This window comes from Giraffa tippelskirchi, chromosome 13, assembly GCF_054371585.1.
Source record: "Giraffa tippelskirchi isolate mGirTip1 chromosome 13, T2T-mGirTip1v1.2.pri, whole genome shotgun sequence".
Taxonomy (NCBI): domain Eukaryota; kingdom Metazoa; phylum Chordata; class Mammalia; order Artiodactyla; family Giraffidae; genus Giraffa; species Giraffa tippelskirchi.
Window position 1 is genome coordinate 96,720,093 of NC_137287.1, and position 134,209 is coordinate 96,854,301.

The 134,209-nt window shown below is 53.3% G+C and overlaps 5 protein-coding genes and 3 long non-coding RNA genes across 13 annotated transcripts in view; 3 read left to right on the forward strand and 5 right to left on the reverse strand.

Annotated features, from left to right (window-relative positions):
* The window catches only part of TCFL5 (transcription factor like 5), a 16,226-nt gene extending 2,499 nt beyond the window's left edge, over nucleotides 1-13,727 (forward strand). For 2 of the 3 annotated variants that reach the window (XM_081557710.1, XM_081557712.1), the window contains 3 exons: nucleotides 1,537-1,783; nucleotides 3,642-3,783; nucleotides 12,944-13,727. In XM_081557710.1, the coding sequence (XP_081413836.1) occupies nucleotides 1,537-1,783; nucleotides 3,642-3,783; nucleotides 12,944-13,066 (512 nt within the window). In that variant the 3' untranslated portion in view covers nucleotides 13,067-13,727. The remainder of the gene's footprint in view (nucleotides 1-1,536; nucleotides 1,784-3,641; nucleotides 3,784-12,943) is intronic. The other variant, XM_081557711.1, reaches the window with a different exon arrangement.
* Nucleotides 13,728-13,874: 147 nt separating this feature from the next.
* Nucleotides 13,875-32,839, reverse strand: COL9A3 (collagen type IX alpha 3 chain). Its single transcript, XM_081557709.1, has 32 exons — nucleotides 32,582-32,839; nucleotides 31,926-31,994; nucleotides 30,723-30,758; nucleotides 30,025-30,096; nucleotides 29,303-29,356; nucleotides 28,187-28,222; nucleotides 27,951-27,974; nucleotides 27,658-27,711; nucleotides 27,295-27,348; nucleotides 26,840-26,881; nucleotides 25,649-25,705; nucleotides 25,214-25,267; nucleotides 24,564-24,617; nucleotides 24,300-24,353; nucleotides 23,845-23,898; nucleotides 23,425-23,478; nucleotides 22,700-22,753; nucleotides 22,100-22,153; nucleotides 21,955-22,008; nucleotides 21,765-21,809; nucleotides 21,588-21,641; nucleotides 21,456-21,509; nucleotides 20,947-21,000; nucleotides 20,769-20,840; nucleotides 20,408-20,443; nucleotides 19,895-19,939; nucleotides 18,594-18,626; nucleotides 18,281-18,427; nucleotides 18,065-18,119; nucleotides 17,417-17,599; nucleotides 15,300-15,377; nucleotides 13,875-14,541 (listed from the first exon to the last, which is right to left on the reverse strand). Exons 1-32 carry the CDS (start codon nucleotides 32,789-32,791, stop codon nucleotides 14,351-14,353), a joined length of 2,187 nt encoding a protein of 728 aa, XP_081413835.1. The 5' UTR covers nucleotides 32,792-32,839; the 3' UTR covers nucleotides 13,875-14,350.
* Nucleotides 32,840-35,334: 2,495 nt separating this feature from the next.
* OGFR (opioid growth factor receptor) lies at nucleotides 35,335-42,725 on the reverse strand. The gene is made up of 7 exons (XM_081557713.1): nucleotides 42,554-42,725; nucleotides 40,550-40,618; nucleotides 39,930-40,008; nucleotides 38,948-39,026; nucleotides 38,152-38,218; nucleotides 37,397-37,545; nucleotides 35,335-36,674 (listed from the first exon to the last, which is right to left on the reverse strand). Exons 1-7 carry the CDS (start codon nucleotides 42,698-42,700, stop codon nucleotides 35,657-35,659), a joined length of 1,608 nt encoding a protein of 535 aa, XP_081413839.1. The 5' UTR covers nucleotides 42,701-42,725; the 3' UTR covers nucleotides 35,335-35,656.
* LOC145532495 (uncharacterized) lies at nucleotides 37,956-39,546 on the forward strand. The gene is made up of 2 exons (XR_014073292.1): nucleotides 37,956-38,246; nucleotides 39,308-39,546. It is a non-coding gene; the product is annotated as an uncharacterized LOC145532495 (long non-coding RNA).
* A 2,400-nt stretch (nucleotides 42,726-45,125) lies between the features above and the next one.
* On the reverse strand, nucleotides 45,126-49,530 carry MRGBP (MRG domain binding protein). Of its 2 annotated transcripts, none has more exons than XM_081557716.1 (5): nucleotides 49,318-49,530; nucleotides 48,690-48,811; nucleotides 46,880-46,961; nucleotides 46,550-46,624; nucleotides 45,126-46,126 (listed from the first exon to the last, which is right to left on the reverse strand). In XM_081557716.1, the coding sequence occupies exons 1-5, from the start codon at nucleotides 49,463-49,465 to the stop codon at nucleotides 45,954-45,956; spliced, it is 600 nt and encodes a 199-aa protein (XP_081413842.1). In that variant the 5' UTR covers nucleotides 49,466-49,530; the 3' UTR covers nucleotides 45,126-45,953. The 2 variants fall into 2 exon arrangements, with proteins under 2 accessions (XP_081413842.1, XP_081413841.1); XM_081557715.1 differs by having other exon boundaries at nucleotides 45,126-46,141.
* Nucleotides 49,531-60,247: 10,717 nt separating this feature from the next.
* LOC145532496 (uncharacterized) lies at nucleotides 60,248-63,745 on the reverse strand. The gene is made up of 3 exons (XR_014073293.1): nucleotides 63,374-63,745; nucleotides 62,021-62,204; nucleotides 60,248-61,456 (listed from the first exon to the last, which is right to left on the reverse strand). It is a non-coding gene; the product is annotated as an uncharacterized LOC145532496 (long non-coding RNA).
* A 9,399-nt stretch (nucleotides 63,746-73,144) lies between these two features.
* NTSR1 (neurotensin receptor 1) lies at nucleotides 73,145-121,539 on the reverse strand. The gene is made up of 4 exons (XM_081555719.1): nucleotides 120,367-121,539; nucleotides 79,770-79,971; nucleotides 76,559-76,649; nucleotides 73,145-75,557 (listed from the first exon to the last, which is right to left on the reverse strand). Exons 1-4 carry the CDS (start codon nucleotides 121,072-121,074, stop codon nucleotides 75,308-75,310), a joined length of 1,251 nt encoding a protein of 416 aa, XP_081411845.1. The 5' UTR covers nucleotides 121,075-121,539; the 3' UTR covers nucleotides 73,145-75,307.
* On the forward strand, nucleotides 99,543-109,688 carry LOC145532020 (uncharacterized). 3 transcript variants are annotated; one of them, XR_014072918.1, is made up of 4 exons: nucleotides 99,571-99,650; nucleotides 99,872-99,978; nucleotides 107,019-107,153; nucleotides 109,234-109,688. It is a non-coding gene; the product is annotated as an uncharacterized LOC145532020 (long non-coding RNA). The 3 variants fall into 3 exon arrangements; XR_014072920.1 differs by lacking the exons at nucleotides 99,872-99,978; nucleotides 109,234-109,688 and adding an exon at nucleotides 107,853-108,210 and having other exon boundaries at nucleotides 99,543-99,650; XR_014072919.1 differs by lacking the exon at nucleotides 99,872-99,978 and having other exon boundaries at nucleotides 107,070-107,153.
* Nucleotides 121,540-134,209: the final 12,670 nt, after the last annotated feature.

Below are 134,209 nucleotides of genomic sequence, written 5' to 3' on the forward strand. Positions count from 1 at the left end.
TTTGAACATTCATACCAATTTTGAACATCGAGTTTATACTTGGCCTGGAAATGTTCAGTTTAGAGGCTGGTTTTTCTTAACAGTGTGATAGACTTATGTACATTTTTCATTACCTTCAAGTTGCTGACAGATGTAAAGTTTTTTTTTTTTCATACTTCATGAATGAGGCAGGAGTCTGAAATCCGCTCAGAGATTTTAGGGGACAGCCTGAGCGGTGGTGGTTTAGTCGCTCAGTCGTGTCCGACTCTTTGCGACTCCATGGACTGAAGTCCATCAGGCTCCTCTGTCCATGGGATTCCCCGGACAAGAATACTGGAGCAGGTTGCCATTTCCTTCTCTAGGGGATCTTCCTGACCCAGGGATCGAACCCACGTCTCCTGCATTGCAGGTGGATGCTTTACCAGTAGCACCACCTGGGAAGCCCTGGTGGGGACAGTCTGCAGATGGGCAAAGGATTGAGTTGGGAGCAAGAGGCCATAAGGTGATTCAGAAAATTTTAGACATAAAGAAACTGCTGAAGACAAACTTTGCTTACCTCTGACGTTAACTCTCAACCCATTTTTCCTGGGAAACATTCTTTTTCAAGTTATCCAACAATAACACAGCTCATACAATGTGCTTTCTGAGAGCTGATGGAGACAGGATGGTGATGGAGTCCTCCTGTTTTCTCCCACATCAGTGATTAATTTTTCCTGGTCATTGTGACGTTGTATGCGAGAGTATACGTTAACATTTGTAAGGTACAAAGGTTAATATTAAAATAGTTCCTGTACTGACTATTCAACTTAAGAAACAAAACATCACCAATACTTGTGAATTCCTCTCTATGTCTTTTAAAAAGTTATCCCCATTCTGAACTTTGTGTTCGGCAATTCTGTCAGTGTAGAAGATTTGGCTTTATATGGCACCTTGGGAATGCTCATCATCACCACTTGTATTAGTTAGACCCCTGTTTGACGGAAAATTGACATGTTTGTGTAGCACAAGTCACAGCTATGATGTGATTACTGGTTTTGTGGGGGGAGGGAACCTCATTTGTAAGGTGAAGGCATGTTTAACCCTAAACCACTTAGGTTTTGTCCTATTCTGAGCATTGCAGTTATAGTATCAGTTGTCATTTTAGAATAATTGCATATCAAGAAAATCTTTTGGAGAAAATATTTCTGGGTTTAAAAAAAACCCCAGATTCCATCATGAATATCAGGAAAATCAAACAGCTTCTTGGTTTCTCTATTTAAGGATGACAGTTAAAATGCCTCTTGATTTAAAAGAGAGACCTTTGACAAGCTCTGTTGATCACATAATACTCAGTGTGTTTTAATTTAGTTTATGTTCAGTTTTATAGTTTGAAGCCTGGAGCTCTGTGCCAGCTGCCCCTGTGGAATTTTTGAGGCTTCCTGTTCGGTTCTGTGTGCTCCTCACCCATTCATATTTACATCCTGGATTGAAAATACTGAAAAATATATTCAGGATTTACAAGGGTAAGTTAAGAAAAACTGAAAAATTAAAATACCACTTTTTCCTTCTTTTGCAAAGAAGAAGCGCTATGTAAACAAGCCATAAATAAGAGGAATCGGAGTAGGATACGTCAGTTGGACACAAACGTAGAACGAAGAGCCCTTGGAGAGATTCAGAACGTGGGCGAAGCTTCCACGGCGGCGCAGGGCGCTTGGCAGTCGGCAGAGTCGTCCCAGGCCACCCTCGGTGAGCAGACCCAGAGCGGGCCGCAGGGGGGCCGGTCCCAACGCAGGGAGAGGCACAACCGCATGGAAAGAGACCGAAGGTAAGGCCTGAACGTCAGCAGCATAGGGTTGTCTCAGACGCCAAGCAGGTAGCAGACAGCCTTTTGTAGAAAACGGTGGTGTAGCTATTTCTGTATTCAAAGGGAGAGAAAGCCGGCAGGAGTCAGTGGCCACTGTGTTTTGTGAGGTGGAAGTACTCACGACAACCCCCAGGCTTGATGATTCGCTGGGAACACTCGTGGCTCTGGTTTATTTTGGACAAAGAACCCAACAGAGTCAGCAGAGGCGCGTGGGGAGACGGCCGGGGTACCAGGCATCAGCTCCCAGGAACCCCTCCCAGTGGAGCCACTCAGGATGCCTGTCACCCCCCAGCCGTGGGGGTGTGTCCCCAGCCAGGAGAGCTGCTGAGAGACTCGGGGCCCTGGGATCCTACTAGTAGGGGGCTGACTGTAGGGGCCTTCCTTACCGGCCACAGCCAGATCCCAGACCCCCGGAAGGAGAGCTGGTATTTGACATAAGCCGTGTTGTTTGCACCCACAGCTTAGTCACAGGGTGGTGACTGGTGGTGGTGGGATCCCCCAAATCTGAGTTTCAAGGTGCCGGCCAGGGTCACTGGTCACTGGGTCACTCAGTTTTGCTGGGTTCTTCTAAGAATGTTGGAGAAGGAGGAGGTTACAGCTTATGTGAATTGTTTTATCTGTTGATTTTATTTGTGCAGTTTTGCATAGATCCAAAGGTGGTTACATTTTCCATTGCAGCTGGGTTTTTACATGATGATTCCCTCACATATAGTTAATTAACTTAGTCATTTGTTGAGTACTGTACCAGTTTCTGTTTTAGGCTCAGGATAGAGCACTGAGCAAGACATACATTCATCTCTGAACCTACAGTGTTGGGCTAAGGTAATTTATTTCTTTTTAAAGGGAAATATTAAAGCTAGGCAGCTAGATACCTTCCCTAAATATGTGTCCACACATAACTGAACTCACTGTTAATTATAATGGGCATTGTTCCCACTCTGACATGTTTTTAATAAACATTTACTGAGTACCTACCATCAGACAAAAAGCCTTTTACTTACTACTACCTGTTGACAATGAAGGTTTGAATTCTTCCTCTGCCATTTCCTAGTTTAACAACCTTCTTCTTGTTCTTCTCCTCTCCTCCTAAGTTCCTCGTGTATGAAATAGGTGTTTGAAGTGGGATGCCAGCATCAAACAAGCTGAGATATTGGGCCTGGTGCCTGTGGTGAATTCCCACTGTTACTACCTTACAAAGTTTCCCTTAAATTCTGAGTGTACACATGGGAAGATGAGCAACAAGGGCCATATTGTATAAGGTGTTCCACATCAGCTCGTGTAGCACTGAATGTAATACGTGAAAGTGAAAAATGGTCTAAGAGTAAGGCTCCAGTTATGTAAATCATCCCCAAGACCAGGTTTGGGGATATTACCAGGCTGGTAGTCTGTCTGTGTCCTAAATGAACTGGGACCCCTTGGAGAATGAGTGCTGTGAATCCTAGCTTATGTGAGCTTCTTGACACCTAGTGGGCAGGTGAATGCCTATTGAGTGAAAGAACATTCTGCCCAGAAGAAGCACATACACAGTTTTGCTTCTGGTTTTGGGACTTTGGGTCCATCCTTGCTCTAGAGGCTTGAAGCTGGCCCTTACACTTGGCCCAGGAGAAGTAAAGAGGGGAGACTGTCCAGGGAGTGCGACAAGGCTGAGTTGGCCCCCAAAGGGTCCTGGTGCTGCAGAGGGGATCCTGGGTGGGGAGGAGCTGCTCTTAGTTCTCAACAGCCCAGCTGGGAGCTAATTCCTTGAGAAACACAGGCACTCACTTTATTCCCTTGTTCTGTGTCAGCTTTTCGATGCGATTAATTTGGGTTTTGACCGTAGGCGCAGAATCCGCATTTGCTGTGATGAGTTGAACCTTTTAGTCCCGTTCTGCAACGCCGAGACCGATAAGGCCACGACTCTGCAGTGGACCACAGCATTCCTGAAATATATTCAGGAGAGGCACGGAGATTCTCTTAAAAAGGTTAGTATCTAGGCCAGGAGACTTTCAATCCTGTAAATGGATCAGTATTGCTATTTATCCTTTTCCTCGAAGATGTCCCAAACTGTCCTTTGTTTCCTGGACTTTAATATCAGATACTGAGTCCAGTATGAGTAACGCCCTGCTTGTTAATGATGGAATCATCTTTTATCAAAGTACGAAGCATAGCCTGGGTTTGTCCACTAACCACAGAGCATAAGACTGCATTGTCAGGGGTCAGCTCTGTACAGTGAATTGTTTGGGGGCTCAGTGAGGTTTCAGAGACTGGCCTGTAGGGTGTGAATTTTTGCCCTCAGAAATTGTTGTGAAAGGGATAAAGCACAAATATAAACAAAAAGAGGCGATTCAGTGTCAAAAATAATCAAACAGTCTGGTTATCAAACGTGTTGAGAAGGCAGAGCAGAGACACCCTTCGGCCTGGGTGATGGAAGACGATGTGGGGGCCTGCGGCAAGCATCTCAGTTTCTTGGTACAGCGAGCGCCTCAGCCTTGACCCTGTCTGTTTGGGCTGAGGAGCCATTGATACCCTGTGAGCCAGCTGGGCTCCCGGTGGGACCTGATGCTAGATGTTAGTGAGGGTCCCACCCACCCCCTTCCTTGGGGTTTCAGATGAGAGAATGTGCCCAGCAGTGGCTTCTGTGCTCTGCCTTGGGGGACCTTGGGTCCAGGTATCTGCCTCAGAACTTGAGGTGGGGGCGCATAGTTAGTGGAGAGCGCCCTGGTTTTGCTCCTGGTCCCGGCTGTCGTGCTGCTGTTGACCGAGCATAAGTCTAGTTGGAGAACTGAGCTGACATTGATGTAACGAACAGGGAACCATTTTAGAGAGAGTCTCCTGTGTCTAGATCCTGGGGGCCTGAGCATGCCTCGCCCACAGCCAGCCTCTCGGGCTGAGTGCTGAGAGTTTGTCTTCTCCATTTCCTTTCTTGTGCCCATATGCATTTCCATCTTGTGAGTTTTGTAATTTCATCAAGTTCCTTATTTTCATTGTATATTTTTAATTGCCTTTTACAGCCATTCCTATGTTAGATTTGTGCTAATTGGATCATTTATGGTTATTTATAATGTGGTTATTCTGGTTATTTTTTAACATTATTTTTTAGCGATATACTTGGTTTATTGTAATAAAATAAAGCTTTTATGTTTAAAAAAATGAATTTAATGGTTGGCTCTGTGTACCTTGTAAGTGGTGAATTATTATTCATATAATTGATTCAAATATGATGATGGTGTTTACAGCAACCAAAAGAACTTAACTGTCTCTATACTCAAAGATTAAATAGATTAAAACATATTAATTTTTGTGTGTATTAGGTTTCCTGAATATTTCTGAAATTTAATTACATGGGGTTTGTAAATTGTTTCTGGGTCGGATTACAGGACCCATCAAAAAACAGGCTGAAGTGATATCAGTAGCAATTTTGGGGAGAATTAGACTGGAAAATTCTAAACCTTTGTGTTATTACTGTTTCCTTAGTGACGTCCCCCCTTCCACTTACATGAACATTTTTGTTCTTAAAGGTAAAATACTTAAAAGTCTTAAGTAATTTGCCAAGATTATTTCAGTATACATCTCATCCCACAGCCCTTTCTGGATCACCAGGGAAGTCCAAGACTGCTTTTTAAGAATAGTATTTTATCTATTGCTCCTATTTCTCACATTCTGATCTGTAAAGATGGCAGTTTTTAACAACTTACTGAGACTTCCACTGTGACTCCTTATGTAGTCAAATTTTTTAAAATTCTGTGTTTATTTGGAAAGTACATGCATTCTCTGGTGAATTCTGTATGTTTATTAGGTCAAGGTTATGAAATGTGGTTCAGGCCTTTCTTGTCCTCTCTTGTCTGTCATACCTGTGGTTCCGAGAGCCTGCGTGGCATTTCCCACTGTGATTTGCCTGTCCTGTCTCCTTGGGACTCTCATGCAGCTGAATGTTGGGGCACCCCCTCCCACCTGGGCCCTGAGGTTTGTCATCCCTCTTGATTTCATTAACCTTTTGCCTTTAATTCTCTCCTCTGTCTGTATGGATGACACCAGTTTTCTTCCTCTTCCTAACTTCCTGATACAATTTCTTGACATGTAACTGTAACAATCTTTCTTTTTCCTACTAAAAATACAGATTTTATCATTGTCATTCTCCTACTTACAAATGTAATGTGAATATCAAGTTTGACCAGATATCATTTCAAGGTGTCTGATGAGTTGTAAAAATCCCTTCGAACTCAATTATTTCAATCAGGTTTTGTTGAAATAGACGCTAATTGAGCTAGCCAGAGTGATAGTTTACCTTTGGTGCACTCGAGGGCAGGAGATGTCCACTTGTCTCCCTCTCTCACTGTCCCTCCAAGTCCCCATGAGTCAAGTCCCAGGGACTGTGTGAGAGTCTGGATTGAGCTACACCTGAACTCTACTTCCAGCAGAACTATTAAGAATAAAGATGGCTGCCCAGAGGTAGTCTGCTCATTGTGTGACGGTTGTTTAGGAAATCTCTTGAAGAACTTTCTTACATCTGAGAAATGATGACTTCTGTTTAGTTCTTCTCAAACGTAAACTCTGCCTTCTCAAATATAGACAAATATTTTATAGTTGGGCTTGGGGTGTCAGAATACAGAAAATGATCAAACCATGGTTCATTTTATATTAAGAGCCACTGAAAACATTTTAAATATTCTGAAGAAAATTAGAGTATATTTATGTACAGATATAGCCTGTGAGCATAGGTGGTGGTTGCAAATGGTGGATGGCCTTGGTCGGGATGGCCGTCTTGGTCACCACTTGGTCGGGTGGCGTACTCCAGCAGCTCCAGATGACTCAGAAGGTAGAGCAGTGGCAGCAGACACAGTACTTACACTTCCCTTCATGGTCATGAATTAAGTTTAAATCTACTATAGTCCAGCAGCAAAAAGACAACACGATTCAAAAATGGGCAAAGAACTTGAATAGACATTTCTCCAAGGAAGATGAGCAAATGGCCAATAAATACATGAAAAGATGCTCAACATCACTAATGACCAGGGAAATGCAGATCAAAAGCACCTTAATGGATATGAGATACTAGTTCACACCCATTAAGTGGTGGTGGTGGTGTTCAGTCACTCAGTCGTGTCCAACTCTTTGCAACCCCATTGACTGCAGCACGCCAGGCTTCCCTGTCCTTCACTATCTCCCGGAGCTTGCTCAAACTCGTGTCCATGGAGTCAGTGATGCCATCCAACCATCTTGTCCTCTGTCGTCTCCTTCTCCTCCTGCCTTCAATCTTTCCCAGCATCTGGGTCTTTGCCACCCATTAGGTGTGGCTATTACAAACAAAATAACAAGCATTTGTGAGGATATGGAGAAATAGAAAACTTTGGGATTGCTGGTGAGAATGTAAAATGGTACAGCTGGTAGTTCTTCAAAAAGTTAAACATAGAATTACCATATAATCCAGCAATACCACTTCTGGGCATTGTCAATACCCATGAGAGTAGAAAATCAGGGACTTGAACAGGTACTTGTATACCAATGTTCATAGCCACATTATTCACGGTCACCAGAAGATGGAAATAATCCCAGTGGTGGAGATAATCCAATCAACAGGCAAATGGATAAGCAGAATGTTTCTACAGCCAATGGAATACTATTCAGCCATGAAAAGGAATGAAGTTCTGACACATGCCTCACAACATGAATGGACCCCAGAAATAGGATGCTGAATGAGAAAAGACACAAAAATACAAATACTGTATGATTCCACTTATATGAAGTCATCTGATTCATAGAGTCAAAAAGTAGAATGGTGCCAGAGGCTGGGGGAGGTGGATGGGGAGTTCGTATTTAATGGGGACAGAGTTTCAGTTTGGAAAGATGAGAAAGTTCTGGAAATAGTTACGATGGTTACACAACTTTTTGAGTGTACTTAAGCCACTGAATTTTACACTTATGAATGGTAAAAATGGCAAGTTTTATGTTATATATATTTTACCATAATAAAAATACATAAACCTAGACTTAATTGTGTAAGAAAGCTGTTCTTTAAAAAAAAAAAAAACAAACGGAAATGCATACATGCACAAAAATGGAGAGACTGGAATAATGAACTCTTGTGTCCCATAGCTAAGCCTCAGGCATAACTTCGTTTCACCGATTCATCCCCATCCTCCCACCATCACCAAATTATTTTAAAGTGTTTCCAGACGTCACATCACTTCATTTGCAAATGTATCTCTAAAAAGGAAATTTCTGGTTAAAAGCACAACTGCATCATCATCATCTTCCTTAATTTCAATCCCTGTCCAGATTTCTGTGGCTCACAACTGTTGTTTTACAGTTGACTTATTTGAGTCAGTATCCAAACATTGTGTTTGGTTCATAGCTCTTAAATATCTTTTAATATGCAATGGCTCCCTTTCCTATTTTCCTTACTGTTTTGTAATTGATGAGATTGGAAGTCACTGAACGGAATTTGGATCCACTTGCCCACACACGGTAAAGCCAATCTACAGACACCGGGTTGTGGTGAAAGAAAGGGGCTGCATTTATTGCAAGTGCCAAACAAGTCTGGGTGGCTTATGCTCAAATGACCCAAACTTCTTGTTTTGACTCCTGCAATAAATGCTGCACTTTTGTTTACCACAACCTGGTGTCAGTATTGGCTTTACTGTGTGCAGGCGAGTGGACCCAAATTCTGTTCAGTAACAGATTTTGGCACCCAGTGGAAATCCCATCTGGGTCACCAAAAATTGTTAACAAACCAAACTTGGGTCTGCTCACCCATGTGCAGTATTACATGTCATGATTAGTTATACTCTGTGACAACATCAGAGAATTTTTTCCGTATAATGTTTTTCATGTAATTTAACATACTAAATAATGTCAATTAGTTTAATATTTCCTCCCTGAGATGCCTCAGGAGTCTTCTGGAAAACTCAGAGTCAGCTAGAGAAGAAAACTTACAACCCGTTATCAAAAGCAGCTCAATATTCCAGGAAAACTTTGCTCCCTTAACAGAGAGAGAAAACCACATCGAATGTTGCACCACTTTACTTCTAATAGCAAACTTCATTTACTTAATTCATCTCAGTTTAATCTGAGCCCATCTTGACCACACGCAAAACTCTTTCCTTAAGATTCCTTTTCCACAAACCTTCCATCACTTTCTGTATCCATATTAGTTTGTCCTTTATTTTTGCCCATTCAGAAACAACAAGCTCTGGGACAAAACTATTCTCCCTTTACTCCCTGAACAAAGATATTTCCATTTTTTATATCTTCTCTCACTGACAGAGTATATCCTACTTGCTTTACACATTGAAATCCTTCCCTTACTACTTTTAGAAGCTTAATTACATATGTATTACAATTTTAACCCTTAACAACTTTAGTGAAAACCAAGAAGCAAGTAATTGAACTGTTCTTTACATCAGCATGGGCTTCCCTGATAGCTCAGTTGGTAAAGAATCTGCCTGCAACGCAGGAGACCCCGGTTTGATTCCTGGGTTGGGAAGATCACCTGGAGAAGGGATACGCTACTCACTCTAGGATTCCTGGGCTTCCCTCGTGGCTCAGCTGGTAAAGAATCTGCCCGCAATGCGGGAGACCTGGGTTTGATCCCTGGGTTGGGAAAATCCCCTGAAGAAGGGAAAGGCTACCCACTCCAGTATTCTGGCCTGAAGAATTCCATGGACAGTATAGTCCATGGGGATCACAAAGAGTTGGACATGACTGAGTGACTTGCACTTCACTTACATCATCATGTTTTGATTGGCAAACATACAAACACATTCTGTAACCTCTAAAAGCATACATTTTCCTACAGTTTTTCAATTTAATGTGGTACAGGACATGTGTCTAATAAGCCTGAGCATCTTTAGTTTTTTTCTCAAAGAAGATGAAAGAAGGTGAACTTAGGCTTGTCCAGTGATGAGTGTTAATGCTCAGAAGATCTGAACTCCTTGTTTGGTACCTGCAGCAAACACCGCACTTTCCTTCACCACACTCTGGTGTCAGTAAATTGGCTTTACGGTGCATGGACGAGTAGACCCAGATTTGGTTCAGTGACAGTTTCGGTGACCCAGATGGATCCTGTCCAGCAGATGCCTGAGCACCTTTGTCTCAGGGGCAGCTCCAGGCCCTTGCCACCAACTGGGCGTCCTTGGCCCATGGCACTGGTTTTTCTGGTAAAGGAAAACAAGGTGCTCACATTGGTGGTTTGAGACATCTTTGGTAAGTAATGGAACTGGTGTGTGGTGACACCAGAGTATTCTTTCCTATCATGTTGACTTCAGCTGCAGCGGAGCACTGATTGGGATTTTCCCTTTTGGACTAAGGCTTGGTCGTGTGGCTTTGTCTCTGATGGCCACTGGTTAGGAACTCCCTCTTTTGAGCCTTGAGAGACTGGTTTGCCTTGACTTGTTTGTTTGCTTGGTATTTGACAACACTGTGCTCTGTGCTCTGTTCTATCTTGTAGTCTAGGGTGTATTTTACAAAACTGGTAAATGTTCAACTATGCTTCTATAAAAAGAAAAGTGATGTTTTTTTAAACACCCCATGGCCACAACATTCTTCATTCAAACTCTAGAGAAAATTAAGATGAAACTTTTGAAATTCTAAAACTGGTTCTTTTTTGCTTATCAGTTAGAGAAAACTGGCTTAGATATTTTCTCAGTATCATGACCCTCAGAGATCAAAATATTCCTAGGCGAAACCCTAAAGTTATAACTCTTACCATGTTCTTGAAATGCAGACACAACTCATATTGCCTGTGACTTTAGTTGTGGGTTAATTAGTAGAACTACAAATCAAAGGGGGAAGAGAGAAAGAGCCTTTTTAAAATCAAGTAAATTCAGCTTATCCCAACTGTTATAAAGTCTTATGTTTGCTGGGTGAGTTGCCATGACTCTGGTGGTCACGATTTCCTATCTTTTCATTTGCATTTTCTTTGTTGTTAAAACAGGAAGCCTTTGGGAACTCTAGGGAATTCTTGGACTTCACCTTTTGTTTTTGTCCTGCAGGAATCTTGTTCAATATGTGTGTGTGTTTGCATTTGTCTTGTGTGTAAGTGTACCAGCCATGGGAACTCAAGCTCATTTCTCAAATGCAGCCTATTGGGGTACATTCTCCAGAATTGGACTGCTTTCAGTCACAAACCAACAAAATGTACAAAAAAATGATTTTCCTTTGTAATATGGCCTGGCCATAATACTCTGTAGATTTAGGGAAAAGATGGCTTGCTGATAGATACCTTAGTTTTGCTACTATTATACAGCTTAGGGCAGTTTTATAATAGAGATGGAAAATGGGATAATAGTTATAAACTGATAAGTTTTGTATTGAAATACAAGCTGTGTGATCTCTGGATGGATAATGTCTGTATAATATTATCATAAATAATAAAATAGAGATAAATGGGATAAAAGCTTTCAGATGAACTCTTTAGGAATAATTATGTATTAGTTTTTCCAGATTTTGGGGAACTTGAAACTAGTTTTGCTAAACTAAGTTGTGTGACAGAAATTCATTAAAGGTCTAAGTCATTTTTCATTAAGATAAAATACTGGAACATTGATTGCTAGACAAGTCTGAGTTCACCTTTTGTCTTCTGAGAGAGAAAAAAATCTTAAGTTATTTGGGCTTATTAGACACATTAAATCCTGTACCACATTAAATCGAAAAATTCTATCATAGGAAAATACATGCTTTTAGAGGTTACAGAATGTGTTCTTAAGTTTGCCAATCAAAACATTCTGATGTAAAGAACAGTTCAATTACTTACTTCTTGGTTTTCACTAGAGATTAAAGTTTTTAAGAGTTAAAATTGTAATACATATGCAATTAAGCTACTAAAAGTAATAAGGGAAGCATTTCCGTATGTAAATAAAGTAGGATATTCACTCTCAGTGAGAGGAAGATAGAAAGAACGGAAATATCTCTGTTCAGGGGGTAAAGGGAGAATAGTTTTGTCCCAGAGCTTGTTGTTTCTGAATAGGCAAAAATAAAGGACAAACTAATATGGATACAGAAAGTGATGAAAGGTTTGTGGAAAAGGAACCTTAAGGAAACAATTTTGCATGTGGTCAAGATGGGCTCAGATTAGACTGAATTGAATTAAGTAAATGAAGTTTGCTATTAAAAGTAAGGTGGTGCAAGACTCAATATGGTTTTCTCTCTCTGTTAAGGGAGCAAAGTTTTCCTGGAATATTGAGCTGCTATTGATAACAGGTTGTAATAAGTTTTCTTCTCTAGCTGACTCTGAGTTTTCCAGAAGACTCCTGAGGCATCTCAGGGAGAAATATTACACCAATTAAGATTATTCAGTATTGTACATTACATGAAAAACCTTACATGGAAAAAAATTCTCTGCTGAAGTTGTCACAGTGTTAAGTTCTCACAACATGCAAAGTCTCATGTTGGCGAGCGGGCCGAAGCTGTGGCCTGTGGGACTTCCCGCCTTCTGCATCTCACGGACCTGTATCTTTTGTTTCCTGGAGGCCTATGAGCCTCGGGTTGTCTGCTTGCACCTGTCTTCTCCTTTTGTGAGCTTGAGACTGATGCAGTCATTAAAACTGAGGCCTTTTCTAAAGCATTTAGAGGTAGAATGGCATTAACTTGACCCCCAGCCAGTAGGATACTGAGGAGTCACCTCAGTCTGGCCATCGCCATGCCCAGTACTGAGCACTTAGCAGCAGTGGGGTGGGGACTGTAAATGCCCCTGGCGGGAGGGGTGCGTAATGGTACACGGGGTCTGTGTGGGGTGGTGGAAAGTTCTGGAAATGGAGAGTGGTGATAGTTTGCACAAGAGTGTGAACATACTTAATGCTACTGAATTGCACACTTACAAATGGTTAGAACGGTAGAATTTATGTCTGTGTTACCACAATGAAAATAAAAAATACGGGTGCTTTTTTGAATATCAGAAGGATTTACAATATGGTCTGGCATTTTGAGGATCTATTGGAAAATGAAATAAAAATACATGTAAAGGTAACCGAGGAAAGTGTTTGAATCCCCATCTTTATCCCCTTACAAGATGTGACATATGTCCATGACACCTTAACTATATGTTTTGATGTAGTTTAGCTCTTAATGTCAACCTTTTGTGTTTTTGAAAATAGCAGTTTTCATGTCTGTGCATAAAGTACATTGATGGTCATGTCTCAATTTTAGGAATTTGAGAGTGTATTTTGCGGTAAAACTGGCAGAAGGCTAAAGTTGACCAGACCAGACTCCTTGGTGACGTGTCCTGCGCAGGAGAGTCTACAGAGCAGCCCAGCTATGGAGATCAAGTGACTGGACGTGAACACTGGTTCCTGGGCAGTAGACGGACGCTCCTTTATGACACGCAAACATTACCTTGGACCCTAGACTTCCGCTCTGATAGTCTAACTTGAGAGGGACGTGTCTCAGCTCATGGGACTCTAATGTGGACTTTGAAAGCCCATTTTGTAGAAATATTTATCTAGAACAAAATACTTACCCATTACTGTCCTCTTAGACCTTTTGGGGATGAAGACATCTTGACAATTAGTAATTTTTCAATTATCTGTCTGATTCCATCATGTTTTCTTAACATGATAACTTAAAAAAATTAACATCCTTTGTAATTTCTTTAGTCATAAAAGGTACATTGCTTTTTACTTATTTTATTTACATTTTAGATATGCCATGTTAGCAACTAGAACGAGTTAAATTGTTCTTAACTGTAAGTAGTTTGGAAATTTTATTTTTTTTGTTTATCACTTCCCCTTGTAATGATTTCCATCTGCACCAAACTGTATTGCAAAATGCAGTCCTCTTTCAAACCTTTTTGCTGGACATTTTCCAGAGACCTCCTTTAAAGGTACTTTTGCCCATAAATGAAATATTGTCACAGTAGTATTGCTTCAGTGCCCTCATTTTCATAGTGAGAGTCATTACTTTCTGTGTAATAAACTGTAATGTTTGGAACTGAGTTTTTCAAATGAGTGGCTTTATTTGTTACAACAGATAATCCCAGTAGGCTTTAGTGCAATACAGTCACTTTCAATAAATACTGTCAATGGAGATAGTTAAAAGTTTGTGCACAAAAGAAGCAGGTAAATCAGACGAGACCTTTGTATGGAAGGGATACCGTACATTAAATTCTTTATTTTTTTTTTTGTAATACTGTGGCCAGTCATTAATCTGAAGATTTCATGTGTCATTTTATTGAAGTGATATCTTAGTCTTTACACAAATGCCATGTAAACAAGTTGCTGACTGTTCTTTCTCTCGTGGAGTTGTACGGAACCTTCTGTGTGTATACCCTCAATCCCTCTGACATGTTGGCCTGTGTCTGAGGTATGATGTTACAGCCGAAGGGACCGTTGTAAATTCACGTAGAGACGGAACACTTCTGACAGCAGCTCACTGAAGCATGCTCTCGGGGACCAAGTGTCCTGTCGTCGCTGCTGAGGACGAGGAGGGGCGGCCTTGCTGGATGGCTCGCTGGGCGGCGTCCCCCATTGATTCCAGGATGCCGTTGGTCCCCACGATCCTTCCAGAGCCCGCTGCTCAGTCGGCACCACTTTCTCACTCTCCTCCTGAAGTTGTGTTCTAGGAGCTCCGGGGACCTGACTTCTCCCCGACAGCTGCCATCACGGCTCCTTGGCAGGCGGAGGTGTCGCAGATGCCGGGAGGCCCCTGAGCACCGATGGCACCAGGAAGGCCAGGATCACCGGGGAGCCCAGGCTCGCCGTGAGCCCCATCTCGGCCGTCTTTGCTGATGCCGGGCACGCCTTGCGGTCCTTGAGAGCCACCAGGAAGGTGAGTGGAGACACAGAATGGGGACATCAGTGGAGTGTCCATTAAGCCAACCCTACTCTTGTGTTTCTCTAGCTCGTGTCTTAACTCTGGGAGGAGCCCAGGGGAGGCGCACTCAGGCTGGAGAACAGCGAGGGCAGAGGCCTCGTGTGGGGAGGATGGTCCCAGGGTGTGGGAGTCAGGGTTCTGTCCTAAGCAGGGCAGTGTGGACCTGAGTCAGTCGGCGCCGTGTGAGGAATGGGTCTTGGGTGAGGGAATGGGGTGCTGTCGATGAGGGTGGTAGCTACGCGGGTGGACTGTGTGGGGGCACCTGAGCAGGTGGACAGCAGGTGGAAGCAGAAGAGAAAGCAGGAGCCAGGGCTGCTGACGGGTGTGTATTGAGGTGGCCCTAGCATGTACCCGCCCTGGGGCTGCCCTTCTCCCTCTTGGCAAAGCATTTATATTTGACATGAAAAATACCAACATCCAGGGTACACATGGGTCAATTAAGAGAAAATTCTGCTAGAACTGAACTGAAATACCTGATGGCTTTAGTTAAATAGCATCTAACTGAATCTACTTCAACACAGGGTGATCAATTCATTGATTCAGCTTTTCCTTATAAAAGTGGTTACTGAAACAGCTCCTGACCCCGCCTCTAAGAACACTTTGCCAGGAGAAAGAAGTTGTTCCGTTAGAAGGCGATGAGGTGTGCTCGTCCCCCAGATATGCCTGTGTGACGTTAGTGACAGTGGTCTCGTACCTTGCAGCCCTTGGTCTCCGTCAGGCCCATCCAGGCCCTCGCCAGCTGAGCCTTTGTCTCCTCTGTCACCCTGGTTTCCTGTCAAGAGCGAGTGACATAATCATATGCTTAGAAGCCCTGGTTCAAGTTCAAAGACAGACCGGCTGTGGTGAGTGGTGATCTGCCTTCTTACAAGCAGGGTGCCCACTTTCTAAGCTTTTTACTGAATCAAAACACATTTAGAAAAGGACACGCAGCAAAGTGTCGGGCTCAATGTCACCCACTCGTGTGACTCCCCAGTATCAGAGCATCACTCTTGGACTTTTAGCTTGTTCAATCTGAGCGTTTACCCTGTATTCCTTTGTTCAACATGAGTTTTGACAATTATTTAAGGTGTTTGCAAACACCCCCTGAACTGTGTTCTCTGTTCCCTCACTCCTGGCTGCTTTTGGTCTCTGTGGCCCTGGTGTCTGGAAGGTGCGCTGAGGCCTGCTGCGAGCGCCCGCTGGCTGCCTGTGCCTTGTGTGACGCTGGCTGTAAGCCCTGGGGATGTTCCGGGGAAACTGAGCCTCTTGTCCACATAGTGATGCTGCTTGAAGCAGACAGCTGGGCTGGGGGCGTCTGTCCTGCCTGATGCTAAAAGCAATGACACCAGTTTCCTTTCAATTGGTGTTTGTCACTTTGCCCATCACAGAAGGTAGCACACCTTCTGCAAAGGACTAGGAGCCCCAGGGCCAGGGAGTCAGGGCCTCCTGTGGGACCTGGGCTTTTCCCGGCCTCTACAGCTCTCTGACACGTCGTGTCCTGGGGAGATGGACGCCCAGCAATGACAGTGGCATCTGCCTGAGGACCTACAGAATATATTCTCTTTTAACTCAAACAATAACCTTCAGGCGTCCCCAGCTCAAGGCAGGCACCCCAGGGAGCACAGTGACCCGGCAGCCAAATGGCTGCCTCCACTGAGTCCTGTCACGCTGTTTTTCTGAGAACCCATAAAGGTGATGAATGCTCTTTTTGAATATTATTTTCAACAGTCTTAAAGGCATTCAGATCCCTATTTGGATAAAACCTTGTTGGTCTGTCTTTGAGGGGAACCATTCCCCGCTGCAGACGGTGACGTCTCCAAGACAACAGGAAGCTGTCTGACAGTGAACTTTGGCCGGCAGGGGAAGAGAAGGGCATCTGACAGTGTTTGCCCTCTAGTGCTGAAAATATTCTCAATGTCTTTACAGTAACAAAATGATACCACTAATTACAGAAGCAGTTTCATCTACTAAAGTATTTAAACTTAACCTCACAGATGAAGAAAGGAACTCACAGATGAAGAAAGGAACTTACAGAAGTAAGTTTCGTTTTTCTTAAGCTGTTTCTCAGAAATAGAAAATTATTTGGTTAATAAGTTTGGAACGAACTAGCAGCAATGAGGAACTCTAAATCCTGAATTTGGGCTGGGAGGCTAGCTGACCTGAGACAGTCAGACTGTGGTGGCGACGATGTATAATGAACCAAGTGTTCAAGGCCTTTTTTAGAAGAGGTTAATGGCCAGCAGTCCCCACAGCCGTGTTACTGTGTGGGCACTGAGCTTCCCTCGACGGCACACAGCAGGGGGTCAAGGTTTCCGCCTTGTTTCTAAATTACCTCTCCTAGTTCTTAAGATGCACTTCTCAATTTCATAACTTTTGCCTTTTGCCACAGAAATGTTCACACATGCCAGTTTTCATTACAGGAACTGTTCTTACGTATAAATGGGGCTCCTGTTGGTTCATTCCTCACATTCTTCTCAGCCCGTCCTCCCCTAAATGTTGTTCTAATGAAACTTGAGAAGAACATCACATTTTGGAAAATGTTGTCATACCCTTGGGTTTAATAAGGAGCTGGGCCCCAAAGCATGAAGGGCTGTACCCCAGGCATCTCTAGCAATGGCTTAACCTCTGGGGCTTTTCTAGAGGAGCCGGTGGGGAGGGGATGGGAGGAGAGGGGAGGGGAAGGGTAGGGCCCCTGAGGCCTTCTGTCAGTTTCCTCTCTGGGCCTCTTCCCCGCCCTGTCCCCATAAGGGAGCATCTCTGCGTGGAGACTCTGTGGAGACACTGGTGGGGGGCTCCAGCGTGTGGCTGCGTGGTGGGGTAGGCTGCACTCACCTCTGGGTCCAGGGTCTCCAAGCTCTCCTGTGGGACCTCGGTATCCAGGGGGCCCTCGAGCCCCGGGGTGACCAATGGAGCCTGGAGGGCCTGGGGGGCCCGGGGGGCCAGCAGGACCCGGTCGCCCAATGGAGCCCGGTGCTAGGGGCTTCCTCAGGTGCGCGGCCAGCTGCGCGATTTGCTCTTTTGGAAAACAAAGATCAGGCATGTATTCATCAGAAGTGTGTTACGTGAAGTGTGAACATACTGCCCTTCAAAGAAAGCTTGTTCATTGACTGCAAAGGGCTGTAACTGCTTTAGGTCCATGAGAAATGGTGTCAGTATGCTGTCCGTGAGAAATGCTGAAGAGCAAATCACAGCCCTAAGGAATGCTGAGGGGAAGGGGCCCACCCAGTGCAGACCCCAGGGACACCAGCAGTGGGCTTGGCTGGAAGGTGATGAGGGTGGGGTGGAGATGACGCTGGGGGTGAGGGGGGATGGCGGTGGGGGTGGTGGCGGTGGGGGTGGGGTGAGGGTGAGGCTGGGGGTGGTGGCGGTGGGGGTGGGGTGAGGGTGAGGCTGGGGATGAGGATGGGACCTGGTCTGGAGGTAGGTGAGGCTGCAGGCACCGTGGACCAGGCAGGGTAGGACGGGATAGAGGACACTCACCGCTGACCAGCCCCCCGCACAGCTCCCTGATGTGTTGCTCACTGGCTTCTTTCCCCTGAAATTCACCCCCAAATCCATCATCATATTGGGGGGCCCGCTGGCATCTCTTTGGGGCACCCCCACTAACACCAGGAACCCTGATTGTCTGGAAAGGACTTGATCCCGATCCAGGAAGAGCCCGACACGCAGGAGCACAGGCTCCAGGGGGACACGTACCGGGACCCCAGGTTTTCCAGTGATGCCGGGCACTCCTCGCACGCCCTGGAGGCCCATGGGGCCAGGGGGGCCAGGGACGCCGTCTACGCCGCTGGTGCCATTGGGGCCCTGGATGCCCTTGGGGCCCAGCTCCCCGCGACTGCCAGACTGGAGGGAAACAGAAGCAGGGAGGGGTTCATGGCCGAGCCACCTGCAGGGGCTTCTTCCTCGGAGCTGGCAGTTTCCCCACTTCTGACCCACACCGCCGTCAGTGCCCCAGAGCCAGCCTGGGGCACCAAGGGGGCCGGGGAGCCAGTGTCTGCCAGGCACTCACCTCTCCTTTGGGGCCAACAGGGCCGCTGGGACCCTGGAAAAGAGCAGAAGGGAAGTTGTGCACTTCACTTACTCTCATGTTGTTGGCTGTGGGAACTAGTTCCCCAGGAGCCAGGCTCGCCCGTTATTAGATGGGGATGAAGAGAAAGCAAGTCACCCATGAAGCTGCTCTCTGATTACACGACAACATCCACTGGGGTTACTCCTTCTTACTTTAGGTATGTTTCTTTTATGTTCATAAACATTGTATATTCTTTTTATATTTTTATATTGCTGAGATTGTATTGTAGCTACTGATGTTTTTAAACTTATTTTCCCCGAAGTGAAGTTGTTCAGTCGTGTCTGACTCTTTGCAACCCCATGAACTGTAACCTAGAGCCCCCAGGCTTCTCCATCCATGGAATTTTCCAGGCAAGAATACTGGAGTGGGTTGCCATTTCCTTCTCTGGGAGATCTTCCCGACCCAGGGATTGAACCCGGGTCTCCTGCATTGCAGCCATACGCTTTACCGTCTGAGTCACCAGGGAAACCACCTTATTTTCCCTAAGCAGTGTTATTAGCAGCAGTGTACTTCTTCTCGCCCATGTTTACTTTGTTCTCACTCTTGTTCTACTGTTACACACAGGTAGAGCTGAGGGTCTCCATGGCTGAGGCCCCCCTTCTCCAGTTGTGAACCCGGAAATCTGCCTGGCAGGATGTGGACAGGGACTGGGCACCAGCCAGGGGCCAGATGGCCCAGGACCCCTCCTCCACCCAGGCCGCTGTCCGGTGAGAGCCTGACGCCACCTCCGCTGCAGCCACAGCTGGTGCCCAGCAGCCCACCCGGAAAGGTTGGCTCTGGGCTACAAGATTCTGCTGGAGACGAGGATCCTGGACTGAGCCGTTTCCAGACTTAAAGAAAGGCTTGGTCACAGAGCCAGAGACCCTCGCCACGTGGGGCCACGAAGGTCCCTGTCCCCAGACCCCCTGACCGTTCCCTTTCAGTCACCTCCCGAAGTGTGACTGTCAGTTCTATCAGCCTTTTGTTCTATCAGCTCAGTGGAAGCAGCGTTTTCTGTAACTCAGTCTCACCTCTGGCTAATTCATACTGAAAAATCACAGAGGGAGTGTGGAGAGGGGGTGGGGGATAGAAGACCCCACTACAGGGCCTGAGGCCGCCCACCACAGGGGACAGCACAGATCCCACCCTCTGCCTCGGGCCTCGACTCGGCCCCACCCCCACCCCACAGACCTGCAGATGCTGCCCTCCCCGCACCCTTCCCCCCACCACAAACGTGGCGAGAGGCTGCCTGTCACACTCACCAGTTCACCTTTATCCCCAGGAAGGCCATCAGCACCCGCAATGCCCTGAAATGACACAGTGCCAAGCTGCCAACCCCCATTCTTGGTAGGAGCTGTGCCCGAGACCCAGGCCTGGGTGCCAGACAGATAGAGAGCAGAGCCTCAGGTGGGTTTGGACCATTTTAGGTCCTCCTGGTGCTCCGGGGAGGTGGGGGTGGGAGTCAGCAGCAGAGCTGTGGGCCCCTCTCCCACCCTGGGTCCTCCAGAGAGAAGGTGCTGCTCCTGGGACCCAGACAGCCAGCAGGGAGCACGCCTACTCCGAGGGTCCCTGAGGAGACCCCCAGGCCACAGGCAGCCTCTGTTGTACCCAGGAGCCAACTGACCCCGGTCTGGATGGGTGCTCTGAGTGGTCAGCCTGGAGGACCAGGAAGGGGGGGCAGTGACAAAGCTGGAAGGAGGGAGGGAGAGAAGGAAGTGCCCCCAGCCCTGAAGACAGTGGCAGCCCCCCAGCTGACCTGACCACCAATGTCTCACCTGGTCGCCCTTGGGGCCAGCAGCTCCTCCCGGGCCCTGGGCAGAAAGAGGTGAGCGTTAGAGGATCACAGCAGGGCGGGGGAGAGGGATCTGGTGCCCTTCCCCCACTGTGGTGCCAGGACCAGCTCGGCACACAAGAGCCCCTCCCGGATGCTTGGCATCCTGGCCCCTGAGCATGATGGGAGCCTAGCCCCCAGCCTCCTCCCTGATGTCCCTAGCCCCCGAGTATCAGGGACAATGGGGACCCCCCCCCCAGTGCTGACTACTGGGCACCAACACTGCCTGTGTGTGTGCTGTGGAACTGTGGGAGGTGAGATGAGGGGCGTGGGGGTACAGGGATTCCCACTGGGACAGCACTTACCCGGTCGCCCACACCACCTCGGAGGCCTTGGGGGCCCGGCAGGCCAGGGTCTCCTATGCTGCCCTTCTGGCCCTACAGACAAGGGCCCAGCTCATCAGCCCCACAAAGGAGCCCAGTGTTGACCTCTCCCCAAGCCCGACTGGCCCACCTGGGCTCCCTGGCCCCAAACCTCACCCACCTGGAAGCCACGGACGCCAGGGGCCCCAGGGGGGCCTTGCGGGCCCAGCGCCCCCTGAAAGACAGAGGGAGAGCGTTAGTCCAGCTCCGCCTCCCCTTGGGGGCTGGGCAGGCGAAGGACTGGACCCCAAGCCATCTGGCCCAGTTGCTGGGGAGGGGGCATCCTGGGGGCAGCTGGGGTGGCAGAGGTTGGGCCCTGGGACCCTGTGCATCAGGCAGACTTGGCACCAGGCACCGATTCCCCTGCTGTCCTGGGCACTGAGGCTGGTGGTGTCATTCCTGGGTCTGTGGAGGTGCCTGAGGCGGGGCTGCTCCCTCGGCCGGGTGCCAGGTGCTGGGCCTCTGCGCCCTCAGCACACAGTCTGAAGGACAGGACAGCTGGGGCCTGGCCACCACCATGTCCCAACTTTCACAGACTCAACCCTTTCATACCTCCAAGATGCCACCCCAGCCCTCAGAGAAACGGGCCCCGAGCCCATTGCCCCTCGAGACTTCATTTCCCCAACTCACCGCTGAGCCCCTGTGTCCAGCCTCTCCACGCTCGCCAGGCATGCCAACATCTCCCTACACTCGGGAAGGGACAAAGGGTGTCAGCGGGCTCCATGCACACATGAGTAGGGGGCAAGGGCTGCAGATACTCACTGGGACACCGGGCTCTCCCGAGGGGCCGGCCTCACCCAGCTCTCCATGTCTGCCCTGCGGGGGAGGGGTGAACCCTGAGTGCCTGCCCGTGATGGGGGGGGCCCCCTCTGCCCCCAAGACCCAGACTGCGGCTGTGCCTTCCCCTCCCCCTCTCCCCAGGAGAAAGCAACCACATACCAGTTCTCCTTTCTCACCCTTGGACCCTGCTCGTCCGGGGAGACCCTGTAGGTCAGAGGTCAGCACACAAGGTCAGAGGCAGAGCACCCTGAGAGTGAGGGGCTCTGGCAGCCTCCCTGGCCTTGATGCAGAGACCCCACACACACCCCTGCTCTGGGTAGATGGCCACCCAGTAGCCGCATGCACTCACCGGCAGCCCGTTGGGCCCCTTCTCTCCAGGGGCACCATGGCGACCAGCTTCTCCCTGTGAGGTTTGGGGGACATGTGCTGGGATCCTGCAGGCTGAATGCCCCGCACACCCTCCTCCTCCCTGCAGACCCCCAGGCAGGACCAACCTTCTCGCCATCGAGTCCTGGCACGCCATCCCGGCCGTCCTTGCCTGGCATGCCCTGGGGACAGGATGGTGTGAGGCTGGGTGAGCAGTGGGCCCCCTCCAGGCCACGCCCTCCAGGCCACACCCTCCAGGCCCTGCCCTTCCCCACTACCCTGCCATGGGTCTACCCTCTTGGGCTCAGGCAGGTGGTGACCTGTGCTGTCCTCCGATTGTGCAGGTGAGGTCAGGGAGGATGCACCCAGACTCTTCACAGCACTCCAGGAAAAGTCTGTTGTGCCCACTTTACAGACCAGGAAACTGAGGCCTGGGAGCCAAGATCTGGCCTTCCTAGTCCCACAGTCTCGACCAATTTTGGAACCACAGACACAGCCACGGGCTGGGAGGGCGGCAAGAGGGCAGCCAGGGTCTCCTTCCTCTCCCCTCCTTTAGCTCTCCTCCCCACCACCAGGCCATGCTACCCTGTCCTCTCAGGCTGAGGTGGGGAAGGGGCCAGGGGGCCAGGAGGAAGTGTGGGTCCAGGCTGAACATGGGCACAGGGCCAGGAGAGCTGCACAGGTCATCCACCCCACCCCACCATGCGCTGGCAGCCGCAGACACTCACCGGCTCTCCACCGGGCCCAGACATGCCGGGGACGCCTTTAGGACCAGGCCTGCCCTAGGGGACACAGAGGGACCACAGTCAGGCTTGGGGACTGCTCTCCCAGATGTGTCACTGGGTCCTGGGAGGGGGGCAGGAACCTTGCCCACCACTTCCTAGACTCAGGATTGGCTGGGGGACAGCTGTGGGGGCCAGGGCTGACCTCTAGGGGAAAAGGCCCATCAAGCAGGAGCTATCTTAGGGTCTTGGGGATGCCTCTCGAGCCGAGGAAAGATGAGATGGGTTTGGAGACGGTCACTTCAGTTCGTTTTGGGAGATGCCTGATTATCTCAGTGTCACTTAACCCGAGAGTTGTGTTTTCTGTTTCTCCATCTCTCAGCTGGGCGGTCCTGGCACAAGGTCAGGCCTCACAGCCCAGGGCCTCTTGATGGATGTCAGTGGTCCTCTGGCCCCTGCCCGGCCACTCCCAAGAGGAGCTTGTTAGGTGACAATAGCTTCAAGGAGCCACAGGGGAAACAAGGCCGGGGGCTCCTGGGGAAGCTACCTGGGCTAGGGGGGAAGGCTTGTCTCCCTAGGCCGGGCCTGGCACTACCCAGAGGCTCCCCCTACCCCTGGGAGAGGGCAGCTGCCCCAGGCCTCTTTGGACTTGCTGTCTGTGTGCCTCCCCCACCCCCATGGACCAGGTTCTGCCCAGGAAGGACCCAGAAAACCCAGGTTCTCTCACTTACAAGGTCGCCTTTGGGGCCGCGGAACCCCTCTGGGCCCCTCTCTCCTCTGTCGCCCTGCAGTGACAAGGGGGACAGGGAAAGAATTAACAGGTGGGGGGACGGATGACACTGCTGAGGGTCGCAGAGGCCAGAGGGACCCCGACCACACCTCCACCTCACTTTGTGTCTGAAAATGGTGCAGATCTCCCATGAGGGCCAGGCTGACTCCTCTGGGAAACTATCCCCCCGCGCCAGGTGTGCCCAGTCATTCCTGTCAGGCATGCACCCCAGTGTGACACATAAGTCCCCCAGGTGAGCCCATGGGACAATGAAGCCCTGGGAAGGGCTGCGGCAGCCCAGTGGGTCTGGGGAAGGCGACTGGGTGAGGAAGAGAGGAGAGAACAGAGCTGGGCCTGCAGGGGCCACCCCATACACACATACCGCTTTCCCAGGGGCTCCTGGGATCCCGGGGGGCCCTCGGAACCCGATGGGACCCTGTGGAGGAGAAAGACCCTGAGCCTCTCATCAGAAGCCTGGGGGCATCCTCAAGGCACCCAGGTCCATCTGGAGAGGCCCTCCCAGGAGCCCCACAGCAACACCCCCGTCAGCACCCCGCTAGGGTCCCCAGGCCTCCCCCCCCTACATTTGCCAAGCCCCTCCTTGATGCCCCCCATTTGCCCCTCCCATCTCCTTGGACCCACAAAACCCTTCACAGGCTCTGGTTTGGGGAACCATCCAGTGAGTGGAGTCCAGAGACAGCCCTGCCATGGCCACGGGTGAGGACCCACACTCACGGGGCCCACCTGACCTCTGGAGGTAGCCCCCAATGCCTCTTGACCTCGGGCTGGCCCACAGTCCCTCAAGGGCCAGGTGGGCAGAGGGGCTTGTAGACTTACCCGGTCCCCGGGGGGTCCGAGTGGCCCTGGAAGTCCTCGTAGGCCCCGTGGACCCTGCAGGGAGAGAGCTGGAGCTGTAGGGCCCAGGCCAGCAGTCCCCCAGGAGTGCACACTCCCAGGAGCCATGGAGACCTTGGTCTCCCTTAGAAGCCCCTGGTCTCAGGACCCCCACCCAGTCCCGTCCTGGGGGTTGGTGGACCACTCCTCACAGCCCTGAGCTGTCCACCCCACATCCTCACCCATCCAACCCCTCTCTCTGCTCACCTGCAACCCCACAGTGCCTGGGATACCAGGGGGTCCAGGGGGGCCGGGGTCACCCTGCAAGAGAGGTGCAGAAAGTGGTGGTGGGTGGGGTCAGCCCCAGCTTTCCTCCTTGCCCTCTCCCCCTACCCACTGCCCAAGCCCTAGCAGTGGGGGGCATTGCCCTGACCTCACAGCTGCACCTCCAAGGCCGAGGGGGCGCTGGCCATCTTCCAGAGAGGTCGCACCCTGTCCTCCCTCCCAGCAAGGATACCAGCACTCCCTGGACACCTCCTCCTGGTGGGGGTCAGCCGCTCACATGGCAGTCTGGCCACTCACACCACACTAGAGGGGTCCTAGTCTGCAGGTAAGGACAGACACACATCCTCCAGGGCAGTGGCCATGAGGGAGGTGGGCAGCGGGCCTGCCCAGGCTCAGGGAACCTCTGGTGAGGCCAGGTGGTGGGGGTCTGTCCAGAGACCCTGCCCCAAATCACCAGGCTCTGGCAGGCAGGCCCAGAATGGGGGGATGGGGGTTCACAGAAGCCGCTCAGTCAGGGTGCCCTCACCTGCCCGCCTGCGAAGCAGCCAGCACCTCTCACTCACCCCAACCCCACCCCAGTGCCTGTTCCTCCCCACCCCGCTCCCGGGTTCCACCCCCCGGCCGGCCTCCACCTTTTCGCCATCCTTGCCGACTTCTCCGGGCTCCCCTTTGTAGCCAGTGGGTCCCTGAAAGACAGCGGTGGGCAGACAGTCACAGCCCCACCCGCAAGCAGCCCTAAACAATTAGGCCTGCCCAGCCCACCAGCCAGCTGGGGAAACCATGGCCCTGGTGGGAGGAGCAGTGCTGGGCCAGGATGGGGGTGGGGGTCTGAGGCCAGCTTTCCCCACGCTGTCTCTCAATGCCCCCCATCCCAGCAGGTCACCAGTGTTGAGGGGACAGGGACACAGCAAGGACCCCCAGCAGGGTGGGACCCCAGTCTCTCTTGCTTCCTGCAACAGACCTGTGACCCCACCACCCCCTGACCTCTGCCCATGTTGGGGCCCGGCCACCTCCTAGGGAGTGTAGAGGTGGGCTGGGGTCTGCGTCAACCCTCAGTGGCTGCTCACCTTGAACCCTGGCATTCCTGGGGGCCCTGGGGGACCTGGCGGGCAGATGGCGGGGCACTGTTGGGAAACAGAGTGGTCAGACCCCTCCCAGTCAAACAGAATAGGAGCAGGCACTGAGGTCAGAACACGCAGGCCCTGAGATGGGCCATTTGGCATGGGTGAAGGGAACCTTGGGCCATACGGGGGCCTCCTGGGGCAGAGACAGGGCCTCATTCAGGGCCTCTGCGGGGTGCAGTGAGGGACTGCAGAGCCAGGCCACAGCCACCAGCCCCTCGAGGCCGCCTCCACACACCCGGCTCCGATGTCTCAGCACAGCACAGGTTCAAAGTAGCTATTCAGCACGGTGGCTGCTGGCTTCACAAAGGGGCCTTCATCACACAGCTCGGCAGCCAGCCCTGCTCGGGGTCCCCATGGTGCATGGAGGTGCCAGAGGGAGGCGTGCATGACCTGGGGCATCCCCAGGGTCTCAGCGAGCCCAGAGCTGGTGTGGGGGCTTCTGGATCATTCTACAGCTCATCTGGTAGAGCCAGTGACATCACCACCCCCTCCCCCCCAGTTACTCCCCCAGCATCAGGGGCCCAGCCGTTCTCCTCTTTTCCAGAAGACCACTGAGGCCTCCCCAGGGACACCAATGTCAAGCCCTCAGGACACAGGTGGGGGGCGAGAAGGGCCAGCAGAGGCACCAGTGGGCTAGCTGGGCCAGGCCAGGCCCTCTGCTTAATAACTTACAACTGCTCCTTCCAGGAGGCTGGGTGTTGGCCCACGAACCCTGGGCCTCCAGAGTCACTGTTCTTACATGAGAGACAAAGCTTAACCACTAGACTGTAGCCTGAAAATTTCTGTCTACCCTGCCAAGGCTGTCAAGCTTGCCCTGCATGGCTAAAACCTGGCCTTCACACGCAAAGCCTGGCTGTGCCAAGGAGGAGTGGAATTGGCCAACGTGATTTTGCTTAAATTAACTTCCATTTGTGCTACCGTGCATGCCAGGGAGATGCGATGGTGCAAGGCTAGACTGTGGGGGTGGGGAGAGGGCAGCGCAGGGGGGCTGCTACACCCAGAACTGGTGCTGCCTGCACTGAGCCCATTCCTAGGGAGCCCCCATCCCTGCCTTCTTGTGCTCTCCAGATGGGGCCCCCTCCCACCAAGACAGGCACCCCCACAAAAGGCTTTGAAAAGGCTGCACGTGCCCACCTGAAGATCAGTAGCACCTTCGGGAAGGACCCCTGGGTGACCCTGGAACACAGAGATGCCAGCTTTGACACAGCCCTCCACCCTCCTGCCCTACAACCCACCACTTGAGACCACCAGGGCACTCAGGGGTCCTTCATCCCCCAGTGACCAGTGCCAGTTACTGCTGGCCCCCTCTGCAGGGTGTGTGACAATGACAGAAACTATCTGCCCTTGGGATGGGGTGGACCCCAGGCCTGAGCCCCACTAGCCCAGGTCAGCTGATGCACCTGCTCCATCCTGGCCCTAGCCCATGTCTAGGGTATGGCCAGGACTCTCCATGCAGATATAGGTCCTGGGGCTGGCAGCCTGGGGGGCCTGAGGATGGGCTCCCTGGGGACAAGGGAATCCCACCCACCAAGCAGTTAACCATGCCTGAGACTTGCCCGAGAGCTTGAGAGCCTCTACCCAGTACTCACAGGGGGGCCAGGAGGTCCTGGGGGGCCAGGGAGGCCTGGGAGTCCTGAGGGTCCCTGTGGGAGGGGTTATGATTTAGACGGAGCAGGAGCAGCCCCCACAAGAGGTGAGGTGACCAGCCACCTCCAGAGAGGAGCCCCACCCCCTCCCCAGGACGATGCAGTTATGGTGCCGCCCACCTGCTCGCCCCTCCCCCCAACTTCTGCATCCCGAGATCCACTCTGTCCTTGGACTTCAGCCACTGAAGCCCATCAAAGAAGGAGGGAGGGAGAGGAGGGGTGCAGAGAGCAGGTGAAGGGGGGGAGGGAAAAGGGAGAGAAAGGCCCCCCCATAGTTGCCTTTGGGGAGTCCTGGCAGCCACTCACCGGGGGGCCCCGGAGGCCAATTCCACCTGGCAGGCCGCTCACCCCTGCCTCTCCCTGGGGAGGTAAGAAGTGAGAGAGGGGGGTCTGCACCCAAGGAGCTCTGAGGACCCAGGGCAGTTCAGACTCTGTCCCGTATCCCCTCACAGGGCTGGCCAGCTCTCTTTAGGGACAGGGACTCTGTCTTCCCTCACCAAGCCCCACCCTCACCCTGGCTTGGGACCTGGTGACCATGTTGGCCCTGAGTGTGGTGGGCATGCTTTGGGGGGGCGGGCACAAGGGTTTTAAGTACTCACAGGGGGTCCAGGGAGGCCTTTGCCCTGCAATGCCAAGAATGGGGTTAGGGCTTGCTGGGGATGGGAGGGGGTTGCCCACCACCCACCCCATCACTCTGAACTGGTAGGGCAGTCACTGGGGATGAGAGGATACAGCCCAGATGGCACCCAGGATCCCAGGAGAAGCTGCACGGGGGCTGCACTTGGGGAGCTTGGGGGCCCTCAAACTCCCACCAGGAGGAGATGCGATTACTCACCCCCAGCCCAGGTGGCCCTGGGGGTCCCAGACTTCCCTGCAGGAGGAAACAGTGTGTCAGAGGGGCTGGCAGAGGCACCATGCCTGTGTATGCAAACCCATTCCCCTCCCTCCCAAGTTCATCTCCCCTGAGGAGGGGTTCCTGTTTCACAGAAGACTGACAGCAGGTGGGGGGGGGACCTCTGATGTCCCCGGGGTCTGGGTCCAGCCCTTTACCAACAATCCTGTAGAAGAAAAGCCAGAACCGGTCCTACCTTCCCGGGAGCACTGCTGCAGGCAGGATGGACCACCAGGTGTGACCCATGCCACACAGAGGAGCTCCATGGCCGGTTCCTCCAGGAAGCCCTCTGACCTTGGCCCAAAGCTCCAGCAGCCACCTGCTTGTCAGCACCCTCCTGGCCCTCCTCCTGCCTGCATCCCAGCTTCGAGGTCCTTGTACTGGAGGCCCCTCCCCTCCTGTATCCCAGGCTCCCAGCAGAAAAGCCTGGAGCTAGCCCACTCTCCCCCACCCTCCTCCATCTCCCACACCCTCCTTGGCATCACCCAAAGCCCCTGCCCTCCTGCAGGTGGCCACTCTCTTCCTTGTTTCTACTCAGAAATCACCATAGCCCAGTTCCCCCACACCCAGCCCCCTGTCTTCTGCACTCCAGGGCTGGGAAACAGTCATTTCTTAAAGCAGGGAAGGAGAGGGAGTGTTGGGTTCAGCTTTGCTCTCAGCACCACGAGAGAAGTTAGTCAACCAGAAAGAGGCTTTGGTAGACACTGGTCAGACTCAGGGGACAGGCTGGGTGACCATGGCCCCTCGGGTGGGCACAGAGAGAGGGGCAGTGGCTCACCATGGGAGGAGGAGGGCCAGCCATGCCCCCCCCCATGCCAGCCCCTCAACATGGTCTGAGGGCTGGGGCAGCTCTGACCAGATAGGGTGGGGACAGTGGAACCCTGTGTCCACCTGTCCTCCCGCCCCCTCCACCCCACATCAGGGGTGGGGCCCAGCCAGTCCAGTCACAGCAGCTGCCCTCAGAACCCCCACCCCGTGGACAGGCGGTGCTCAGCCAGACCACCCCTTTCCAGGACCTCAACCCCAAGCTGAAGCCACTGGACCCAGTGTCTGACTTACCCGTTCTCCGGGAGCGCCCTTGGGTCCAGGAGGTCCATCCTGCCCTGTCAGACCCTGGGGAGCAGATGGAAGGAGGGCTGGAGGGGTCGCACAGGAAGGACATGCTCCGCCAGGGGAAAGAACCAGCCATGGGCCGTTCTCTAACTAAAGCCAGTCCAGAGAGGTCACAAAGACTGGACTGGTACCTCCCCCTGCTGGCCCCACCCACCATCCACCTGGTATCCTGTGCTGGGGCGTGGGGGCAGCCGGTGGGAAGCCAGTAGCTGGAGCCCCTGCTGGAGTGGACAAGCCCAGGGGGTCGGAGAGTTCCCCTCTTGGACCCCCTCCAGTGCTCACAAAGCCCCCATCCTGGGGCCCCGCCTTAAGCTCCTGAGGACCCCTGATGCAGCCGCCAGGGGCTTGGAGGGGTCTGGATAATGGGCCTTTGTTCCGAGAGAAGCGAGAGCTGGCGGGACTTTCGCCCCTCCTGTGTGCTGGCGCTGTTGTCTGGCGGACAGGGCCAGACACTGACGGGTCTGGGACGGAGGCCAAGGGACCCCGCTGGGGGACCTCTGGAGATCCTCTTGGGCCAGGCTCTCCTGTTTGAGCTGGCCCAGCTGGAGAGCAGCAATTAAACCTGACTCCTGGGTGCTGGGATGGAGCCCCTCCAGGCGGGAGGAGGTGGGGGCTTGCACGAGGAGAGGAGGGGAGGAGGAAGGGAGGGGAGGAGCGGGCACACTCACATCCACGCCAGGCAGTCCAGGCAGCCCGGCCTCTCCTGGTTTCCCCGGCTTCCCTGGGGCCCCTTTCGGTCCCTGTGGGAGGAAAGGGCAGAGGAGTGACAGAAGCTGAGCCAGAGAATGGCCTTCACCAAGAAGAGAGACATCCTACAGTGGGGCCCAAGGAGGGCCTCTCCACCAGAGCCCCACCTCCATGCTGCCCGCAGACCCTGGTCCAGCTGCCCACCCTTGCTGGTGCCTCCTCCAGCAGCCCCCTACCCTTCTTTGGCCACATCTGTATGATACTCACCTGGATGCTTCAACCTTCCCAGTGAAGGGCCAGGGTACCCTCTGTGAGCCTAGAGCCCTTAATTCCTGGCCTGAACAGCTCCAGGAGGGTCACTTGTGGGACCTCTGACGAGGTGGATGTGCAGGGTTGTGTCCACCCCTCCCCTGGCCCAAACAAGCTTCAAAAGCCAGACCCTGCCCTGAGAGGCACCAAGTCCCACCTACTCCCCTCCCATCCCTTTCTGCTCTGCCCCTGCTCCCAGGCCTCCCCTTTGGTGATCCAGCGCCCAGTGTGCTGGGAAGGGATGTCAATGACCCCTCTGTTATAGCCCCACCCCTCCCCTCCAGACTAGAAGGAGGCCATCCCCCCACCACACACACACACACACACACACACACACACACACAGCCCACACCGCAGCCAGGACACTCACCGCGGGCCCAGGCAGACCAGGAGGACCAACTTCTCCCTGCAGAGGGGATATGCCCACGTGACCAAGCGTCCCCAGGGAGCAGAGCTGGGCCAGAGGAGGCCCCAGAAGACAAGATGGAGCCCATCATCTTGTCGTGCACACTGGTGGGCCCCTCCCCTCCAGGGGCAGGCACAGAAGTGGGTGGTGGGGAGAGGGCAGGTGGTAGGGAGAGGGGCTAGCTGGACAGATTGGGGCTTTTGAGCCCACTTTGAGGGCACAGGAACACCCCAGAAATGATGGGAGGCCTCCACCTGCCTGAAACCTAGTCCGAGGTGGCAGCCCCCAGACTCACAGAGGAAGGCACCCCAGCGCCCCTCCCCTCGGATGACCACCCAAAGCTTCCAGGCCAGGTATTACGTGGAAACATCCCTAGAAGGAACAACGGGGCCTGGCTCCTATTGGCTGCGGAGTCTTGGGGTGCCAGGGGCCCAGCCCCAACAGGAGGGGAGGCTGCCTGGGTCCAAGGCCCAACATGGCTGCACTAGGCGATGGCTCTTTGGAGGGTGTGGGAGGAGGGAGACTCAGGCCATCAAGAGCCAGGCAGGCCCCTGGGACTCAAGGAGCTGAGGACTGGTCAAGGGCAGCTCCACCAGGGAACAGCACTGGTGAGGAGACGCCTGGAGGGCCCTAAATTTCACAGCCTGGCTGGGTCTCTCTGGGTCCAGGGCTCTCACCCCACCTGGGTCTGGGGGCAGGCTGTGGGGTCTCATCTGCTTTCACACGGCCAGGGGCACACTTAGACTGGGGGATCTTGAAGATGACAGACCCCCAGCCCCTTCAAGGCTGGCTCCAACCTCTAGCAGCCACAGAGACCCTGCCAGCGAAGGACAGGCCTCATGCCTGGGCCTTCACCTCCAGAAAAGAGGAGTGTGGGCCCTCCAGGGACCCAGAGACACATGCCTTGGGGCCTACACTTCCAACACAAAGAGCACTTCACAGCCACCCCCTCCTGTTCTGGGGAGACAACCCTTGAGGGATCCACTCCAGGAAGGAGCAAGGATCATTTGTCCCATTTCACATTCTACAGGGGTGCTCATCACCCCCAAAATCACCCCAGCTCTGGGAGGTGGACTTCGTTTTCTCTCCATCAGGTCTGGGGCTCAGGGAGTTTGGGGCCAGAGTGAGAACCCCACAGAAGCTTCCCCATCATCCCCCCAAACTCACATCGATGCCATCCTTGCCTGGCTTCCCAGGTGGCCCTTGGGGGCCGGGGGGGCCTCGAGGTCCCACTTTCTGAAATGGAGAAGCGTCATTAGGTGGCAGCACCTTGTGCTCTCCCACTGGGGGTCCCCCTAGTTGGCCCTGGGGTTAGCCCGACAGAGCACCCCCTCCTCCCAGTCCGGAGAAGAGCTTGGGCCTGTGCAGGGGCCCGCACCGCCCCCCTCCCCATTCCCCTTCAGACCCCTAGGCTGTCGCAGTGTCCCTTGCCACCTTGCTGGGCCAAGAGGGGCCACGTCCGAGGCCCATGAGGAACAAAGGCCACATTGTGTGTCTCAGGTGGAGACGCAGCTCTGGCACCACACCCGCTGGGTGAGGACGGGGCAGTCCCTGAACTCATCCCCTGGATGTCCCTGTGTCCGTGGGGGCTCTGCCGGGCAATGGTGAGCCTGTGCCCAGGTGGTGCAGAAACTTTGCAGTGACAAGACTGTGCCCGTCATCCCCAAGTGCCCTGGGATTCCTGGCTCCCTCGCTGATTCAAGGAGGCAAGGGGGAAGGTTATTCCCTGGCTGCGCTGCTCAACAGGTGACCTCAGAAGCGGGGACCCCCACCCTTAGCTGCATTCAAAGGCGAGCCCCCTGTGCCCTGGGTCCCATGCTCACCTGTGCCTCAGTCAAGGTTATGGTGGCGGCCAGCAGCTGCCCCAGCAGCAGCAGGGCCAGGGTGGGGGCTCCGGCCATGGCTGCACTCGCGCTCTGAGCGGAGCTGGCGGGTGGAGGCAGGGGCCTCGAGCTGGGCTCGGCGGGCGGGGCTGGCTGTGGGCCGGCCAGCCACCAGTTCCCGCCCCGTCGGCCCTCGCACAAGCCCCCCATTCAGCCAGCCCACCTGGGTGGGCGGGGGCTTCTGCATCGCCCCACTCCCTGCCGAGCCAGCCAGGGAAAAAAGAAACCCAGTGGCATTTTTGGGGCCAGCCTCTGAGTTAAAATTATCCTGGGACCGGTGAGTTACACACACACACCTTTCAGCAAAAGAGAAAGAGGCTCTTTTCTCCCTTGGTCCTGGACCAGGGTGTGGAGGGAGAGCCCCACGCTGAAGGCTCCTTTTAAGAAGGGGCAGTCCTGGTTTGTCAAGGGGCTGACCAAGTTACATTCTCCTCCCTGGGATCCTGAGAGGGACCCCGCTGCCCAAGGCCCAGGAAGTCCTTCAGAGAGAGTGAACATATCTGTGCCAGGGACCAGACAGGGCCCACCAAGGACCCCAGTCCCTGCAGTGAGCAGAAGTCCAGGGCCATGCATGCCAGGCTGGAACCCCCCTCACCGGGGCCCTCACCCCAAACTTTAACTGTACTGAGTGGCCCATGCACCTGAACCAGCACTGGCAAAGGCCGGACTGTCACCCCGCACTGCCACCCCAAGAGGAAAGTGGGGGCCCCACAGAGAAAGGAAGTGCCACCGTGACCCCGGACCTGAGAGAAAGCGCAGTGGACAGGAGCTGGCTGCTCCTTTCTCACAAGCTGGGCGAGCTGTGCTTCACCTGGAAACGCATGGGGACAGCAGGGTGAGGGGCAGCACCTGAGGCCAGGGGCACTCAATGTCCCCCAGGGGGACACTCAAACATCCAGGTCACCTACAGAGCCCCGATTGCTCAGAATCCCCAGCTACCCCCTCCCCCCCGCCCCCGCCAGGTGTCAGAGTCTTTAGAATTCCCTGGGAAATGAGGCTTCAGAATTTCTGCTGGAGGCAACTCAGAGCTTGAGTCGATGGAGGTGTGCAGAGGCAGATCATGCAGTTAAGAACCTTCCTTCCCTTCCCCATTGGGTTCAGCTGTGAGCTGCTCATCAGGCTTGGCCACACCCTCCAATCTTTGTTCAGTCGCTAAGTTATGTGCGACTCTTTGTGACCCCATGGACTGTAGCCCACCAGGCTCCTCTGTCCTCCACTATCTCCTGGAGTTTGCTCAAATTCATGTCCTTTGAGTTGGTGATGCTATCTAACCATCTCATCCTCTGCCTTTCCCTTCTCTTTTTGTCTCCAAAGGGAGGGAGAATTATATCAGGAAGGGACAAGAGAATCTCCAAAATTCCTGCCTTCTAGGAGTCATCCTAGGACATCCTCACAGATGCAAGGTGGGGTTATGGGGCTGTGGGCGGGGCAAGCCGCTCCATCCCACCCCTACTGACAAGGCCTCTCGCCCGACCCCCTGCCTCCTGTACTTCCATGCCTGACACGGCAGGGGCGCCAGAGGGCTCCTGCAGGACCAGAGTTGGGGAAGCCTTGTTGTGAAGTCAAGGAGAGACCTGGTGCCTGGAATCCCATTCCCCCCATCCTAGCCCTAAGCAGACCCTCCCACCTGCTGCTAGGAAACACCCTCCCTTGGAGAGCAGCCCCTGCCTAGAAGTCCTAATAGCCACAGTGGCCTGGGGAGAGACCAGGGGGCCGGCTTCACATCTACTGGCCAGTGTCCGGGGTCACTGCCCACCTGTCTTGGACCATCACTCTCCCTCAAACTTGCAGGTCAGGTGGGTCTGAGCGGCCTGCCAGCCTGTCCCCAGGTCCCGCTGCTGGGCACAGATACTCCCCTCCCCCAGGGTTGCTCCAGTGGTGTCTTCCTCTCCCTCCAGGCTCCAGGCTTTTCTATCTGAACCTGAGCCCAATAATGGTCTGGATAAGGACCCTGATCCCTGGGGTCACTGTATGGCCCAAACTAGCCCCAACAAGTGACTTTAAGTTTGTCCATCTCCCCCCGCCCCCACACACAGGACAGGAGCTGTCGGGGGAGCATGTTAGTGGGACGCAGGTCCCAGCTCCCAACCCACAGAATGAACTAGGTTCCCTCTCCCTGCCCCCTACCCCCAGGTGTGACCTCCATCACTTCCACGTGTCAGGAGGGGAGAGGTCAGTCCTGGCCAAGGGACAAAGCTAGGCTGAGGGCAGCTTGCCCGGTGGGTTGGGGGCTGCTGAAGAAGGGTGGCACTCTGTTCCCATGCCAGGTTGGAGGGCCCAGGGTCCCTGTGTGGAGGACCCATGGGCTGAGGGGCGGCTGTGGCTGCCAGGGCAGGGACAGAGGGGACAGAGCCATGGAACCACCACAGAGCTTGTGCCCTGAGGCGCATCACAGAACCCCAGATCAGGGCACACCCAACACTGCTCCACACCCTTGAACCAGTGACAAAAGGCAGCCTAGGGACCCAATGCCCAGCCCCAGAGGCTCTGGGTGGCCATTGGGTCAGGGTGCATTTTGGGGGGTGTATGCTGGGGGATCACACATGCTCAGGAGGGCTGAACCAGGGTTGCGCCCCAGGCACTTCCACAACAAAGTGGCGCCACGTGCACCCAGGAGTCCAGCCAGAGTTACTCATGAAACCAACCCCTCTCCTGCCCTGGCCATCCACAGGCTGCCGTCCATACCGAAACACTCAAAGTCAAACGAGTTTATTCAGAAAAGGCCTCTGCACCAGAGTAAGAAAATGAGCGCCCCCTCCCACCCTTCCAGACCCTAAAGGGCCAAGTTACAAATGTGGGGAGGGAGGTGGTGGCACAGAGGAGGGAGGAGGTGGGAAATGAGGTGGAAGGAAGAAGGCTGAATCCTCAGCCTCCTGGAGGGCTGGGCCTGGCCTCCTCGCAGCTGCAGTGACCACCAGGGACAGGCCAACAGAGCTGGACACTGAGAACAGCTGACAACATGGCTCCCAGGCCCGTGGCAGGGCAGGGCCAGGAGGCCCATGGGTGTCCCCTTCCCTAAGGCTCTCCAGGATGGACACAAGGCCCCCTCTCTGAGAGCTCTGCCCTCTCCTCCACCTCCGGTCCTGCAGTGCCTAGGATCCCAGGGGCACTCTGCTCCAGCCCTGCCTGGCCTTCTGCTTCCTCTTTGACCCCGTTTGCACCCTCTTCAGCCTCTGAGCACTCGGATGGGGTAGGGGGCTTGGTGGTGGCCAGTGTCAGGGTGCCACCATCGGCTGCTGCCTCTGGGTGATCACTGGCACCTTGGTCCATCTTCCTTCGCTTCCTCACCTCATCGGCCACCTTGGCCCCTGGGGGCTGGGGGCAGGGCTGCTTGGCCTCCTCTGGGGCCTGGCTGACCACTTCCTGGGTCTCTGCCCTGAGGCTGCCCTGGCTGAGGGCACAGCCCTCCAGGTTCAGGGCAATTTTCTCCACCTCAGAGGCACTGGTGCCTGGCTCCTCCAGGGCCCGCTCCCGCAGATTCGCCTCCAGCTTCCTCTTCTTGCTCTCCTTGGGGTTTGGTGACTCTGGTCCCTGCTCCTCACTGGTCTCATCTCCCTGGTCCCTCTCCAGGGCTCTGACCTCCTGGGACTCTGTGCCAGACAGCTGGGGACCCTCAGCCAGCAGGCCTGCCTCCTCGTCCTTCCCCAGCCCGCAGGTATGCCTCTGGGTGCCAGCTTCGAGTGGGGGTTCCCCAGGGCTCTCCTCCTCCTTCGCCTGTCTGAGGCAGGCCAACCGGGGTGAACAGGGTGGCGAGCATGGCTTGAACTTCTGCAGTTTGTCCTGGGGCCCCCAGACGAACTTGCAGCGGGGCCAGAAGTGCTCCCAGGCGAAGTGCAGCAGCTCGCGGCGCTGGTGCCGGCAGCGCACAGTGAACACGAAGTAGTCCAGGGCACTGTGCCGCAAGCCTGGCAGCTGCCTCCGCACCAGCGCCTCTTCCAGGAAGAAGCGGGCCAGGGGTGCCTGGTAGTGTGCCAGCCCCAGCTCTCCCAGAGACTTGAGGATGCGGGTGATGCGGAGGTTGTTGTGGCTGTGCCTGGTGGGGACAGGAGGCGCTGGTGGGGCTGCACGTGGGTGGGCGGTGCTCAGCCAAAGACCACCCTTCTCCAGACTCCTCACACTCCCCCAAGAGGCTGGTGTCCACCAGCAGAGGCACTCTGGCCCACAGGTCAGCCCCCATTCCCACCCTGTCCTCCGGTCCCTGAGAAGATGGCCTATGGGCCTGGATTGTGTAGGTGAAGGACTGTGATGCATTCCCTAGAAGGGTGACTGTCCCCTTGGTCCCATGGAACACCCACCCCCAGCACGGCTGGAGAAGAACCAGATGGGGACACTCTAGAGGCAGGGGTCTGTTGCCCACATGCCCTAAGCTGCCCCCCCTCCACCCACTGCATTCCAGGGGGGCAAGGGGAGCATGTCTGCAACACCCCCCAGGTGGGATGCTCAGGGATGTAGTGAAAGTGATGGAGCCCCTGGCAACCCAACCTACGCCTACATGGGTGGCAGGCCACAGTCAAGGAGCCCACAGCTGAATCAGGTGGCACTCACCCCTACTTCCCCAGCTCCCTCCCCTGTCCTGCCCCACCTGGTCCCATCCTCACCCAGCTCTGTCTTGCCCCCACCCCACCCTTGCCCCACCTCCACAAGCTCAGAGGATGCTGGGAGTCTCAGGTTCTGCCTTGCAGGCCCCCTCCCCAGAGATGTTCCTCCGCAATCAGAGACCAGCTGTGCAGACCCCTAAGCTCTTGGTCTGCTCACCAGTTGAGGTTCTGGAAGCGTTTCTGGTAGTTGTGTGCTCGGCACACCCGGCCGGTATCTCGGTCCTCGAGCTGGATCCCGAAGAAGCCCAGCATGAGCTCATAGGCCTGGACCAGCCGCTCCCTGACCTCTGCAGACTTCTTAAATGCCTGGAAAAGCCCCCAAGGGTGGCAGACAGCTCAGTGTCAGTGCAACACAGCCAAGACTTGGACACCTCCCTTAGGCCCAAATTCATCTGGGGCCTTGGCTCAGACCCTCAGGGTGAAGGGCCAGGGTGCAGGAGCCCAGGGCTGCTCACTTGACTCTGGCACCAGATCTCCCCAGCCTGAAGCACGTGCTGTAGCCTTGAGAGGAACTCCCTGACCTGAGGGAAGATCTCAGGGACCCCAGGGCTGGACATGGGACTGCAAGCACCCATCCTGTCTCCTGGGCACACCTGCTCGGCCTCCCCGGCTCCTGGAGGCCCCTCCCCACTCTCCAGGCATCATCGATCCAGCCCAAACCAGGGCTGACCAAGGCAAAGCCTGGTCACTCTGACTGCTCGTGGCCCCTTCCCTAGACCCCTGGACATGAACAACCCTTGCAGTCAGATTTCTCTGGAAGCCTTCAAGGAGCACTGAGGGCCAGAGGCAAGGACCACTTATGAGGGAAGATAATAAAACTGTGGGCAGAGGAGTCCTTCAGCCCCTGTTCTCCAAGGGACCAGTGAACACCTGTGGCTAGCTGTGACCTGTACCTCGACCTCCAGAGCTCACCTCGATCTCCCGGAGTGTGAGGGGCTTGGCATGCCAGTTCACCCCCGGCTCTCGCAGCGGAAACAGCCTGTGAGGGAAGGGATGGCACAGACCCGGTAAGCGGCACACACGGTCCCCGGGGCTCTCTGCTCAACTCCAGTGGGACTGGCTGGACCTCGCCTGCCACACATGCTGTGGTCTCTCCCCAGTCAATAAAGTCAAAGGGTGAGGATGGGAGAGCTCCAGGGGGAGTGCCCAGGATAAGGGCCCATGACAGCCCACCCACAGGAGTCCCAGCCCACCCAGAGTCCAGCCTGCCCGCGCAGCAGAAGGGCACCTGCCAGACAGCAACTCGCCACCCTACCATTCCCTTTCATTCTCACGTTCTTCTTTGCCGCCCACCATTAATGCTGTGGAATTATTCTCAGGGATATCCTGTGCCCTGAGTCGGCCCCCTGCAAGCCGTCCTTAAAGGACACTGCATTTGCAAGACAGTGTCTGGGGGGCACCTCAAGGCACCATTAGAACCCACCCCTGTGGCAGAAGGGCTCTGCGGCCTCATGGGGCCTCCAGCGAGCCAGCTGGTCGACTGCTCTTGCTGTCCCCCAAAGCTAGCATCAACCCCCAGCAGCAGAGGCTGTTCCCAGCTGGAGAAGCCAGACCCGGTCTCCCCTTAGCTAGCCCCTGCCTGCAGGGCCAGGCACCGGGCACAGAGGGCAGTGTGCCTGCTCAGTAAGGGAGGCACCTGGAAGAGGCAGAGTCAGGATCCAGTCTGGGCGGGGCCTCAAGCCCCTCCTCAGAAGCCCTGCCCACTCACCACTGAATGTAGGAGTGATTGTCCTCCAGGAGTTCGTAGTCTTCCTTCCAGTTCTGAAGAATGTCCTCAATAAAACAGCCTGGGAGCCCCACAGAGACAAGTCAGGGAGACTGCCGAAAGCCCCTTCTCCTGCCCCTTTCATGAGGACCTTGGGGCTTGGCAGCTTCAGATTGTGCACACCTCCTATGATGTTAACCCAATTTAGGCCGACCAGCACTTTGCTATCTGGAAAGTGAACCCTTATGGCTGATAGAGGGCAGACCGGAGTGGGCAGGCCATGCTGGGCACTCTGGGAGGGAGGACCCTGGAGGCCCCATCGGGGAAGAGTGAGCGGTACCAGACCTGCACCTGTCTTTGCAGAAGGGAGGCCTTGCTGCACCCCACAAACCACAGGCTGCTAGCTGGAGTTCTGCCCTCACACAGAGCCTGCCACCAAGCCCCACGCTGCAGCTTGGTCTCCGCAGGGCACTCCCTACTTTCTGCAAAGGGCCTGGAGGGGAATATTTGAGGCTGTGCAGCCCCTGGCATGTGCAGCAAAGGAGCCATGGACAATACGTATGTGGATGGGTTCTGATAAAACCTCACCATGGACACTGAAATTTGAATCTTTTATGATTTTTACATCATAAATGTTATTGTACCATAAAACTTCCGCAACTGTTTAAAAAGGTAAAAACCATTCCTTCCTGTTAGTTTATGTATGCAGCTTCCTCACTATGGAAGCAGAGTTGAGTGGTCATGACAGACACTGTGGGCCCGCAAAGCCACCAGCATTCATCGCCTGGCCCTTTGGAGCATGGTGGCTACTGCGTCCAGGCCAAGGGTTGGGGCCCTGGGAGTCCCTCAGCAGCTTCGGCGGGGGGGGCGCTGTGGGGGTATATCCGAAAGCCACAGGTCCAAACCATGTCCCAGCAGACCAGACAGGCAGAGGAGAGAGGAACACCCCCAGAATGGAGCTGCCGGCAGCCAGGCAGGTACACACCGTTAGGCAGGAACCGAATCTCATTTTTGTAGAAACTCAGGTTGAGCATGTCGCCATTGTCATCTCCTTCTACCAGATCCTATGGAGCCAGAGAAAGGTGACAAGGTGTCATCCAAACAGGCTGCCTCCAAGGACCCCTCACACTGAAGCATTCCTGGGGTGGGTGGGAGGGAGGAGGTGTTGGCTCTTGGCTCATGAACCTCCAGACATCCTGAGAGCCGATGAAGACCCCAAGTGCCAAGCCTGGGTCCCCTACCCCACAGGGGAGGACCAGCCTTCACACTTGGGAGATAGCAGCCACCTCTGACCACCAGTGATGACCATCCCCTCCTCAACAATGTGGGCCAGGGCTGGGAGGTCCCCTTCATCTGCACCCCAGAGACAGCCCAATGTTCCCTGAGACCCTTGGGTGCAGAGGGCAGGGGCTGAGGACAACAGAAGCCATGACATGGGCTGGTGGAGCCTCCTGTGGATGAGCTGGCGACTGGCGCTGTCACGGTGTGAGGGTGCTGTGGTGGGAGTTAGGGCGTGGTGCTGTCACCCCATGATTACAGGAAGGATCCAGTCCTGGTGGGCTGTGGGGGTGGGTGTTGGGGGCACGGCTGTGCACAGATACCTACCGGGTAGTGGTGCCGGTACCGGCGTGTGTCCCGTGCAGCTCGCCAGTTTCGGGACCCTGTCACCTTGAGCTGGGGAAACAGAATGGATCAGACCCCAGTGGGGAGACCCTCCCCATTCCTCAAGGCAGCCAGCAAGCAGGACCCACCCCAGGGAGGCCCCACCCTGGTGAGGGTAGCAAGGACTGGGCCTAGCTGCCAGCAATATTAGATAGGCCAGAGTAGCTGGAGTGAGCCCTCCAGGCCAATGTGCATTCTTGGGGTGCCCCTCGACTCCAGCATCACTTTATCCTTCCATGTTTGCTGGCAACACAGTCCAGGACTTCCTCTGGGAACCCCGCCTCCCCCAACACTTCCTCCTTGCCCTGCACTCTAAGTTGACATCTAAGGGGCTGTATACCCAAGGGCAGTGCCCTTGCCACCTAGAGCCCCAGATGCTTCTGAAGGGGGTTTCTTTAGGTCAATGGAAGTGGGTGGAAATGAAACTCAGCAGAAGCTGCCCCGCCCCCCATCAGTATCCATTTCTCAGTCTCCCTGGGTCGGTCCAGAGGGCAGGTCCTGATCAATGCTGGTCACGTGCACAGCTCAGAGCAGGGCCAGCGCCATAGGCGCACAAATGACAGCGTCCAGGAGGAAGCACCAAAAAGCCACACCGGGACCCAGTGCGGGGCAGCCAGGAAGGACCATGGGGGATGGAGAGGAGATTGGGACTCTGTAGAAGGAGAGAAGCCATAGCAGAGGGACAGGGAAGAGGTTAGAGGACCATGGGCATCTCACAGGCAGGTCCACATGCCGAAGCACTGCTTTAGGAGTGTGGCCCATGGAGCTACAGTGAGGATGGCATCCTCCCACCTAAGCTGCACCACGTCCAGTGGGCACCTGCTTGGGGGAAGAGGTGGATTCCTGCCCTGTGACCCCGACCACTGCCCAGCTTACCTACCCTAGGAACTTGTGCCCGCCTGAAACACTGGAAATGTGCTGAGGTCGCTGGCCTTCTTGGCAGGCCCAGGAGCCCCTTGGGGTTCCTCTCGCTGACCGACCACTCCAAGACCAGGAGAGAAACCTGAACACCAGAGTGCTCATCTGCAGCACTGACAATCCATCACTGAGACCACTAAGACTGGAACTCAAGCTTCCCCAGACACGGTGCCAAGATACCCTCGTCCCAGAGGGAGGGGGATACGTGGCGACAACTATCACTTGGAGCTCTCCCTCTCACCTGGAACCCCAGCTGGAGCAATGGCACCCACTCAGGGATTGTGACACCCGGTGAGTACCAGCAAGTAACTGCCGGTAATGTTGAATAACCATGGTTATGACAAGTAACCAGTGGTGACAACGAGGAGCCGGTGGGCACACCAGCTGCCCTGGCTCAGGCAAGCCACACACATGTAGCCTCCAAGGCTACCTCCAGACGACATAAGGTCAGCCCGAGTCAGAGGATACGTGCTGCACCTAGTGAGGGTCAACGGGGTGGGGCAGGCTGGGGGCTCTGGGGCCTGGGGAAGTGTGGAGTCTTGGGCAGGGGAACGGGGGTGGAGGCAGCAGCTCCAGGAGAGAGGTGGTGAAGGAGGCCAGCGCTGAGGGCTGGGTCTGTCTAGAGGACGGAGACAAGGGCCTGAGGCTGGGATGCGACAGGGGTGTCTAGGATGTGCTGGGGCCATCCTCTGGAGGAAGTGTCACCGCGCGGATCTAGCCCTGGGGACAAGGGCCTGAGGGTGGCCCCGGATTCCATGCAAGGTGCCCTGGTGGGGGAGGGCGCGGGGGAGCGGGTCCGGGCGGATCTCAGCGTGTCCTGAGAACCAGGACGCGAGTAGCAGGAGGACAGGGCGGGAAGGGGCAACCGCTGGAGGTGGGGAGCCGGGCCCCAAGCCGGATCTCTGGGAGGTGCCTGCACAACTGGCCCCGCGGCGGGGCGGGGAACGGCTTGCCAGCAGCCGGGCTTTGCCCCCTTTGCCGCCGCGGCCTCCCCAGGGGCGCCGGGTTCCCAGGGCGCGGGGGCGGCACCTGGGGCGCGCTGGGCCGCGCTTCCTCCTCGGCCTCCGCGTTCCCCGGAGCGCCGGTCTCGCCATCCTCCCCGGCCTCCGCCCGCGGGCCCTCGCCGTCCTCCTCCTCATCCTCGTCCCAGGTCGAGTCGCAGTCCGGGTCCTCCATGCTCCGGTGGCGGTGGACCCGCTCTGGCGGAAACGAAAGTGAAGCAGGGAGGAAGCGCGGGGGCGGACCGGGGGGCGGGTCGGAGGCGGGCCCGGGGCTGCCGTCTCGATCCGCCCAGCCCGGAGGAGGACCGTCCCCAGGATGTACCTTCCAAGGATGTCCCTCTGGAGGAGGCCTGTCCCCCCACACCGAGGATATCCCTCCCCCCGAGAAAGCCCCTCCGGAGGACGCTCCCCTCTCCCCCGAGGTTGTCCCCTTCCATGCCCACCTAGGTAGAGATTTTTCCCTGGAGAGGACCCTTGGGGGGTGCTCCCCAGGGTACCCTCTCAGGATCCTCCCAGGTCCCCTTTCCTCTGGAGAATGGCCTCCTCCACCCTGGAGGACGCCTACCCGGCAAGATGCCCAGAACCACTGCCCCGCCCCCATGTTCTCCTCAGAAGAATGGAGACAGGAAGCCCGCCCTCTGAGGAGGTCCCCCAGAGCACCCCCAGAACGTCCCTTCCCTCTGAACACCACCCCCCCCCCCGCAGGGCACCCCTCTCCACCATGATCCGCCCAAGGATGACCTCAGGGAGGCTGTCCCCCTGAAGGGTGGCCCCCCTGGAGCTTGTCTGTAGCAGATGTCCCCCCACAAGTGTGCCCCTAGGAGGATACCCCCAAGGTGTTCCCCAGGTGTTCCCCCAGGACGCCTCCCTTAGGAGACCCCAGGATGCCCCTCGGGTGTGGCTGGGGCAGCAGTTTCATCAGCTGTCCTTCGGGGAGTGACTTGCTTTCAGGATTCCTCAGGTGGACAGCAGAACTCCTCTTCCCAGACAGTAGGATGGAGATCCCCATGTCCCCTCCAAAGGTTCACACCCAGGTGGTCTGCTTTTTCAAGGCTAGTAGGAGGGTCTCTCTCCAGTTCCGAGAGTCCCATAGTGCAGTGTCCTTGTGGGCCTGACCTGCTGTTCCCTTTGCTGCAGGTAATGGTTGTAAGACAGCACGGGTGCTGCCTTCACCGACTTGGAGGCACCAGGTAAAGACCCAGACACCTGGAGGCAGGAATGACCCAGGGTCACCCTCAGGGCTGGTCAACAGAGACTGAGGCCCTGCCCAATCCTGCAGGCTGCCAGGCCTCAGGTTGATATGCCCGAGGATGTGACAGTCCTTGAGCTGTGTGCATCTGAGGACAGCTCAGAGCAGGACAGAACCTGCCAGTCTTGGCTGTGGGCACGACTGAAGGAAGACCCTTCTTCATGCTGATGTCAACTCCTTGCAGGCTTACCAACCTCTGTTACCTCTCTGGGTACCATCTTGCCTGGACAACCTTCTAGAAGGACAGTGGTGACTCCCCCAAAGGTGTGGAGTTCTGGGCATTTCTGCAAATCTTCTGCCACTGATGGCCAGGGTAGGTGTCCCAAGGAGCAGGCAACAGAGAGGCAGGCTGCCAGGCATTGTGCGGGGCTGGCCTATTGCAGACTATGGCTACAGGCCTGGACTTCTCCTTAGCTGACTTGCAGCTGGCTGTGACTAGACCCTGGCTGTGACTTCTGAAGGGATGGGACCCTCTGATGAGGCACTGATGGGTGCTGGGGTGCTCTGAGAGTACTTGGGTAGGTGGGCACGCTCCCCCACCTCTACCAGAAAACAGACAAGCATGCACTGGAAGACACAGAGCTGTAGCTCCAGGCTGCGGCACTCAAGAGCACAGCCTCCCATACTGCCTGCTGCCACACATGACTTGTTCTCAGATGGGGCCCAGCTTCTGCTTTACGAGTGCCAGTCACACTCGACTGCACCAGGGTGCTATCTAGATGCCCCTCCCTGTGGCAGGAGGCCCCTCTGAAATTGTGATCTTCTCCTGGAATCTCACCCCACGGGGCCCTTAGGCACCAGGTTTGACTGTGGGGTGTAAGCTTCTGCCTCAGCTTCCTGCACGGGGCAGTCAGGACGGAAGGCCAGGGCTGTTCAGGGTCAGTAGACTTGACACGAGACACTGTGCCAGGCATTGCGGGCCCTACTGGGGCAGCAGGTGCTGGCCTCCAACCCCCACCGGGCCACCTCTCAGCCCACGGAGCCCCTTGGGCTCAGGGATTTCCAACTGCCTGTGGCTGATGTTGGGGGGATGGGTGGCACCAGTGTCCTAGTGGTTTGTCAGGATGAGGGTGAGTGCCTCCTCTCTCACTTTGGAGGTCTGAGCTTGCCCCAGATCTCACGCTGGTGGGAAGCAGGCACCACTCTGACTGGGTGCCTCTCTTGAAGTTTTGTATTTGAAGAGATGCTCACATGCAACAAAGTAGCCATTCTAGACCTGTTACTAGTTTGTATATTCATTGTATCAAGTGATCCAAGTACATCAAAGCCTAGCTTCAGTTATAAATCTTGGAAAAGACAACATCCTACTGTAGGAAAAGGTAACTTTGGTATCAAAACCACACAACTCCAGTTGCTTTTTGTGCTTTAATGTCCCTCAGTCAAAAGCAAGTGTGTCTGGTCAGCCTGGTGCCCAGGCTGCATCTGCCCTCAGCCTGCCTCCCTCTGCTCATTCATTTGGCCTGTTTGTGAGTGGAGTAAGTCGAGAATACAAAAATAACCGCTACAAATTCTCTGTATCTTGCATATAAAAACTGAGTGAAAAGTATCTCAGTAGTCTGTTACCTTAAAACAAAACATCTCAGGAAAAAATACAACACAGGTTCAACTTCTGCAGTACTTTTTTCATATAAAACCCTAGTAAAATAGGCTTCTTAAAAATTAAATAGTGAAAAACCAAATTATATACATCATTACAGTACAGGTGAATGAGGCAAAGTACCCAGTTCTCAGTCTCCCTGGTGATAGAAGGGCCGGCGCCTGTGGCCTGATGCTCCCCTGAGGCTGCAGTCAGTTGAGAGCGAGCCTTTGACCAGTAGACAGACGGACAAACAGGAAGACCCCGGCCCCTCAGAGCAGAGAGGCAGTCCATGTTTTATTGCTTGCTGTGCCCGCTCTCTGGCCACGCAGCCTGGTCCTCAGGCCCATGCCAATGCTTGGCCCCAGGTGTATCTGAGCCAATGCAATGGAACCCACGTGTCCAGAGAGGACGCGGCCTGGGCTCACACGTCCCGGGTCTCAGCATCTGAGCGGGACCTGTCCTGGGCATTGGGGGCCATCCAAGCCCAGACGGTCTGAGTGGCACCTCGGGAGCCTCTGGCACCCGAGGGCAGGCAGCAGGGCCGGTGGCATTTGACCTGCTGACTGCCTGGAGACCACGGCACCCGCCCGCTGCGAGTGTCTACGTCCGGCGCCGCTTGGCCGCGCTGGGGCTGGAAGGGTTGCTGTTGGCGGTCAGGACTTTGTCGGTGACCCGGCTGCGCTTCCGCTTGTCTGGCCCCTCTTTGGACCCCAAGTCCGAGTTGTTCTTTTCTTTGTCTTTGCTGGACTTTTCTGTTGCTTTCCCCAAGCTTCCTGAAGATGAAAAAACTGGGAGACAAAATCATTTGGCTGAAAACAGAATATCCAAAATTTTATTTCATCTTCCTGTTCAGTGACAAAAATCTAGACCTATGTACATGACATCGACCCCAAAAGGCTCCTCCCTAGCTGGGGGTGCCTGCATGGGTGTGCCCATTTTTGCTTCTCAGGGTTCCCCCTGCACTGAGAAGGCTGCCACCCATTCTACTTCAGTCGGGCGCCCTCCTGCACCCCCACCCCCCAGGTTGGCCCCGAGAGTGACTCCCCTGTGTGGGAGGCTCTCTCCGAGCAGATGGAAGCTACCTTCTCAGCTGCTGAGACAGATGAATGGCCCCGTTGCCCGTGATGGGGAGGCCTTGCCGGGCTGGGGTCCATGCCCCTGGGGCCCCAGGGTGGGAGGCCAAGCTCCACACTTACCATCATCAGCCCCGTTGTGCGGGTCCACATCTTCCTTCATTTCCTCTTTCATTTCCTCCTCGATGATCACTTTTCCTGTGGGGAGATGGCCGATGATGACCTGGAGCCCGCACTGGTGAGCGCCGTGGCCCCACCTGACCACGGTGGCTCAGGCCAGGGGCTGCTCCCGACTTGGGAGGTGTCTGCCCGTGTCCTGAAGGCCCCCAGACTGCCTCATCCTAGAGGGTGAGCACCACCCAGCCAGTGACCCTCACTCTCTGAGGCTCATGACCTTCACCCTGACACCACCGCCTTTTCTCGTTCCCAAATCTGCCCTTGCCCAAGTCATACCTTCTCGGACTTCTTGAATGATTTCTTCTGGAAGGACGAAGTTCCTCTCTGGATTTGGGAATGGAAGAATCTCAGACTCGTGCTGATGACAAATAAGGTTTTGGTTTTTTTTTTTAGAAGCAAAGAAGAAAATATGATTTTAAATATCACATTTAAAAGAATATGTGACTTGAGATGTAAGAGCCAACTCAGGAGTGACCAATGAGCACAGATGACTGTCCCGGGGGGCTGCAGTGGGCAGGCATGGGGCCTGAGGCCTTTGTTCTCTCTCGTGGAAAGCAGGCAAACAAAGCAAAATGGAGGAGGCACTAGGAATGCTTTGCTCCACTTGTTCCCCAGATGACATAGGCCCGGAGGGACAGAGAGCCAGAACCACCACCTCCAGACAAAGGGAAAGGTGAGCTGGCGGGAAGGGTCTCTGGGTTGGGAGGGGATTCAGGAGACAGGGCTTCTAGTCCCCAACTTTGGAGCTGAGCTGACAAGCCAGGTGGTCAGTGAGTGAGTGTACCAACTGCCAGCCGGGAGCTTCACAAACTCTGAGGGCTCCCGGGCCCATGGTCATCCCGTGGGGTGGGATCCACAGACCCGTATTTACAAGGTCCCAGGTGACCATGGCATCAGCTCCATAGCAGTGCTGGAGTCCAAGGAACTGAGGATGGAAAGGCCACCTGTCCTGGACTGAGAGCCCCCCTGGTGGCCCCCACAGCTGAGTATCACGGGGACCCTGTGCTGGGCGTCACGGACTCAGCACCCTCTGAGCCAGCGTCTGCACTTGAGAGCCATCTGTCCTGTCTACCGCACCAAAGGTCCCACAAGACAGGGACCCTGTCATACTTGTCTCTGTGTCCAGCTCTGGGCCCCAGCCTGGAGTGGAGATGCAGGAAGTGTCTGGGGGCCAGGTGACACCCCAACATGACAAGCATGGGGGTCCTGTCAAACTGCTGAACATGGGAATTCTGGGGAAGTGGGGTCCCAACTGGTGGGCACAGCCCTTCGGGGGGCCTGCTTCAGTTCAGCAGCTTGACCTCGAGTTCCTGGGTGCTAACTGTGGGCAGGGGGTCAGAGCAGTACCGTTATTTCCCTCCCTTCCCTGCCTTGGGACAAGGAGATGCACACGACTTGCCCAAGGCCAACAGGGAACTTGGGGTGGTGAGGGTTAAGGACACAAGAGGGTCTGGGGTTCACTCTCTGCCTCATGACAAGCACCAGGTCTCAGTGGGAGGGGGTGGGAGGAGGGAGGGGCACAGGGTGGGGTGCGGGTGCAGCCTTGAGTCCTCACGCCTGCCCTGACTCCTGCTATTTCTCTGCTGGGAACACCCACCTGTCTTTTCTGCTGTCCTGGTTATCGAGTTGACTTGCTCTCCCTCAGACCCGGCATCTGGGGGTTCCCTGAGAGTGGCCTTCCGGTTGGCCTGGTTCTCACAGAAGCCATCATATTCATCTCAATGTGACTCAGACCCGGTCACCTCCCTGCGTATAGCACTCGGGAGTTTTCCACAGGACTGACAACCTAACAGCCGCCTCCCACACAGGCCTCAGCTTCCTAGTTATCTCCTGGAAAGATCTTAACTCAACCTCACCTCCCCCCCAAATCTAAGGTAGGTTCAGTGCAATAACTAGCTACTGTCACCAGGCTTGTGTTTTCATAAAACTACCCAGAGCTATCTCATTTAACAACTGGTCACCTGTGGGACATCCTGAATGTCAAGGTCCCTGAAGCCAGGAGCTGGTTGGGGCAGGGGCAAAGGGGGGGAGGCGGTGTGGAGGGGGCTCCCTGCCAGCTGCTCTGTCTGTGAGGAGTCCAGCTCACCAGTGCTTGCATGTCATACATGGTGCTCAGGTGGTCCCAGATGACCTTGGATGGGACCTGCCGACCGATGTTCTGGCTGAACTTGTCTCGGATGCAGATCATGTGGAAGTGCCGGTTCACACCTGCAGAAGGAAGGGGTCGGCTTGTGGGGTACGGGTAGGCCAGCTGGTAGGGTGGAAAAGAGAGGTAGGGGGCAACGGGGAGAGAGTGGGCAGTGGTTGCAAGGGTGTAGGGAGGCAAAGGTGGAGAGTGGAGGAGGTAGGAGGTAAGGAGGGGAGAGGTGGGGAGAGGAAAAGGCAGGGGTCTGCAGCGGAGGAGTAACGAGGGGACAGGGGTGGGGGTGCACGTGAGGGCTGCAGTAAGCCGGGATGGGTGGCTGGGCACAGGAGTGGGGCAGAGTCGGGTGGCGTAGGGTATAGAGGGGGGTCAGCGTGGGTAGGAGTGGGGGAGTGAGGGAGGAAGCATGGGTGGGGTGCGCAGGTGGGGGCAGGGTGCGCAGGTGGGGGCAGGGTCAGCGGGGGTGCAGGCGCAGAAGGCTCCGCCCCGCGCGCCCAGCGCGCGTCCCCGACCGTTGCCGGCCGCCCCGCCCCCACGAGGGTGGGCCGCCCCGGCGCGGCACTCTGCTCACCGACGGGCTTGTGGCCCAGCATGGCGTGGAAGAGGCACACCTCCACCTCGGGGCTCCATACCACCGTCTCTTCGGCTGGGCTGGTGGCCGCCTCCCCCGGCCCCTTGTCGCCGGCCGCGCCGCCACCGCCCACCTCGGCCTCCCCCATGGCCCCGCCGCCCAGCGACGAGCCCCGGGCGGGAGCGGGCCCGGCCACGAGCTCCGCGCAGGCGCACTCGCGGCGTGGGCGCGCGCTCGACGGGCTCGCTCTCGGGCTCTAGCGCGGCGCAGGCGCAGGCGCAGCTGAGCGCTGGATCGCCGCGCCCCCAGGCGGCCCGTTCCCGCTGCGCAGCGCCGGCAGAGCTGGCGGATCAGGTTCTCGGAGACGGATGGAAATGCCCTAAATTAGATTGTGCCGGTGGCTGCACAGCTCGGGGTAAACCCCGCTGAACTCTGCGCTTACGATGGCGGGATTGCAAGCTGCACCTCAGTAAGAAGCAAAGAAGAAAAAGAACAGGCAACCTACAGTTCCTGCGAGTGGGAGCAACAGGGGCTTCCCCTGCCTATAGCTGACCCTTGGCCTGAACGCTGCACAGAGAGGCTCCTGCGCACAGGGGCAGGAACGTCGGGGCACAGCCTTCCTGCCCCGGGCCTCCAGGGTGACCAGCATTGGGCCCTGGGGGTTAACCCTGGTCTGGAGGGGCGGGGCCCCTGAGTTCAGTTCAGTTGCTCAGTTGTGTCCGACTCTCTGCGACCCCATGAATTGCAGCACGCCAGGCCTCCCTGTCCATCACCAACTCCCGGAGTTTACCCAAACCCATGTCCATTGAGTCAGTGATGCCATCCAACCATCTCATCCTCTGTCGTCCCCTTCTCCTCCTGCCCCCAATCCTTCCCAAGATTAGGGTCTTTTCCAATGAGTCAACTCTTCGCGTGAGGTAGCCAAAGTATTGGAGTTTCAGCTTCAACATCAGTCCTTCCAATGAACACCCAGGACTGATCTCCTTTAGGATGGACTGGTTGGATCTCCTTGCAGTCCAAGGGACTCTCAAGAGTCTTCTCCAACACCACAGTTCAAAAGCATCAATTCTGCGGCGCTCAGCTTTCTTCACCGTCCAACTCTCACATCCATACATGACCACTGGAAAAACCATAGCCTTGACTAGACGGACTTTTGTAGGCAAAGTAATGTCTCTGCTTTTAAATAGGCTATCTAGGTTGGTCATAACCTTCCTTCCAAGGAGTAAGCGTCTTTTAATTTCATGGCTGCACTCACCATCAGCAGTGATTTTGGAGCCCCAAAAAATAAAGTCTGCCACTGTTTCCACTGTTTTCCTATCTATTTCCCATGAAGTGATGGGACTAGATGCCATGATCTCAGTTTTCTGAACTAAGTTGGCTTTAAGCCAACTTTTTCACTCTCCTCTTTCACTTTCATCAAGAGGCTATTTAGGGCAGGGCCGATTGGGGCGGCCGGCCTGGGGCTGTCAGGTGACAAGCTCGAAGCTGCGCCCAATCAAGATCTCCGGCCCCGCCCCGCCCCGCCCCATCCCCGCCCCCGCGGGTTCTCCCCGCCCCTTCTCCGTCAGGCCACGCCCACGCAGTGCCCTGGGGGGATTCCCAAGGCGAGGAGCGCTCTTGCTCTTCGTCTCTCCCCGGGTGTAGATGCCGGGTCGGCCTTTCGGTTCCCTTTCCGGCTCTGCGGCTTGCCAGCCGTGTGAGCCAGGCAAGACGCTGAGTCTCTTCAGGCCGCAGTGTCCTCCGTGCAGTGCAACTAACGACGGCGCCTTATCCCGGAGTGCCCTGGGCACACGCTCGCGCTTCTTAGCTTACTTTCGGAACTGCTCTGGCCAGCCTCACCCCCGGAACAGCGAGGACTCAGAGTCTTGGCCTCTCTCATGTGAAGAGGGCTGCTGGTGATGCCAGTCCCGACAGAGAGGGCACACGTGGCCCAGAGAGGATTTCACAGTGACCCAGTGCCACCGGCTGTCTTGGGAGCCACGATGTGGAGGACATTGTGACTCTGCTGGGCCTGTGCTCCTTTCCTCTCTCTGACCCACAAGTGGGGCTCCCCTCAGGGCTTTTTATGAGGTGGAATGGAGCACAGCCCAAAGTCACTTCACACGGGCTCCGTCACACAGCAAGTGCTAACAGATAGTGGCCCTCATCATTAATCTCCCTACAGTTCCCGGACACTTCGGGGTCCCTGCTCCTCAACCAGGTCCACCCTCTGATCATTCTCAGTTCAGTTCGGTTCAGTCGCTCAGTCGTGTCCGGCTCTTTGCGACCCCATGAATTGCAGCATGCCAGGCCTCTCTGTCCATCACCAGCTCCCGGAGTCTACCCAAACCCATGTCCATCGAGTCGGTGATGCCATCCAACCATCTCATCCTCTGTCGTCCCCTTCTCCTCCCGCCCCCAATCCTACCCAGCATTAGGGTCTTTTCCAATGAGTCAACCCTTCACATGAAGTGCCCAAAGTATTGGAGTTTCAGCTTCAACATCAGACCTTCCAATGAACACCCAGGATTGATCTCTCTGATCATTCTACCCCCACCCAATTCCTACCTTCTTCAATCTGGAGAGCCTCCTCCTCCAGAAAGCTACCCCCGATGCCCACAAGACAGCCTCAGCCTATCTGTGCCTGTCATGCAATCTCTTCCTCCTGCCTGGGGTCACCTGGGTGCTGGGCTGTAACTTGGTCCTCTCTGGTGGCCACTGTAGCTGAGCTGTGTTCAGCCAGCGGCTGTGGTCCACAGACACCTGGTTCCTTTCATTCCAGGCAGATCCTGGAATGTGTATCTGCAATCAGACTCAATGCAGAAAGACAGGTTGGATGATTTGGGCAAAAGGAAACTGCCTTCTCCACATCTTTCTTACACGAAGCCTCCTGGGTACTGCCCATTTGTCTGCTTCACCAGGTTTGTGTGGGACCATCTCTACCCATGAGCATTGAGCCCACCTCTGTGCCCAGAGTCAGGGTGGCACTAAATGCCATGCTCAGCTGCCAGGACTTTGCCTAATCCCAGTGATTTGGCTCATTTCTTTGTGTCCCACAGATGTGAGCACAACTGGAGCCAGGCTGAGGCAGGACTCAGGAATCTGAACACTGTGCCTGTGCTTTCAGCCTCTGGGTTGTGGTGAATCAGATGTCAGGCTTCAGATCACTGCACTGGTGATCCAGCATGGGCCACTGGGCCATTTGGGACTTATTTAGGATGTGGGTGCATGCTTAGTTGCTTCTGTCATGTCTGACTCTTTGCAACCCATGGACTTGAGCCCTCCAGGTTCCTCGTCCATGGAATTCTCCAGGCAAGAATGCTGGAGTGGGTTGCCATGCCCTCCTCCAGGGGATCTTCCCAACCTAGGATTGAACCTCTGTCTCTTATGTCTCCTGCCTGGGAAGCCCTATTTAGGATAAGCCTCCTCAAAATAACATACAGAAGAAAAAGTGTTCAAAAGTGAAGTGCAACTGGGTAGAGAGATGTGTGTGGGCCCCCTGTGTATCGTTCTGGGATGATCATGAGAGTCTGAGCTGTAGAAAGCCCATATAATACGTGAGTAGAGAGCTTCTGTGAAAATTCCTCTGTTATGGTCAGTTTCTTCCCACCTGGTTACAAAGGCAAGGGGTAGGTGTTGTTAGGGATGAAACATAGCTGTTGGGGAAGGAGGCAGTCACCAGGTGATCATTGATCAATAACTGCCTCCTGGGTGCTTGGCACAGGGGTGTGGGGAGGGTCTGGGTAGGGGCCCTGTCTTCTGGGAGCCCATAGTTGGAGGACGCACTGAAGAAGACATAAGATCTTATGTGAAGGAGCAGAAGAGAAGGGAGCTTCCCTGGGGATGAGGACAGCTCTGGGTGGCAGGACTTCAGAAAGAGGCCACAGGTGCAATGGGAGCCTGATTGTGAGCCCCTCACTCCTGATCTCAGTGCACAAGGGTCCTTGATCCTGACATGGCTCAGACACCACTCCTGGACCTACTCTGGACACATCCTGCAGGGATCAGCTAAGACCAAGGGCTTGCACCAAAAGTTCTGGGTACCTAGACCTCCAGGGCCCTGGGAGGGGTAGAAGATGGGCAGCTCTTCCCCCAGTAAAGAAGACATTGGATCAAAACACCAACTGTTGTTACTTTTCACAGAACTAGAATAATTTAAAAATTTGTACGGAAACATGAATACCCCAAATAGCCAAAATAATCTTGAGAAAGAAGAACAGATCTGGAGGAATCATGTGTCCTGACATTAGACTCTACTATGAAGCTACAGTCATCAAAACAATATGGTACTGCCACAAAACAGACACATGGATCAACAGAACTGGATAAAAACGGCAGGCATAAACCCGCACAATTATGATCAATTAATTATAACAATAGGGGCAAGAATATACAGTGGAGAAAAGACGGGTCTCTTCAATAAGTGGTGCTAGGAAAATGGACAGCTTTGGGTAAATAGAATGTGTTTATAAAGTTTTCTCACACCACATGAAAGATAAACTCAAAATGGATTAACGACCTAAATATAAGACCAGAAACCATAAAAATCCTAGAGGAAAACATAAGAAGAAATCTTTTTTGGCATAAATCACAGTGATTTTTTTGTGTGTGGGGGATCAGTCTCCTAAAGAAAAGGAAATAAAGGCAAAAATAAACAAGTCAAACTTAACAGCTTTTGCACAGCAAAGGGAACCATCGACCACACAAAAAGACAATCTACTGAATGGGAGAAAGTATTTGCAAATGACATGACTGATAAGGAGTTAATATCCAACATACATAAACAGCTCACACAATTTAGCATCATAAACAAACAACCTGATTTAAAAATGGCCAGAAGAACTGAATAGACATTTTTCTAAAGTAAAAATGCAGATAGCCAACAGACACATGGAAAGATGCTCACATTGCTGATCATCAGGGAAATGCAAGTCAAAACCATGATATTACCCACACCTGTCAGAATGGCTGTCATCAAAAAGAACACAAATAACAAAAGAATGATCTCTGTTCATTTCCAAGGCAAACCATTCAATATCACAGTAATTCAAGTCTATGCCCCAACCAGTAACGCTGAAAAAGCTGAACGGTTCTATAAAGACCTACAAGACCTTCTAGAACTAACACCCAAAAAGATGTCCTTTTCATTATAGGGGACTGGAATGTAAAAGTAGGAGGTCAAGAAATACCTGGAGTAACAGGCAAATTTGGCCTTGGAGTACAGAATGAAGCAGGGCAAAGGCTAATAGAGTGTTGCCAAGAGAATGCACTGGTCATAGCAAACACCCTCTTCCAACAACACAAGAGAAGACTCTACACGTGGACATCACCAAATTGTCAGTATCAAAATCAGATTAATTATAGTCTTTGCAGCCAAAGATGGAGAAGCTCTACACAGTTAGCAAAAACAAGACTGGGAGCTGACTGCGGATCAGATCATGAACTCCTTATTGCCAAATTTAGACTTAAATTGAAGAAAGTAGGGAAAACCACTACACCATTCAGGTATGACCTAAATCAAATCCCATGCAATTATACAGTGGAAGTGAGAAATAGATTCAAGGGATTAGATCTGATAGAGTGCCTGAGGAACTATGGACGGAGGTTCATGACATTCTATAAGAGGCAGGGATCAAGACCATTCCCAAGAAAAAGAAACACAAAAAGGCAAAGTGATTGTCTGAGGAGGCCTTGCAAATAGCTGTGAAAAGAAGAGAAGCAAAAGGCAAAGGAGAAAAGGAAAAATATACCCGTTTGAATGCAGAGTTCCAAAGAATAGCAAGGAGAGATAAGAAAGCCTTCCTCAGTGATCAATGCAAAGAAACAGGAAAACAATAGAATGGGAAAGACTAGAGATCTCTTCAAGAAAATTAGAGATACAAAGGGAACATTTCATGCAGAGATGGGCAACAGTAAAGGACAGAAATGGTAGGGACCTAACAGAAGCAGAAGCTATTACCAAGAGGTGGCAAGAATACACAGAAGAACTGTACAAAAAAGATCTTCATGACCCAGATAATCATGATGGTGTGATCACTCACCTAGAGCCAGACATCCTGGAATGTGAAGTCAAGTGGGCCTTAGGAAGCATCACTACGAACAAAGCTAGTGGAGGTGATGAAATGCCAGCTGAGCTATTTCAAATCCTAAAAGATGATGCCATGAAAGTGCTGCACTCAATATGCCAGCAAATTTGGAAAACTCAGCAGTGTCCACAGGACTGGAAAAGATCAGTTTTCATTCCAGTCTCAAAGAAAGGCAATGCCAAAGAATGCTCAAACTACCACACAATTGCACCCATCTCACACGCTAGCAAAGTAATGCTCAAAATTCTCCAAGCAAGGCTTCAACAGTACATGAACCATGAACTTCCAGATGTTCAAGCTGGATTTAGAAAAGGCAGAGAAACCAGAGATCAAATTGCCAACATCCACTGGATCATCGAAAAAGCAAGAGAGTTCCAGAAAAACATCTACTTCTGCTTTGTTGGCTATGCCAAAGCCTTTGACTGTGTGGATCACAATAAACTGTGGAAAATTCTGAAAGAGATGGGAATACCAGACCATCTGACCTGTCTCTTGAGAAACCTGTATGCCGGTCAGGAAGCAACAGTTAGAACTGGACATGGAACAACAGACTGGTTCCAAATAGGAAAAGGAGTACGTCAAGGCTGTATATTGTCACCCTGCTCATTTAACTTCTATGTAGAGTGCATCATGAGAAACGCTGGGCTGGAAGAAACACAAGCTGGAATCAAGATTGCTGGGAGAAATATCAATAACCTCAGATATGCGGATGACACCACCCTTATGGCAGAAAGTGAAGAAGAACTAAAGAGCCTCTTGATGAAGGTGAAGGAGGAGAGTGAAAAAGTTGGCTTAAAGCTCAACGTTCAGAAAACTAAGATCATGGCATCTGGTCCCATCACTCCATGGGAAATAGATGGGGAAACAGTGGAAACAGTGTCAGACTTTACTTTTTTGGGCTCCAGAATCACTGCTGATGGTGACTGCAGCCATGAAATTAAAAGACGCTTACTCCTTGGAAGGAAGGTTATGGCCAACCTAGATAGCATGTTTAAAAGCAGAGACATTACTTTGCCAACAAAAGTCCGTCTAGTCAAGGCTATGGTTTTTCCAGTGGTCATGTATGGATGTGAGAGTTGGATGGTGAAGAAAGCTGAGCGCCGCAGAATTGATGCTTTTGAACTGTGGTGTTGGAGAAGACTCTTGAGAGTCCCTTGGACTGCAAGGAGATCCAATCAATCCATCCTAAAAGAGATCAATCCTGGGTGTTCATTGGAAGGTCTGATGTTGAAGCTGAAGCTCCAATACTTTGGCCACCTCATGCAAAGGGTTGACTCATTGGAAAAGACCCTAATGCTGGGTAGGATTGGGAGCGGGAGGAGAAGAGGACGACAGAGGATGAGATGGTTGGATGGCATCACCGACTCGATGAACATGGGTTTGGGTAGACTCCGGGAGCTGGTGATGGACAGAGAGGCCTGGGGTGCTGCAATTCATGGGGTCGCAGAGAGTCGGACACGACTGAGCGACTGAACTGAACTGAGAGTACATCATGAGAAACGCTGTGCTGGATGAAGCACTAGCTGGAATCAAGATTGCCGGGAGAAATATCAATAACCTCAGATATGCAGATGACACCACCCTTATGGCAGAAAGCAAAGAATAGCTAAAGAGCCTCTTGATGAACGTGAAAGAGGAGAGTGAAAAAGTTGGCTTAAAACTCAACATTCAGAAAACTAAGATCATGGCATCTGGTCCCATCACTTCATGTCATATAGATGGGGAAAACAACGGAAACAGTGACAGACTTTATTTGTGGGGGGCTCCAAAATCACTGCAGATGGTGACTGCGGCCATGAAATTAAAAAACGCTTGCTCCTTGGAAGAAAAGTTATGACCAACCTAGACAGCATATTAAAAAGCAGAGACATTACTTTGCCAACAAAGGTTCATCTAGTCAAAGCTATGGTTTTTCCAGCAGTCATGTATGGATGTGAGAGTTGGACTATAAAGAAAGCTGAGAACCGAAGAATTGATGCTTTTTAACTGTGGTGTTGGAGAAGACTCTTGAGAGGCCCTTGGACTGCAAGGAGATCAAACCAGTCCATTCTAAAGGAAATCAGTCCTGAATATTCATTGGAAGGACTGATGCTGAAGCTGAAACTCCAAAACTTTGGCCACCTGAGGTGAAGAGCCAACTAACTGGAAAAGACCCTGATGCTGGGAAATATCGAAGGCAGGAGGAGAAGGGGATAAGAGGATAAGGTGGTTGGATGGCATCAGCAACTTGATGGACATGAGTTTGAGCAAGCTCCGGGAGTTGGTGATGGACAGGGAAGCCTGGCGTAGTGCAGTCCGTGTGGTCGCAAAGAGTCAGACACGACTGAGTGACTGAACTGAACTGACTGAACTGGTGTGTATATATATATGTGTGTGTGTATATATATGTATGTATATATATATATATATATATATATAATGGTATACTACTTAACCATAAAAATAATGAAATTTTGCCATTTGCAGCCACATGGATGGACCTGGAGGATATTATGCCTAGTGAAAGAAAGTCAGACAGAGAAAGATACACTGCATGTTATCACTTATATGTGGAATCTAAAAAATGAAACAGACTAGTGAATGTAACAAAAAAGAAGCAGATGCAGATATAGAGAATAAACTAGCAGTTACCAGTGGGGAAAAAGAAATGGGAAGAGGCAATACAGGGGCAGGGGATTAAGAGGGACCAACCACTATGTATAAAATAAGTTACACAAACACATTATTCAACACAGGGAATATAGCCAATATTTTATAAAAACTATACATGGAGTATAAACTTTAAAAATTGTAAACAACTATATTGTACACCTTGAAGAAGGAAGTGGCAGCCCACTCCAGTATTCTTGCCTGGAGAATCCCTTGAACAGAGGAGCCTGGTGGGCTCCTGTTCATAGGGTCACAAAAAGTCAGACATGACTGAGTGATTAAGCACGTATTGTACACCTATAACATATAACATTGTACATTAACTATACTTCAGTAAAAATTAATTAAGGGAAAATGATGTTGAGCTTCCTCCCCATTTGACAGTGAGAGAGCAAGTAGAGTCACGTGACAGGTGTGAAACTAAAGGCGTTCCCCCCCGTGTGTGTGAGCAGCTACGTGGCTTCCCTGCCCTTCCTGTGTAAGGTGGGAGGTATGTGGGCACACCCTGGGGGGCTGCAGATGGCTGAGGGAGGAAGCTCTGGGAGAGGCTTGTGGGGAAAGGGGAAGCTGACATAAAGCGCCTGGTGAGGGTGTGAGTGAGTGTGTGTGCACATGTGTGTGATGAGGAGGAAGCCTTGTGGAAGTAAGCCCCAAGAAAAAGGAATAGAATCCACAGAGAATGGATAAAGAGCAAAAGGTACTTTGTATTAAAAGCAAACTTTGAAAAGAAATAAAGCTACAATCTACCTACCTTTCCATTTATCCACCATCAGCAACCTTGCCACAGTTCCCTAGTCAAGGACAGGACCTGAGCTCCAGAAGCTGCCCTCCTGTGACCCCTTCCTCCTAGCTCACCAGGCAGGCCTGTTCTCGTCCTCCTGTGCCCTCACCTCCCCTCCAGCACCAGGGGCCACAAATGCCCCCCACCGTTGCCTGTCTCTCTCCTGCCTGGACTTCAACTCTCAGGTCCCAGGTTGCCACCCCAGGGGCCTCCCTCTGGTCCCCAGGCCGAGACCTGGGAGGAGGAGCTGGGGGGTTGCTGGGGGTCCTGCTTGCCCACATCAGTCTGCTCAACCACGGCAGTCCTCCGGCTTCATCTTGAAATCTGGACCTGGAGGACAGCTGTCACTCTGGTCCCTGGGCTGAAGAGCCTGCAAGGGGAGGCTCCTGCATCCCCACGTCACGCCTCTAGGGGGCGCTTCTCACTCACTGTTTAGACCCAAACCTGGGCTAAAGGCGTTTCCTGTTCCCTGGGACCTGGCCCACCCAAGGATGCCAGTTAAGGTGCTTTGAAAAGGAAGTCCAATTCCTCAGACCGGGGACACAAGGAATCACTGTGATGACCCTGGGGATGGCTGTCCTGCCTGCTGGGCCAGCCTCCATGATCAGCACCTTTCCCTTGTACTGTCACAGGCCACCTACGGGGCCCAAGGCTCAGTTGCTGGTCACTCCTGACCGGGAGGTTGGCATCTTTTGGTGGGGGGTTTGCCAGATTCAACTTGTAAGAACAGAGGGCGCTCAGTCAAATCTGAATTTCAGATAAACAATGAATAACTTTGCAGTGTACATATGCCCCAAACATTGCATAGGATAGACTTATACCCCAAAATTATCCGCTGTTTATATAAAGTTCAAGGTTAACCAGGCATCCCATATTTTATCTGACAATCCGGCTGCCTTTGACTGAATCATCTTCCAGTCTGCAGCTGCCAGGTGCATGGTGTTCCATTGGCCTCCAACTGAAGTGACTGTAGAGTGAGGGACAGGGTGGCCCTGGTACCATGGGGGGCTCATTAGGATGTGTAGAGGGACTGAGGACAGACAAGGGGAGCCAGGCCCAGGCTGCCGGGCCCTGGTACTGTAGGGGCCGAGGGCCCCAGGAAGGGTGCAATCTATCCTTCTCGAGGGACGGATTCTCAGCATGTTTGTGCCAGGAAAAGTCACCTGGAAGCCTGCCCATGTGTGCTCCTCGAGTCCCTGGGCCTGTGGAAGGGAGTGCAAGTTCTGATGGACCTGGGCTGCTCGATTGGCCTCCGGCCAGCAGCCTTGGCCTCACCTGGGACTTGTCAGCAGTGCAGTTTCTGCCTCCACATGCATATGCATGCACACACATGCACGTACGCACAGCTCCCCGTCCAGAGGTCTCGGAGGGGACCTTGGTGGGAGATGCCCCCCGACTGCCTCCCTTGTTCCTTCCAGCAAAGTGGGGAATGAAATGAGCTTCTTCTTGCCGTCTTTATTTTCTGGTCTCTTGGGGGAAGTGACCGCACACTTCCTGCCTGTCGTGGGATGTGTGCCTGTCACAGCCTTGGGTCACAGCCAGCTGTCACTGGAGCCCAGCCCTGCTGGGACAGTCTTTGTCCGGCTGGTGTGTTGCAGCTGTGAGAACTGGTCGCCTCACCTGTGACAGCAGGGACTGAGCAGACAGGAAGTGGAGGGAGGGCTTCCCGGGCAGTGGCTGTCACTCTCCCCTTTGTGGTGGGGAAACGAGATGGGCTGGACATTCCAGGTGAGGGGCCAGGCTCTGCGCTCTGTTCCTGTGATGCCAGAGCACCCACCCCCACCTCTTACCTCTCCGAGGGTGGGGACCCTGGGACAGCACTCATTTTCCCTTCCCCTCCCCCTTCCTCCTGTGGTCCCAGGGACCCCTTTGAGAAGTGTCTTCTTGGGGAGGGGATCATGGCTGAGGGCTGCGGGTTTCGAGTTGTGGGGAGGAGGCCTGCCAGGTGCAGAAGGGAAAACAGAGCTGGGTGTGACCGCTGACAACAGGCTTCATTCTCAGCTTTTCCCGTTATGTGGCCCCACCCCGGGAGGGTGGGCAGGGAGCAGATCTTGATCTCCAGAGGCTGGCCTTTCACTGAAGTCAGCTGTGAAGACCCCTGTTCCCAAGATGACTCAGAGCCACTCCAGCACTCTGTCTGCCCCCCAGAGGCACTCCTGATCCCCTCACACTCTGTTCTCTTCTTTTAAATGAGGGTTTCCCATGGCTGATGGTGAGTCAAGCATCATTTTCCACAGTTATTCTCATCTGCTTGTATCTGCTGGAGCCCAGGGACAATTATGACTTCAGACTTGCTGCAGGATGGTGATGTGACGATCGTGAGATGCTGCGGAGGCTGCGCCGGCCCGAACAGTCATTTCGGCTCTCAAGTCAGTTTCAGTGGCACTGGCCAGGCTGGAATGTGTTTAGAAAGATGAAATCTTTCCCCATTAATTCGGTTTCCAGAGGCCAGCTCTGTTTCCTTGTGCACAAACAGCAGAAGGAAGTGATTCTTTGGGTCAACGTGAAGAATGGCTAATGTTGTCTTTGTAAAGGAGCAATTCTTTCAACAGCAATAAAAGTCACTCTGTATTAAGATCCCTTCTGCTCCACACTTTTTATGGATCTGGGTTCCGCAGCATCTGGGCCTTGGCCTGGTTTCTGTCTACTTTGAGAAGGGAGGACATGGGCTTTGAGGGTCAGGTCGTGAGCAGGTGCCCCAGATGGGTATGAACTGCAGCTCAAATATGGACACAATGCAGGGCAACAAAGAGGTGACCACTGGGCTCATGGATACCTGGCAGGACTGATGAAAAAGGCCTCTCCTGGTGACATCTCGGGACCCAGGGACAAGAACAAAATACAGGAGTTTAAGAAGAGGAACAGGCCTGGCCCCTAGAGACTCAGAGCCAGAGTGACGGTCACCTCCGACCATCGATGTTCACAAGGATACGGGTGCTAAACTGGAGCCCAACCAGCCTGCGTGTTCTTCAAGCGTGGGGGCCAAGTGCTGCCAGGGTCAGGGCCTCCCTGGGCACAACAGCTTCCAGAAGGAGGCCATGTGGGGTGCACAAGCCAGATGTGACCCCTGAGGGGAGAGTGGGCGCAGGTGGTTGGTGGCAGGTAGCAACGGACTTGCATCCCTGTCCTGGGCCCAACACAACACCAGGCTTCTCGGAAAATAATGTCTCCATCATTACAACCTTTAGGTGTTGTGGATTAACATTACCTGGTTAAAATCACTGTTGACCAAAGAGGAAGTCATGACCGTGTCATGCAGCAGAAGGCAAAAGTCCTATATCAGATACTTGATGGGACGTGGTGAACGGCAGCAGGGGTGGGCGGACGGTCTCCAGGCTTCACTGTGATCTTGAAAGTTCAAAGGCATCCCACACAAGATGGAAAGTGACACTCTGACCAAAGGAAATGGGGGGGGTGTGTCAGGAAGGAGCATCTGCCACAAGTCTACCATTGTTGATAATGTGTGCGACATTGAAAAATCACAAAATAAAGATGTCAGCAGATTTAAGGTTCTCACGATCACCTCGTTGCTTAGCTCAGACTGCGGTAATGGAGCCTACACTCTTGGGGTCTTATCCACAACTGATGTTTATTTCTCACAACCCTGGAGCCTGGGGGCGTGAGATCAGGGGGCCAGCACAGGTGGGTCCTGGTGAGGCCTCTTTCTAGCTGTACACAAGAATCTTCTCCTGGAGTCCTTGAGAGGTGGAGGGGGTGAGGGAGTACTCTGGGGTCTGTTTTACAAAGGCACTAATGCCATTGTGGGGCTCCATCCTCATGACATCACCACCCCTCAAAGCCGTACCTCCTAACATATCATCTTGCCGGTTAGGGTTTCAACACGTGAATTTTTGGGGGACACTAACAGACCACAGGTCTTCCCAGGTGGCACGAGTGGTAATGAACACACTTGCCAATACAGGAGACGTAAGAGATGCGGGTTCGAGCCTTGGGTCGGGAAGATCTCCTGGAGGAGGGCATGGCAACCCACTCTAGTATTCTTGCCTGGAGAATCTCAGGGACAGAGGAGCCTGGTGGGCTACAGTCCATGGGATTGCAAAGAGTCAGCCACAACTGAACTGACTTAGCAGGCACACGCACACTAACAGGCCATAGGGACCTGGAAAACCTAGGAGGAAACCCTGAGACAGAGGCTTCAGGGAGTACGGGGGGTAACAGGAGGAATCCAAGGAGGATCTGGCCCAGCAGTGTCCCAGACAGCTGTGAGAATGCAGTGCTCAGCCAGATGTCACCTGGAGAGGCCGTCACCACGTGACCCTCCCCTCTGTACCTGCTGTGCTGTCTGAACTTGCTTTTTACTTTTATTAAATAATTCAAGTCCATGAAGGCAGTGATTCTCAGACAGTCCAGGAGAGGATCCTTAGAGAGACAGAGCTGAAAAGCAAACGCGGGCAGACACAGCAACCTTGTGGGTCTGGAGGTGAGGGTGGGGTTGGGCAAAACACTCTTAGATGAGTCATGCAACTTGAGTTTGAAATTATTTGAAATTTAAAAATATAGAGAGATGGAAGGGGGAAAAAGATATGTGAAGGAAACCTACCAGCAGTAGGCTTTGTTTCATTTTAAAAAACAGCATTGTGTAATTTCATACATGATCGATTCCCAAATCCTGGCCTTTCTAGTACTTCAGAGCAAGCCTTTCTGATTAAACTAATCCTCCAAATATGCTTTGCAAAAGAAAATGATTTCCATTTCATAGATGGAGGCGATCAGCATGTGGCGGGGGGAAGGCAGGGAGGAAATGAGAGGACTGTCAGGGCTGACCCCTCGGAGGATCTCATGGGGTCCCCAAGGGTCTCCCAGGAGCACTGGAAGATCTCTGAAAGGGCCATATAGCCCCAGAGATGGGGTGGGGGACCTGTTGGGGTGGGGGCCACTCTGGGATTCTGGGAACTCATGTAGGGATAGGTCCTGGTGCTTCCGGAATCTTCCAACATTGTTTGGAGAAATGAGGTCATGAAGACCTACCTGTCCCTCCATCTTATACAGGAAGGGGAGGACCCCCGAGCCTCAGCCTGGGCTCCCCAGGGCTCCTGGCAGCAGCAGAACCCATTCTGTGATCCTGGGCAGCCTCCACCCGCCTGGAGCCAGGACAGTCCTGGCCGTGAGTGTGGGCGGTCCTGGGATGGAGTGTAAGGTGGGGGCTGTCCTCAAACAGCCCCACGTTACCTGCCTCATCTGGGGTCCTGGTTAGGACTCCTGCCTACATCTGGGCACTCAGTTCCTGCCAGCATCAGCCAGGGCAGCTCCTGGCACATCCAAGGAGGTGCGATGCAGGATGGCTGGGATGGCCTCAGTGGGCAGGTTTCCACATACGTTCTCAAAGACAGCATTGAGGCTTTGAAAACTCTCCATGAGAGAGCTCACGCCCATCCCTGGCTGGAGGCCTTTCTTCCATCCTGCATCTTCTCCTTCATTTGTGTGTTGGGGGGCAGCAGAAGGGACTCTAGCTGGCTCAGTTGTCAGGGCTCCCAAAACTGACAGGGAGCAGGGGTGCTGAAGCAGGTGGGGTCCGCTGCTCTCCACCTCTGTCCTTCCAGTCCAGGCCCCTGTGCTGGGAAGGGGGGGGGGTCACACTGATTGCCACCAGCTGGATCAGCCTCAGCAGGTGGGAAGGCCATCCCTTGGGGGGTGGGTGGGAGGGCTGAGGTACTTCTAGGAAGGATCCCTATGCAGCTCTCTTCTGAGAATCCCCCATCACCAGGACTCCAGTTCTGTAACTGGGTCCCAGGGCCCCTGCCCTTCCTTGTCAAGGGCACTCACACACGCCCTCCTTGATCTCAGGTTTGTGTGAGGCTGAGGCAGGGAGGCTGTTCGTGGAGAGCTGGTTAAGTCAGAACAGATGGCGGTGTCAGGCCTTCCTGGGATGGAGGAAAATGACGGGCTCAGAGCCCAGCATCTCCTGGCGTCGGTCTGTCCACGCCAGGCCGTGCCCCATTACAGACCCTTAGGTTCCTCCATCTGAGGCTCAGGGTCTGAGAAGTGGACAGCGGTCCCCCTGGTCCGAGGCAGAGTAGAGGGCTGTGTGCCTGTTCCCTCCACAGCAACATGGGCTGCTTCCTGCCTGTTGGGCACTGGAGCCCATCTGGCCCAGCCCCGCTCGCTGTGATGACTATCCTCGCCAGGGATGTGGAAAGTTGGGCTTTGCCTTTGTCTGAATTCTCCAAGTAATTAAGGAGAATCTACTTTCCGGTAATGGAGCTGGAGGAGAAAGGCGGATGTTGCTGTCTTCTGAGGCCTTAGGGAAGCTGCTGGATGTGTCATCCTGGGAAGGCTGGGGGAAGGTGAGGTCCCCATGGTCTGAGCCTGGACACAGAAGCCCAATGCCCAGGGTGTACCAGGCGGAGGGGGGCTCAAGGAAGAAGCCTATCCCTGGCCAGCTGCCCCCATGGCCTTGGTTCTCTGCTGCACTGTGGATCCTCTCAGTTCTTGAAATTCCTGGCACATAAGACTGCCCAGCCTGAGACAGTGAGCAGCGATACTGTGACTCCTCTGGGGGAGATTTCAGCACTTGTCATGTTTTCCCAAGAACCTGACACATCACAACTGACTCACAAAGTCCTCAACAGATGCAACCTTCCCTGAGGCCCCACTGGGGGCTGTGGGGGAGGTGCCTCCGTTTCCTGGTCGGGAGCTTCCCCAGAGAAGCGGCCACGAAGGGAAGCCCCCCAGACCTAGGGGTGGCTGCAGTGGACGTGGAGCTGCCCCTCTCTCTTGCCTCCTCATCTGGTCCTCAGGCTGGGATGCTGGGGGCTTTCAGTCAACCTGTCCCACCCCCATTCCCCTCCCACTGCATCAGCACCTCCCTGTCCCCCATCCCCTCCCAGCACTTATGTCCCCCTCAGGCCCAGCTTTCCATCCTGCTGTGTCCTGATCTCTGACCTCTCAGCAGACTTAAAAGAAAATGCAGAATTTTTTTATTCACGATTGTTGAAGCCAGCTGGTGTGCATCCAGGTGCCCACTGTACACTCTCTCAGCCTTTCTATATGTTTGACATTTTTCATCATAAAGAACTGGAGAATATAAATAGTGTTTCTATGCTGATGAAGATGATTATTATAAAAACAAAAACAAGTAATCATTACATGGTAAAGAACATTCTGGCTACAAAAGTCTGTGTGGAGAAGCCACCCATGCCCTCTGCCCAGAAGCTTGGTTTTCGATCTGTAATTCCCCTAGTTAAAAAAAAAAAAAGCCCAAATGGAAGCCCACTCTGTCTGCTGCTGGCCCTTCACTTTATTTTTAACACAACCATTGAACGTAAATAGGTTCCATTTCAGCCTATATAGATTTGCCTCATTTGGCAAATATTTGCTGAGTGCCTGTGGTGGGCCAGGCTTGCTCCTACCTGGAGAGGCCAGGGGTGAACTGGGTCCCTCTGCTTGGGTGTCTGAGTGAGGAATGCCCCAGATGTGCAGCTGTCCTGCCCCAGACTTGCTCTGTACACCTGTGGATGCTAACAGCTGGAGCAGATTTTGCTGCTGCTGGGGGCCTTGGTGCGAGCCCCCGCTCTCCCACCCCTAGATAGGGCCTATTGGCATTCCAGCACCATCTCTGAGGGGTCCTTGGTGGAGCCCCCAGGACCCACAGATGTGCTCACTTCCCCCCGACCTGCTCTGGGATCACCCCTAAAGATACCTGGCACCCTTTTGTCCAGCTGCGTCCTGGAACTAGCAAGAGTGTGTGTGCATGGCCACGTCTTCTCCCGCTGCCCCCTCACTGCTGACTGTGCTGACCCAGGCCTGCCCTGCCCTCCAGCCATCATCCTCGGGAGTGCTGTGGAGAGCAGGGCCTTGCTGGTCTGGGAGCTCAGAGATGTCCCCTTCCTGCAGACAGGGAGTCAGAGACACTGTCCCACCTCCCTTGTGGCCCCCAATCCAGACTCAGGATGCTACTAGCTCAGGACGAAGCAGGTGACAGCAGCACAGCACCCAGAATCAGGCAGCAGTCCCTCTGGGGAGAGTCCTGGGTGGCTGAGTCAGCTCCCCATCAGTGGCTGGTGGCCTTGTGTAGATGCAGCCCCTGCAGGCTCACAGGAGATGGTTAACTCAGGGCTCACAAGCGGGTTGACCTGCACAGCAGGCTTACCACACAGGGTGGAGGGACACATTGCAAAAGTTTCTATAACAGCAAAGAAACGGAAAAGAACGTGGGTTTGCAGAAGCTGTAGTGAAGCACACAGCAAGCTGTGTGTCAATTCCCTGATTCCCTGGCAGCCACAACAAATGACCATGACATGGCAGCACCAAACAGCATCATTTACCACCCCGTGTTCTGCAGGGCAGATGGTCCCTCTGCTTGGTCCTACAGGCTAAAATCACAGGGTTGCCTGCTGGGCTCCACGTGGGAGGCTCTGGGAAGAAGCCAATGCTTGTTCATCCAGGTGGGGCTCCTGCGGCCACGCTGGACCCACTTGGGAGTCCAGGAGGCTCTCCCTACCTTAACCACACCTGCCAAGTGCCTCCAAGTGGGACCTGGCTCCAGGGAGCAAGCCTGTCGTGGAAGGGCCTGAGCTGCAGAGAGAGGTGGAGGGCTGGGTGCTCACAGAAAGGCCAGTCGGTCACTCATGTCCCTGTGGGGGCTGCCTCCAGGGAGACCCAGAGGGGAAGGAGGGAGGGGCCATGACGTGGTGTCTCTTCACCAGCTTTGCACCTCTTTCCTGCTGCACGGTATGCATGTATTACCAATTAGAAAAATTGTTCATACATGTATGAAAAAGGTGTGTTTTAAAAAGTCACGTCTGACTCTTTTGCAACCCCATGGACTGTAGTCTGTCCATGTAGACTCCTCTGTTCATGGGGTTTCCCAGGCAAGAATACTGAAATGGGTTGCCACTTCCTTCTCCAGGGCATCTTCCCCATCTAGGGATGAAACTCACTTCTCCTGTGTCTCCTGCATTGGATTCTTTACCACTGTGCCACCTAGGCAAGAATACTGGAGTGGGTTGCCATTTCCTTCTCCAGGGGATCTTCCCGACCCAGGGATCCAGCTCGGGTCTCCCGCATTGCAGGCAGACGCTTTAACCTCTGAGCCACCAGGGAAGCCCCTTGTCACATACAGTTCATCCTAAATCTGCTTGGTAATGGGGGTGACCGTCTTTGTTAACTAATTGGCTTTTTCCAAAGGAAAAAGACACCTCTCACGTCTTTATCGCAGGAGGTATTTTGGGGCCGGGCTCCTGCCTCTGCAGGGGCTGGGAGAGGGGCGCCATTGTACTTCATGACTGCATCCGAGACAGAGATGGCTCTAAGCCCCCGAGGAGCACAGGCTGGGCTGGGAGCTGGCAAGAGGCTTATTCCGCTTTTCAAGAGAGGCTTGTTCCTCTCAAAGGGAAGCATGATACCAAGCTTTCTAAAATAAACACTTGAAGAAGGAGTGGGGGCACTTTTTCCCTGTTTGCAGTAGGGAATTTCTGTGTTCTTTTTCAGTGGCTATTCACCCACATAGGGGCCAGAAGGGAGGTGTCCGGCTGGCCCTCTGCAGCACCCATGGGCCATGCTGAGTCCACGGGGGTGCTCAAGGCACCAGAGGTCCTGACTCTGGCCCCAGCCTGCCGCTTCTCTAGCCAGACCACGTCCACCCTCCCCCTCTCATTCTGGCCCCACCCTCACCCCCCACCCCCTCCTGCTCCGCTCAGCCACTCTGCAGCCTCGGCGCCTGTGAAATGGCTGTGCTGACAGTTCTTTCCTCCGGGTGCGGCTGGGGTGAACCCACAGGGAGTACGGGAGATTCTGTGGTCATGAATGGGCCTAGGATGGACTTGAGGGGAAGTGGGGCACATGGGGTCAGCAGACAGTCTGCTGCTCAGAAGGGGAGTGTTTGGGGTGGGGAGTGCCGGCAAGTTTTAGCAGCAAGTGAGCAGTAGGAGCGGGGCGTCCTAGGCCAGGCTGGGATCCCTAAAGGTGGGTGGGAGTGTTCAGGATCCTTTGTGGTCACCCTCCTGGTCACAGATGCCATCTTGCCATGGGAGAATCTACCTCTCTGGCTTCTTGGGGCCCCGAAGGCTGAGGCCAGGTTTCTCTGGCTAGGGTTGGGGTAGGGAAGGGGACTCACAATCCCAGGGACCCCAGGGTGGAGAGCGGGCCTTAAAATTCACCCCCTTATACACTGAGACTGGATTCTCATACCTGATGGGGTCTGGGGGACCCCAGTCCCCTCCCCCACCAGTAAACTAGGGCCAATGAGGGGACATCTCCTGGCCCTACTGGGACATTCAGCAGTGGCTAGTCCATGCCAGGCAGGCCCCAGGAATGCTGGGTAAGTGCTGCGTCCCAGGCCCCCTCCTGGAGTCCTAAAGCAGGGGGTTGGAGGACCAGAGAGACAACCTGTTGGTGGTGTTGGGGCTGCACAGGAGGGGCCTGGGCTGAGGCCAAGCCAGCCTCCACCCTGAACCCCTGACCAGCAGCTCCCTCTGGGCTGGGTGCACACAGTCGGTGCTTATTAAATGTGCTGAGTGATGGAAACAGGTGCAGACTGACATCTGGGCTGTGGGGACCATTGTCAGTTGTGGGGGGTCTGTGTGGGTGGCACTGGGCCTCTTCGGCCCAGGGGTCACCTAGGGTCAGGGGTCTAGGCCATCAGGCAGGAGTCACGGTGCTGCCCCCCCAGCCCTGCAGGAGTGCCCCTTTCTAATGTAGACAGATGGCCAGGCTGCTCAGAGGAGTCTGGCTGCCGGGAGGCGGCATCAGTGATGAAGGGTAATGTGGGCCGAGAGAAGTGACTGATGAGGATGGACAGCCTGCAGTGCTTGCCACCTTGCTGGCCCAGCTCTCTCCTGGCCTCCCATCCCAGCCCCCCAGGTCACCCCTGAAGGGGCATCCCATCTCTGGGCCCCCAAGGGGTCAGTTGAACTCTGTTGAGACACAGCATGTCCTCTGCTTGAACTCTTGGGGACTTTTTACCTGCAATGGAGGGTTGCTTTTGGAAACATCTGAGTGTCATAAATTTATTTTAACTTTGTATCTAAAAAGCCAAGAGGTAACAACCTAGAGGGGTGGGATGGAGAGGGAGGTGAGAAGGATGTTCAAGTGGGAGGGGACATGGGTAAACCTATGACTGATTCATGTTGATGCTTGGTAGAAACCAATGCAATACTGTAAGGCAATTATCCTTAAATTAAAAATAAATAAATTTAATAAAAAAGAAAAGAAAATTGATAACCAACAAGGACCTGCTATATAGCACAGGAAACCCTGCTCAATGTTATGTGACAGCCTGAATGGGAGGGGAGTTTGGGGGAGAATGGATACATGTATATGTATGGCAAAGTCCTTTTGCTATGCACCTGAAATATCACAACACTGTTAATTAGCTATACTCCAATATAAAATAAAAAGTTAAAAAAATTTTTTTAAATAGATTAAATAGAAAAGAAAGAGGGAGTGCTGTGTGCACTGACATGGCTGCAGTCATGTGTGCATGTATGTGCATGCATATGTACACATGTGCATTATACACATGTGTGTATGAGCATGCATATATGTTTGCATGGATGCACACATGCACATGTATATACGTGTATTTATGTGCAAGTGTGCACGTGTGAGGATGTGTGCATGTATGTGTATATGTGTGTATGAGGGTGTGCATGAGTGTATACTTGCATGCACATATGTATGCGCATGTATATATGTGGGTGTGCACATGTGTGCATGCATGTGCAAGTATGTGTGCATGAGTACCTCCATGCATGCACAGTATGTATGTGCATGTCTATGTATGTGTGCATGAGATTGTGTGCATGCATATATGTTGGCATGAGTGAATATATGCACATGTGTATATATGTGTGAGTGTACACATGTGTATGTGTGATGTGCAGGTATGTGTGCATATGAGTATATGCGTATGAGCACAGCATGTATGTGCATGTGTCTATGTGTGCATGTACATGTATATGTGAGGGCATGCATATGTTTGCATGTGTGTGTGTGCACGTATGTCTGTATATGTGTGCTATGTGAGGGTGTGCATATGCATGTTTGCATGTGTATATGTATACGCATGTGTGTGCCTGTATGTGTATATATGTATATGTGAGGGCATGCATGTGGATATGTTTGCATGTGTGTATGTAAGTGCATGTGTGTGTGTCTTGTGCATGGTGGTGTGTGTTCTCTTCAAGCACCAATGTGTTTGTGTGGTAGCACATGGTGGCACCCTGGGCGGTGTTCTCACCCATCTGCCGGCCGTGGTCACCTCCAAGTGGGACAAAGCTGAGACTTCACTCTATACTTCGTATTTTTTCATATTATTTCAATTTTTCATGAAAAAGTGAATCCCTTTTATAATAAAAGATAAAGGTTTTGCATCTTGAAAGTTAATGTGTACACAGCAAGCTAGATGGAGCGCGGAGGGCTCCAGGTGGGGACCAGGTTCAGATGCCCTCTGCAGCCCTCCCTCCTACTCCATCCAGGGTCCACTTCTCTCCCCAGAGAGCTGAGCTCACGTTCCTTGAGGAGTGAAGGAAGGTAGGGTCGGGGACATCTAGAGTCACGGCCCAGCTGGACCCAATGCAGCTGCCCGCACACTCCCACCCCCACCCCCACCCCCACCAGGAGCATCCTTGGCTGTGGCAGGCAGCTCCCTCGAAGTTTCTTTGTAGCTTTGCTGGGGATCCCTGAGGGTGCTGAGAGCAGAATGAGGGCCCCCGTGTCTCTCTTCACTCCAAAGAGGGGAGGGGAGGTGGGACTGAGGGGCCCAGGTGGTCAGGAAGGCAGCGTCCAGGTGCTGGCCCCTACCCCTGGCCAGAGCCAGACCACAGGCTGAGAACAGGCAACCTCAGCCGAAGAATGAAGCCCAGGAGGTGGAGGCTGGTGCTGGCTGGGTGCATGTGCGAGCACATGCATGTGCATGGTGGGGGTGCACATGTGTGGTGAGGGACCCTCCCAGGTGGAGTGCAGTCCCTTCCCAGCCCCTCACTCTGCCTCTCCTCTTTCCCTGACCAACTCCCCGCCTTCCCCTTCTCCCATTCTCTCCTTCATCAATTCATCCTGGACATGGTTTCCATGGTGTTCTGATAGAAATTGGAATTCAAATCATAATTGTGGGAAGCGGTTGGGGGCGTGTGGGAGGAGGGAGAGGATGGGAGAAGGGAGAGGGTGGGAGGAGGAAGAGGGTGGGGAGGAGTCAGGGGGGTGGGGAAGAGCTTCCCCTGTGCTCTGGCAGCCAGCCACTGGATGCTTTTTTCTTTCTTCAAATGTATTTCAAAATGTATGGAATTTTCTCCCAGGCCCTCCTCCTGTTGCCTAGCGACAGCGATGTGGCCAGAGGTGCCTTCCTGTAGGAGAGTGGATTCCTCCCCCTTCCCTGTGCTGGAAGAGGGACACAGCTCAGAAAACCTGCAGGAGGCAGGGAGGGGCTTGACCAGAGCTCTGGCTTTGTGGGACAGTGGCATTGAGGGTTTGGGACTGCTGCCACTGACCCTAAATTTCTCTCCTCATGACTGGCCTGAAATTCCACTGTTAGAGTTTTATTCCTTTGGCTATTCTTGTAAAATGTCAGCATACCTACTGGAGCTTGTCAGTGAGAGTAGGCATCCTGAGACTTCCTTGCTGATGGGGCGGATGGCTCATAAGCACAGAGGACTTGAAGCTCACATCTCAGCCCCGTGTCCATTAGGATGGGGAGGCTTTGAGGAAGCCAGGCTCAGAGGGGCAACTGGCAAGTGAATGAATGAATGAAGGGGAGTGTGGGGAAGACTGCTGGCTGAGGAGACAGAAGGGAAGAACAGAGGCTGGCAATCTGGAAAGATGCTTTCCATGTTTGCCCCCGCCCCCCAGGTTGGGGTCCCCAGGGACTCTGCTGCTGCTGTGAGATAAAGGCAAAGCAGGGGAGGAGGAGAGGGCAGGAGGGGACACCCTGCTGCAGGAGCCCTTCTGTTGGCGGATGGCTCTGGCTGTGTCCAAGGACAGGTGAGTACCCCTCCCTGGCCTGACCCCCACCTGCTGGCCTCCAGGGAGGAGCCAGGCTGGTTAGAGGGGCCTTGGAGACTGGGATCAAACAGTCACAGGGCCCCACACCCCCTTGGGTGGGCCTCGCCTGTGCCCAGACCCCAGATCAGGACACTAGGTGGCAGGTGTCGCTGCACAGCCAATGTGGACCCAGGTCTCCACACTCAGGCCCCATGGGACCTCGTGCTCAGGAGGGGCCCCTCACAGGCTGCTGCTGAAAGCTCTGGGGGCAGGCGGGACCTGAGCTGGGTGTTCTGGCCCCTAGCCCCCAGCTCTGGGAAACAGGACCAAAGCACATTTTTCGGTAAAAGGGCCAGCAGAAGGCTGTCGCTGACACAATCACTGTCTGATGAGTGAGTAAATGGCTGCTGGCAGGCCCATGGGGCCCCTCTCCCATGTAGGGGTGCATCACGGGCCCACAGGCTCCTTTACTTCTTTATTGAGGGGGTGTCCCAGTCCCTGCAGGACATTAGGGCGGTTGGGGCAGTGCACACCATGGGGTTTCGCCATCACTGGTCTCTGGCATTCCATGGTGAACTGACCAGGAGTTGGGGTGGTTCAGGAGGGTGTCTGACAGGGCATGGACCCGGGTCCCGACTGATGTGAAGTGGGCAGACAGTAAGGTGCACTTGGAGCTCAGTGACAGGCCCTGCCTGTGTGCCCCTAGGAGGGGCTGGATGACAGGCGTCTCATCTCATTCCACGTCCTCTCCGCCCCTACTTCAGGGAATCATCCTTCCATCGTCCAGGCTTGGTCCTCCAGAGCCGTCACATCTAGCTCTGGCCAAGTGGGTGGAGTCACCATGCCCACTCCTCAGACAGGGAAACCGGGGCTCGGGGAATTGCAGTGTGCCCACGGTCCAGGGAGGTCAGCAGTGTCTAGGGTCTGTCAGAAAAAGTCCAGATCCTCCGCCTGAAGCCAGCACCTGGGACCATACTCAGTCTTTGCTGAACTCCAATGCCCACTCGGTGAGCAGGGCAGGGGGCTCCCCCACCCCTGTCTAGAACAGTCTCCCATGTGGGAGCTCTGGGCTGGCCTTGTCCTCTGTGCTGATGGCCACTGTGTCACAGTACGGCTGCCTGGCATGGGGACCAGCTGTGGGCTGACTCTTCTGCACTGGTTCTTGCTGAACAGCTTGGGAGAGGATTTGAGAGGGTCAAGTGACCCCCAATCCATAGCAGAGCCCAGATCTGACATCCTGTGGACACTGCAGCATCTGACTCGCCATTTCTGTGGATGCAGGCTGAGACCAGACCAGGAGAAGCTCTCAGATCCTGAGTCAGTGCCACCCATGTGGTTGTCTGCCCATCTGACCATCGGTCTGACTGTCTCCCTTCTGAGCCGATGTGTTCCAGGCCCAGGGAGGACTTGCTTTAAAAGGTCTATGTTTCACTTCTGATCTCTTGGTCACTCCTAGTCCAGCTGGTCCAGAGCAGCTTCCCCAGGGCCGCCTTCCTCTGGCTCAGGGCACCTTCCTGGGGCCGGGCCATCCTGTCTGGGACCGGCTCCCAGAGACCAAGGAGGCGCCTGCCATCCTGGGCATCTGAGCTGGAGCCAGGCCTGTCTTCCTGCATGACGGACGAGTCTCGGTCTCTGCCTGGCTGCCAGCCAGCAGGCTGTTTGTACCCGTGGCTCCGCCTCCTCACCTGTGGCCCCAGGGCTGGCATCTCTTGGAGACCTGGCCGACCCTCCTCCACTTTGGGTGTCCACCCTAAAGCAGCTTGGAACCAGGCTCCAGGAGCTCAGCTGGACAGCAGAAATGAGGGTGTGTGGGGATATCCCTGTCCTGGCCTGGGCCACCAGGACCCCTCGGCCCTGGCCTTGCTTCTGCAGAGCCAGGATGGAGAACTGGAAGGCCGAGCTGCCCAAGGTGTCCCTGCAGGGCTTTGCCGCCTTGGCCAGGGGAGGACAGGCGAGGAGGGGGAGGCCCAGGGCTGGGCGATGGCAGGCTCACCGCAGCCCTCTGGTGGCATCATAGCTTCCTGTGACACCACCTTGGAGGGGATGTCGAATGCCTAATGCACAAGGGGCTGACTTGGTCTTCAGCTGACCGGAGGTGTGACAGAGGCCCTTGGCAGCACCAGGTCAGTGGTGGTCCTGCCGGCCGGGCTTTTCTCAGAGCCAGCTCTTGGGGTCACTGCCCTCCAATGTCAACTGGGCTGCCCAACAGCCTGCCTTGATCTGTCCCTTTCATTTTTTTCTCCCTAAACATCCATTAGTTTGAGAACAAAGACGACTGCCTATCACCCGACACGAATTTCTCCTCATTAAAGGCCATTTTTGGATCTGGGAGGAGAGCAATCTCTCTTGCTTTCAAAGAGGAGAGGGGGGTGGTGGTGAGAGAGGAGAAGCTGAAAAGAAGTGGGGCCTCTGGGATATGGATGCCAGGTCCTGGACCTTGGATGCCAGGCAGCAGGCCCTGGGATGACTCCCTCCAGCTCCCAGGTGCTGGGTGGATGAGGGTGGAGGCTGAGTGACCCCATCCTGGTCCCCTACCAGCTCCCTCCGAGGCTTCCCGGCACTAGTACATTGTCTCCCGGGTGATGTTGCTGGAGAAGGTATGGTTGCTGGACACGCTGTTGGCCTTCCTTGAGAAGGCTGGCCCCCTCCTGCTGCGTCCCCCCAGGGGACAGAGACAAGCCAGGGTGGACAGGAAGATCTGGCGGAAGTTGGCGGAGACGAGGTTGTAGAGGATGGGATTGATGGTGGAGCTGACGTAGAAGAGGGCGTTGGTCAGCATGTAGAAGTAGTGGTAGAAGTCGTAGAGGAACCTAGGGGGAGAGGACGCTCAGGTCAGTGGGCCCAGACACACAGGGTGGCCCTGGCCAATGTGGGGATATTTCATAATAACCTCTAAGACTCTGGTTTCTCTTGAGAGGTTGTTCTATATACACTCCTGCCCAGCACCAGTCAGCTGAGCTGCTGAGCTAAGCTGCGGCTGCCCTCCCAAGGCAGGGTGTGCAGCTCACCTTGGCCACAGTCTCCACTTCTCCCTGCTGCACTGTGGTGTGCCCTTCCTGTGCAGGATCCCAGTGCCCCCAGGGCTGCCAGGCTTAGCTGGGGCCTGGCCTCAATGGAATAGCCAAGGTAGGAGCCCCTCCACACAGCTCAGACAGTTGTGTACCTCACCTCGACTTGCTTGCCTCCATGCACAGGGACCTCACTCCCTCACCTGGCAGCCCTGAGTCTCAGAAACCCTGTGTTGGGGGCTATGCTCCAGGCTCTGCACCTTGTCCCCATTCAGCCTAGCTGTGCCCTCCCCAGCGGCTCCCTGTCACTTGGAAGAGCCTATGACACTTGACCTGGAGCCCTGCTGTACAGAGGAGCTTGCCCAGCAGGGTTCAGACTGCCATCATGGGAAGGCCAGTGCCTGAACATCACAGCATGGGCGTGATGTTCTTGGAGCCCTGGGTCCGCCTGGTGGACGACTCCTGGCTGGGGGAGGGGGTGGTCCGGGGGCCCTGACGGTTGCCGTCTCTCCACCCACAGCCAGCAGGGCCAGCCCTTCCTTTTGCTCTCCAGGCTCCCCCAAACCTGCTGACCATCTTAGGACCTGCTTTCCTTTTCTGAAGCAGCTTCCAGGGGTGTCTGTCCCTCCACGGCCTTCTGTACTCCCCCTGCCCCATCACAGCCATGCCCGAGGGCCTGCTGGGGGACACGGACTCTCATCCCTATCCTGAGCTGCCCCTCTCAGTGCCCCACCCCCCCCTGTTTTGGGGAGCACGTCCCCAGCCTGAGCCTCATCCTCTCGGCCCCTGCCTCCTGTACTCACGGGGTCCACTGTTTGTCCGAAATATAGCAGAACATGAGGCGTCGCACGTGGTAGGGCAGCCAGCAGACCACGAAGGCGATGACCACGGCACCTGAGACGTGGAGACACTGACCTCAGAGAGCTGGAGGGAGAGGTCCTGTGCCCATGGATTGAAAGACCTAATACGTTAAGATAACTGTGCTACCCAGCGGATCTACAGATTCAGTGCAATCTCTGTGTAAGTCCTGATGACGTTTTTTGTAGAAGAACTCATTGGGAATTTCAGTGGATGCTGAACAGCCAAGTCTTGAGAAAGAACAACGCTGGAGGACTCATCCTTCCTGACTTCAAACCCCCGTCCCCCCACATAGCTACAGTCATCCAGATGGAGTGGTACGGGCATAAGGACAGACATATAGACCCATGGGCCAGAATGGAGGGTCCAGAAATAAGCCCTCCCAGAAACACTCAGATTTTCTATTGGGTACCAAGATCAAGGGGGGAAGGACTCTTTTCAACAAATACTCTGGGAAAACTGGATCCCCATATGCAAAAAAATGAAGCTAGACCCTAATCTCACACCATCCACAAAAATTAATTCACAGTGAATCAGAGATCTAAACATAAGAGCTAAGAGTATAAAATTCTTAGAAGAAAATATAGAACAAAATTTTCACAACAATGGATTTGAAAATCATTTCTTGGTGATGGCACCAAAGACAACAAAGGGAAAAAATAAATAATTTGGATAAAAATTTAAAAACTGTGTATTAAAGGATACAATTGACAGAGTGAAAAGGCAACCTACAGATGGGAGAAAATGTCCGCTTCACATCTGATAAGGGATTAATATCCTGGATATATGGAAAACTCAACAACAAAACTCAATCAACCCAATTCACAAGTAGGCAGAGGACTTGAATAGACATTTCTCCAAAGAGGAGATACAAATATGCAATAAGCACATGAAAAGATGCTCAACACCACTGATCACCCAGGAAAAGCAAATCAAAACTACAATAAGATACCACCTCATATCCAACAGGATGACTATTATAAAAAATAGTAAAACCCCAGAAAATAGCAATTTGTGGGAGGATATGGAGAAATTGAAACTTTTGTGCAATGTTGGTGGGAATGTAAAATGGTGCAGCCACTTTAGAAAATAGTATGGCTGCTTAAAAATATTTTCTAACTCAAAAAAATTAAACATGAAATGACCCTGTGAAATTACTGTGAAAGTGAAAGTCGCTCAGTCGTGTCCAACTCTTTGCAACCCTATGGACTATATGGTCCATGGAATTCTCCAGGCCGGAATACTGGAGTGGGTAGCTATTCCATTCTCCAGGGGATCTTCCCAGCCCAGGGATCAAACCCAGGTCTCCAGCATTGCAGGCAGATTCTTTACCAGTTGAGCCACAAAAGAAGCCCAAGAATACTGAAGTGGGTAGAATATCCCTTCTCCAGCAGATCTTCCCGACCCAGACATGACCATGTGATTCAGCAACTCTACTCCAGGGTATATATACATATATATATCCAAAGAACTGAAAGCAGAAACTCAGATACCAGTACCTCATAGCACTATTCACAGGAGCTGAAATCAGTGGAGGATGAATAAACATGTGGTCCTTACATACAGTGGAATATTATTCAGCCTTAAAAAGGAAGGAAATTCTGACACAGGCTATAAGGTGGATGAACCCTGAGGCTATTACACCACATGAATAAACCAACCAGTCATAAAACCCACAAATACTGTATGATTCCACTTATATGAGCTCCCTAGAGGAGTCAAATTCATAGAGACTGAAAGTAGAAGGTGGTTGTCAGGGGCTGGGGGAGTGGTGAGGGCTTGCTATTCATGGGAAGAGTTGCAGTTTTACAAGGCGGGAAGGGACGGTGGTGATGGCCCCATAGTGATATGAGTGTCTACACAGCTACCAAACTGTGCACTTAAAAATGGTCAAAACGGTAAATTTTATGCTGGGTATATTTTACAAGAATGAAAAAGAGAGCAATGAAAAGCCAACTGCTTGGGAAAACTTGGGGCTGACTGTGCTGTCTTGGGGAAGAGAGAAGCATGGTCCCTGAGATAGTGTCATTGTCTTGGGGTTGTAGAGGGATCTGTGGGGGTCTTGGGTTTGGGGCCCACACCCTGGCTGCTGTCCTGGCCCCATAGGCCCTGGAGACCCTCCCTGGGGGGTCTCTGGAGACCGCAGGCCTGGGCTGGGGAGGCCCTGACAAGGGAGTTGCCTGCTGGAAGCAGCAGAGAACAGGGGTTGGAGGCACCAGGAGTTCCAGAAAGCCTGCTCACACACAGCAGAGAGATACAGATGCTGTGGCCTTGCCTGCTGGACACTGCCTGCTGGTCACTTAACACCAGGCTGCAGGGAGCCGAGCCAGGCCAAGGGCTAAACACGCCCAAAGTGACTCTCCCATCAGTTACAGGACCCAGATGGAGGCAGAGATGATTGTATCTGGGAAATACTGGATTAATAAATGATCAAAATGAATTTTACCTGTTTCTTTTTACTGTTTAACAACATGGTTATTGGACCATTAAACATCCCATGTGGAGCCTGCAGGCATCACGTTCCCATTGGGTAGAACTGCTGGGACCTTTTCCTCTCAAGACCAGTGGCTGCAGACAGTGAGGGGCCGGTAGCCCGGGGCAGAACAGGAGATGGGAGGGGGGCTGCTGGGGCCGGTGGAAGGTGAGGGTGGGTGCTCTGGGGGGCCAAGTGGGCTGGGGCTGCCTCAGGAGAGTGGGGAGGGGGCAGGTGGTTTTGAGGATCCTTCCTCATGATGCCACATGCAGGCCCAGACCAGGCCAAGGGACAGAGGAATGGAGGCTGGACCCTCACAACTCACAGAAACAGAGGGTCCACTGCACATGACCGTCCAGGACTTCAGGATGCCCTGTTAGAACCTGTGAGGGGGGATGGCACCTCTGGCCTTTCCAGCTGGCACTCGACTGACTGGCACGCACGGGGACCCCAACTCTGCAGCCCAGGCTTTGTGAGCAAACTACCTGATTTAGAGCCATGCCGGAGGCTTGCTAATCGGTGAGTGGGCGGACGAGTGAGTAAGTGAAGGGCAGCCCGATCCCCGGAGGAACTGGCACTCCAAGCCTCGGCCTGATATGCTCGGTTCCCTGGCTCTCTAGACCTCCCTGTTCATGGTATCGAGCTCACCCCCACACACACTCCAGGGCCCAGAAGTTACGTACGTAAGACCCGGACACCGTGGCGCAGGGCCTGGACCCGGCCGGGCTCGACGGACATGCTGAAGGAGCTGTGCTGGTCCCCGACGGTGCACACCTGGCCCGGCTCAGCGGCCTGGCGGACCATCACGGTGAGCTTGTTGGCGATGACGGTGTTCAGGAAGGAGATGACCACCATGGGGAACACGAAGGACATGAAGGTGTTGATCTGTGAGAGAGGGAGGAGGGTGGCTCTGAGCCCTGGGTGGGGATGTGGCTACTGCCCACCTGCCCGCTGGCCCTCAGAGAGACAGAGGAGGGTGTCCCTGAGCCCCAGACAGGATGCGCCCTGGTGCTCGCCCACCCACTAGCTCAGGTTCAGGGGCTGGAGTTGGGAGTCACTGGGTCTGCCCATCTCCAGGCCAGCTCTGCTGGCTGGCTTGAGGGTTCGCGGACTCTCTGCCACCTCAGGGAGCCCCCAGCACAGAGCCCATCCTGGGGCATCCCGGATGTGGTAAGGGTCTGGGCTCTGCATTTCCAGGTCTGGACAAGGATGTGGCCCCACCTGACCTCTTGTCAGCATGGCCCACCCAGCGTCCCTCATCCTGCACGTGGACAGCTCACATTAGGACACAAAGCAAGGACCCTCCCTACTGCCCCCATTCCCCACTGCCTCGCAGCGCATTGAAGAGCACTTCCTGTTGGCACCTCCATCTTCCATGTCTCTTGGCCTCTGGGGAGACCGAGTCTCCATGTGCAGACGGTCTTGCTGAAATCACCGGCTCAGACCTGAACTTGAGCCAGAGCCCGGCCCTTCGGCGATACTAGGCTGAGACCCGCCTTCGCGGGCACCTGCTCAGCCCGAGGCCATGGCCTCTCTGAGCCAGTACTGTTGTTCCCAATAGGGACACAAACCTCTAGTGGATGTGGGTGACCCTGACCAGTGATGGGGAACAGGTCTCCCATGGTCCTGAATCCAGCATCACCTCCCAGTGGTGGTGGTTTTGTCACTAAGTCATGTCCAACTCTTGCAATCCTATGGACTGTACCGCCAGGCTCCTCTGTCCATGGGATTATCCAGGCAAGAATGTTGGAGTGGGCTGCCATTTCCTTCTCCAGAGGATCTTCCCAATCCAGGAATCAAACTCGGGTCTCTTGCATTGCAGGCAGATTCTTTACCTTCTGAGTTATGAGGGAAGTCAGGAGTAACACCCTCTGGTGTAAAACCACATTTGACTCTGTCTTTTGAGCGCTCAGCCCCACCGAGCTTGGGGGATATGTCTGGAGACTTGGACAATGAGGGGTTGGTGAGGCCGAGGGGCAGCTCTGGGCTGGTGGCTGGGTAAGGGTGCAGGCTCAGGAGACAAATCAATTCCCAAGAGTCACCACAGCCGGGTATAATTTAAACAAAATGAATGTATCCAACACAGATTTTAAATGTCAAAACATTTGAAATACCACACCTCGTTGAGCACAGACAGTGAAACAGCCACACATGGGGGCCACGAGCGGAGGACAAGGGCACAGGCTGGTGGGTTGCGGAGTCTGGTCTGAGGCCCCGGCGGATCCCTGAGTTGGAAGAAGTCCAGGCCCTGACCCTGAGGTTCCAGGGTGGGGTGAGGGCCCCAGCACTGCAGCCCCCCCGAGTAGAGGTTTGAGGATGAGGCTCGGCCATCAGGGGCTTCCAGAGGGGGTGCCTTCCCTAGGCTTCCCCTGCCCCTCCAGCCTGGACTGTGGGGGTGCCAAGGGTCTGCCTTGTTTTGCCAGGGTTCCCAGCACAGATGGGGGCTCAGGCTTCACCCAGTTCTGCACTCTACACCCCGCTTCTGGGAACAGGGGAGCAGCCCACTCCCAGCTACAAACAAAGAGGAGTGAGTCTGCTTAGCCCTGTGCAAGCCTTCCAGGAAACACTGGAAGTGCGGCCACAGGAGAGACAGAGGGGGAAGGAGGAGCAGCCGGGCCTCTCCTTCCAGACAGAGATGCCCGGGTGTGGAGGGCTCAGCCTCATCTGCACGTTTGTCCCAATGACACGTGAGATCATGTGGGGATAGAGAGGCAGACTCTAAAATTCAACTGGAAAAAAACAATATAAGAGTGGCCAGGACAGTTCTGGAGGGAAGGATGGCTGGTCAGCAGGGATGGGAGGCCTTACTCACTATGGGAGCTCACTAACAGAGATGGTACAAGATTTGCTTGGTGCAAATAACTCAGGGGAGCAAGAGAGGCCCGAAATGTTCCCAAGGTGTTCAATGGTGGAGGCGGCGTCCAAGCTGTGGGGGAAGGTGGTGACAGGCTGCAGAGCTGGGGGTTGGCGCTCAGGACCTGCTGAATCCGCTGCCCCTTCCCGGGACCTCCTTCTTCTGCCTGGGAACCACCCACCCCTCTGGATTCCTGACCAACGGGCACATTCCATAAGGCCCAGGTGCGTCCTCTTTGGACAAATGCAGGGTGCGTGCTCACCTCTGCACCAATCGTGCTTGTTCTCTGAGGACCGGCCCCAGACCTGATGCTCAGGAAAGAGACCTCATCTCTTGTTGAGGGTGGGGGGCTGCTGAGTAGGAAACTGCTTTTGTGGCCATTGATGCTATTTTCTCACCTGTGAGGGAAGGACCTGACTAACAGTGAAACCCTCACAACAGGGGAAAGGAAAGCACCCTGGGGACACTGAGCTCCTGGATCCAGCTCTGCCTGCAGTCATTCTTCCCGGACTTTCAGTCCTTCTTGTGCAAAATAAGTATTCCTTTATTCCCCTTAAGACAATCCAAATGAGTTCCTGGAATGTGTATCCTGACTCACAGAGATCTCACACACACACACACAATCAAGATCAAGCAAAGATTAGAACACAGAAATAAAAGCCCCAAGTCTGCTAGAAGAAATTATGAAATTTTAACTATCATTATATACTGTTGGGATTAAAAAAAAATAAAGTAGTTTAGGCACTGCTGGAAAATTCTGCTCTAAAAGTTAAGTGGTGGAAAAAAATTCTCTCAGTCCCAGGAGAAATTCCTGTCCCACCATTCCCTCCAAACACTCTTACAACTATGGCCCTGGCCTCCTGCCTCTCTCGCTTCAGACGGTAGGGTATGGAGAACAGGGACCAGATTCCTGCCCCAGCGAGCTAGGAGGACAGCCTGCAGAGCTGGAGGGCCCAGGTCCTTGTGCAGGGCAGCTGCCCATCTCCACCTCAGAGCCCGTCTTTTCTGAGATGGTGGCCAGGCACACACTGCCACAGCCTCGAATGACCACTGGGCAAGCTCTGACCACACAGGGCAGCCTGCTTAGGGGCAGATGGCCTTTTGAGTGACATGTTTAGATGATTCCCTGCCCTCCTCCTCCTCTGCGGTCTGTATCCTGAGCTGAAAACTCCTGAGTCAGGCACGACCACCAGGAAGCCGCAGGACCCCTGACCTGTCCACTGGTTAGCTTTGACCTCAGGTGGTCCCAGAGGGGTCCGTTGGCCTCAGTGTTCTCGTCACTAACAGAGGGTCAATGACAGTGCCAGGCCCAGGGCCAGCAGCAGAGTTCATGCTGGGTTACCCAGGACTAGGGCTGCAGCCTGGGGCGAGGGGGTTGGGGTGGGTGCTCTGAGGCACTGCCCGAGGACTCCAGGCCTGGTCTCTGCCCTCCAGCATTTGCAATGTTGAGAGAGACAGAGAGTGAAATGGTTAAACAATAACAAGAAAGTGGAACAGGACACAAGTCTGTCTGGGAGGGGAGGCTATCCCTGACCTGCCCACAAACAGGTACAAGGTGCCAATGGGAAGTACATGGCCTGGCCTGGCCCCTGGCCCCCCGCAGCCTGTGGTCCTCACACCAAGACAAAGCCTCTGCTGCCCACTTCAAGGCTGTTGTCCTGTCCACTCTTTCTCTGAGGAGCCATAGCTGCTTTTGTGCCACCTATCTCCCACTAATTGATCCCATTGTGTTTAGTAAAGAGCCGGTCTCTGGACTCCCAAGCTTCATGGCTCAGCAAGCAGCCCGCAGTGAGTGGGAAGGTGCAAAACACTGCTCAAGGTGTTGGCAAAACCCAGCAGCTTGTGCAGCAGGTTCTGAGGCTGTGGGGGACGGGGGCGGTAGAGAGAAGGGACTTCCTGTGTGAACTTCCACTGTGGAGCCACTTGGATGGCCTCTTTGGCTGGACAGAGGTCACTCCCAGCAGGTGACCAGCCCAGCCAGGTGCAGGGTTTAGGGACCACCTCCTTCTAACCTCGGGGAACGAACCCTCCTCACCCAGCACAAGTTCCCTCCCCTTGTGCGTGCATCCTTGTTAAGTTGCTTTATTTGTATCCTACTTGTGCAACCCTATGGACTGCAATCCGCCAGGCTCCACTGTCCATGGGATTCTCCAGACAAGAATACTGGGGTGGGTTGCTTTGTCTTCCTTCAGGAAAAAGTGAAAGTGAAGTCGCTCAGTCGACTGTAGCCTACCAGGCTCCTCCACCCATGGGATTTTCCAGGCAAGGGTACTGGAGTGGGTTGCCATTTCCTTCTCCAGGGGATCTTCCAAACCCAGGGATCGAACCCGGGTCTCCCACATTGTAGGCAAACGCTTTACCATCAGAGCCAAACTCACGGGTCAAAGCCATGTCTTCTGCATTGCAGGCAGATTCTTTACCACTAGCACCACCTGGGAAGCCCTCCCCTCCCCTCAGCCACTGCCAAAGGCAGAACAGTGATGTCAGTCACTCCAGGGTCCCTGTGTGTCACCATCACTCAGCACAGCCTTGCTCAGAAAGCAAGAACCCAGAACATCTTCAACACCCACTGCCTGGGCTTCTTGATGAGTTATGATGTATCCGCACCACAGGCCACTGTCAATACAGAGAGTGACCGACAGGGAAGGCCAAAGTCATGGTTTAGTGAGGAGAGCAAGAACAGAGCAGCTGGCTTCTCTGTGGAGTAAGAGGCCAGCTCTACACCAGGCAGCTCCCTGGAGAGAAGCCTAACAGAGGCCGACCCAGGGAGAGGGCTGGGCGCCGGGGGCTCCGGGCATGTCCACTTGACCTTAAATGAAATTAATGAATGGAATGAACATGCATCCTGTGAACGCTGCCCAGGTCCTGCACCCATGGTGACATGCCAACCACACACCCCTCTTGCCTCCCTGGGGTGGGGTGTTGTAGGTGGAGGGGACCAGATCTCAGCACATCCACTCTCACTTCAGGTGCAAGACACTGGGTCTGGGATGGCAGAAAGGTCCTTGCAGGTGACACTACCCAGAATCTCCTGGGGCTGACACCATCTGGGGTGACTGCCCTCTATCATCCCTCATCTCAGTGGCTCCCAGATACTCCAGACATTGCTGGGACCCCTCCAAGAGGGTGCACCGACCACAGCAGACAAAAGTCTGGGGGAGAAGAGAGATCAACATTGAGGCCTGCTGCTCTGTGGGTCAGGTCAGTGCCGACCGCAGAGCAGAGCATCTGAGCCTCCCCCAGAATTGCCTGCACTGCTGAGGCACCAAGTTAGTCATCTCAGTGCCTGAAAGCGCACCTTGGGGAGGGGGCTCCATAGATTGGGTGCACCTTGGGCTTAGCTTGACTGCTCGGCCACTGGTCGTGCTCCTCACGGTGCAGTACCTCACTGTTAGGTGGTTCCAGTACCAGCATTTGGGTCAGTATAAAAGAGGACATTCTAAGTCCCTCTAACTTCCACTTTCTAGATGATACACATCATAACCCTTGACAGATGTTTTCCACCAGCCAGACCCATGCTTAGTGCCGTACATGGGTCACCTCATGAAGTATGCATGGAGAAGCTACTGCTACTCTCATTTTACAGAAGACAAAGCCCAAGACCCAATCTGACCTGCATCCCGAAGCTCACCTCCATCGTGGGGCTGGTCTGTGGGCAGAGAGTAAGTGAACGGAGCACTCACTGGTTGTGGGCAAGTGGAGAGACCTTATCCTCACCTGTAAAGCCTCAGGGGGGGACATGCCCCACCCTACATTCCCAGAGGGGACACTTTGGGTAACTGCAGAAATTTGAGCATACCTTCTAGTGTAAAGGCCATGACTCCTTTCAGGACTGAACCTCCATCCATCACTCTCTCTTTTTTTTGGTCTCACCTCTGCTCTACCCTGGTTCTCATGCTCATCTTCTGGCTTGGAATTTCTGGGAGAGGGTGGACCAGGGACAGAACGCTCAAGCCCAAGAGCCTCAGAGTTCAGCACCACGGACAGTGCCCAGTGACTGCTGGCCTGGTGGGGAGAGAGACTGGAGAGACTGGTGGGGGGAGAGACTGGTGGGGGGAGGGACTGGGTGGGGGGAGTAGGGCCCCCAAGCCAGCTGGGGGAGGGGGCCATCAGGAAACTCCACCCTGTTTCCACTGCTCCTAGACTCTTTGTGACCTCTGATGAGGGGCGAGTGAGCAGCCTGTAACCTCTACAGGAGCCCCACCAAGTGCCCCGCTGCCTGTGCAGGCAGCAGCTCTGTCTGTGCGAGTCTTTCCCCTCTTGAGTGTTGGAGCTACAGAGACACGCTAACTCCACCCCCCCACCCCCCCACCCCCACCCCCGGGTAGTCACATCCTGTCTCCTCCCGGCTGTGCCACAGCGCTGGCACCAGCCCGGCTCCAGGAGACCCTCAATTGGATTAGGGAAATGGCCTCTTACCACCCCTGCCCCTCCACCCCTGCTGGGTCAGCTTTGCTCATCGTAGAGGAGAGAGGAGGGGACCCGTGGCCTGAGCAGCACACAGGCCAGGTGCTGGGGCCTAGACTTGGCTGTGAGCGGGTGGGGGCTCATTCATCACTCTGGGTGTAGAAGTTGGGGTGGCAAGTCACATTCCAGTGATTCCAGCCCCTCTCAAAACTGCTTCAAAACCATCTGTGAGCTGGAGGCCTGTTTGCCATGTTTTCAAACATCTCTTGGCTAAAAAGCCCATGAGAATATTCAGACCAGTGGGATGTCTGCTGATTAGCCACCCACAGGGCTGTAAAAGTCCTTGACCAGGATGGGCGCAGGGCAGGGGGTGGAGGTCTAACCCCGGGCCCGGCCCCCACCTCTGTGCATGTGGGTAAGAAGGTACCTTGGTGGTCACCTGGGCACCTACCTGGAATCGTGGCTCTTGTCCCCACCCACACCTCACACCACAATGGCAACAAAGTCTGCCTTGCAGGGAGGCTCCCAGACAGTAAGAACTGGCTGCTGTTACCCGACTATCCACACATGAGCCCCTGTGGTCATTGCCAAGCCTCCTGTTTGTGTTTTCCTGCCTTGTGGGACCCCAACTTGACTCAGGATTACCGGTGATGCCGACTCTACACAGATGTTTTGGGGATTCTGTGTGCGCCTTGAAAGAACTTAGCCATCAGAGAACGCTCTCGGCTCTGGGCCAGGAAAACCTGGGGGCCTGGTCTTAATTGAGAGCCTCTAGGGCCAGTGGATGTGGGGAGTGGATTTCTGGGGAATTGAGCAAACTCCCCAGCTGTGCTGGAGAGTGAGTCCTGTAGGACTGGGCACCGCTGTGCTGTTGGGACCGGGGTCCAAGCTGGTGTCAGTGTATTCCAGAAAGGGATTACTAGGAAGGAGTGGTGCCCCTGCTGCAGCGCAACTGTCTCTCACCCTGTCCTTTACCTCTAGGGGCGGTGGGAGTGGCCCTACCTTGAGTTCACTGGCAGCTGATTCTCCAGCCCCACAATTTTCAGTGTTTTCTGGCCATGTAATTGTGTGGGCAGCTCAGCAAATATCCTGTTCCTTCCCAATTTCAAATTACCGTACACTGACGTGTGGTCACTGCGCTCCCCGTGGACATCAGGCCCTGAACTCAGAGTCTCGGCTCCTCTCAATAGAATTAGAGCTCTGTCCTTGCTTAGGGCAACCTGATTATGGTGGACTCAGAACCAAGTGGCCGGTGTCAGGGAGGGGGCCTGAGAGCGGCCATCCACGTCCCCCCAGACCCCACTCAATCAGCGTTTGGCTCTAGTTTTCTCCCAAGCTGACCAACCCCTGGGCATGAGGGGCACCCTGTGCTCTGGGCTTGGCCCTGGGAAATGACACAGGGGTTCCCTCAGCCAGGCCTCCTGGGGCTTCCACCTGGATGGCTGTGATGAGGAGGGAAGCTGCCTTAGAAATGATGGGGGGGTCCTGCACTCCCACCCCACTCAGCCCCCACCAGTGCGGGTGGGCCTGGCTGCCCTGCACTCTAGGACAATGTCCATCAGTTAAGTGAGAGGGAACACCCGGGGAGGCTGGCAATCATCCCAAGGTTTGTTCCCCCACACCCGTATCTGATGAAGACCACTCTTCCTCCACCCCCAAGAGACCCCTGGCTGTGTGACCACATGAGGTCCACTGTGCTGTCCTCCTCATGGTCATGCAGGACCCTCTGCAACAGGGAACAGGCTTGGCTTCTGCGTGTTGTGGGTGGCCCAGGCACACGTGGCTCTCCACCCTTTGCATGTGTGTGTGTGGGGGATCCTGAAGGGTGATTCCTGTTTCTATAAGCAGAGAGAAGAGCAGAGCCACCCAGGCTGGAGCTGGGCCAGGCAACCCAAGCACATGCCCTTCTCAGACCGGACCTGCCTCCTGCCTATAAACACAGGGTGGCTGGTCCACCTGGAAGACCAGGGGATGGAGGCAGCCCAGGCTGGTCCCCAGATGCAGAAGGACCCTGCATGACCCAGGCCCTGGGTGCCTGGAGCGCTGTTGACAGTCTGAGCCTGAGGGCCGGAGTCGGAGTGGGTGTTAATTGGTGCCCAAGGGAGCTTCACTCTCTTGAGAGCCAGGCCAGCAGCTCACAGGGACTGTGAGAGGCTTACTGATGCCCCACTCAAAGCTCATCAGCCCCTTCTTTCCTCACAGGAACTCGAGGTGGCTGTGACTGAGGCTATTACCTGGAGACATGCCCTAAGCAGCTGATTCCCTCCTAGCCCGGGGGCCATGGATGGAGGAGCAGGGACAGGCTCTGTGTCTCTTCTGGAATGTTCCAGCACCCTCCTTTGTTTACCTGCAGTTCCCCTCCTCAACCTTTCACAGGCCCTTACCCCCCAAGCACTGACAAGAAGTCCTGTGAAGACAGGGGGAAGTGGTGGGAATGCTGAACAGGGGTCATCTGTGTCATTTGACTGGGCTGTTGGACCCCAGAACGTGGGGACTGTTTTTTAAACTTCTTTACAGACTCTGGTCCTAGGGACAGGTTGCCAGCAACTGGCTGGCCAGGAGGGGACTGGTTTTATAAAGGTAACTGGATACCACCTGTGATGTCCCACCCTTCCAGTCACACTACTCAGAAAGCGGGATGGGTGGGAGGGTGGGGCTCTTTTGCTTGTATTTCCTATGAACCAGCAAATCTAACCTGTGGGTCTGACTTGAAAAACCAGCAGCATGTAATTAAAGGTTGACAGAGGAGAGCTGGCTGCTGAATGAGCTTAAGTGACTGTGAAATCAACCTCGAGAGGGGACCACAAGAGGGGCCCACGCAACTGAGCCCAGGTCGAGATGAGTGCCTGGTGTCCTACAAGGGGTCCATGCTGCGACAGGGTCTGAGTGGTCCTCCCTCGAGCCCCCAGATACCAGTCATACTTCAGTGGGTGTATTGTGCATGTGTGTCTGTGTGTCTATGTGTGTCTATGTGAGTGTGTGTGAGCTGCATGTGTGCACAGCTACCTTCCATGTTTAGTCCTGTTTAGCCCTTCAGTGCAACCAAGCGCGACACTCTGAGGTCTTCCTGAAAGGGTTAGTTGCTCAGTCATGTCCAACTCTTTGTGACCCTATGGACTGTAGCCTGCCAGGTTCCTCTGTCCATGGGATTCTCCAGGCAAGAATACTATGGGTTGCCATTTTCTCTTCCAAGGGATCTTTCTGTGCTGTGATTGAACCCTCATCTCCTGCATTGGCAGGTGGATTCTTTACCACTGAGCCACCAGGGAAGCCTTCTTGAGGCAACCCCCTCACGTCCTCTTCTTCAGCTCATCTCTGAAGCACCAGATAACAGTATCTGATGCACATTCCCAAGACATGGCACAGATGCTGAAATCAGATTAAGATGGCAACTACTTAAGGACCTTGCGCTTGTAGCCCCCAAGACTCCTGGAGCTGGAGGACTGATAACCTGAACCCCAGTGTCCCCGCTCTGGCACCTGCCCACAACAAATCAGAGAACTGTGCAGGAGCTGATCACACACCCTGCGACACCCACCCCTCCTCCCAGCCGGTCTTTAAAATGCTCCCCTGAAACCCATCAGACAGTTCAGGCTTTTTCAGCACCAGCTTCCCTGGACTCTGGGTTTGGTACCAACAGTAAACCCTGCACTTTCCTTGTCACTGAACTGGCTTTACGGCGCATAGGCGTAGGGACCAATGTGGTTTGGTGACGTTGGCTCACAAAGACCCAGGTGATGACTTCAGTGACAGAAATGCCTCATGACTGAGGCCTTGGCCTCCCCCCTAAGTGGCCTCTGAGAAGGCCATCAGGTTCCAGCTGTCCAGCTGCTGTGCCCCAGATCCTGAGCAGACCCCATGCCCCCCAGTCCGTGTCACCACCAGGGGGAGATGTTTCTAAACAAACTTCCCCTCAGCCAACATGGGCCTCTACGGTCACCGCTCTCTGGTTTCTGTGGAGGGAGGAGAACAAGCAGATCTGGCTGAGAGCAGGCTCTGAAAATTAGACTCTGATCAAGAGGACGGTTGAACATGGAGTCCAAATTTGGTGTTTAGACCAGACACCTTTGAAGAAAGCTCTGAGCCAGAAATGGGGCTTGACCAGAGCCCCGGCTCCCTGGACACGTGCCCCCTGTCCCTCGGTGGGGGGAGAAGTTGGTTCTGCAGCCTCAGCCTCATGGGCCACGATGGAGTAAACAGCCATCTCTCGCCTGTGCATTCATTTATTTTACGTCTTCTACCCTGAGCTCAGCCTCACATTAATTAAAGTGTACACGAGACGACAGCCTTGAAGTGGGCGGCAGAGGTGTTGTCTTGGCGTGAGGACCCCAGGCTGCAGGGGGTCAGGGACCAGGCCAGGCCATGTGCTTCCCATCGGTGCCTTGCACCTGTTTGTGGGCAGGTTGGGGACAGCCTCCCCTCCCAGACAGACTTGTGTCCTGTTCCACTTTCTTGTCATTGTTTAACCATTTCACTCTCTGTCCCTCACAAAATTACAAACGCTGGAGGGGAGAGACCAGGCCCAGAGTCCTTGCGCAGTGCCTCAGAGCACCCACCCCACCTCCCACCCCCAGGTTGCAGCCCTACACAGCCCTACACAGAGGGGTGACTGCTGTGGACTGAACGTGTGTCCCCCAATCCTCCCAATCCCTTGGGGGCTGAATCCCAACTCCCAAGGCAATGTGTCGGGAGGTGGGGCCTCTAGGAGATGATGAGGTCATAAGGGTGGAGCCCCATGATGAGCTTAGAGGCCCCAGGGAGACCCTGCCCTCCCACCCATGTGAGGACAGCAAAAGGACATGATCCTTTTTTGCCTTTTCTCTTTCTTCTTCTGTTTTTTTTTCTTTTCTCTATTTTATAATTTTACTTTTCTTAAACCTATTATATATTTTTCTGCATTTATTCCTTTGTTTGCCTTTCCTACTATTCTTTTCCCCTTGCAGTTAATCTTCAATGTATATAAATCTTCTTTATCTACCTCTATTTAACTTTGCATATCTATTCTTTCTTTCTTTTCTTTCCTTCCTTTCCTCTCAACATATTTGTTAGTTTTGTTTTCATTTCTTTATTTCCCACTTGGCACCTTGCTTTAGTTTTGTTTTCCAGTTCGTGCTTTAGTTAGTTTTGTTCCTAACTGGTAAACATAATTTTTGATTTCCTTTGTTCACCGGATCAATCTATTGTACTTTATTTTTATTGGACTGCTTTGACTTTGCTCACGGGTGTATATGTATATGTGTATATTCCATTATTTTAATTATTATTTGCCTGATTTTGTAACTGCATTTGTCTGGGGTTCATCTTTGGTTTCTTGTTTTTGCATATCTGTTTTAATCTCACTTAATGCCATAACAAACCACTTGTGGAATCTTTGTTCCTGACCAGAGATCAAGTCCTGAGCCTTTGGAGTGGGAGCACTGACTCCAAGACCCTAGACTAACAGAGAACTAACCCTAAGGGGTGTCAAATAGTGAGAACTCACACAAAGGAAATCACTGTAATACAAGATCAGGCATCATCCAACCACCAATAGTACCCTGTGCAGGATGCCTCATTTAAACAACAAGCAAAACAAAAACACAAACCCAATAATCATCAGCAGATAGGATTACCACCTCACTCAGCCTTGCCCATCAGAGGAAAAACAAACAAACAAACAAAAACTCAGCACAAATCTCACCCTGTATGAAACTTACACAAACCACTGGACCAAACTTAGAGGGGAGAAATCAAAAGGAAGAAAGAATTCAACCTCGAAGCCTGGGAAAAGGAGACCTCAAACACAATAAGTTAAAAAAAGAAAAATGAAAAGGCAGAGAAATACTACACAAATGAAGGAACAAACTGGAAACACATAAGTCCAAATAAATGAAGAGGAAATAGGCAAACTACTTGAAAAAGAATTCAGAATAATGATGGTAAAGATGATCAAAAACCTTGAAAGCAGAATGGAGAAAATGCAAGAATCAATTAACAAAGACCTAGAAGAATTAAAGAATAAACATGCAGAGACAAAAAACACAATTACTTAAATTAAAAATACTCTAGAAGGAATCAATAGCAGAATATCTGAAGCAGAAGAATGAATCAATGAGCTGGAAGATAAAATGGTGGAAATAACTTCTGAAGAGCAGAATAAAGCAAAAAGAATGAAAAAAACAGGACAATTTCAGAGACCTCTGGGACAATACCAAATGCACCAACATTCCAATATTAGGGGTCCCAGAAAAAGATGAGAAAAAGAAATGGTATGAGAAAATTTTTGAAGAGATTATAGTTGAAAATTTCCCCAAAAAGGAAAAGGAAATAGTCAATCAAGTCCAAGAGGCACCAAGAGCCCCATACATGATAAACCCAAGGAGAAACACGCCAAGACACATACTAATCAAACTAACAAAGAATAAATACAAAGAAAGAATATTAAAAGCAGCAAGGGAGAAACAACAAGTAACATACAAGGGAAATCTCATACGCTTAACAGCTGATCTTTCAGCAGAAACTCTGCAGGCCGGAAGGGAATGGCAGGATATATTTAAAGTACTGAAAGGGAAAAATCTACAACCAAGATTACTGTACCCAGCAAGGATCTCATTCAAAATTGATGGAGAAATCAAAAACTTTTCAGAGAAGCAAAAGTTAAGAGAATTCAGTACCACCAAACCAGCTTCACAGCAAATGTTAAATAGACTTATACAGTCAAGAAATACAAGAGAGGAAAAAAGATCTACAAAACCAACCCCAAACAATTAAGAAAATGGCAATAGGAACATATATATCAATAATTACTTTAAATGTAAATGGATTAAATGCTCCAACCAAAAGACACAGACTGGCTGAATGGATACAAAAGCAAGACCCATATATGTGCTTTCTGCAAGAAACCCACTTGAGACCTTAAGACACATATAGACTGAAAGTGAGAGGATGGAAAAATATATTCCGTGCAAATGGGAAGCAAAAGAAAGCTGGAGTAGCAATCCTCATATCAGACAAAATAAGCCTTAAATAAGGAAGATTACAAGAGATAAGGAAGGACATTACATAATGATCAAGGGATCAATATAAGAGGACTACGTAACAACTGTAAATATCTATGCAGCCAACATAGGAGCACCTCAACACATAAGACAAACACTAACAGACATAAAAGGAGAAATTGATAGTAACACAATAATAGTAGGAGACTTTAACACCCCACTCACACCAATGAACAGATCATTAAAATAGAAAATTAATAAGGAAACACAAGTCTTAAATGATACATTAGATGAGATGGATCTCATTGATATATTCAGGACATTCCATCCAAATGCAGAAGAATACACCTTATTCTCAAGTGTACATGGAACATTCTCCAGGATAGACCACATCTTGGGTCACAAATCAAATCTCAGTAAGTTTAAGAAAATTGACATCATATCAAGCATCTTCTCTGACCACAATGCTATGAGACTAGATATCAATTACAAGAAAAAAACTGTAAGAAACACAAACACATGGAGATTAAACAACATGTTTCTAAATAACCAACAGGTTACTGAAGAAATCAAAAGGGAAATCAAAAAATTTCTAGAAATAAATGACAATGAAAACATGACAACTCAAAACCTACAGGATGCAGCAAAAGCATGTCTAAGAGGGAAGTTTATAGCAAAACAATCCTACCTCAGAAATAAGAAAAACATCGAATAGAGAGCCTAACTTTACACCTGAAACAACTGGAAAAAGAAGAACTAAAAAAACCCAAAATTAGTAGAAGGAAAGAAATCATAAAGATCCAAGCAGAAATAAATGAAAAAGAAATGAAAGAAACAATAGTAAAGATTAATAAAACTAAAAGCTGGTTCTTTGAGAAGATAAACAAAATCGACAGACCTTTAGCCAGACTCATCAAGGAAAAAAGAGAGAAGAATCAAATCAACAAAATTAGAAATGAAAAAGGAGAGGTTACAATAGACAATTCAGAAATACAAAGGATTACAAGCGACTATTATGAACAACTATATGGCAATAAAATGGATAACCTGGAAGAAACGGACAGATTCTTAGAAAAGTTCAATCTTCCAAGACTGAACCAGGAAGAAATAGAAATTATGAACAACTCAATTACAAGCACTGAAATTGAAGCTGTGATCAAAAGTCTCCCAAAAAACAAAAGCCCAGGACCAGATGACTTCATAGGAGAATTCTATCAAATATTTAGAGAAGAGCTAATGCCTATCCTTCTAAAACTCTTTCCAAAAATTGCAGAGGAGAACACTTCCAAACTCATTCTATGAGGCCACCATTACCCTGATACCAAAACCAGAAAAGACAACACAAAAAAAGAAACTACTGGCCAATATCACTGATGAACATAGATGCAAAAATCCTCAACAAAATGTTAGCAAACAGAATTCAGCACCACATCAAAAAGCTCATGCATCATGATTAAGTTGGGTTTATTCCAGGAATGCAAGGATTCTTCAATATACACAAATCAATCAATGTGATATTCCATATTAACAAATTGAAAGATAAAAACCATATGATAATCTCAATAGATGCAGTAAAGCCTTTGACAAAATTCAGCACCCATTTATAATTAAAACTCTTCAAACAATGGGCATAGAAGGAATATACCTCAACATAGTAAAGGCCATCTATGATAAGCCTACAGCAAACATTATTCTCAATGGTGAGAAACTGAAAACGTTGCCCCTAAGATTAGCAACAAGACAAGGGTGTCCACTTTCACCACTATTATTCAACATAGTTCTGGAAGTCCTAGTTACAGCAATCAGAGAAGAAAAAGAAATAAAAGGAATCCAGATCAGAAAAGAAAAAGTAAACCTCTCACTGATTGCAGATGACATGATACTGTACATAGAAAACCCTAAAGATGGTATCAGAAAATTACTAGAGCTAATCAGTGAATTTAGCAAATTTGCAGGATACAAAATCAACACACAGAAATCACTTGCATTTCTATATACTAACAATGAAAAATCAGAAAGAGAAATTAAGGAATCAATCCCATTCACCATTGCAACAAAAAGAATTAAATATCTAGGAACAAACTTATCTAAGGAGACAAAAGAACTGTACACAGAAAATCATAAGACCTGATGAAAGAAATCAAAGATGACATAAACAGATGGAGAGATATTCCATGTTCCTGGGTAGGAAGAATCAATATTGTGAAAATGTCTATACTACCAAATGCAATCTACAGATTCAATGTGATCCCTATCAAATTACCAATGGCATTTTTCACAGAACTAGAAGAAAAAATTTCACAATTCATATGGAAACACAAAAGACCCCAAATACCAAAGCAGTCTTGACAAAGAAGAATGGAGCTGGAGGAATCAACCTTCCTGACTTCAGATTATACTACAAAGCTACAGTCATCAAGAGAGTATGGTACTGGCACAAAAACAGAAATATAGACCAATGGAACAAGATAGAAAGCCCAGAAATAAACCCATGCACCTATGGGTACCTTATTTTTTGACAAAGGAGGCAAGAATATGCAATGGGGCAAAGACAGCCTCTTCAATAAATGGTGCTGGGGAAACTAGACAGCTACATGTAAAAGAATGAAATTAGAACACTTCCTAACACCATACACAAAGATAAACTCAAAATGGATTAAAGACCTGAATGTAAGACCAGAAACTATAAAACTCTTAGAGGAAAACATAGGCAGAACACTCATTGATATAAATCAAAGCAAGATCCTCTATGCCCCACCTCCTAGAGTAACGGAAATAAAAACAAAATAAACAAGTGGGATCTGATTGAACTTAAAAGCTTTTGCACAGCAAAGGAAACTATAAGCAAGGTGAAAAGACAAATCTTGGAATGGGAGAAAATAATAGCAAATGAAACAACTGACAAAGGATAAATTTCCAAAATATACAAGCAGCTCATACAACCCAATACCAAGAAAACAAACAACCCAATCAAAAAGTGGAAAAAGACCTAAACAGACATTTCTCCAAAGAAGACATACAGATGGCTAACAAACACATGAAAAGATGCTCAATATTGCTCATTATTAGAGAAATGCAAATCAAAACCACAATGAGATATCACTTCACATCAGTCAGAATGGCCATCATCAAAAAATCTAGAAACAATAAATGCTGGAGAGGGTGTGGAGAAAAGAGAATGCTCTTGCACTGTTGGTGGGAACGTAAATTGATACAGCCAGTATGGAAGACGGTGTGGAGATTCCTTAAAAAAAACTAGGTATAAAACCACCATATGACCCAGCAATCCCACGCCTAGTCATATACCCTGAGGAAACCAGGGTTGAAAAAGACACACATATCCCATTGTTCACTGCAGCACTATTTACAATAGCTAGAACATGGAAGCAACCTAGATGCCCTTCGACAGATGAATGGGTAAAGAAGTTGTGGTACATATACACAATGGAATATTACTCAGCCATAAAAAGGAATGCATTTGAGTCAGTTCTGATGAGGTGGATGAACCTAGAACCTATTATACGGAGTGAAGTGAGTCGGAAAGAGAAAGATAAATATCGTATTCTAACGCACATATACGGAATCTAAAAAAATGGTTCTGAAGAATTTATTTACATGGCAGCAATGGAGAAACAGATATAGAGAACAGACTTATGGACATGGGGAGAGGGAAGGAGAGGACGAGATGTATGGAAAGAGTAACATGGAAACTTACATTACCGTATGTAAAATAGATAGCCAATGGGAATTGGATGTATGGCTCAGGAAACTCAAACAGGGGCTCTGTATCAACCTAGAGGGGTGGGATGGGGAGGGAGATGGGAGGGAGGTTCAAAAGGGAGGTGATATATGTATGCCTATGGCTGATTCATGTTGAGGTTTGACAGAAAACAACAGAATTCTGTAAAGCAATTATCCTTCAATAAAAAAATAAATTAAAAAAAAAAAAAAAAGGACATGGTCAGCACCAGTACCTGGAGTCTGGTAGAAGCCTCCAGCCTGGTCCATCAGAGCAGATGGAGACAGCTCCCCGGGGTCACTGCCCCAGGGAGCTATGGGCAGGGTGGCTGCCACCTGGGGAGGTACCAGGGGCATGGCCACCATCCCATCCTCGAACTGTGGAGGAGGGTGGGGGCCGACAGCCCATGGGGCACTTCTCCCTACAGTGGGCATCTCGTCCTGGGGCCAGTTTGTCTGCATCTTTCCTCCACCCATGCAAGAAACTAAATTCCCCCTCCCAGCACTGCACTTGTCACAAAGGCATAGTCAGTTCATTTGTTAGACTGGGGGTGTGTCAAGCTGCTGACACTGGGTTTTGATGCAGAAGAGAGATCCAGCTGAACCGTGGCATCCTGGCAAGGAGCAGACAGGCTTCCAGAGGCCCCACCTCCTGCCTGCAATTACGATAATTTGCATAACTGTGAATGGGGCTGGCCCGGGTTGGTGGGGCCTGTGCAGAGCACTAAGCAGGGACAGGCCTCCCCGTAGCCCCCAGCAGGCCAGGTGGGCAGTAGCGCGGCCCTAGAGGACGGAGAGGTCAAGAGTGAGCTGTTCCCTGGGGCATGGTGTGTGTTCCCCCCACGCCACCCCCAGCTAGCTGCCCAGGAAATGAGCACAGTGCTCCCAGTCACTCACACGCTGAACAGATGAACACACGCTCCCTCCCATCCCTCCTCTGCCCCGACCACCCTAATGGTGTGGCCTATAAATGGTAGAATCAATCTCTCACAGCTCTGGGGGCCAGAGGGTGAGACCAGGTGCCAGTGTAGATGGGCTCGGGGAAGGCTGCCTTCCATGTCCTCCTGCAGCAGAAAGAGGGCGGGGGCTCTCTGGCCTCTTATAAAGGCGCTAATCCCATCATGAGGGGCTGCACCCTCAAGACCCCATCACCACACAAAGGCCCCACCCCTTAACCCATGACTAGGGGCAGTGATTCAACATAGAAATTTGGGGAGACACTTTCAGTCCAGAACAGCTGGCAAAGGGAGGGATAAACCATCTCCACACAGGGTGGGTGGGGGCCCTAGTGGCAGTAGGTGGGGGAGGCCTGGGCAGATTCTGGAGAATGGCCCCAAGTACACACAAGATTCCCACATGCATGCACAGGCCACTTCCTCCCCACTGGAGGCAGCATCTGTGGCTGAATAGCCCATTGGAACAGCCTGGCTTGTGCCAGACATAAATGATTCACAATTTTCTAGTGGCTACATTAACAAAGTAGAAACAGGTGGAAATAATTTCATTAATAGATTTTAATTTAATTTAATTTATTCAAAATATTACCGTTTCAACAAGCAACCAGAATAAAAAGCACTAGTGAGGTGCTGAAGTTTCTACTTCCTACGAGCTCTCTGGAGTCACGAGTGTGTAGTTTTCACCGAAAGTCCCTGGGATTCAGACTGGACACTGCATTGCAAACGGCAACTTGAGGCTCTTATGAGAAGCCCTGCAGAGCAGTTTCTAGAAACGTCCACCCCACAGCCCGCAGTGCCTGCACCTGCTCCCTGGGTCCCACCTCTGGCCCTCAGGGGAGAGAGAAGTGCAGCCTTCAAATCCCAGGGTCACCCCTAAAATGGGATGTGTCAGAACCTGCACAAGGTCAAGTTAGTCATTCATTTAAAGGGAGTCATGAGCAAAGTTGTGGTAAAAGATGAAGCCACCCAGCAGGAACAGTAGGCAGGCAGCCCCCGCCTGGGGCTGCAGGGGGACACTGGAGGAGCAGCAGGGACCCCGGGGTAGCCTGTGTTTGGGGCCACGGCTTCCAGAAACAGACTTTAGCCTTCTCTGCACTCCAGAAAGCATCCAGATGCCCCAAGATTTCCAGGGAGGGGGGAGGAGCCACAAGGTGTGCCCCAGGAAGTCTCGCTCTCCTGCCCCCATCACCCACCCAGTCCCAGAAACGAACCGGAGTTATGCCAAGGAGCTAAACCCCGAGGACAGGGTGCTGGGAAGGGTGGGAGCACCCAGGAGAAGAGGCAGAGTGAGTGGCTCCCCTCTCCCACCCCTACCCCTGGCCTCAGTCTCCTTCTGCATAAATGGGAACAGTGGGGACAGCACTCAGCCCTGAGGGTGGCCATGGGGGTAGGGAGGGGTAAGAGTCAGCTCTCAGAACTTCATTAGTGATGCGGGGGGTGGGCGACAATCGTGTCTGGGCTGTCACAGTGCCTGACACACGCCAGTCACAGCTTCATCACAGTCCTGATCCCTGTGGGAGGTCTGCTTACCCTGGTCAGAACTTTTGTCATTACCTGAGACCCGAGGCTAGCCGCCATCAGAGGGTGGTGGACCCACCCTCTCAAAGCCCGGACCACCTGCCACATCACTGGGTAAGATGCCCTGAGCTGGTCGATGGCAGTCACACTTTCTAGAACTTGTCCTCCCCACCCAGAACACTGGGATGGACACAGACTGACTCCAGTGGAGAGCCCAGGGGGTCCCTGCCCAAGACAGAGCTCACAGCCCACAGAGAGGAGTGTGGGTCAGGGGCAGCTCACGAGGGAACCCACCTCCTCCTTCTCCCCAGATTCATGCTAACATTTATCCCCAGAGCCGAGACTTTGAAGGGTGGTTGCACAAGGTGCCTCCCAGCAGCCTCGCGAGGACAAGGACTCAGATGTGGACTCTGACATGGAGACTGTTTCCCTATTACAACTGGTAATCAAGATTCATTTTCCCTGACAGATCTTATCCTGAAAAGACATCCACACTCTGTTTATGACATGTAAATTACTCGGGATTTGCAAGTCGATTACCTGCATGAATATTCATGATGCTGGATACCCAGGCGGGTTGTGGCTCCCAGGACACAGCCTGCCTGGGGCCCCAGGCCTCTCACAGTGACATGACAAGTCTGACAGATGCCCGCACAGTCACCAGAGGTCACTGTCACCTAGATATCAGCAGGGTCTGCAGGCCTGGGGCCCCCTCATCGTGACCCCGACAGGCAGGGGAAGAGATGCTGCACCAGGGAACGGGGTGGGGGCACACTTGCCCTGTTGACTGACCTACTTTCCTAAATTAAAGGTGGCCGCATGGGGCTCTGGCCAAGACCCAGGGCTCCCTTGGCCTTGGCCAGGTGGTGGGAGTGGGACAAGGCTGTAGCCCTCCCCCGGGATGTGTGCACTCGTGGCTCCTCGTCCATCTCTGACATGGGATGGGGAGCTCTGGGGTTCTCTCCCCTGTGGCCAAAGGCACTGACAGATGGCTGGGGCAGCCAGTCTGTGAGCTGGACCGTCAGAGGGAGCCTGGGGTCCACACTCAGGCCTTCTTTGGCAGCTGCAGGGCCTGGCCAGCCCATGGCTGACCAGCCCAGTGATGGGCCCCGTTCACCCTCCTGCTTGTGAGGTAAAAACAGGTGCATTTGCCCAGCAGGTCAAAGGCCCAGTAACGTGGACATTGGTTAAAGATATTCCTCTTGAACCAAAGCAAAGTGGGTTTGGGTTGGGCCCAAGATGGACTTCCTGTTTTAAACTGTCTTAACTGCTAAAGCTGGTTATGGAAGGAAATTTGGAAATTTGCATGATGAGCAGGGGGCGAGCAAGTGGCCTTTATCTCCAAACACTGACATGGGGGCTCCCCACCAGGCACCACTCAGTGATCCACAGATGCCAGTTCCTTGCATCTTCACCATGGTCCAGACGAGGAACCAAGGCAAAGAGAGGTCCCGTCACCCCGTGAGCAAGTGTTGGTGGAGATGTGCATGAAGGCCACCCTGGCCAGCCCCTGCTTGCCAGTAGCACTCAAAATGAAATACTTCAGTTATAAATATAATTGTATGTGTACAGTATCTACAGAAGAAAAATTACAAATCAGAGAACACCTAAATCAATGGAGAGAGTCCATGTTCATGGACAAGAAGACAATACTGTTACTGTTTCAATTCTCTTCATCTATAGATTCAACTCAACACCATCAAAACCTCAAGAAGTTATTTTGTAGATATCAATGAACTGATTCTAAGGTTTAAGTGGAGAGGAGGTGAAAGACCCAGAACAGCGGGCATAACATTGAAGGAGAACAAAGTTGGAGGACTGACCACCAGCTTCAGGACTTCCTATGTTGTCATCAGTTCAACCTGGCACAATAAAAACATAGGAGAAAACCTCCATAATACACAAAGAACTTTCTTGACTCAATAGTAAGAATTTAAAAATTGGCAAAAGCTCTGAACAGGCACCTCATCAAAAAAAAAAAAAATACACAGATGACAAAATAAGCATAAGAAATCAAGGTGCTTAACATCCTAAGTCATTGATGGTGGTGGTGGTGGTTTAGTTGTTAAGTCATGTCTGACTCTTGAGACCCTGTGGGCTGTAGCCCACCAGGCTACTCCATCCATGGGATTCTCCATGCAAGAATACTGGAGTGGGTTGCCATTTCCTTCTCCAGGCTATCTTCCTGACTCAGGGATGGAACCCTCCTCTCCTGCATTGGCAGGAGGATTCTTTCCCCTGAGCCACTAGGGAATCCCTCCTAAGTCATTATGGAAAGGCAAACCAAGACAAGGAAATAGGATGTGAATGGTGATAGATACAATGTGAGTGGAGGTAGGTACAGTGTGAATGGAGATAGACATAATGTGAATGGAGATAGATACAATGTGAACTAGAAATACAATGGCAAGAGAGATAGAATGTGAATGGCTAAAATAAAAATGAGGACACCACATGCTGGAGAGGATACAGAGCAGCAGGAACTCTTCTTCTGTGCTGGTGGGGATGCCACATGGTATAGCACTTTGGAAGAGAGTCTGTAGTTTTTTATATAACTAAACATACTCTCACCATATAATCCAGCAATTGTGCTCCTTGGTATTTACCCAAAGGAGCTGAAAACGTATATCTACACAAAAGCCTGCACACTAAGGTTTATAGCAGCTGTATTCACATTGCCAAAACTTGGAAGCAACCAAGATATCCTTCAACAGGTGAATAAATAAAAACCATGGTGCATCCAGACCATGGAATATTATTCAGCACTAAAAACAAAGGCACTATCGAGCCATGAAAAGACATGGAATAAACTTAAGTTCAATTTTAAGTGAAAGAAGCTGATTTGAAAAGCCTACAGACTATGATTCTAACTCTTTGTATGACATTCTGGAAAAGGCAGGAACATGGAGATGGTAAGAAATATACACTGCTTCTGGGCAGAATTTAGACATTTAGAAACAGTGACCAGGTCCCCTTGGTCCCCAGTCCCCGCTGCCTTCCTTGAGTGCCCCTACCCCTGTGGTCACCTTCCTCAGGACACATCCAATTGCATTTAAAGTGGTTACAAAATTAGAGGCTGAGGAAACCAAGGCATGAGGGCTCAACGTCCTGGCCAAGGCCTGGGGTGAGGTCTGAGGCCCTTGGGTGCCTGCTGGGGCAGCTTGTGTCCAGGGGGCCAGGACACAGAGGTCTGGATGTGTGCGGGCTGTGGGTGGGGCAGCTGGGGTGCCTGGTCCTCTGGGCCATCATCTCTGCCCGTCCCCAAACTCGTCACCCTGAGCTCCACCCTGGCCGCTGAGGTGGGTCACAGACCCACTGAATGCTGCTGCCGGTGGCTGTGCCTGGGTGGGGACCTTGGACAGAGTCCCAAGCCCCAGGGGCAGAACACGTGTTCTCCGTGGGGCTGGGGCTGAGGGTGCCACAAAGGCCACCTTTGAGATGACTCGCTGCAGGTGCTGGCCCTGCCACAGGCCCCATGTGACCTGAGTCACTCCTAACTCAGAGATGTCCACTGTGTGGGCCACAGCCCAGCCCAGCCCCCGCATCCCAGCGGGGCCATCTCCAGGTAGCTCAGACTCCAGTGTGAGGGGCTGAGGCTGGACTTCCCCAGAGCCCCTTGCCTGCCATGCCTGTGGCTCCAGGGACCTATGCTTCCTGACTGGGCCCTCCTGGGGCTGTGGGCAGAGTAGAGAAACTGGCCTGGGTGATTCCATGGGCTGCAGCCTGGAAAAGGCCATGGAGAGTGTGTCTGGGCACCATCACATCTCAGCACCTACTCCTTGCTGGCCAAGAGCTCCTAGGCATGGAAGGATGATGACCAGACAGTATCTCTCTGACTGCAGTTGGGAGGGGAGGGACAGGGCCCCCAGGGGTCTCAGGGGCCCCCTCTTCAATTCCAGTCCCAGATGCCCTCAGAATAAAATCTACCCTAAGTCCTTCTCTGCTGAGAGGCATTCTGCATCCTGAGCCCTGGGCCCTGTTGTGGGGGCTGTGGGTGCAGCTGCCAGTGCCCGGCCCAAGCATCTGCTGGCCTGTCCAGGTGGGCCTGGGGGATGTGCCTCTGTTCTGAATGAGGAGCAGGTGTTTGTCTCACAAGCACGACTGCCTTGCAATCTGCTTGGCAGAGAAAGCCCAGCCTTCCAGTCAGCACGCTCTCCCTTCACAGTTGGTTCTTTTCTTCTTTCTCTTTGTGAGCAAGACACGCACACAGAAATAAACTTCCACTGTGCACACCTATCTTCTGCAGAGCTCTGGTCCAGCCCAAGTGGAAATGGGTCCAGGGACCGGCCAGCAATTAAAACCACCAATGCCTTCAATTTTCATTGAAATAGAAACAGCTTTGCAGAGGGGAAGTTGAGAAAGGAGCCCTCTGCCGTTTTTAGAACCAAACGTAAAAACCTGCAGGAGCGAAGCTGGGGTTGAATGGAAGCTTTGCGTCCTCCTGCCTTGAGCATCAGTCTGTCTGTCCACCCCCAGAGAAAAGCTGGCAGCTTGCCAACCAAGCCAGATGCTGGGGAGTCAGGGCTGCCTTATTGGACTCCGCTCTTGTTACTCAGGGAGGAGTGGAGCCCGAGGTTGACACAGGAGCTGTGTGGTTAGGGAATGGAGAGGTTCATGGAGGGGACAACCCTGGGGCCCTGCTGAACAGTGAGGGGAGGTGAGAACATCACAGTCAAGGAACCTGAGCCTCCATCCTACTGGGTCAAAACTCAGATGCTCAGAAAATCTGAGGGCAGCAACTACCCACTTCCTCAGACCTGAAAGCCTCTTGGCCCTTCCTCCAGGAAGCCCTCCCTCCAGGAAGCGCTCCCTGCTTCAGGAAGCTGACATTGCTTGAAAGTCAATGTCACTATTCCTTGTCCTCATAGGGAGTCCTGGGAGGGCTGTAAAGAGCCCAAATGGCCCTGTTTTGGGCCTGAATGAGCCATGGAGTTTGGGCAGTCCTGGAACTCTGGTTGGCCTGGCACTGTCTGCTCTGACAGGGGGTGAGAAGTGTAGGGCACTTGGGGTAGGGTTGGCCCCGAGTCGGTCACAGCACTGGGGGGCCAAGGGTGTGGCACCCAGCTGCTCTGTCCTGTGACCCGCTTTGCCCACTCTCAACCAGGAGCCAGACCTGGCCAGTCTGAGACAACATTTCCCCCCAGAATCCGGGAAGGACCCAGGGGAACCGAGAGGAAACAGGGAAGGTCCCTGGGCAGTGCCTCAATTCCCTGCTGGCCCTCAGGAAGCTCCTGCTGACCAAGGTCTGCCCAGGCTATTTGTCTGGATTCCTAACATCCAGAGGCCATTTGAGCTTTCAGCCAGAGATGATGACTGGTCCAGGGTCCACCTCTTCCAGCCGAGTTGCACCCTCCAGCTGCCCTGGACACATGTCCTTGTAGAAATTCTGTCCAGCTGCCCTATCCGTGCAGCCTGCTGGAGTCACCTGGTTGCTAGCCAGCGGCTCGGAGCCACTGCCCAGCGGCCGTCCACAGGGATGCCCAGAGCTGCTTTACTGAGTGCCGGCAGGCTCGTGGAACAAAACTGTCTCCAACCTGCTTGCTGGATGGGCCCTATCACAGGAAAGGAAACTGTGTTCCAGGTGGTGACAGCTGTGTTTATGTTCAGTGGCAGAGACAAGCTGTTTGCACCTCACTGCACTCCAGCACTTGAACCCACCTGTCCCTGGAAAACTCTGGGCTGGGGTCCCTGTGATCCCCTTGCCCTCCCAACCTTGCTACTCCAGACTCATGGAGATTAAGGGACTGTGCCCACAGGCTCAGGTGCCATGCTGGGTGCGGCAGAGGGTAGAGGGAGCTGCAAAGAGAGAGAGAGAGCCCTAGGTGACGAGTCTATGGGGAGATGGGGACATGTGTGCACAGAGGCCCTGCACCTGACTCTGGGCTGAAGGGGCCTGCATGGGCTCTTGTGGGGGCTCAACATGACCTGACCTGGCTTCAGGAGATAATTCTTCTGGTTGGAACGAGACGGTCTCTCTCTGGGACTCCAGGAGCACCCAGTGGCTGTGTGACCAATGAGCACAGGTGACACTAAGCCCTCTCCTTCCTGACAGTCAGTCCTCACAAACACCAGTGCTCACCCCTTCATCCTGTTGATGGAGCCAGGGGATTGATGAGTTGCACCACAGCATCTGGTTTCCAAAGCAACCCTAGAGGTGACGGTGTGACACCCAAACACTGTCAGAAGTGATGAGGGTCACAAGCATCATTCAGCGCCTGTCTCTCCTGTGGTAGTAATGGATGAGCAGACGCCCTGGCTTGTGGGCACCCTCACTGTTTGTGGATATGGAGCCACTTGACCTCAGATCTGTGAACTGACTAACCCCATGATGTCTGTGGAGGGTTCCTGTGTTCCAGGGGCCACACTGCATGGGACAGTCAGGAGCTTCTGGGACCCACATGTGGGTAACTAGGGTCACCGGCTCCATCTCCCAGAGGGGCAAGAAGTGCAGAGGAGAGGGTCACATGGGGCCCTTCAGGAGTTCCTTCATTGAGAGCCTGCCCTCCTGGATTCCACTCTCTGACAGCGGCTATTTCTCCAGGGCAAGAGAAACAAAAACAAGTTTAATTTATTGGTAATAGCAGTGGAAGTCCCGAGGCAGCTGGGGCCTGAGCCACTGGCTCCTGGACACCAGAGCCTCCCTGGAGATCTATTTCTGTCCTGGCATGCTGGTGCTGGATTCTAAATAGTTCCTGCACCATGACCCCAGCTCACAATTTCTGAGAGTGTGGGGGAAGTTGACCCAGGGGTGCCCCATCCCTTTTGAGATTTAGTGAAAAAGATCAGGGAAGGACTCCATTAACACCCCCAGAAAGGGCTGGAATTGGCTCAAATTATTTAAATGTCAACTAGACACTCCTTGTCATCGGGGTGCCGGTGACCCCAGCCCCTGGGCCACTGCCTGGCAGCTCCTTTAAGTCCCTGTCTGGTCAAGCCTAGGGGCAGGACAGGGAGGGGAGCTCTTGGCTCTTCAGGGGACCACTAGGGCCCCAGGGAATGGAGCAGGGATTGGGAGCCTTGAGGCAGAGCCACTGGGTCTGCAGTTGTATCCTGACCCTAGTGGGTAGGGAGGGTGCCCACACACTGGGCTGGAGGGTGCCGGGGAACTGTCTACAGTCTGGCCTCACTGCCACTGCCCCTTTCTGGCTCACCCTTGGGCCAGCACAGCCTCCTGATCAGGGACCCAGCATCCACACCTGCTCCTCCTGGCTGCCCTGCACAGCAGAGCCATCTTGGATGCCAGTCCCAGGAGTAAAACCAGGCTTGTTCCGCACATGTGTCCCCTCGGGCTTCACATAGCCACTTGGAGACATCATGGATTCTGACCCAGGCTCAGAGACCCCACAGAGGCGTTAAATGTTTCACGCTTGGAGCAGAAAGGATGGACTCTGGAGCCACAGACCTCACTATACCCTCTTTGCCATGGCTGGCTCCCCACATTTGACCCCCTTGATTGTCACAGGCACCTGTCTCCCACTGTAGGCTCATATCTGGTCATCGAGTCAACCTGAGCTCAAGTTTGTTTCATCATAGTGTCTGACAGGACCAAGCTGGGACAAGTCAGCACACTCCGGCAGGCAATGAGAAGAGTTTTCAGCCAAGGAGCCACCTGACAAGGTATGAACAGGTGGGACTACCTGACAAGGTGTGAACAGGTGGGGTTACCTGACAAGGTGTGAACAGGTAAAACAACTGGTGGAGGATCCTGAGGCCGACCCTCAGAGGCCCTTTCCATTCCAGGCCTGAGGGGTGTAGGGAGAAAGCAGTGATAGAATCCATGTGTTCATGGTCCCAACCTCACAGGGTCACCACGGGGGTCAAATGAGAATAGCTGTGAAACAGGATTTGTGGCCTGCCTGGCCTGTGTCCTCGTCCTCCCCCAGCCCCACCCCATCCAGGGCCGTGTCCTTGCAGGGAGGTCAGAGAGCATCTCCTCTGCTGAGACACCGAAAGCCCCATCCTGGCTGGTCTTGGGACTATGCTGGGAACTTGCACTGGAGGCCTGTGAGGTCTGTGTTCAGCCCTCCCTGCTCAGCGTTCACCCCGGGGCCCCTCACAGGCCTGGGCTGAGATGATCCGGGCAGGCAGCACACAGGGGCCAGTCCTCAGTCCAGGAGAGCCGGCCGTGATCCCACTTTCTGTCTCTGCCCTTGCAAGTGTGGTCTAGTGGGGTTATTGGTGGCCCCTGTCCTAATCCCTGGATCCTGTGAATGCGACCTTGTTTGGAAAAAGGGTCTCCATGGATGTAGTTAAAGATCTCAAGATGAGATCATCCTGGATAGGGGTGGCCCTAAGTCCAGTGACAAATGTCCTTAGGAAGAGCCAGAGAGGAGAGACATGGACACAGGGGAGAAATCATGAGAAGATGAAAGCAGAGATGGCAGAGAGGTGCCATGAGCCCAGGACGCCTGGACCACAGAAGATGGAAGAAGCAGGAGGACCCTCCCCGGGAGCCCCTGAGGGAACCTGCTCTGCCCACACTCTGATTTGGCAGCCCAGCCTCCCAGCTCTGGGAGAATGGATTTCTGTGGTCTGTTGCTGCAACCCCAGGACCATCAGCTCACGGGACCATGGGGTTCCCACAGCTTCGGTGACAGGCAGATGCATAAGAAAGTGTTTGGGGTTAGAGCTTTTTCAAAACATAAAGATCCACCCTGTGTGGTTTTAACTGGAAGCTTTCTGAGTGCCTTCTAGCTGCTCTCCAGTTCTGACATAAAAGTAGGTATTTTTAATACACGAGACGGCGTCTCTTAAACAAGCTGTCAGGAAAATGAACTGCAGGAAGTTTAGCGGGTGTTAACCCTGTCTAGGTGCCCTGCAATTATCCGCGTTGAGTCTGCAGGCAAGTGTGACAGGGTGGGGGCTCAGAGGCGCCTTACTGTTGCAGAGCAGCTCGCCTCGGCTGGGGTACTTTGTCTGCTTGCCAGCTCGCTGTGGCTGGCTGGTGTTTTTTCCCAATCTTCTGGGCCTCTGAGTGTGCCAGGAGCCTACTGTCCTCAGGGGCCCCGTGAGACTTGAGTCCCCCTGAGCCCTGGTCTGGGTGTGGCAGGTGCCCCCGTCTGCCCCTCCTCCCCAAACCCTTGGCAACCCTAGGCAGAGAAGATGTCCCCTGGGGGTGCTCAGGTCCACCTCAGCAGAGGTGGCAGTGGGGCTGGGCAGAATCTGGTACCCAGGCATTGTGGCAGCCTGTGGCGACAGAGGGGACTTCAGGCCAGCAGCACTCCCACTTGCCTCTGGCTAAACCCATAAAGGCATCAGAACGGGCCATGCCACAATTCAGCTGCCTGAACCCTCACTCATGGGGCTCTCCGTCCTGCCTCCTTCCCTGGATGCTGGTGCCTGAGCTCCTGACCTGCTGTCCAGGGAGACAGGCAGACCACTGGGAGATTACCAGGGGGTGCTCGACTTCAATTTGACCCTACCAACCCCAGGCCCAACCCTGGGGTGGGAAGAACAAAGGGGTGATGTCATGGGGCTTCCCACACTGATTACAGTCCAGAGGGGGTCCCCAGACTGCCTGTCCAAGTAGGTCCCTGGGATAGAGAGATCTCTGCCCCCATCTGAAACACCTTCCTCTTAAGGGTCCCCAGGTGGGGCTGGCGGCAACGGGAGCAGCCGGTCTGTCCAGATCAGCAGAGCTTGGGAGATGGGTCAGCACAGATGTAACTGCTTCTCCCTTGTCCCTGGCAATAAATAGTGACCCTGGACAGCGCTTCCGACCGTGCATATCCTGCTGGGCACAGAGCCCGAAGTGGACTGAGTCACAAAAGAGCAAGTGTTCGATATGGGCCCCAGCCCAGCCTGTCCTGGATGACTGGACAGGCAGGGCTCCCCAGTGACACAATCCAGATGCACTTTCACTCCCTCCCAACCCTTGGGAGCTGGAGGTTTGTGGTCCTGCCAAACAACTAGGAAACGATGCTCCGGGTGACAGTATCCCACGGCCTGCTGTGAGCTCTCACGACTTGGTAATTTCTGAACAAGGACAATTCCAAACAATCCCAGGACTCTCTGAACTTCAGGACATTGGAAGTGGCGTGTTTCTTCAAACAGAGGAACTCTCTTTGTGTCACCCGCTGAAGAATGCTCTTAACCTTTAGATGTGTCCACAGAGAGTTATTGAAATTTACAATAAACCCAGCTTTTAACAAAGAGCTAAAAATGTTTAAGTCCAAATAATGTTGCACTTTTTCATAAGCCTCAGTACAGAATTTACTCAAACACTGAGGCTGTCTTCCACTTTATGTTTCTAGGATAACAATGTTTCTTTTTATCTATTCTTTTGCTACATTGTTTTAATAATCTCTTTGAACCAAGTCTTTTATCATAAGCTGCCTCAGATATTTTTGAAAGTAGGCAGTGTTTAAAATCCACAGATGATTTCTACTTGGGGCACTGGACAAGCTCACCTGTCATAAACAACTATAAAATTGTACACAATTTGTCAGGCGATTGTTTTCAGACACAAGACAAACCACAGTGCACAACTATGGCCCCCAAGAGCAGGAAAGTCACAAGGTGGGGTTTGCTGTCACCCAATGCTCTATTTGGGGACATCTTCCTTGTTGTGACATTAAGAGCTGGGGTCTGAGCAGAGCTTGGCTACTCATTGAGGAGGCAGAATTCAGAGCTTGGGGCTGCAGGAGTGGCTTTAATCTGCAGATTCAGGTGCTGGGAGGGGGACTTGCATGGTGGGGTCCTCAGAAGCCCGTGGGGATCTCTCATAGGTTCTGGGCTGGCTGGGCTGTGTGCACAGGCTGTGACCTTGATGGGCTTATGGAAGGGTGGCTGGCATCCTGGCTGAGCTGGAAGGGAGAGAAGTCTCCCTCACACACCAAGCATCCCACTGAGACACCCGCAAGTCCACACCTTAGGAGTAAGGACCATGCCCTAGAGTCTAGACCCACCCTACCCAAGCCAAAAATCAAATGGGCAACATCCCCAGAGGAGACTGAGTCCAGTCACAAGTCCTTCCAGTGTAGGAGGGTGTGAGCGTTCACTGATGAGGTGTAAACCAAGCCTACACATGGAGCAAAGGATTGGACAAAATCTAACAGCCATTTGTGATAAAACTCTCAGCAAACAAGGCATAGAAGGCAACTTTCTTCACCTGATTTAAAAAAATTTACTAAAAATTTAAACTAAAACTCTCATGTTAGTCCCTTAGTTGTATCTGACTCTTTGCAACTCCATGGACTGTAGCCCACCAGGCTCCTCTGTCCATGGAATTCTCTGGGAAAGAATACTGGAGCGGGTAGCCACTTCCTTCTCCAGGGGACCTTTCCAACCCAGAAACTGAACTCAGGTCTGCTGCATTGCAGGTGGATTCTTTACCATCTGAGCCACCAGGGAAGCCCTCAAACTTAATTATAAATACTAAAGACTTCCTCTCTAAGATCAGTAACAAGGCAGGGAAACTTTCTCTTCCACCTCTATTAAATATCATACTAGAAGTTGTAGCTAGATCAATAAGGCAAGAAAAGGAAATTAAAGATTTGGAAGGGATGAAATAAAATTTCCTCTATTCACAAACAACATCTCTGTTGACATAAAAAATCCCAGGGAATGTACAGAGGGATTTCTAGAATTAACATATGTACTTATCATGGTTGTAAGATATAAGGCCAATAACTAAAAATCAATCACATTTATATATACCTGCTGCAAAAAATAGAAATAGAAAAAATTTCAAAGTCATATATATATATATATAAAATTCCCCAAACATGAATAATTAGACATAAATATAACAAAATATGTGTAGGATCTGTATGCTGAAATCTACTACCATTGAAAAAAATCAAAGGCCTAAATAAATGCAGTGATGCACCTTGCATATGGATTGGAAGGCTCAGTGTAAAGATGTCAAGTCTCCCCACATGGATCTATTAGTATAGAGGAATATTGTCCCAACTGAAACCCCTGCAGGCTTTTTTGTAGATACTGAAAGTCTGATTCTAAAATCTATGTTAAAAAGCAGAGGAACTAGAGTAGCCAAAACACTTCTGGAAAAGAACAAGGTTGGAGCACTTGTGCTACTTGAGAGACTTCCTATAAAGCTGCTGCGATCAGGAATGTGGGGCTGCAGATGGTACAGGCACAAAGATTAAAGGGACACATGACAGTCTGGATATAGCCCCAAACACAAGGTCAGATGATTTTTTATTAAGGTACAAGAAAACTCCAAAGGAGAAAAGATCATCCTTTCACAAATGGTATTGATCATTTGGGTAAGTATATGCAAAAATTACCTGTATCTCACATTCTATAGAAAAATTAACTCAAAATGAATCATAAGCCTAAAAGTGTAAAACACAGAACTATACAGATTCCAGAAGATAAAAAAAGAAAAACAGCTTTGTGACCTTGCATAAGCCACTAAAATTTTTGATAAGTTGGGTTTTGTCAAAATTCCAACCTTTTGCTCTGTGACCTGCAACATTAGGAAAATACAAAGACAAGCCACAGAAGGGGAGAAAATATTTGCAAATCACATCTCACAAAAGACTTAGATGCAGAATATATATTTAAAACTCTCAAAGGTCAACAATAAGAAAACAAACAACCCGGGACATCCCTGGTGGTCCAGTAGTTAAGAATCCACCTTCCAAGGTGGGGGATGCAGGTTCAATCCCTGGTTGGGGAATTAAGATCCCATACGCCGCGCGGTGAAGCAGCTAAGCCTGAGCACTGCATCAAAAGATTCTACATGCCATGACCAAGACCCAGTGCAGCCAAATAAATAAATAAATATCTTAAAAAAGAAAACAACCCAATTTTAAAAACAGGCAGGGACTTCCCAGGTGATAGAGTGGCTAAGATTCTGTGGTCCCAATGCAGGGGGTCCAGGTTCAATCCCTGGTCAGGGAACTAGATCCCACATGCCACAGCTAAGAGTTCACATGCCGTAACTAAAGATTCTGCATGCCACACCTAAGAGTCAGCACAGCCAAATAAGTAAATAAGTATATATTTTTAAAAATAGGCAAGCTACAGGAATAGACACTTTTCCAAAGAAGATACACAGATGTCATGTAACTGCTGGAAAAGACGCTTAATATCATGAGTCATCAAGGAAATGCAAATTAAAACCCCAGCAAGATACCATTACACACCTACAGAATGGATAAATGAAAAGCAAAAAAAAACAAACCAGACACTGACAGCTACAGGTGCCGGCCAGGATGCAGAGAACTGTTTTTCCACCACGTTGCTAGTGGATGGTCAACATGGCACATCCACTGTGGAAGGTCTGGCAGCTTCCTCTGAAGTTAAACACACTTCCTGTGTGACCCAGAAATCTGACTCTCATGTTTACATGAGAAAAATGAAACCATGTGTTCACGCATCGGCCTGCACATGAATATTTGCAGCAGGTTTATTCATCATCACTCAAAACCAGAAACCACCCAAATGTCCTTCAAACAGTGAGTGGTGAACACGTGGTGGAGCACCTGTACAGTAGAGTATTCCTCCACACACAAAAGGAACACGCTACTAACACAGGCGACGGCATGGGTGAATCTCAGGCATTACATGCTCTAAGAAAGCCAGACTCAGAGGCTCAATTTACCTGGCATCAGAGGGGAGGTTGAGGGCAGGGGGTTGCAGAGACTCCTTTGTGTGACAGGACTGGGATCTGTCTTTGGAGGTGGTGGTTACAGGCTTCTCTGTATTTGTCAGAAGTCATAGATGTAAACAAAAGACAAATGATTTTTACTGGATGTAAACTTTAGTATTAGTCGCTCAGTCCTGTCCAACTCTTTGCAACCCCATGGACTGCAGCCCACCAGGCTCCTTGGTCTATGGAATTCTCCAGGCAAGAATACTGGAACTGGTTGCCATTCCCTTCTCCAGGTGATCTTCCCAACCCAGGGAATGAACCCAGGTCTCCCGCATTGCAGGTGGATTCTTTACCATCTGAGTCACCAGAGAAACCCAGATGTAAACTTAATCCTAAGAAAGAAGACAAATGGATCTGGTATCTGATCATTTTTCCACCTTTCCAAAAGCGGCTTGGTCTGGGTCATCTTGATCACACACGCGGACTTCCTAACCATCCTCCTGAGTCCTCACTGTGTCAAAGAGGCAGGGAGAACGGTTGTCTGAAGTGTAAGCCAGGTGGCCTCTTGCTCAGAGTCTCCAAGGGGCCCATTTTCCCAGGATAAAGGATGTCCTGTGTCCTCAAAGCTATGGTTTTTCCAGTGGTCATGTATGGATGTAAGAATTGGACTATAAAGAAAGCTGAGCACCGAAGAAATGATTCTTTTGAACTGTGGTATTGGAGAAGACTCTTGAGAGTCCCTTGGACTGCAAGGAGATCCAACCAGTCCATCCTAAAGAGAATCAGTCCTGAATATTCATTGGAAAAATTGATGCTGAAGTTGAAACTCCAATACTTTGGCCACCTGATGTGAAGAACTGACTCATTTGAAAAGACCCTGATGCTGGGAAAGATTGAAGGCGGGAGGAGAAGGGGATGACAGAGGATGAGATGATGAGATGGCATCACTGACTCAGTGGACATGAGTTTGGGTAAACTCCAGGAGTTGGTGATGGACAGGGAGGCCTGGCGTGCTGCAGTTCATGGGGTCGCAAAGAGTCGGACATGACTAAGTGACTGAACTGAACTGAACTGTGTCCTCCATGATCACTCATCACTTGTTGCCCTGCCCTGGGCTCCCTTGCTCTGGCCATGTCACCCCAGCAGGTGCCGCATACCTGCTGTTCCCACTCTGGAACCTTCTTCCCCAGATGCTGTCATACCTGCCCTTACCTAAGATCACAGCCCCACTGCCTCTCCGGTTCACTTGTACTTATTTGTGTTGCCACTTGCCTGTCTTCTCTGCTGGGATGCACACCTTTTGGGGAGGTTCCCCATAGGACCCTCTGTGTTTGGCATGTGGTGCTGGGTGAGTGGGTATGGAAGGGGGTGAAGGCAGAGGTGTCATCACAGAAATCAGATGGGGGTTCTTCAAGCACATGGTGCTGCAGATTCCTGGCTCAGGGGCCCTTGGGCAGCGAAGGCTTTTCGGGGGAGCTGGACAGCTGCTCAGTCTGGTCTCTGACCCTACAGGTGTGAGAACAATGCCAGGCTCGGGCTTTCTGGGGTTTCCTGCAGGATGCTGCCATGTGCACACAGACCCCGAGATGGGACTGGGTGTGACCATGGGATCAGCTCCCAGCTCTGGGCAAGGGAGCCTTCTTAGGGCCAGAAGGCTCTTATTGTCCCTAAAGGTGCAAATTAGAGGACCTGTCTCTCCTTGAAGCCGCCTCTGCTGCGTGGGGTGCCTCAGCCCTTCGTCGCTCCTGGACCACAGAGTAATTGTCACCTCCAGCTGGCAATTGAGGAAACTGAGCCACAGAAGGTCACATCTCTAGCCTGGCCCTGCAGCTGGTCAGTGGAGAAGTTGGCACTTAACCTTGGATCCTGGGCTGCCAAAGACAATAAACCCCAAAAGACCCCCCTTCCTAGCAGCTTGGGTGCACTGGCCCAGCTCCACCTGGCTCCCTGGCCCTCTCTCCCTCTGGCTCCAGCCCTGGGGGTTGAAGCCACCCCACAGGTGCATGTATGTGACATCCCCAATGGGGGCAGGGGTCACAGCACATGGGTGCTCCATCTAGGCCCCTTGTGGGAGCAGAAGGACAGGGCAGGTGTGGGCCTGGCTTGGACGCCCCCACCCTCTATGTGCCTCGGTTCTCTCTCGGGGCCCAAGGAGCCTGGCTGCTTCCTTTGGGTGGCTGCACTGTCATCGGGGATGGTAGTGGCCAGGTTCAATGCCAGGGCGCTGCCAGGTTAGAGTGGGGATCTTGGGGAGCAGGCAGCCCCCACAGCTGTGAGCTTGGTACCATGGTCCCCCCCAGAGGGCTGAGCATCTGCCTGGCTTCTGGGGTGATGAGGGGGAAGGATGAGCAGCTGCCTGGGGCATTCGAGTTCCCCAGAAATGACCCTGGGACCCTTTGGTACTTTCTTGCCCAAAGGCATCCACCCCACCCTTCCAACCCCCAAGAGGACCTGGCACCCAAACTGCCTTCACAGGGTGAGGCCATGGACTTGGCCTTTAACCTCTGAGGGACTCATGGAGACAGTGTATATTCACTGAAATCATCCTTTATCTAAGTCCTGTGAGTTTTGATAATGCTCCATCACAGAGCTGGCAGCACCCACAAAACACAGAACATGCATTGCCCACAGCCAATACCCCTCCCCTTCCCGCCCTGTGCCAGTCATTTTCCTTCCAGAAAGTCACATGACTGGAGTCATACAGTTGGAGCCTTTTGAGACTGGCTTCTTTCCTTGGCACGGCGCATTCACTTGTGACCACCGCATCTTCACCACATCTTAGAGACTAAGGCAGGCTGGGAATCCTGTCTGACAGGAGCCTGGAGCAGCCAAACCCTAGACACACAGTCAGGGCTGGGGGCAGGGGCAGCTAGTGTCCAGTGGGGACGCAGTCTCCCTCGGGGACAGTGGGGAAGTCCCCATCTGGAGATGGGTGGGGTGGTGGTCATTTAAAGATGGAGAAAGTGGTAAATTTCACATTATGTGTATTTCATTGAAACAGAAAAAAAGGAACAAAGGCTTGTGATTCCTCTCCCCCTCGAAACACAAGCCATCAGATAACCAGACGGAAGCCTGGCTGTTTCTCTGGTGGTGGGATGGAGGCCTCCAGCCACCTGAGCAGGTTGACACCCTCCTCCCCTCGCAGGCCCTGCCCCGCCCAGCACAATTGTCCTGCTGGGGCCCATGGGCGAGTGTACCATGCTGGAACCAAAGCTCACGGCTAGAGCCCTGGTCCCCCTGAGCTGATACTCTGGACACGAGGGATGGGCTGCGGTCCCCAAGCATGTGGGTGTCTCCTGGGATGACTGCTCATGGGGGTCCCTGCCCTACCCGCTGCCCCAGACTCTGTCCTTGTACAGAACCACAGCACAGTCACCAAACCAAGAAGTCCTACTGCATGCTGGGACATCACTAGTGAACCCAGGACTGCACCCCCACTGTCTCAGCAGCAGCATCCTTTCTGCACCTGGGTCTGATGGGAAACCCAGCCTGGTGCTCAGGGGCCATGTCTTCAATCCCCTTAATACAGGAGAGCCCCTTGGCCTGCCCTGAACTTCCATGACCTGGCACGTTGTGAGTGCTGGGCAGATGCTTCCAGGGGAGGAGCCGCATTCTGGGCAGTGCGTCCAGCAGGAGGCACCAATCTTGGGGGCACGTCTTTGCCTGTTTTCCTGACATAGCATCACTCTCCTGAGGCCCTGTGACTCACCAAACTTCAGCCACAAGTGTCAGCTTCACCGAGGTGAGCTGGCTGCAGGTGGAGGAATGGGAGATCGATGGATGAAAGGGGAGCGAACAGGTGGATGGATGGGGGCGGGGGAGGGGAGGTCACAGCGCAGCTGGTGGCACAGGACAGAAACACAGAGACAATGATCCATGGCCTGATTTTATTGGAACCAATTTTCTTCCACTTTGTGGAGACAGGTCTCGGCGGCCTGTGCCTCCGCCGATCATGTCAAACTTTAATGGCCTTGGTGCTCAGGAGGCTGCCCAGAGTCGATGTGCCCACAGACACGAGCCCCTCCCGCACAAGCCAAACCCAGGGCCGGCCGCCCCTTCTGAAGCTGGGCCCAGCCCATCGTGAGGAGCAATGCTGCCTGCACTGAATGTGAAAGAGGCCATCTGTGAAGGCAGATTATAGGGGTACCTCCCCACCCCCCATCACCCTCAGCCTTGCAGCTGCTGCCAGGGCCGCAGGTCCTGGAAAACGGTAACAATGAAGTGATGACCCAGAGCTCTCCCCATGCTGATGCAGGCCTGATGGGTGATTCCGGGGGAGGCTGCTTTAATGTGGTCTTGTGGGCGGGGGTGGATCTCCAACAAGGGTGCACATGCCCTGTGACCCCTAATTCTCCTCCCCAGGGCACTGTGCATGCAGAGGGGCTGCTCTGAGCTGGAGCACCTCCTAGATACCCGCCATCCCTGCTCTTAGAGCAGCAGGTCCCAGGAGGGGGACACCCACCTCCCCCCACCCCTACCCAGCATTGGGAAGACCTACCCCCCTCCCCAGCTTTGGGAAGACAGGATTTACTAGGAGATGGAGATGTGGCAGGGGGAGGGAGATACCATTGCCCTGTAGGATTGAATCCAGTCCCTTCTGGGGCCCAGGGCAGGGGCTGAACCATACCAGGGCAACAGGGCGCACTCCTCGGGCTCCACCTCCCAGGCTTCCCTGTTGACCAGAGGCCCAGGATCCAGGTCCTTTGCTGGCCCCAGAAGCCCTGTCCTCACCATGAGCTCCTCTCACCCCGTCCACTCCAACCACACATTCAGAAAACTCCCAGCTGTATCCAGCAATGACAGCTCCAAGTTGCTCAGAAATCTCATCACCGAAGCACCTCATTTCTAAACACTACTTCTGTTTGCAAGTGTCCAGGATGGAACCTCACAGGGGTGGAGGGCTGACAGGACTGGTGGAAGACACTTGGGCTGGGAGGGGGCCCCAGTTTTGGAAAGAGTGGTCGTTTTGATTAGCCCACCTCTTCACACTTCCCAACATAGCCCATGACAGGGAGACACATGGATACAGGTGCCCAGCCCCTCTCTGCATAGACGTCACTGTTTAAAACAGTGGACGTTGGCCCAGATTTGCCAGGTGGCCCAGAAGCTCATGTGGGGAACATAAAATCCCCTGGGAACCTCTCCTGGGATGGCGGATGGTGCAGAGGGATGGGGTGGGGGGGCAAGGCCAGGGCTGAGCTTCCCCATGAGGAATGTTCCTTCAGGCACACGGAGCAGCACACAGGAGCCCAAGGAGCCTCGAAGGAGCAGTCAGCATCAGAAAGAAGTGTGCCTCTAATAACTGGCCCATCAGTCTTTCTGAGCCCATGGCCGAGGCCGTTAAAGAAAAATGGAAACTCCGCTCTCTGAGGTCTCAGAGCCAGCAAGTGCTGAGTAAATGCTCAGCAGTGCTCCAGCTACAGCCACAGACATGGTCCTTCTGTAGTGCGAGCTCCACAGACACTTGCCTAGTGGACAAGTGACCAGGACACAGCCCGGGCCACATCAGCATGGCAGCCTCCCACCAAAAGGATTCAGAGAGGGCCCTTTGAGAAGCGATGCCAAGTTCCTGGGGTGTCTGACCCTATGGCACTAACAGAGGGTGAGGGTGCTTATGGGGTGTTCCCCTGCTGCTGTGTTTTCTTGGTGATCTGACCCCAGCTGTTCCTGGCCCAGCCCACAAGGGGTCGAGGGGGCAGGGGTCGAGGGGGAGCATCTCCCGGGTGGGCACGACTGACCTGCCCCACCTTCACAGCCAGGTGTCGTGGCTGCTGTCTCCCAACTCCCCAGCCCCAGCACATCCGGCAAGACCCCAGAGGAAGCCGGAAGGTAATTCCCACTCTGTCACCACACACGCCCTGGTTGCTCCTGCCTGCAGCACCTGTGACTCATCTTCCTGCTACACGTGGCTGCCGGGGGCCCCTCTGCACAGGGACACCTGGAGCCAGGGCAGGCGAGGAGCCTGGAGCTTAATTCTGTCCACTGGCTCCATCTCGGTGGTGGCCTGTGGAGGATCAGTTGCAGCCCAGGATAGACGTGTAGATGGCATGTTTCCCACCCCCAAGCTTGCCAGCACCCCTGTCATACTCAGAGGCAGCAGCATGAGTTCTGCTGAGAAGCTGTTGATGACTTGGACGTGAAAGGACAGCCAGACAGGACAGCCAGTCTCTCTGGCCACTCCCACCCCCACCTGGCTCAGCCCAGACCCTCCTCTCCCATCCCACTCTGGAGCGGAGGGGGCCCCCGCCCTTTCATGGCTACCCACATCCTGAGACCACCATGCTATTCCAGATGGTATCTCTGCCCTGGCTTGCTCTGGTGGACACCCTGCTCCCAGGCCAGGGCCCTACCTGAGAAGCCTTCTCCCTGGGGCTGGAATCCCCCTGCCTGGCTGAGCCAATCACCAGGGAAGTCTCCCACCTGGGTCCCCACATGCTTCACCCAGACTCTCCAAGGGCGTTGGTCAGCCGACTCCAGGCCCTCCAATCTGCCACCAGGCCCAATACCTTAGGATTTTCCAGCAGAATCATCACCACCACCACCAGGGGGAGTGCCTCTGACTGCTTCTACCCTCCAGGAGCCAGACAAGGGCTGCCCACACCTTCTCTGTTGAATCCTGTACCTTCCGAGACCAGAGCTGTGATTGCCCCATTTCACAGATGGGAAAACTGAGGCTAAACTAAGGAACCAGCCCAAGACAGTATCAGGCCAAGAGACACTGGGGGAGCAGCCTGGATTAGGGGTTCTGCTGTAGAGGAGAGGGACCACACCTGTGGGGAGCACAAAGCCTTTTGAGAAGCTGATGGAAGGGACTCTCTCTGGGAAAGAGGAGGACACCAGCACACACATTTACCTTACATCTCAGGGACCCTGGGGACAGCTGAGGCCATCCATGGAGCCTCGGCTCCAGAGAGGTTGGTGATCTGGGGTTCCAGCCCCTTTGATGGAAGGAGGGGATGAAATAAGTGGGGCTGAGGCCTGGCAGCCCTAGAGTGAAAGGTGGGAAGAAGCTGGGGGTCAGGCTGCTCTCAAGTCCCCTGCTCCTCCCCCATCCCCACTCCTTCCCAGCTTCATAGGAATAAAATTTCTTTGGGACATGAAATTTTCTCCAACTTCCTGTACCCAGAGGACACACGGACAGGAAACTACTTTTGGGATGAGGCACTGAGGCTTCCCTGAGGGTCCGCCTTGGACCTTTGCTCCCAGGGGAGACCCCGGTCTGGTGCCCTCTGACTCCTGCCCCTGCCCCCTGAAGAGGCTGCTCACCTGGATGACGACCTTGACTGTGGCGGTGCCCACGATGGGTGTGCACACCAGGCCGCCGGGGTGCTGGCCGTCGGCGCTGCGGTTCTGCTGGCCCATGGTGAAGAGCATAGGCACGGCCAGGAGGCCGGAGGCCAGCCAGACGGCGCTGATGAACTTCTTGGTGCGGCTGCGGGACATGAGGGTCTTGGCCTTGAAGGGGTGGCAGATGGCCAGGTAGCGTTCCACACTTAGGCTGGCCACGTTGAGGGCGGTGGCGTAGGTGCAGGCGTCGCGTAGGAAGTAGTAGCCGCGGCACACGGCGTCACCGAAGGCCCAGGGGTGGTGCACCCAGATGAAGTTGTACAGCTCCACAGGCATGGCCAGCAGCAGGATGAGCAGGTCGGACAGTGCCAAGCTGCCCAGGTGGTAGTGCACCGTGCTCTGCAGGTTCTGCAGCGACTTCTTGCGCGCCAGCGTGAAGGCAGTCACAGAGTTGCCCACCGTGCCCACCACGAAGAGCGCCAGGTACACGATGGTCACCAGCACCTTGGAGTAAATGTCCGTGTTCACATCCAGGTCGCTGCTGGGAGCCGCTGGCACGGGCTCCGACAGGTTGCCTGAGCCATTGCCCAAGCCGGGAGCCAGGAGCGCCCCCTCCAGCACCGACGGCGGCTGCGGGTCGCCGGTCCGGCCGACCCAGGGACTGGGCGCCGAGCTGTTGAGACGCATGTCGGGCGCGCGGGGCGGGGTGCTGCTGCAATTCCTGGGGTCCGCGGCTGGAAGCCGGGGCGAGAGTGGGTGCGTCTCAGGCAGGGAGAGAATAGAGGGAGCCCGAGGGGTGGGCGTGAGAGGCCGAGGGGGCGCGCCGTCGAGTCGGGGAGCGCCGACCCGCTCCGTGCCAGCCTGGCGCGCTCGGCGCTCGCACTCACCGGGGGTTGCAGCTTCCCACCCGGCTCCGCGCTTTCCCGGCTTTCTCCGAATGCCCGATCCCACGGTTCCTCGGGTCCCCGGGCGGCAGAACCAGTTCTCGCGGAGAGCACCTGGCCGGTTGGGGCTTGGGCTGCGCGAGGCAAGCCTGTGGAGCCGAGCGGAGCGCACGCCCGGCTGCCCAGCGCGCTCTCTTCTCGCTCGCGCTCTCCGCGCACCTCGCTCCGCGCACCTCCCGCCGCGCCAGCGCCCTCCCGGGCTCTGCGCCTCCACTGAGCCGGCGGCGACGGGCGTGCCCAGCCGTGGGGGGCGCTGGAGGGGAGAGAAGGCGGCCCCAGCCACTGTCCCCGCCCCGCAAGGGGGCAGGGATGGCTGATCACCCCCGCGCACTCTCAGGGACCATCTGGGGTGGCAGGAGCACCCCAGGGAACTGGGATTCCAGCGAGGTGCGCCAGGAATATTGGCTCTTTCCAGGCACCCTCCTCAGGCCGCTCATTCCCCTTTCCCGGGTCTCCCCAGCTTCGTATGCCCCACTTCCCCAAGGGAACTGCCCCCCGGGTCGCTTCCAGGCCGCCCAAGCAGTGGGCTTCCTGCTGAGGTGTGGGGACGCCCTTTCTTCCTGGGATGCCAGAAGCTGGGCTCCCAGGGGGCTCTACTCTAGCACAAGTAACTGGGGGAGGGGGTGACTGAGGCGATCAGAAAGCAGAGGATAAAGCACCACCCGCCTCTGTGCAGGGTGGTCTCCTGCACCCAGCACCCTGGCGTGGCCGTGTGCCACTGTGGGTGCAGGTGGTAGGGTCCAGGCCTGTCATCACCACCTGAATGTGGACCATCAGATGTCATCCTCAGGGTCCAGCCTGGTAGGATGTAGAGGGACCTGGCTTGGCGGTGAATATGGAACAGATACAGGAGGGAGCTGAGGGAAAGGGAGCACTGAGAAAAGGGGGTGAGGCCCAGCAGCCCAGACTTCAGACCAGTTGGGGAAGAAGCTCAGGCTCAGTGCTTAGTCTCTGGTTCCCAGCTGGCTCTGGGCTTCTCTGCTCCACTGAACCCTGATGTTCCCACCACAGAGTCTTGGCACGTGCTTAAAAATGTAGCCTCGCAGGAAACGCAAACGTCCCTTTGCCGGAGGCCAGCACAGTGAGCTCAGAGGCAACAGGAGTGGTTTCAACCTGCTGCTTAATATCTGGATGAGTGTTTTAGCTTCCCCATGCCTCTGTTTAGTCATCTGTGAAATGGGTACACAGTTCAAATTGATGCTCCCGGGTCCCCATTGTTCTGGATGCTGTTGGTGCTGCAAACAGCAGGCGCTCAGTGGACACCTGTGGAGTGAATGCTTTTGTGTGGACTGTGTGAGGATTTCAGAGGGTGTGAAGCTGAAATATCTGGGAAAACAAAAGTTGCTTTAAGTTCTCCAAGTTAGCCCAGGTTTGCTCTCTGGAAGGCGAGCCCAGAAGTTCAGTGAACAGGTCCTGGGGTTGGGAGTTGAGTGTCCTTGCCACAGAAAACAATGCTGTGTCAGCCTGTGTTGGCCCTCGGAGGTCATCCTGAACCCATGGGGATGGGGGGGTCTTGCTGTGGACAGTGGTATCGGGTCACCTCTCTTGAGACCCCCACCCCTCCCCCCAGAGGAAGGCAGCAGCCAGTGGCCACTTTGCCGGCCAGTAGCTGTCACCACTCAGGACGCTCTTGAAGGAAATGCGCTCTCATTCGGCTGCTTAAGCTCACTGTTTGGTTTTCACACCCCTGACCTTTCCACTAAGCTGGCCTTCTTTGCAAGATTTCTTTTTGAGCCAGCCTAGGAGCTTAAAAAATCATAAAAGGCAACTTAGCACAAATATTATGACAAGGCGTTTGCTTGAAACCACAGAGGAAATGTCACCTGGGCCGCCTTGCTGAACCATGTGGGTGGCAGGACCTTGTCCAGAGTCCCCGGCGGCTTGAAATCCTCTTTCTGTGAAGTGAGGAGCCTGTCTGAATGGCCCGGCAGCCGGAACCTTCCGAGTCCAAACTGTTTGCCTCTTTCACTTATAATTTCCCTGGACATGCGCTTCCTGAACAGCTGGGACCCTTTAGGGAAAGCTTTGGTGAGGTGCTCATGGAGGGCGGGGCTGGTCTGCTGTGTGCATCAGTGACTGGACCACGCCCTTGACTGGGCCTAACTCCCTCTGAACCTTGCTGACCTCCCCTGACACTCCACATGCTGTGTGTCTGCAACGAGTTTGCTTGTATGAGTCTGCCAGGGCTGAGATGTGTTGATAAGGAGTCTGAGTTTCTTGGGGAAGCTGGTGTATCGGCCAAGAGGGCAGCAGCACCTGGGTGTCTTCAGCTTCCTGGGGTTCCCAGCATGATGTAGGCAGGGTGGGGTACTGGCTGTTGAGCTGGGCGGTCACCTGAGCCTCAGGGTAAAGGTCAAGTCTGAGACACTGGAGGGAAGATGCCTGGATGACCACTGCCATGGGCGGGTGTGTGTGTGTGTGGGGTTCTGGTTTGTTTGCTTTGCTAACTTCTCCCAAGCCCTGAAAGGTGCCTGGATGTAGTGGGTGCTCAGTGGACTTTTGATGAACTAGTGAAAGAGATTAGATGATGAACACTGAGACTGGCAACACCCATGATCTTTTCCCAACACGCCTCCAAATGCAAGAGGATATAGCTATGGAACCCAAGACAGACCCCTCTGGGTTGCACCCCTGGGCCTGAAGCTATCGAGAGGGCAGGGTTATCTAACCATCTTAGGAGAGTGGCAGCCAGGATGAGGGGCAGAGGCTGTGACAAGGAGTTTGCTTTCCTGGCTACAAGAATTCAGTCCTTGGAGTCCTGGGGTCACATCCTGTCTTTCCTCTGGCCGCCACATGGCCCTTGGGCAACTCTTATTACGAGAAGGCTTCTTCCTAAAATAAAAAAAAATAGGTTCACAGCAAAAATAGGTTATCAGCTATCTATTTACCTACTGCTGCGTAACAAAGGACCCCAAACTCGGTGACTTAGTGGCAAAACAAACACTTTATTGTTATTAAGGTTATTATTAGGTTTCCCATGAGGCTACAGGTGGGTGGGGAGTAGTGTACATTTATCTAAAGACGCTAAGGATATGTAGTATGTGTAATTTGTAGAGTTTGGCTGTTGACTTCCCACCCACAGCCTAGAAAGTACACATGTCGGAATGCAGAGCATTCCAAGGAGGATGTTAAAAATAGAGCAACACTTGTGTGAGAGCTAGTGAGTGGAGCAGGAGTGGCAGGTCTCCTTCCAGGTTGGGCACCAGCCTTGGCTCTCACATCTTTGTCCCTCATGTTCCCAGTTGTGCCTTAACCCTTGGCCCCTGGCTGGCTTTCTGGAAATTTGAACTGTGGTCACAAGGAAGAGCCAGAAGATGGGGAGGGTGTGGCTGCCAGGAGTGTACCCTGCTGACCGTGGGCTCTAGGTCTATAAACCAACCAAACCTCAGTGGACCCAGTGTCACCAGGTTGCTATGAGCACTGTGTCTCAGGTGCAGGACCACACGCCATGTGGAGGTGACTGCTCCACAAACTCCAGCTTTATTGCCAGTGGGCTAGATGAGGAAGAGGAGGGGCTGAGCTCCTGGGCCCTGAGAGTGTGGGCATGGCTTTCATTCCCGTCAGTGGTAGGGTCCCTGTGGAGGGTGCATGAGGAAGGCTGAGTTCCCAGCTGAAGGTTGGGGGCTAGTCCCTCTGGGCTCCACCTTCTGAAGCAGACAGGGAGATGGCTGGGGGAGGGGTTCAGGCCATGGGGACACCTCGGTTGCAACTGTCATTTCACCCCCGGCAGCAGCACAGCCCCTTCTCCAAACAATCTAAACCATCTTGCCATGCACTTTTCTAGATTTATTGAGCAGAGCACTTGTACAACCAATAGCCACCAACACTTGCAGCCGAGAAGGGCCTGGCAACTGTGGACTCCACCTAGGGCATTGAAGACTTCAGCAAAGAGACATGTCAGGAAAGATGATGTTTTGGAGGAAAAAAGGGCATGTTAGATCATCTAAGGAGAAAGAAAATCTGATCTCCAAAACAAGATTCCAAGCAGCCCAGGTTCCTAAAAATTACTCCTGTGAAGACTTTGCTGTCGTATGCAATTCAGGCTGATCAATACAAAGGATGCTTTTTAGAATTTTCTTTGAAGTTGCGGCCTGACTTCTGGGGACCAGGTTTGAAACTGACAGAGTTATCCCCCCACCCCGAGTCCCCTGCCTTCCCCCTTCATCCCCTTCCCCCTCCACACTTGGGTCAGGCTACAAGGAGGGTCCCTGAGTACCCCCTCCCACAAAGGCATTTTCTTTTTGAGACTTTCTCTTGGGCGAAAGACAACAGTGCATCTGATGCAGAAGGACAAACAGTTCCATCTGCTCAGCTTGCAGAGAAAAGCAGTGTTTTGTCAGCTCTCCCCCTGGGAAGCTGAGTTTCTGCCTCTTATAAATTTACCAATTTCTGGTTAGCTTTCCCAGGGGTGCTTGTGAACACACTTGCGACTTAAGCTTAAAGAGAAGGGGTCATAGCTGCCGTGCTCCTGTCGCACAGGCCCCTGCCCCCTGCCCCATGGGCCTTCCTTCTGTGGGGGTATCTCCTGGGGAGGGTGGTGCTTGCATAAACACGACTTTTGACAGTTCCAGCTCATCTTCCAGAGACCCGAAACCTGCGCCCTTTGTCTATACTCAGGGGTTCCAGTTGCCTAAAAGTATTTAAATAGAAAAAATGTCTCCCATTTCCTAATGACTTCATACAAGTTCTAAAATAAAACCTGAGTCTCCTTAGTCATTCTTGCCTCGGAGCATCAAGGTGACTCCGGGCACTCTTGGGAAACAATCAGGTGCCAGAGAAGGCAGGTGACCCACTTGCCCGAGTGGTCCCTACTCTGGGGCAGGAGACTTGGAGAGAGGTGCAGTTCTGCAGAAGTGCTGGCAGCAGGCCTGGTGGCTTGCAGATTCCAGGGTGCAGTCCCCAGGGCAAGTCTGAGACTTTAGTGACCCCAGTGGGGTCATGCCCTCTCCCCTTCGCCCTGCAGGTGGGCGTGTCTTAGAAGTAAGTTCTGGCCTGCAGGTGGGCAGGGCAGAGAGGGGCACCCTCTCCCGTCAGGCCGGGGTCCTCCTCTGGCTGCCTCTGCCTGCCTCTCACCTTCCTGGGACCCCCTTACCCCCCAAGAGCCCCCGCCTCCCTGAGACCATTTCTGAGGTGAGGTAGAGCCTGCAGCTCCCGAGGACGTGGTTTGAGGCCCTGGATGGGCCCCTGGTTCCTACAGAATAAGCAGGTCAGCGGGGGATGGGGTGGGCAAGGCTGGCCAGTGCCCAGCCCCAGGGTCTCAGAGGGACTTCCTCTGGACCTACTAATCATGGACAGTTGAGGAGCCCCCCTGTGGGCCCCATGAGGGTCCAGGGGCTGCTGTAACCAAGGACCACAGCCTGGGGGACTGCCGTGAATGCAGGTGTGAGTGAAGCTTCCCTTCTCTAGGGGCAGCAGTGATGTGCTGTCACTCTCAGCCCTGCTCAGTGCCACCCTCGTGGCGCTGGGAGGATGACCAGGTGAGGGCGAGGGCCGCTTCTCTGGGGCCCAGTCCTGGGAAAGCCCTTTCCTGGGGCAGGGCTGAAGGCTCTGCAGACACATGGTCTGTTCCCCTCAGGGTGTAATTCTGGGGCGGGCAGCACCACGTCCGCACGTGGAGAGCAGCTTGTTTTCACTTCGGAAAGCTCTGTCAGCGCAGTTGTACCGCCCAGCAATCTGGTTTTTAAAAATATCATTGAGGGGAAAAAAAAAGAGCATTAGCACGTTTGAGGGAAATGTGTTCTCGTGTAAATGAGCAGTTAAAATATAATCAGATTATGCATGCAGAGTGAACGCGATCTGCTGAAATCACAGCCTCTCTCGGGTCCATAAATACACGCGTGCTCGCCGTGCAGATACGCTGCCCGCACTGCTGACATCAAAGCGGGGATCTGCTGCAGGCATTGTTCTAGGCACTTCACATGCACCGTCGCCTTGAATCTACTCTCTCCTTCCCTGCCCCCCTGCACACACACACACAGAGCCATAGATTGAATATTAAATACACACCCATATATCACGGCTGCGACAGCTAAGAGAGATGATGTGTTATTCTATTTTTCTTTTAAAAAGAGCTGAGGCTGCTAGATGCCACCAAGTGGATAACCTTGTTGTGGACACCAGTCACGACCCTTGAATCTCAGTCTGCTTTCTATTATCTTGGTTTCAAATGCCATGTTGGTGGAACAGGCTCGCCCTCCACACGGGCAATCTGTTGCCTGTTTGTTACTCTCCACAACAGGCTGAATGGTGCTGCTCTGCCGGTGACAGCGGGCATGGACCCAGGAGGGGACATCTGTTGGCTTTGCTCGTCCAGACCCACAGTGCCCACTCCCCGCCCCTCTTCCCAGACCGGCCCTCCTGCTGGGTCCCAGGGATCTATGTTCCTGAGAGCCCACCCTGCATGGCCTTGGGGAGAGGCTGGTCCTTCCCTCCCCATCCCTGCTAATCAGAGGGCTCGTCCCCACCGCCCTGGGGACATAAGTTGTATGCCTAGGGTCCTTCCTACTCCTTGGGAGAGGCAGGCCCCTGTCACCGGTTGCCAAACTGGTTCCAGCAGAGCTGGGGATGGGAAGAGGCCCGGAGCCCTGATGGCATCACCCTAACGCTTGATTCTGCCATACCCACCGAGCCCACCCACCCCGCTTTTTCTCAAGCTGGCTTGACTTGCATTTCCATCCACCATCACCCCCCCACACACACTCAAGCATCAAAACTGAGGGTGCTTGAGCCAAAATGGCTGCCCTGAGCCTGCCACAGGCCCTTCAGACATCACTCAAGGATTCCGCATCCACTTGATGGCTGATTCCTTTATGTATGAGGATGGAGAAATGGCCTCAAAGCATCAAGAGGAAGCCCAGGGTTTCATTTTTCTGAAATCAGTGGGAGGATGACGACCGGCCATGCATGAATTGCCATCTTTTCTGGAAATTTCAAGGCTGGGTAATGAAGACATCAGCTCCTGGGCTGCTCCTGTCTGATGGGAGTCGGTGGGGATGATCGCCTCTTTCCTGTGGCAGCTAATGATTAGCTTCATGCCAGCAGGTCGCCGCCACAGACCGATTTGCCTACACAGTCAGTTACTTATGAAAAACAAGTTTTTGAGAAAACATAATTCCAGGGCTCCAGTGCTACTTCTTTCAAAATATTCCAGAAGCCCCGCCCGGCATCTTCTGAGTCTGAAAATTCTCAAACAGCCCAAGTCCACTTCCTTCCCACCCAGGGGAGGGGTCGTTGGGTACCTGGCTTTGTCATTTGGGTTTAGGGGGTGGGGGTGTCAGCTCTACTATGGGATCGCCTTTAAAATAAAAGCCGTGGGAAATTGCCCTGAAGCCAACATTTCACCCTATTCTTCACCTGCCGATGGATGGACGGATGGATGAGGGATTTTTGACTTTGTCAAATTCATGTTAAAATAACGATAATTTGGTGGAGACCCCAGGTTGACAGTGGACAAAACCGGAGTGCCTCTGGGCCCGGAAGGTGGGAGCAGGGGATGGGCACACCGTTCTCACTTCACTTCTGTGTGTTTGGCAGTTTCACAACAAAGTTAACAAAACCAAGTCTGGCTTAAATAAAAAGGTGTGTATTGACTCACGATGCTCCACTTGCAAAGACTCTGAGCTGGAAATCAGCGGGTGTTTCCCTTTCAGTGCTGAGACTAAACCTCAGAATCAGTCCATTGAGCTACCTCGCTGCCTCTCCTGTTGCTCCCAATGTGAAACGAGTGGTGAATCCGAAGTGTCTATATTATAAATGCAGAGCCAAGTGCACTGAAGCATACCATCCCACGTGGCTGTCTGGCCTTTAGCTGTCTCTATGACCTCTGGAGCATCGTGAAGTTGAACCAGGATCGGCCCAAATTACAACAGAAATTAAGGCATTTTTCTTCTTTCTTCAGAGGTGCCAGGCCCTGTCTGAGGGGCACTCCCTCCATCTGCCTTTGCTCTGTGGCTCGATGTGTCCTACCTCCCTCTCACCTCCCCCTGCACCATCCAAATCTGCCCTTGGTGAGGAAGTTGATGCTAATTCAGATTAAAGGGTACCTGACTACTAAGGCGTCATATATCCTCTCTTCCTTTATATCTTATCACAATAGATTTTTTGAAAAAGAAAATAGCAAAAATCTGATTGCAGAGTGATGGCAGCTAGCAGGGGCTATGTGTGGAGTCTGAGCTGCAGGGCTCAGGGCTTGGTTTTCAATCCTCACTCTGTCCCCTTCCTGAGGCTGGTGGAGTGGGCACCATGTCCCCCACCTCTACCCTTGGAGTGGGAATTTTCTTCATTCTGAAGCTTCATAAAGTCCAGTCTCAACCTGGTCATCAGACAGTCAGGGTTGTCCTTGGTAACCAGAGGGCGTGTCTGGGGCACTTCTCCACTGCGGGGTGGGGTGCAGGGGTGGTGGGGGAAGGAGGCTCATTTGAGCTGGTGCTGGAGGTGACACATCTCAGTGAAGAGCTGTTCAGATGTCCTCTGTCCCCCTGAGCCTGGGAGGCTCCTCCTGGGGCCAGATGCCTACTGAGACACTCAGGCCTCCCTTGAAACAGCTCAGCGGGGAAGGCTGCTCTGGGAATGACCCCTGGGGAAGCCCACCGCCTGGAGGTACCACCCTCCACACGGCTCCGGTCTGATTCAGTTTTCTTGCTCTGGGCAGGTTCTGCCATCAGAGACCAAAGGTGTGGACAGAGAGGCCCATCTGCTCCTCTTGGATCACGCACAACTGCAGCTTGGGGGGCAAGGCAGAGAGTTGGGGAGAGTAGGGGCTTTCTGGGAGGAGGAGACCTGGAGCAGCTTGCCCTGCAAGGAGCCCTCCTCCCCTGCTAGCCTGCCAGGACCCCCAGAGCCTGAGCTCTGCTCTGCTGGGCCAGAACAGGTTGATTCACACATTGCCTGTCACACCTTCCTTTGAAGCCAGTGCACCTGGTGTTCCGGGAATGAGGGCCGCAGCTTTCTGCATGGTCATTGTCTGTATTTGACTCTTCTGTCTCTGGGCATTGGAAACCAGTGCATTTCCTTTCCAAGAAGGCCAGAAGGCAGTTCATCCTCCAGAGAAAAACCAGGGTGTTCACCACGGCCTCAGCGAAGCTCCCTCTGAAGGCAAGCGATGTTTAAGGCCCATGCCGGCTCTGACAGCTTCCTGCATTCACTCTCTCCTCCTTAAGACAAAAGACTTCCTGCTCAGCCATGCAGGCAGAGAGTGGAAGGGCCAAGTACAAAGTGAACTCGGGAGCTCTTCCTGGGGATCCAGGCTGGGGAGGCATAGGACACAGCAGCCAGGCCCCCCTTTCCGTCCTACCCCACCTGCCTGCACACTCCCCTGTTCCCGCCCTCCCCCGGCAGCTCCCCTCCCCTCGAAGGCCCTCCCATCCCAGCTAAGACAGGATGGTGGTCACCCGACACCTGCCCTCATGTCCATGGCCTGACCAGAGGCCAGCCCTGACCTGGACAGTGCTGCGAGACCCTGAGTGGTTTATGCACGCTGCCCTTGGCACCTTTCTGGGGAAGGTGGGAGGTAAATACCTGAAGGAATTGCCATTCTTGTCATGAAGACTCAGTCATTAGCTGCAAAGCAGACTCACGATGGGCTGTTGTGATGAGAAACAGGGCTAATTAGGCTCCTAATTAGGGACCTCCAGGTGTGGCAGTTCCCGGGGAGCAGGGGTTAAGGGCAGCTGTGATTAATTGTGGAGGACTTCATGCTGCTCTAGGGGAATGAAGGACTCCCAGCAGTGTGGGATGCCTACATGCCAAGGGGATGTGCCTGTGAGATAGGGGATGGAGGGTGGGGCCAGGCGTGGACCCAGCAAACACTGCCGGCCTGAGTGTGCTGCCAGCCCTGCTCTTTAAATGCAGGTAGAAGAGCCTCCCCAGAGATTCTAAACCAGTGCTTGCGAGGGTGATGGACTCTGCCCTTAAAAGCAAGTTCCCCACAGGACTCTGGTGGAAGTATCGGGGACTGAAAGCCTGAAAAAGGCCCTTTGGATGGTGGACAGACATCTGGGAACACCTGAGTCCTCAGAAGAGGCAGAGAGGCCTGGCAGGTGTGTGCGCTGCTTTATGTTCTGTGTCAACCAAATTGGCCACGGGGCACTCACATGGAGTGACTGGGACTCACACCCATCAGCTCCCCTGGTTCTCAGGCATCAGACCCAGAATGAGCTTGACTGCCAGCCTCCTGGGCCTCCAGCCTGTGGTGGGTGTAGGACTCCTTAGCCTCCCTGGCTGACAGCCAGCTTCTCAGAAGGCCTCCACATTCATGCATTTATACACCCACTTCGGTACTGTTTTGTGGGACGACCTCAGTTTCCTTGCCTGAGCAGCAAGGATGAGAATTGCTTTAATTATTTAAAAAACTCTTTGATTGCATTTACTATACTCTGGATCTCCAGTCTTCACAGGCCCCAGTGAAATGGGTACTGTGGTTTCATCCCTGTGTCAAAAGTGGGGAGACCGAGGCGTGGAAAGGTGAAGTCAAACACTCTGGACATCAGAACTGAACCCACATGTCCTCCCAGGCCTGTTAGACTCACACTGAGCTATTGGCCCCTACCTTTCGGGTGTGCTGGGTGTGAGGTGTGCACACGTCCTGCGCAGCTATTACATTAAATAGAAAGTGCCTGATATTATTTCAGCCTTTGCTGATTTAATCACTATCATCACCACCCACTGTGGGCTATGGCCGGTGCAGAATCGGAGCTGCCAGCCCAGAGCCCCCACAAGAGCCGGGGAGATGTTGGTGGCCTCACCAACTTCTTGCATGGCCAGAGCAGAGGCTGAAGTCCTCGGCGAGTGGCACCTCCCTTGAGCCTGTGGACCAACCCAGCATGACTTGGAATAAACGATCAAGTTATGAATTAAACACAGCAGAATGTAATTACCGTGGGAGCCAGCTGAGAATAAAATGGATTATACACATAACAGTCATTAAACGGTTATCGTATGTGCCTGGCTAATGTGCTGCCGATTAAAATAAATGTAAGTGCAAATTATCATTCAGAGCACTTGCTCTTCAGCTCATCTTTGTGCCCCCAGGAGCTGGCATGGCAGGGGGAAGAGCCTTGCCACCCCCACCCTCAAATGGCCAGTCCTTCAGGGACCACCGGCCCCCAGCCTCAGATCACAAGGGGCATCCTAGAGTGACCAGGATGGTCCACTGTGTCCAGGGCCATCCTGGGGGCTCTGCACAGAATGGATCCATCCTCACCTCGCCCTGTGAGGTGGGCCCCTATATGGGCCCTACTTACAGTGGGATCACTGAGATGGGATCGCCACAAGTCTCCCAAGGTCAGATCTCCCTGCCAGAGCCAAGCTCCAACTACAGGACCAGATTTAGAACTCATTTCCATGGACTCACTTTAGACATGACTGAGTGTCTGTGTGGCTGCTCCTTCTGCCCTGAAAAGCCCCCTGGTTCCTGTGCCTATTCCTCTACGGTATTTATTCCCTCCTCCCAGCCTCGGGTCACTGGAGGAGGCGGTCTTCTGTCTCGGGCAGTGGTCTCGCCTTCAGAGAGGTCCCCATGCATTGTCCCCAGAGGAGCTGTGGTCCCAGAGCCTGGCCCCGTATCTACCTTTACCCTCGTCCCCCAGGCCATATCTTCCCCCCAGTCCATCGCTGCTACCCAGCCTGCCAGACCCGATGTGTGATATGTAATTACTGTGGGCTCCAGTGCATTCCCAGAGCTCCCTGGGTGTGTTTGATGTTCTGATGTTTTATTCCAATTCCTAATCTAGGGGCTTTTCTGCCTTTCATCTCAAATTCCGCTTGTTTGTGTCGCTTGAACACTGATGGGCACTGTGGACCAGGAGGGACTGTTTTGTGCACTCTGCAAGACATCCCAGTCTGCCCCCTGAGCCGTTCTCCTCAAATGGATGAATTACACGCATGTCATTTATATTTCACTAAAGCTGCTGCTGCTGCTGCTAAGTTGCTTCAGTCGTGTCCGACTCTTAGCGACCCCATGGACTGTAGCCTACCAGGCTCCTCTGTCCATGGGATTCTACAGGCAAGAATACTGGAGTGGGTTGCCGTTTCCTTCTCCATCACTAAAGCTACTTTTTCTTAAATGTGATTTTTAATAAGCACGCACTGGCTCAGTGAGTGCACACACAAGACACTCCGTCTCCAAGAACAGAGACAGAAGGCATACAATCTGGAAGCATTGGCTCTGTCAGGCACAGGGGTCCTGCTGCCCAAGGGCATGTGCCCCAGGCCCAGCATGGGGCAGGTGATCAGTTAATGCACCAGCCTTTGTTTCCTGCTTAAACCCAGGCCCTGCGAGTCCTCAGCAAAAGGAGGATCAGGATTCCAAGAAGATGGGCATCCTCCTCATGGCTCAGACACATCTCCCAGGGGAGTGGAAGGGAGAGACCCCCGTTTGGTTTCTGCCTGAATTCTTGGGGGAGAGGCCACCGGCGGGGGTCAGGACTGGGGTCCAGTAGGGCGAGCAGGCCAGAGAGACTGGGTTCCGGGAAGCCTGCGGCCCAGGATGCATCTGTGCTGCCCTCTGGGGCCCATGGTTGCAACTGCAGATCCTCTGGGCTTCCAGCTGGGAAAAACGGGGCTGAGGGCTGGCTCATAGCTCACACCCAGAGCTGGCGCCTGAGGACCCCCCCACCCCCAGACTCAACCAGTGATTCCATCCACATCAATGGATCCCCAGAGGAGGCAGAGGGGCCAACGTGCCCTGTGTAGTGAGACACCAGGGCACCAGCCGCAGGCGCCGGGAACCAGATGCCTCCTGTTCTGCCTCTTCCAAGAAGCATCCAGTGAGAATGGTGATCATCACCTCCCACCTTCAGATGAAGCAGACAGGGTCACAGTCCGTCCTGGTCACTGCTCCATCACATTTGGACGTTTAGGGAAAGAGTAACCCTGGGCTG

Excerpts from the sequence above, each read along its gene's own strand:
- COL9A3 (XM_081557709.1), bottom strand. The coding sequence starts at position 32,791 with ATGGGGGGCTTGTGCGAGGGCCGACGGGGCGGGAACTGGTGGCTGGCC. Across the intron at positions 28,223-29,302 it reads AGGGCGCTCCCGGAGAACGG|GGAAGTCTGGGACCCCCAGG; the intron begins GTAAGTCAGACA and ends TTCCTCCTGCAG. Across the intron at positions 22,154-22,699 it reads CTGGGCCCGGTGGAGAGCCG|GGCATGCCAGGCAAGGACGG; the intron begins GTGAGTGTCTGC and ends TCCTGTCCCCAG.
- OGFR (XM_081557713.1), bottom strand. The coding sequence starts at position 42,700 with ATGGAGGACCCGGACTGCGACTCGACCTGGGACGAGGATGAGGAGGAG. Across the intron at positions 37,546-38,151 it reads TCACACTCCGGGAGATCGAG|GCATTTAAGAAGTCTGCAGA; the intron begins GTGAGCTCTGGA and ends GGGCTTTTCCAG. Across the intron at positions 36,675-37,396 it reads CGCTTCCAGAACCTCAACTG|GCACAGCCACAACAACCTCC; the intron begins GTGAGCAGACCA and ends TGTCCCCACCAG.
- MRGBP (XM_081557715.1), bottom strand. The coding sequence starts at position 49,465 with ATGGGGGAGGCCGAGGTGGGCGGTGGCGGCGCGGCCGGCGACAAGGGG. Across the intron at positions 46,962-48,689 it reads TGTATGACATGCAAGCACTG|CACGAGTCTGAGATTCTTCC; the intron begins GTGAGCTGGACT and ends ATTTGTCATCAG. Across the intron at positions 46,142-46,549 it reads GCACAACGGGGCTGATGATG|TTTTTTCATCTTCAGGAAGC; the intron begins GTAAGTGTGGAG and ends TTTGTCTCCCAG.
- NTSR1 (XM_081555719.1), bottom strand. The coding sequence starts at position 121,074 with ATGCGTCTCAACAGCTCGGCGCCCAGTCCCTGGGTCGGCCGGACCGGC. Across the intron at positions 76,650-79,769 it reads CCACGGTGTCCGGGTCTTAC|GTGCCGTGGTCATCGCCTTC; the intron begins GTACGTAACTTC and ends TCCACGTCTCAG. Across the intron at positions 75,558-76,558 it reads TCGGACAAACAGTGGACCCC|GTTCCTCTACGACTTCTACC; the intron begins GTGAGTACAGGA and ends CTCTCCCCCTAG.